This window comes from Prionailurus bengalensis, chromosome B1 (genome assembly GCF_016509475.1).
Source record: "Prionailurus bengalensis isolate Pbe53 chromosome B1, Fcat_Pben_1.1_paternal_pri, whole genome shotgun sequence".
In the NCBI taxonomy this organism is placed as follows: domain Eukaryota; kingdom Metazoa; phylum Chordata; class Mammalia; order Carnivora; family Felidae; genus Prionailurus; species Prionailurus bengalensis.
In genome coordinates this window covers 153846651-153990829 of record NC_057344.1, presented here as the reverse complement: position 1 = coordinate 153990829, position 144179 = coordinate 153846651, and the positions used below count along the sequence as shown (strand labels likewise).

The window sequence follows — 144179 nt, the reverse complement described above, 5'->3', positions numbered from 1 at the left end:
TTTTTAAAAATGTGGCAGGTTTTGCTTTCCAAACTGGGTTGAAGAAATATGTGCCCTCTGACAATGTGATTGACTCTGCTCCCAACAAGAGGTGTGGTCTTTGTTTGCTCCCCTTCAATCTCAGCAGAAGCTTGTGACTGTTCATGTTAATAGAGGATGGCAAAGTTATGATAAGCAGTTCTGAAGCTTGGTTATAAAAATCATAAAGCTTCCACCTGACTTCTTATTCTTATGAAAGGTACCATTGGACACCTGAGCTGACATGTAAAAAGTCCAAATACTGTGAAATAAAGATGCCTATGGAGGTTCAGCAGCCCTAGTTCTTAGCTCTTTTGGGTTTCCCCAGCACCAACCACCAGACTTGTAAGCGAATATGTTTTCAGATGATTCCACCTCTTGGTCTTTAAACTTCAGCAGAAGATGGCAAGTGGAGCAGAGACCAATCTTTCCTGCTGTGCCTTGTCAAGGCAGCAAATTCCACCAATCTCTACCAGTTTGCCCTTGATGGTTTCACCTGACAGCCAGCTATGTATGACTTTTAGGATTTCCCTTGAAGCTCAACTCTGCCTGACTGCAGTGACTCAGGCTGTTATTGACAGTGATTGTAGCTTCTCTTTCAATTCTCACCTTTCTGACTTTCACTTACCCAGTTCCTTTCACGTTCATGTAAATTCTAATTTCTATAGTAATCTCTTTAACCTGACAAAATTTTTGGTAGTTCTATTGTCCTGATTAAACTCTAAAGCAACTATGAATTTATCATTTACTGTATTAAAATATCTATGACAAATATAAATTTGTTTTTACCTCTCTGGGTTATATTAGAGGCTATATGGTTGAATAAGAGATCTTAAAGAAATCCACAAATCAAATAATGTGAATTAAACCTTTCATGATTTTCATGCAGTGGGGCTAGAAAACTTTTTTTTTGTAAAGGGTCAGATAATGAATCTTTTAAAGTTTGTAGGCCTTTATAATCTCTGTTGCAGAAACTCAACCCTGCAAGTGCAATACTAAATCAGCCGTAGACAGTACATGAATAAATCACTGTCACTGTGATCTAATGAAATGTAAACAACAACAACAACAACAAATAACTGTTAATAGGCCAGAATTGCTCTATGGATCACTGTTTGCTAAACTGTGGTTTATAGAATCATGTTGAAACAACTAAAAAGAGAAGAATCTGAGAATCTCTTCTACTTTGGATTCTGCTCTATTTCAAAATTCACAAAACTGCTGTGTGCTAAAGCATATTTTATTACACTTTCCTGCCTTAGTCATTCATTATGTCCTAATTTCTGACACACATGTGTCTTTCTTCTGACACTAAATAACGTAGATACTACACTTCTACTTTTGAAATACTCATTTCCAATTAAAGTCTAATTCCACATATCAATTGACAAATTACATTGACTTAAATTCTCACAATCTCGTGTGTATCCACTCATTATATGCTCCAAATATCCTCCTGTACTTATTATGGAAGCCTGATAAATGTGTGGGATCCCCCTATGGTGAAATGTCAAGGGAAATAGTGGTACATGAAATTCAAATTGATGCGGCCCCACAGTACTGAACTTTAGCTTGTCAAACAATTGTAAGGATTTATTCCCTTTGCTCCATGCTAATAATACAGCACTTATGGAGTGAAAAATAGAAAGAATAAATGAAACTAGTGTTCAAAGAGCCTGAAGAATTTGTTAACATTCACATCTTGTGGACTTCACCTCTTTTAGGCAATGAAATCTCAGATTTATTTGGTTACCCATAGAAGAAAACAAATTACTGTGGCATTCCTGAAACATTTGTAATTCTTTCCACAGGCGGCTTTAGAGCTTCTCCTTCATTAAGACTGCATTCTGTAGCTGCTGTGGTCTGTTAAAGTCACAGTAAACACTGCTGACAACCAGCTGTTCCTTTCTCGTACCATAACCGAACTGCTTAAAGTAGATCATCACTTGGCTTAAATCCACATATGTTATTTTTGCCACTCAACAATAAAAATATTAATCTACAAATATTCCTAATGTGAATCTTGAGTAATATGACATACTTCCCTGAGAGAATTACATTTCGAGTCACAAAATCCATTCTTAATTATACATGAGAGTTAAAATACTACTGAATATTTATACTCCTGTGTTTTGACTTTGAATGGTGACTGGTTAAGAGGATTTGTTTTTTTTTTTCCCTCCATGTGACGTGACATTATTAAAAAATTTAAAGCACTATCAGTCAACTACAGCTGTTGATTGTTCAATTACACTGAGCTTAAATTTTAGGCATTAAAGTGAATGTCATCCTTCTTCCCAAGTAAATAATGATACTTCCATCTTTGAATTTAATTCATGCAGATATTTTTAATCTGAAGTTCACTGAGATACATGGATATATTTTAGCGTCCTTAAATCCTCTGAAATCATATGCACAATTGCTCATGCCATTTTTTTCTTTTAGGAAAAAAAATCTGCAGATTGATATCAGTAGATTAAAAAATGGAACCATGAGTCAAACTTATCAGTAATAGAAAATGATTGCTATAACTTTATGACTGAAAATATAACTTTTAATTTTTCTCTATGTTTCAACTCGATTTTGGTAACTTGAACTCAAAATTATTCTGTTTCTGGATTTAAAGACTTTAAATTAACATTTAAAGACAATTTTCATATCACATGCAGAAAGGTATTGAATAATATTTAAAAGAAATGACAGCAGACCTATATCATTTGCTAAAATCAATCAATAACATTATGTGATAAATGAATATATTGTAAGACAAAATTTTTCATTATGTTTCTAATAATGACATGTGACCCTGTGATACAGGACAGCTACAAAAACTTGTTGTCAGTGTTGTGATGTAATCAAGCTTTTCAAAGGTCTGTACCAGAGCACCAACTGTTGTTTTTCTTTTTTACTATATGCCATTTGTAAAAGCCCCAACAAGGTTTTGTTGGCTGCTTGATTGATTTTGTTGTTTAGATGGCTTTCTCCTTCAAAGTATTTTTAAACCGTGACGTCAAGTCTTTGGAGCCTGCTCATCTAGCAAATAGGTCTGGGTTAGGCTAGAAGAGAGCTAATAGGGCATATTTCTAATTATCCTTATATCACATTCAAATTAAAAATAAAATAGGATCCAGTTTCAAAAGAGTGAATAGAAGAAAAGATGGTTAACCTTCCTGTACCTTTAGTTTTGTCATTTGTAAAATCTCTTCTAGCTTGAAAATGCTATGATTTCAGTTTCAAGAAACATCCAGCAAGTGAATCATAAGAACAATACCGCATTGATCAGGATAATGGTTTGAATAGGAAGTAATAATGAGTGTTGATGACCCCCTCAGAGGACCCAAGCTATTAAACATCTAAGGTCAATTTCAACCATCAGATATTTTCACTTCAACTACCAAGTGAATTTATTTGAGCAGAATCTGGGCCTGTGTACTTGAATCAATAATATACAATGAACACAGAGTTATGATGTCTCATGCTAATGAAGCAGAGAACCGATCTTTATTCTTCAGGCTTATAGGATTGACCTAAGAACAGGACTTGCTAAATTTTATAATTGGTGGATGATCTACTCTTCAGTGTTATAGAACAAGACAGAAAAATAAAGACTCCAGTAGAGGTATATCAGAGGTATCAATCTTCTGATGTGAAATAAATATGTAAGTGCTTCCAAACTGAGATGGTCTGCTGAAAAAGAACATAACTTCTCTTAGATTTTAACTATATTGCAACATTTGGCTATATATTCCCTATTAAATGTGTAGAAATTTTAGTTATGGAAGTTCATTTTCCTTTCATTTATATATTTCATACCAGAACAATCAACACCTTTTTTCAGTGAAATAGCACAAATGAACGTTTATATTTAGAAATATATTTAGCTACAATTGTCAATGCTATTAAAATAATATAAAAATGCTAATGAGGAAGATACTTCCATCAAAATATATTTAAAAGTAAGCCTCAGTGATTAAGATTAATAAATACAAATATAATACAAAACACCCACAGACAAGAATTACAAATATAAGAGGTGGAAATCATTATATCTCTTCTCTTTGTCATCCATTATGGTCAGTTAGAATGTGCTTCTAGATCACCTTTACTGGAATAACTATCTTAAGATTTTTTTGTTGTCTTTAAGACTTTTGAGAATCATGGTTTACTATTGCAAGGCAGAAGCTATGAGCATTGATTATATTAATGAATACAAAAATTGAACATCTAAACTGATTTACATTTTCAACTATATCTACTTATTGAAGAAAAAAAGTAGATCTAAAATATGGAAAAAAGAGAAGATGAAAGTGATTTTGTGTGAGAGGATCTACCATTATAAATAACCCTTTGAAAAAATAAATGCAGTTGTGACTCAGTCGGTTAAGCATTGACTCTTGATTTTGGCTCACATCATGGTACCACGTGAGATAAAGCCCTGTGTCGGGCTATGCACTGACAGGGCAAAGCCTTCTTGGGATTCTCTGTCCCTTCCCCACTCAACATGTTCTTACTCTCTCTCTCGCAAAAGAAATAAACATTGAAAAAAAGAAAAAAGAAATGATAAAGAGGATATTTGGGTGCTTTTCCATGGGTGCATCTCATGATGCAGTTCCTCTTTTTTGAGCCTTTTCAGGGAAAATGGAGAATATTTTAATTGTTTTATAATACTTTTTAGATACCTGATTTAATTTTTAATAGAAAACCAAGAAAAATTATCCCTATGATTATATTGGTTTTTTTTTAACTTACTAAGAGTAACATAAGATTTGGGGGAGGAGGAACCTCAATCTTTAAGTAACATAAGATTTTGGGGGAGGAGGAACCTCAATCTTTAAAAACTGATTCAGTTCAAAAGTCTCATTTTATTTGTGAAAAATATATGCAAAAATTAACTTTATTGAAGTATAACATTAAGTAAATTAAAAATTTTGCTTTCCATTTTAGTGTTTTTCCCTAATTTCAGAGTTACCTGTGTCTGAGAATCTGATAATGAGATAGGAATTAGAAAGTGTTATAATCTCAAGTATGACACCCTTCAAATCCTGACTAAATTACCTTGATTCTTTTCATACAAGAGAACCATAACATCAAAACTGGAAGCTGAAATATCCTTCAACTGTTGAATGATAACCTACTATGGTACATGAAATAATATATGGAATACTATTCAGCAATAAAGAAGAATGAACTATTGATACACAAATCAACATAGATGAATTTCAAATGCATTACAAGTGAAAGAAGTCAGACTCGAAAGTGTACATATTATGATTCCATTTGACATTCTGTAAAAGTTTAAATTATAGTGACAGAGAACATTCCTGCTTTCCATGGTTTGAGGATAAGTGGAGTGGTTGAATCAAGGAGAAGGATAACAGAATTTTTTTGCATGATGGAACTATTTTGTATCTTGATTGTGATGGCATATGTTACATGATTTTATATATTTATCAAAAGTCATAGAACTGTCCACTAAAGAGAATGCACTTCTTGAATGCAAATTTAAAACAATAAATTAAGTTGCACAGCTAAAGTACTTTTCATAGTCTATGTAGTTTTCATGAAAAATTTATGCTTTGTTAATTTAGTGAGTACACTATAATTTATTGAACTTTCACTTTATTGATGAATACTTAGCTAACTTCTGATATTTCAGTGTTACAGCTCTGCATTGGGTTTCCTTAAATATGTTCTTTAATGCTCAGAGCTTCTTTAAAACATAATGTCTATTACCTTCTGAAGGGACTAAATTGAATGTCACATGACTAATGATTATATTATTTTTCCATTATCCTTATCCCAATTGGGCATTTTCATTCATTTTTCCCATTTTAATTAAGATAAAATACAAAGAATATAAAATTTGCCATCTTAACCATTTAAAGTGTACAGCTGTAATGTTACTACATTCAAACTGTTGTGTAATCAATACCATCAGAAATTACCAGAACTCATTTCATGTTGCACACCTAAAACTCTATACCCACTGAACAATAACTCCTCATTCTCTTCTCCACCTAGCCCCTGGAAACCACCATTCTACTTTCTATGATTTAAACTACTCTAAGTACTTTTGGTAAATAGAATTATATAGTATTTATCTTCTTGAGAATGGCTTATTCACTTACTATAATGTCTTTAAGGTTAATGCATATTATAACATATGTGACAATTTTCTTCCTTTTTAGTGCTGAATAGTATTTTAGTTTATGTATGTAAATGATATTTTGCTTATCCATTCATCTGCCCATTTAGGTTGTTTCCACATTTTAGTTGCTATGAATAATGCTACTAAGAACATGGCTGTACAAATATCTCTTTGAGACCTTGCTTTCAATGCTTATGGCTATACCCAGAAATGCAATTGTTGGGTCACAGGGTAACCCTATTCTTAATTTTTGAGGAACCATTATTTTTTTTCATATAGAAGCTGTATCATTTTACATTCCACAATAGTTTGCAAGAGTTTCAGTCTCTTTACATTCTTGTCAACATTTATTTTCTGTTTTATTTTGCTTTGGTAGTAGTTATCTTAATGGGTGTGAGATGGTAACTATTATAGGTTTGATCTGTATTTCCCTAATAATTTGTGATATTGAGTACCTTTTCCTGGGCTTATCTGCCACATGCAATATTTTTTGAAGAAAAGTCTACTCAAGCCCTGTGCCCATTTTTGAATCAAGCTGTTTATTTTTGGAAATTCAATTTTAGGAGTTCTTGATATGGTCTGAAAATTGATGCCTTATTAGATCTATGATTTTCAAATATGTTGTCCCATTTCATAGATTATCTTTTTACTCTGTTGATAGTGTCCTTTGATGCACAAAACATTCTTAAGCTTCTTGAAGTACAATTTATCTATTTTTTCTTTTGTTGACTGTGCTTTATTGTCATATCCATGTAACCATTGCCAAATTCAATGTTCTGAATTTTTGGTCCTAAGTGTTCTTTTAAGAGTTTCATAGTTTTAGGTCTTATATTCAGGACTTTGATTTGTTATGAGTGAATTTTTTTATATAGTGATAGATAATGGTCCAACTTTATGTTTTTAGGAATTGGAAATCTTAAAAGTGGAATATCCAATTTTCTTAGTGTTGTTTGTTGAAAAGATTATCCTTTCCCCAGTAAATGATCTTGAGACATCATCAAAACTCATGTGACCATATATGAGAATTTATTTATGGGTTCTTTATTCTATTCCATTGGTCTATATGTCTATTCCAGTAGTACACTGCTTATATTTCTGTAGTGTAGAAATTTTAAAATCAGGAATTATGAGCCCTCCAATTTTGTTCTTCTTTTTAATTATTGTTATGGCTATTTGAGGTATCTGGAGATTTTATATTGATCTTAGAATGTTTTTTTCTGTTTCTGCAAAAAAAATCTTTGGGATTTTGATAGACATTGCATTAAATCTGTAGATCACTTTGGAGTAGTAATAAGATCTTAAAAATATTAAGTTTTCCAAACCATAAACATGGGATGTGTTACCATTTATTTATGTCTTCTTTAATTTATTTCAGCAATGTTTTGTAGTTTTCATCACACATGTCTTTTGCCTGCTTGGTTAGGTTAATTTTATTTTTCAATGCTTTTTTTTAAATGCAGTTTTCTCTTCTTTTCTTTTTATTTTAGAGAGAGAGAGAGGGAGAGACAGTGTGAGTGGGGGAAAGGGGCAGAAGGAGAGAGAGTATGAATCTCAAACAGACTCCACATTCATTATGGAGCCTGACCAGGGCTTAATCCCACAACCCTGGGATCATGATCTGAGCTGAAATCAAGAGTCACATGCTCAACAGACTGGGCCACCCAGGCACCCCTAGAGTTGTTTTCTTACTATCCTTTTCAGATTGTTCATTGTTTGTATATAGAAGTGCAACTGATTTTTTAGCATTGACATTGGAATCCTGCTAATTTGCTGAATTCATTTATTGATTCTAACACTATTTTGTGGAATCTTTAGGAATTTCTACATATAAAATCATATTATATGTGAAAAGAGGTTATTTTACTTTTTCTTTCCAATTTGGATGCCTATTATTTCCTTTTCTTGCCTAATTGTTCTTGCAGGGTCTTCCAGTACTATGTTTAATAGAAGTGGCAAAGCTGGTATACTTGCCTTGTTCCTGATCTTAGAGGAAAGTTTTCAGTTTTTCAACATCAAATATAAATTCTCTGTGGATTTTTTATATATGGATTTTATTATGTTAAGGTAATTTCCTTGTAATACATAATTTGTTGAGTGTTTTATCATAAATCGTGTTGGATTTTGTCAAATGTTTTTTTCTGCATCAATTGAAATAATTGAAATGATCATGTTTTTATTTTTCTTCTGTTAATGTGGTATATTACATTGGTTAATTTTTGTTTGTTAAGCCATTCTTATATTCCAGGAATAAATCTAATGTAATTATGGTGTATAGTCTTTTTAATATAATGTTGTATTTGTTTTCTTTCTTCTTTTCTTTCTTTCTTTCTTTCTTTCTTTCTTTCTTTCTTTCTTTCAGGATTTTTGAATCAATATCCACAAGGGATATTAGTCTGTAGTTTCCTGATAGTGCCTTTGTCTGGCTTTGGTATCAGGGTAAATTTGGTTTCATAAGATGAGTTACGAAGCATTCTCCACTTTTTTTTTTTGAAATTTTAAGAAGAAATATTAGTTCTTTAAATGTTTGGTAGAATTCTTAAATGAAGCAGTCATGTCCTGGACTTTTGTTTTTTAGGAGATTTCTAATTACTGGTTCAATCTCATTACTAGTTATAGGTATATTCAGAATTTTTATTTCTTTATGATTCAGCCTTGAAAAAATTATGTTTCTAGAACTGTGTCCATTTTATCCAGATTATTCATTTTTTTTGCCTTACAATTTTTCATAGTACAAATTCTTGTATAAATCTTTCATTTCTATAGAATTGGTAGTAATGTCTCCACTTACATTTCTGATTTTAACAAGTTGAATCTCCCTATTTCGTAGTCAATCTAGTGAAAATTAATTAATTAATTAATTTTGTTGATCTTTTGAAGAACCAATTTTTGGTTTCATTGATTTTTGTATTTTTCTGTCCTCTATTTTACTTATTTCTGATCTTTAATATTTCCTTGTTTCTGCTAGCTTTGAGTTTGAGTTTCTCTTGTTCCTTAAGTTGTAAAGTTAGATTGTTGACATGAGATCTTTCTTGTTTTTTTAGATCTGTGTTTATAGCTTTAAATTTCCCCCTTAGCACTTTTGCTGCATCCCGTAAGTTTGGTATATTGTGTTTTTGTTATCGTTTATCTAGCATTTTCTAATTTATCTTGTGATTTCCTTGACCCATTGATTATTTAAGAGTGCATTGTTTAATTTCCACAAATTTTTAAAATTTCCAGTTTTCCTTCTGCTATTGATTTCTAACTTCAGTCTATGTGATCAGAAAAGATCAAAAGATTTGATCTTTTAAAGTATTTAGAGACACAATTTGTGACCTAATGTATGCATATTCTGGTGTATGTCCCATGTGCACTTGAAAAGAATGTATTCTGTTGTTGGATAGTGTGGAGGAATCAGTGTCTGGAGTCTGGGACATTCCCCCAAATGGATGCCGAGTGGCCATCAGCTGCTTGCCCATATATTCTTCTTTCTCATTAGAAGAAAATATTGCCCTGTTCTCAGTACACAGTAAAATTCTTTTGTTGCTTAATAGTATGCATCCTATGGCATTTGGCCAGCCCCTGCAGTATATCTGCCCTTATGCTGGAGGAGAATAAGATCTTCACCTGTTTTAGAAGAAGGGTGCATGCAGTCCATCACCCTGCGTGGGCTATCAGACAGGGCTGGTGGCCATGGGAGACCTGCATATACTACAGACACTGATCTTTTATTTCTTCTCCTTTCTGTAAGTAAAGTGCTGTTCCAAGTAGTGATATACATGGTGAGTCCTCTTTGGCAGCTGCAATGCTGTAGAATATGCAGTGGACCAGTGTCTGTGAACTCCTACTTCTGATGGTTGACATTGTCATGATTTTCACATTTTCCACACAATGGGTATACTCACTTGGGATTGGTAGCTGGATCTTCTTCCCTGACAGATACAGTGTCCTATATGTGCTAATTCTAGTTAGTTTATTGTGTTATTTGGGTTCTTCATTTCCTTATCTTGTGTCTAGTTGTTCATTATTAAAAACGGGATAATGAAGTCTGTAACAATTGTGGAAATATCAATTTATTTCTTTAATTCTGTGAATTTTTGCTTCTTATTTGATTGTTTGTTGAGACATAAATGTTTATAATTGTTATATCTTCTTGACGTATGGGACTTTTTATTTATATGTCTTTTTTTCTCCTCTTACAAACTTTGTTTAAATTTAAAGTATATTTGTATTATATTAGTATAATCATACCTGCTCTCTTTTGGTTACTATTTGCGTTGAATATCTTTTCCAACCTTCACTTTCAACTTATTTGCGTCCTAAGATCTAAAGTGGCTCTCTTGTAGACAACATATAGCTAGCTCAGATTTCTTCTCTATTCTGCCAATAGCTGTCTTTTGGCTAGAAAGTTTAATCCAATTATATTAAAACTACTTACTGATAAGAGGAAAATTAGTTTTGTCATTTTTCTATTTATTTTCTAGATGTCTTATAGCTTATATTGTCCCTCATTTCCTTCATTACTGTCTGTTTTGTGTTAAGCTGGTATTTTATATTGAAAAGGTTTAAATTTCTTCCCATTTACTTTTGTGTATATTCTATAACTCTTCCTTTCTGGGTTACCATGAGAATTATATTTAACATCCTAACATTATAACACTTATTTAAATTTATACCAGTTTAATTTCAATAACACAAAACCTGCTCATTTAAAGCTCTTTTCCCACTTTTTTTCAGTTATTGATGTCACAAAATTACATCTTTGCACATTGTGTGTCTGAAATCATAAAGTTATGTTTTTTCATAAATTTATGTTTTTAATGCATTAATCTCTTAAATTATTACAACATAAAATAAGTAGTCACAACCCACAGTTACAATAATACTAGCTTCTAGACTAATATTTTTGAAATGTATTAGTCTCTCAAATCATGAATAAAACCAAAACCTGTGTTATGAACTATCATTACAGTAATGCTAGCTTTTATAATTGCCTGTGTATTACTTTTACCGATATTTTAATTTCTTTATATCACTTTTAGTTACTGTTCAATGTCCTTTCATTACAACCTGCAAGAATACCTTTATAATTTCTTTCAGGACCAAACTCTAGCGATATCAAACTCTCTCAACTTTTCTTATCTAGGGATATCTTCATCTCTCCATCATTTTTGAAGGACACTTTTGCTAGCTATACAATTCTTGACAGTTTTTGTGTTTTTTGGTTTTTTGTTTGTTTCGTGCTTGTTTTTCCCCTTCAAATATATCAGCCCACTGACTTCTGGCTTCCAAAGTTGCTGATGAGAAATCTACTGATAATATTATTGAGGATCATCTTTTGTATAGGATGTCACCTCTCTCTTTCTGTTTTAAAGATTCTCTCTTTGTCTTTCCACTACTTGATTATAATGTGTTTGGGTATGAGTCTCTTTGAAATAATCCTACATGGAATTCATTGAGCTTCTTGGATGTTCATATTCAGGTCTTTTATAATGTTTTTTAAAGTTATATTAAGTGGTACTGCTTTTTCAGTTAGGTTTCTTTGTTAATACAGAAGACTAAATACATCTTCATTTATTTCTTTTCTTTAATTTTAAGTTTATTTATTTATTTTGAGAAAGAGAGAGTGAGAGAGAGCAAAAGTGCTAGTGCAGGGAGAAGAGAAGGAGAGAGAGAATACCAAGCAGGCTCTGGGCTCTCAATATAGAACCCTATGAGGCCCTCAACCTCCCAAACTGTGAGATCATGACCTGAGCCGAAACCAAGAATTGGATGTTTAACTGAGCCACCCACAGACCCCTTTTTTCATTTATTTCTTAAACATATTCTCTTGATTTTTAAGTCTTCCTGTCCTTAAGAGAAACTATGTGATTCAATGGACTAAAGGGAGAACTAATTAGTTCTAATGTACATATATTTTATCAATAAAGCTGTGTCAATTCTATCTTGACATTTCCACCATCATTCTTGATAAAAAAAAAGCACTTCCATGCAATGAAAGAGTCAGAAAGACTCAACACACACACACACACACACACACACACACACACACACACAATGAACCAAAGCTACAAAAATGGAATATGTTATGTTAATCACCAATATAAGTAGAAATACATACATATATATATATATATATATATATGTATTCATCTAATTTCATCTAACCTTTCAATTCTGTATCATTAATTTCTGACACAAAATGTTGAATTAGCAATTATATTGAAGTTTAACTTTAATGCTGCCTTGCTTTTCCATTCAATATCACAAATATATACTACTATTTTGACATTTTAGCAACTGCCTAGTATATCCCCTGCCCATTATTGTATTTAATACATCAAAGAACCCCATAAGGGACTGTTATCTTTTGTCTATTTTTTACTGCTGTGATTTTTTTCCTATGTTATAAATTATCTGTAGATTGTATATGTCAATAAGATATTTGAGTGCTCTGAGAAATAAAATTTTATTTCCATTTTTTGAAATATCTGAAAAAGTATTGTTCTCTGTGTTTCTCAGGGACAAACTTCTTGTTATCATTCAAGAAGATGACAAAGAAGTATAATGTTTTATAATTTATTATTTGCAAATAACAATGTAGAAGCAATGTGATCATCCTCTATACTCGCACTAGAAGTATGAAAATTTTAAGATTTTTTTCTCACATAATATATGTTTTTATAGTCCTCAGTATAGAACTGCTTGCTTTGCTCTGCATTTCTCAGTAGCCTGTTGCACATGACCAGATTTAATGTTTTTTCATGAATCAAGTTCAGGTAGATGGAAGTGACCAGTTTGTCTCAATAATCACTGAATGGCAGTCCAATTGTCAGTCTTTTAAACTGAAATTTTCCCTATGTAACAGTTGCTAAAAAAACATAATTCATCTGAATTATATACTATTGTAGAATAGAAACTCATTTTACATTAGCAACTCTAGATTCAGTATCCCTAATTGAAAAAAAAAAGAGATAAAGAAAAAAAGAAGGACCTCTAAAACTGAACGCTTACTGATGTGTAATCTGTTGATTGAACCCCTGTAGTGTTCTTAAATTTTTGCTCATGACTACACATATAAGGATGATTAAGTCTTGATTCTTGCCTGCAAGAAGTACATAGAATATACTATCTATTAAGGCAAGAAGGTAAGTACTTATAATATGATGTTTGGTGTATCAACTGATATAATAGAGTGTGTTTAAGTATAATAGAGAATAAGTATATAAGAAATAACCACAACTTGTGAGAAGAGGAGAGTATAGGAGAGCGTCAGGTTATGGAAAGTTTCATAGAGAAGTTATCAGCTCAATTTATCTTCAAAGGTGATTTCATAGCTTTATGATTTTGTTCATTTGGGGATAAACACGTATACATGTGTGCATGTGTGCATATATATAAACACATTTAATTGTAATGATGAAGAAGGCTGGTAAAAGTAGGATTAAACAAACACCTTCAAGAGACATTTTGAATATTTAATTTGGATCCATATTGTTCTGTTTAGTTGACTCAAAGGCTGGTACTACTAGAAGACAGATCATTATTTTCACTTACATTTAAGTTAACCTTAAATCTATATGTTAATTGAGTTATAAATGCTTAATCATGACAAGTAATTATATCAGAGTCTTAACACTTTTATATATATGTATGTATATATGTATGTATATATGTGTGTATATATATATATACACTTACCTCTACTTAATCACAGATGTGGAGAATCTGCTGGCAGTAAGAAACAGCTATTTAAAACAAAATATAAAAAAAGCCAAAAGAGTAATGTGCCCCTTTATTCTTTTTTTCTTAGTGAAACGTTGTTGGATAGTAATGAGGTTACTTTATTAAGAGATTATATATATTCAAATGCTAAAAATGAACACACACACAAAAATAAACAGAAGATTCTCTGAACTCACAGAGGATACACTGGTGAGAAATATGTAAATGATCAAGTAAATGCAGGAGCCTAGAGTGAGTAGAAATGAGAACTTAGAGTCTAATCAAGATCTGTTGTCATGGAATGACATTGGACGTTGGATTCTCAATATCCAGCACAGAAGCAATCAGTTTAGCTCTCTCAACTGTAAAATTTTGGAAAGTGGATAGTAGTAGGATAGTCTGTAAAAATTTGGAAAGTGGCCAGAGACTGGCAAAGGTTAGAGGTATGTAAAAGAACTTTTCATTCGTAGAGTGAAAAGCCAAAGTAAAATTGCATAGTGGTACCAACACAGAATGTCATTTTCACTGAATACTTATCATTTGTCTGTTGTTGGTATTTATGAATTATGTAGTTTGGCGAGTTTTTGCAAATGAAAAATTCATGGTTACTGAGATTCCCCACCTCCTTGAAATTTTAAATACAATTTTTGAAGTGGTTTTGCATGACTATTAAATATTAATAGAAAAATATCTTAAAATCTTTATTGATTGTATGTGTTCTATTTTTATATACCCCATAATTAATTTCAGGTCCACTGGAACAAGCTTATTGGCCTATAATTTCTAAATTATTATCCTTATCATATTTAAAGTCTAAATTTAGTAAATGCTAAGTATAGTTTTAAAAGCTAATTTAGTATTTACTACTAATTTAAGCATAATTTTGTATGTATTAGATTTAGTATTCATATATAAATTTTTAAATAGTAATCCTTATGGAATGTAATATTTTACAGTAGCTTTATATCCAAACCACACCTTCATGAAGACTACAAGATAGCGGTAAAATTAATTTATTGAAGTAAATTAACGTGGCTGTGTCTTATAGAAGACACCAAGTTATACACAGGCAGATCAACCTAATTTTGACAGATATTGAATAAGAACAAGTAAACTCTTACCTTGATTTCAGAAAAGTGTTTATATCACTGACTTACGTTCTTTGATTAGTTCTTACGATTTTAGTCTTTTAGCAGTAAGAAAATAATACTAAAATTATATATTTACATTTGTTTATTTGTGCATTTACTTATGTATTTAATTAGTTTGAATCTACCTAGTTCCAAATAATGTTCAGAACAAGATAATAACTCAAAGATGATACTAGATACATAATGCCAAATCATAAAAATATCAGTTGGGGTGTGAAAAGTCATCCTGAGTTAAAATTAAGTTGTTAATAACAACTTTTAACAAGTGACTTGAAATATATCAGAAAGTCACATGAAGCAATTATATTGGAAAAGTAACTAAAAAGTACATTCTTATATGTCACAATAATCCAGTTGAATAGGTTTTTATTATTATTCTTTTGTTACATATGAGAAATTTACCTCTACTTAGCTAATTTAATTTTGTCTTTAAATGTTTTGTCTTTATATTACTTTCTTTTTAAGCCTATGCACTTTTATCTCTTCTCACAGAATTAAAGAATCTGTATTTGTAAATAACTACACCGGACTGTAGAGTGATTAATTTTAGAAGTTATTTGTTTCTGCTATTGGCAAACAAAGAAACAGAAGGTTAAAATTCACATTTGAGAAAATAGAGAGCAAATCCTCTTAACTGAACACTTCTTGAGTAGCCATTCCATACACTGTGCTAGAGTTTAGATAGACTAATGAAAATCTCATGGTTCCTGTTCTGAAAGATATTCTCTAATACCTGAAGGAAGTACTTTGATTAAGTTAACAATATATCTGAAATCATGATAATAAAACTGGTAAAGCCATAATTTATTTATTATAGACCAGAAACTGGGCTAATTACTTCGCTATGATTTAAACATTATTGTCCTTATTTTACTGAGACCTAAAAATCTTAGTCTTATCAAATATCACACATTTAATAAATATGAGAATACAATTTGAAGTCTTGTCTGCCTAACTCTATTTCCATGATTTTGACTACAAAAGTAAAATAGATATACATACACACGACATTAGGGGAAGAGAGAAGGAAAATATAAAACTTACTAGAGGAAAAAAGTTTTGGAAAAGAATTTCTGGAGATGATAAACTTTGAGTTAGGTATTGGGTATTAGAAAGAATTGGGATGAGATCCAATTTATTACAAGTAGGTACAATTGAAGGAAAGCAGACATATTGGAAATATTATATTATGATCAAGGAAATGTAAGTGATTATTTTGGCTGAGTGGGAAATTGAAATACTTACGGCCCGATAATAGAGAACCCTACATATCAAAGTAACCACCTTGCTGTTGAAAGTCTATGAGAATAAATCTTAAATGTTCTTACCATACACACATGAAAGTTATTATGTGAGGTGATGGATATATTAACTTTATGCTGATAATCACTTTAAAGCATATATGTGTGCCAAATCACCACATGTATACCTAAATCTACACAATGTTATATTTCCATTATATCTCAATAAAGTTGAAAAAAAAAACCAAAACCAAACCAAAACAAAATGAAGCTGACCAGCTTAATCTTAATTCTAGTATTGAGAGAGATCCTCTTAATGGATTTAAACAAGGGAGAGAGAAATCTATATAAGCATATGACGTATGTCACTCTATCCATTTTGTTGAAAACATCTATATTGACTAGGAGTAGTTTTAATAATGTCACAGAATATGAACATTAAGAACCACAAAATATAGAGAAAAGAGTAATTTATGACATACTTTTAAGAAATAACCTTCAAGATACATAGTTTGGAGCTCTAAATCAGTTAAACATAAATAGGACATACACCTATTATACACACAAGTACATACACACAAACTTAACTTCATATGCTGAAATTTTAGGTATTTTTAAAATTTTAATTAGAGTCCAAATAGAAGGCAAATTGTTCTTTGGAGCATATGGAGAATGTTTTAGAAAGTTCCTAGATCAGCAGAGAGAATGTTGCTATAATTAACAGCCACTGCATATGGACTGTGTGGCCTAGAGATCACTGAATGCCTGAATTCCCAAAAGAGCTCTAAAATGGTATCAAAAGCTAATGTTTAATTTTCAGTTGCAAACTATGTTGTACAATTTAGCATGGTTTGTGACTTATGTCCTAGATTCATTGGAATAAAATAATAACAAACTAAAATACTGTGAATATATTTCTTTATATTTTGGTAATCAAATTCTTATATATAATATACTCCTTCATAGTTTTGCCCTATCAAGTCTTTCTGAGATCTTAGGGATGGATTAGGATTTTTAATCCTCTTTCCTGTAAGAATTGCAAATTTATCGATTCCTTCATTAAAAGTAAAAAACTAAACTCAGTCTCAAGCAGTTCACATATATAAATGACAAACTTCAAACTTAAACCTGCTGTGTTGTCAATGAAAAGAAAAACAGTCTTATCAATTTTATTTGGTTAAATTTCATTTTTTTACACTTGTTGATTTTATTCTGTACTTTGAAGTTCATATTGTTATTTCGGAAAGGGTTTTCTGTTTTGTTGTTATATCATTTGAAAAGCCAATGCAAGTCGTTAGTGAATTTTCCTTTCTAAAAATCATTTCTTTATTCTATGTATACTTCAAAAATTCCTCCACCTCATCAGTTATTTCGTGCTAACCGAATGTCCCATCACACTGTATACTTTTCTTCATAAACCCAAACAAGGATTTCATTTCAATGTTTATTTGTTTTTGAGAGACAGAGTGCTAGCCGGGGAGGGGCAGAGAGGGAGCGAGGTGGACACAGAATCCAAAGCAGGATCTAGGCTCTGCACTCAGCACAGAGCCCAACATGGGCTCAAACGCAAAACCTTGTCAGACATTTAACTGACTGAGCCACCCAGGGGCCCAAGGGTTTCATTTCAAATGACCTTTGTGTTCCCTTTCAATTCTATTGGGAAAATTAACAGAGATTAGCATTATAATTTTAGCCATACACCAAAAAATTAAAATGTTACCCTATTTTATCCCCATCATTGTATAAAGCATAAATTACTGTGATAGTGAATAGGTAAGGAAAGTGAGCCTCATAGATATTACCAAAATAGACCCATGTTTTAAAATGTTTAAATGTAGAACTTATAGAAGATGGTTTTGCAGATGTTTGGGTTCATCACAAGAGCAATTGAAGTTCCTACTAAAATTTGAGGGATTTTTTCAGTAATACATACAAATTTCACATATGCAAATAAGTCAATGTTAATAGCTTATGATATATATCAATAATGCATTGTGCATTTTTAAATATGCAAAGGACTGAAATTCATGAAAGTCTAGTAAGCTTATATAAAATGTGCACATATTGCAACATTCATATTTTTTGAGTGTACAGGAATTTACCAAATTCGACCATATGCTGTGTAACAAAGTCTCATCAACTTTCAAAAATAAAAGAAATCTCAAATTCTGAGAGACTACAAGTTTACTCTTAAATAATCCATGAGTCAAATCAGAAAAACATAAATTGCAATGTATTCTTACTAAAATGTAAAATAGTAAATGAGTGATATATCAAAACTTTGGAGATACATCAAAAGCTGTGGTTAGTGGAACATTTGTTATAAAATTTAAAATGTTAAAAATTATTTGAACTCCATTCTGTGGAAGTTAGAAAAAAGAATGGGAAAAAAACCCTAAAGAATAAGAAAAAAAATGTGACCATTACAATAGATGAAAAAAAACATTTGAGAAAACTCAATACTCCATCTTGTAGGTGCCAAGGGCAGGCAGTCCCAAGATGAGCCACTTTGGCAAGAACACTAGTTTGAGTTAGAAGCAATCAAAACTCAGCAGTTTCAGGAAAAACTCTATACCTCCCCCTTAATTACCTGCTTGTTACCAGGAAGAGAGCTATTGACAGAAATTGCTCCTTACTAAGAAACTTATCTACATAATAGGGCAACTTTGGTTTCCAAACATCTCTTTTCATCTCCTGCTAATGATCTTTCTCTCCTTTGTATCCTCAGATCCCCTACCCCTTTCCAGAGCTCATAGAAGTCTTGTTGCCTTTCTTTGGAATTTCCATGTCTGTGTGGATTCCCCATATGTTTGCTGTTAAATTTTATTTTCTCCTGTTAATCTGTTTCATATCAATTTGATTCTTAGCTCAGCTAGAAGGACATTGAACTGTAGAGGAAATTTTTCCTCTTTGACAATTATAAACATTTAACAGACTAAATATAGAAGGAATACTCCATAATTTGATAAGGAACACCTACAAAAACCTAAAGGAAACCTAATAATCAGTGATAAAACATTGATGTTTCTCTGATGTAAAAATGCAAATTATCTCTCATTATTTCATACACTACTGTACTGAGAATGTATATACACACATATGTACATGTATGTAATTATTAGAGAAAAATCAAAAATATTTGCACATTATACAGTTACATTGCTGAAAAATCCGAATTTTCTTCAGAAAACTATTAGAAATAATGTGGCAAATTTTTGAAGGTAATAATTTTTTTAAACCTGACATGTAGAAGATTAAAAAGTTATAATTTAAAATAGTGATAAAAAGATCTGTTAATAAATCTAATGAAATATGTAAATATCTCTACATGGAAATGATTTTATTGATAGAAAGTAAAGACTGAATAAATTGAGAGATTGTGAATTGTAAAACCCAATATTGCAAAGATAAATTTTCCTTCAATTAATCTATAAATTCAATATAATTCCTATTTGAATCCCAAGAGAGTTTTTAATTTACAAAGTGGGTCTAAAATTCAAATAAAAATGTAATGGCCCAAATATAAACAAAACAGTGTTTAAGAAGATGAAGAAATGTGAAGAGGTAGGACAAATGCCACCAGGAAATGTCATTAAATAATGCCAAGGTAAAATCAGTGCAAGGTTAAACCCAAACCCAAACAAAAACAGCCTAAGCCTGACTAATGGGATATATTTGTAAACCCCTAACATAGACTTAACATAAACACTCAATTTATAAAACTGAAAGGTGGTGGGCACATTTTTTTCTTTATAAACAGTTTTAGGACCCTGACTATCTATACAATATAAACGGATTTTGACCTCTATCTTACCCTGAACACAAAAGCATCAGTTCCAGAGCATAGTGAGCATAGGTGACCTTGGATGAGGGAAAGAGCATTTAAAAAGACACAAAAGGCAATAACTATACAAGAAAAATGATTAAACAATATTAATGTTAACATTACTATTAAAATATGCATTGAAGGACTAGAAAAGCAACTCACAGAACAAGAGAACATATTTGTTAGGTTCATAGATCCATAGAGAAGTAAATGAAGGAGACAATGGTGAAGGAACCCAACAACTTAATCCCTGAAGATTTTCTATATATCAATAAGAAAGAAAATTCAACAATCTTTTGGGTAAGAGACAAATAGCAGTTTACAAAACAGGACACCCATTTGACTATTAAGCATATGAAAAGTGCTTAACTTCTTTAGCCATGAGAAAAATGCAAATTAAATGTATAGTGATATATCAGTATATACCCGACCAAATGAAAAATGGAAAACACCGCGTGTTGGAAGAACGGATTTTGTGACAGTATTTACTAAAACTGAAAAATAAACCTACCCATGACACAGCAAGTCAGCTGTTAGGTACATACTTAATAGGCCTATATATGTTTATCCAAAAAAGTAGTAATACGTTCATAACTACACTATTTGTGATAATCTAAAGTCAGAATTTACCTAAATGCCCATGAAAATTAAAACCAATAAAAATATCAAAAAGGATGAAGGTATCACACACCTTAAGTAGAAGAAAAATATACAAAAATACATGTAACAATATTTGTTAAACTTGTATGATTTGAGTAAAGAAAAACAGACACAGAAGTGAATCACAAAACTTGCAAAATTAATTTGTGCTATTAGAAGTCACACTAGTTTTAGAGAGGTTAGTGATAACAAAGTTGCATGAGGAGGGGGTTGGGTTGGGGACTTGGAAAGCTGCTGGTAACATTCTGTTTCTGATAATCTATATATATTTAGTTTGAAAAATTCATTATACTTAGAATAATGTATCATTTTGGGTATACATATATATATGTATGTGTGTGTATATGTGTGTGTGTGTGTGTGTATATATATATATATATATATATAAAGATAATTTCAATATAAACTAAAAATCTTTAAAAGAGTTCATATTGTAAAATAAAGAATGTATGCAGAAACTTAGTCACTTGAAAAGTTCAATATGTGATAAGTTGATTAGTGATTATTTGAACACATAGAGTATAAGGAAATATATTTGGAAATGACACTAGAGAAAAAAATGGAGGAACCAGCTTATAAAGAATCTGGTTTGTTTAATAAATTATTTACTTTATAATTTATAGTGAAATAAACCATACTTGTACATGGAAAACAATCTGGAAAGCATAGAACAATAGAAAGAAAAAAGTTTTAATCCTCCTAATCCAAAACAATTGTGAATATGTTAATACATTTTTTGTGGTATTCTTGTTTTATATTATTACTTAATATATAAGTTGGATCTTATCATCTTTAGCAGTTTTATTTATTTATTTATTTATTTATTTATTTATTTATTTATTATTTTACTTTAGTGATGTAAAATGCCTACAGGTTATTTATTTTACTTTAGTGATGTAAAATGCCTACAGGTTTACATAAAATATCCATATGTACATTCTATTTTACTTATTTAAGTTTTCATTTGAGAGTTTAATTATGCCAATTAAAATTCATAGAATATATATTTTATTTTTTTTAATTTTTTTAACTTTTAAAATCTATTTTAAGAGAAAGAGAGAAACAGAGCATGAATGAGGGAGGACCAGAGAGAGAGGGAGACACAGAATCCAAGGCAGGCTCCAAGCTCTGAACTATCAGCACAGATCCCGATGCGGGGCTTGAACCCACAAACTGTGAGATCATGACCTGAGCCAATATTGGATGCTTAACCGACTGAGCCACCCAGGTGCCCCTAGAACACATATTTTGAAGCTATATAGTACTCCATGATTTAGAGTGGATTGATTTGGTAGATCCACTTGTTAGATGCATCCAAAGATGCATTGTGGAGCCTCATAGGCTTTGATAAAGTTCTCCATATTTTAACTAAGGATGTCATTCAGGGATATGCTTGGCAAATGCAAGAATGTCAAAGGGCATGGGAAGCTCTTGCTCTTTATGTGTGTACACACACACAAGGAGATTAGACTTATTGACACTGTAATGGTTTGGGTTTGTTTATTCAGGCCAATAAAAGGACTTAAGATTCGAAATCTAGACCCACCATGCCTTCACCCCAACTCTTTCCTGGAATCTAGAATGTTCTATAGACATTCTCTGTAACATAAAAGCAAGACCCAGAGCATCCTGTAGCAGCTAAGCATTTCTCCCTTTGGATATTACTGGATTCTTCTAAATGTTCTCCTGTGTCATCTCTTTATCCACACATTTTTTTTTCACATAAGAAACAGAATGAGCTATTTTTAAAAGTATATCAGATCACCGGGACACCTGTGTGGTCCAGTCGATTAAACGACCAACTCAGGTCATGATCTCATAGTTTGTGGGATCGAGCCCCACCTTGGGCTCTGTGCTGACAGCAGGGAGCCTGCTAGGGATTCTCTCTCTCCTTCTCTAAATAAATAAATAAATAAATAAATAAATAAACTTTAAAAAAGTAATTCAGATCACATTATATTTATTTATTGCCTTGCATATTTTTTTTCTTTCAGTTGGAATAAAATCTTAATATTATCCTCTTGGAAATTACCTTGATGGAATTTCTTTATGTGTCTCCTTTAATACATACATCCTTATATTCTATAGCAGAATTGAATTTTCTACAATAATATACCAAGTAGTGTACGATTTAGACTGGCCTATGGGCCATACATGACATGTATATTCACTATTTCTGTGTCACTATTTAAAGCAGCCTTTAAAATAAACAGTTTTTAATTATTATCATTATGCAAAAGCTGCATAAATGCCTTTAATTGTGCTTATAAAGTAACATTTGCCGTAATCACCTTTAAAATCCAGGATATTTCTCCAAACTCAGTGTGCATGACTCTTTCTCCAAGTACACTCCATCTATATTGGATGGCTTACTGATCTTCAAGCATACCAAGTTTTTCCTGTCCCCATACCTTATACATGTCAATTCCATTTGTGTAAAATATTCTTTCTCCAATCCTTCACCTATCTAAATACTCTGAGTGTCTGCTAAAAGGTCATCCCCTTACAGAGGAAATTCTTGATCACACCATCTTCCTCATTTTACCCCTCATATTATTACTTAACTTTGTCATAGCACATAATTCATTTCCTTACATCATTGATCATAGTCTAAAATTAGTTTGTCACTCATTTATTTAATTGTTATATTCTAATTTTATACCTCAAATAGAAAGCTCCAAGAAAGAAGAAATCATGTTTAATTCATTTAGGAAAATTCAGACCTGCTTTTTGGATACCTCATACTAATAAATGCATTTAACAAATTAGTAGAAATTATGCTATATAAAAAGTAAACATTGATCATATAATTCAAACATGGATTTTATGATATATAGTTTTTGAAAACAATAAGAATTGACAATTATTTGAATCATCAACAATTTTCTATAAGAATATTAGGAAAGGATATTCTAGGTTATTTACCTCTAATGTCTTATTTTATGGATAGGAAAACTCATATTTAAACAGGTAAACAGGGGTGTCTGGGGAGCTCAGTCACTTAAGCATCTGACTCCTGATTTTGTCTCAAATCATTATCTCATGATTATAAGATCAAACCCCATGCCTGGCTCTGTGCTGGGCATGGAGCCTGATTGGGATTGGGATTTTCTCTCTCTCTCCCTCTCTTTCTGCCCCTCCTCTGCTCATTCTCTCTCTCTCTCTCTCTCTCTCTCTCTCTCTCTCTCTCAATATGAATAAACATTAAAAAAATTATACAACAAAAGAATGACTCATTTTTTAAAAAAAGAAATAAGTAAACAAACTTCAGCTAGTGTCAGATATTTCACAATAATAAATCCTAAATTACTTTTTTATTTCTATAAACTTCTTAAAGTATCAGTACTTGGATTTAAAAAGTCCTTACTGGGATTATATATACAATTGTATTCTGTATTGAAAATTAGCAACTAGGTCAAGTGTAATGATTACCTCTACTTGGAGATTCTGTCTGGAAATATGAGAGAGCTTTCGGAAAATGCACCATCTGGTGAATGGATAGTAAGTAGGACATCACTAGTAGAGGAAGAATGAATTGTTAAGTGAGAATTTATTATAGAAATAGCATTGATTTCCAGGCCAGTAGAATGACGAGATACATAGGAAATTATGCTTTGTAATTGTTTTGAAAATTTCTTATATTTGTTGTAAATAATAAAATTTTCCAGGTAGCAGTCTTATGGGACTTCATTTCCCAAACAAATTATATGAAAGTAGGTCTTCTATATTTCTTCTCAATGAAATCAATCTGGGATGATTATAGATTCATTTTTTAAAGTATTTCGGAGCATTTGTTCTCACATATTTTAAGCACCATTATCAAACTAAAGTTAAAAACCAAAATCCCATTTTAGCAGTGAACTTCTGCCTTTGGAAATGCCTTTATGTGTTTCCTCAACCAAACCTCCTCGGAAGAAAGGCTAATTATAGGCTTCAATATGCACCTGGGTGAAAATTAACTTTTAAGCAGCCTTTAAAATAAATGGTTTTTAATTATTATCATTATGCAAAAGCTGCATAAATGCCTTTAATTGTGCTTATAAAGTAACATTTGCTGTAATCACCTTTAATATCCAGGAGCAATATAAAGGTTTTCTTTTTTATTAAAATAAAAATATAAAGAACCCTTACTACTGATTCACAGGTCATTGTATTTCATCTTATGAGAACAAATATTTTAACTGAAATATATCAGCTGCTAAAACTTAACATGTTCTGAATGCTAGTTACTTAAAATTGAACTTAAAATATCTTCAAAATGCATTTAGTTACTGAAGATTAAATGTCAGTATACAAGATATTCAACTACAGCATTGAATTTTAATATTTACTATTCTTAGACATTAGACTTAACATTTCTATAGAAAAGATAAAACATGCATATTTTAAAAAATAAGAATATGCTTAACTTATTTAAAAATTATTTGACACAACATAGTCTTTCTCTTAAGAAATATTGTTTAAAATTTCTGTGTGTGTGTGTGTGTGTGTGTGTGTGTTTGCGTGTGTGTATGAGTCAGAGAATAACTTTGTTTACACAAAACTTGCTAAAAGAAAAAATGAACTACAGGTCTATTTTTATTCAAAATTAGCCAAAACATTTTTTAAAAACACATGCAAACAAACCAAAAACACCTTTAAAATAGCAGCTTGAGGAAGACATGATGAGGAGTGGGGAATAGAGGCATGCTGTGATAATATGGAGTAGCATAGCAGCTGATTTAAATTTTGTTGTTTTTCCTCTGATTATTTTCTTTCTCTAGCTACTTTTTAAACCATTTTTTTTCAACGTTTATTTATTTTGGGGACAGAGGGAAACAGAGCGTGAACGGGGGAGGGGCAGAGAGAGAGGGAGACACAGAATCGGAAACAGGCTCCAGGCTCTGAGCCATCAGCCCAGAGCCCCACGCGGGGCTCGAACTCAGGGACCATGAGATCGTGACCTGGCTGAAGTCGGACGCTTAACCGACTGCGCCACCCAGGCGCCCCTCTAGCTACTTTTTATAAGAAATGTGTGAGAGATAAAGATGTGGTATTTTAGAAACACTATTTGCAAAATTTTATTTGGGATCAGAGAAAGTACTATTCCAGAATTATTTAAAAAAAGCAGCTATTAGAGGAATTATTAGATTAAGTGAAGTCTAATTTTTTAAAGTATTATATGTAATCACAAATCCAGTATCAGTCTGAAAACTCTGATGTTAATTTATTTACTTTCATAAGATTAATTACATTCATAAATTTAAATATGTTATTGGCTACCATTCTTAAACACTCCAAATGGAAGCTGCAAAGCTATAGTTTGGTAGGGATCATAATAATCATTTTATTAAATGATCTGGACAATAGAAGCTGAAATCCGTGATTATATTTTTGAACCCCTGCTTAAGTTTATTTCCAGCCTTTGTTTTGAATGAGGCATGTATTAATGAAGATATAGTAAGTTCTATTTTTGATGGAGGGACACGTTACATGAGACTCATTGCCCAATTTGGTCTAGTCTACTTTGCATAGATTCATTCTCCTAAAGACCCTGTAAACTGATTTATATCTAGATGTGTCAGAGGAGTTATAAAATACCAAATAAACCAATAAATAACCCAATCTATAAAGATATCATTGGACACAAATTTATAGATCTATGTATTTCTCAGAAAAAAAGATTTATAACCCTCATGATATATTTTAGGTTCAGACTTTAGGGGTGTTTGCTTTGTTTTTAGAAATGGTATGTTCTGCAAGAGTGATAGAAATGGAAAGAATATGCATTTTAAGATATTATAATAGGGAAGTGGCCTGAGAGAAGACAGATCATGTCAATCAGGTTCCCAGTTCCAAAATTTGAACAGGAATTTACAGCTTGAGGTAATGTCCATTCCTTTATATCCAAACAGCCCAGTAAATAAAAGAATAAAACATAAGGATAATATTTTTAGTATGTTTATTTTAATTAATTTAAATTAATTCTACTAAATATTTTTAATGAATTGTTATGTCCTAAATATGTAAACTATATAAAAAGCAGAAACTACATATTCCCGTTTTTTCCTCTTATGATTGCCCACAGCTGACATTTAGTTTTTTAACAAATTCATCAATAAATGGATTATGAAAAGTTGGTTGTGAAGTGGCAACATCTTAGAATTATTTCCCAATTGATATAGCTACTGATAGCATTAAATGTGTCCATTTCCCAAACTACAAAACTCCTTGACCAAACTCACATCACTTATATGAAGATATCATGTATATACATACCTCATTCAAATCAGAAATAGAGCCTCTTTTGTCTTTTTTTTTATGAAAGCAGGGAATGTATAAGTTTTTTATATTCCCAGAATCTTCACCTTGACAAAAAAATCACTATTGTTGAAAATACACAAGAATTTCAGAATTTGATGATGTATTTACTTCATAAGTGTATTTTACTTATAAGGTGAGAATTTTGACACTCAGGGAGACTATGGTATAAAGAAACATATTTGGGACAATATATTATATAAACAAATTATTGTGATTTTGTTTAATGTCTATAATTATTTTTTAGATTGTTAAATCAGAAAGTAGAGGACATTTGGAGAAATTATACATTACTTTGGAATAGCCATGAAAATATAACTTAGAATGCTATTTTTATGTTGTTTTTATTAATCATGAAGGCTTGGTAGGCAATTCTATATTGCTCTGTCAGTTATCAAAGAAGAAATTTTACATGTTTTTACATGATTTTATGTGTTTCCATTTGCCAAATATAGAAATAAAAGCTAAGACATATTGTACCTGCAGAAATTTTTTTATTTTCAAAAGTTTTTCTCCGATTAAACTTAGCTGCTTGAACCTCTCATTTGTGCAGTATCCTATTTGCTGAGACATCATATCTGCTCACCTTTGAGAAGACTTTAGGAGCAACAGTGTGACTGCTGAGCTACTGATCCACTTAGAACAATTATTATTCTTGTCCACTAAGGACAAATCCTATGGCCTGCTTTGAAATCCTAGGGTAATAAAAATGGAAGTATTTTGTTTTGTTTTAAGTTTTTTTTTTTTAATTTTAATTCCAGATAGTTAACATACAGTGTTATATTAGTTTCAGGTGTACAATATAATAATTCAACAGTTCCATACATTACCCTGTGCTCATCATGACAAGTGCACCTCTTAGTCCCCATCATCTACTTAGCCTATCCCATTCCATAACCATCAGATTGTTCTCTATAATTAGGAGTCTCTTTCTCTCTCTATGTCTCTCCCCCCCCCCCATTCTTAAAGCCCCAATAGGATTGAAATCATATGGTATGTCTTTCTCTGACTGACTTATTTCACTTAGCATAATACCCTTATCTCCATCTATGTCATTGCAAATTGGATGATTTCACTCTTTGCTATGGCTGAAGAGTATTCCATTGTATGTATATACCACATCTTTATTTAGCAATCAATGGACATTTGGGTTGTTTCATATCTTGGTTATTGTAAATAATGCTGCGGAAACAAAAGAGTATATGTATCCCTTTGAATTAGTGTTCTTATATTCTTTGGGTAAATGCCTAGTAGTGCAATTATTGGTCAAAGATCTTCTAATCCTATAAGAATATGCAAAGTTCCTCAGTTCGTATCAGTCTGAATCCAGTTAAGAAAACATAAACTACTCTTTGTCTTTCAACAAAGGGATGATTATCACAGGTGGCTGATAACATAGATGCATTCAGTGTATGTGGTTTAATTCATAGTACCTACTGTTAATACTTTCAAATGAGTCCATGATATTTTGCTGAATAGGTATTAGGTAATTAAAGCTATGCGTCTTCCTCTGAGATATTTTAATACTATATATTTAGGGAAGATAACAGAGCTTTTCAAAGGGGTGCTTTTGTTATTTCTTGAATAATTTACTACATATATTAATGATAAACACCCACAGAAGGTATATATACCTACATTTACCAAGAACATTTTACAAATATGTATATAATCTAAGAACTTTAATTAGAATATTTTGATTATGTAAAACTTAGAACGCTGCAGAAATTAACCAATCTAAAAAATCCCAGTTTAAAAATAAGGAAACTCAGAATTTCTTTAAAATTTTTAACTAATGTGTACTTGATTTTTATAACATCAGTCATCTCTTTGTCAAAATATATATGCATAGTCACATGCATACTTACATATATGCAAACAAGGTTTGAGAGGACATAGGAATTTAAATATGTAAAAATAAAGCAAAAAATATTTCCACTCTTAATTAAAAAAAATTTCCAATGTATTGTCATCACATATAGTCCATTTGAAGTATACATAATTCAATATATATTTACATATAAATGTAATTTATATGTAAATATAAATATATATTTTGATACAAAGTATATATTCAAATGATTTAGTAAATAATGTCTAGAAGATATTTTTAATTATTATAGTTTCAGAATGACAACATACAATGTATGTATGAATAAATAAATATGTTTCACGAGAAATTATGTTTCACTTTTAATATTGGTAGAATTTTCACTAGAAATTGAAATACTACTGTGACATATTATACTTTTCAATAACATGCTAAACAATAAAGAAAATAATAAATTACCATCAAAATGTGTAAAATTCAGGTGATTTAAAATCACAAATTTTTAGTTTATAATTCAGATATTTTAATTGTCTTAAGCAGATAGTATTATGAAACATTTAATGAAGTAAGAAAATCTTGTTCAAAGACCAATCCCTTGAAAATATTTGGATGTATCTTTTATTAGTCGTATCTACAGTTTCTGCTTTTTATTTGCCTCAAGTTTATTACTCTAAAGTTAGCTAGAATCTACCACTTAATATTTTTATTCAATAAAAGTACTGTTTGTTTTGAATTTCTGTTACATAATAGTCAACTATTGACCAAGTTTGATTTAGTGAATTTATATACTATTTTTATATACATGAGATATGATAAGTTATTTTTACTACAGTATGAATGGAATCATGGCTGATTTTCTATGCATATAAGAATTGAATTTCTTCAAATAAATCTTATGCTTCTTTTGTGCCCACAAAGACATCTGGATACTCATCAGAAGTGTAAAAACCCCAACTAGAAGAAAAAAGAAATAATTATCCTTTCTTATTTTTATGATCAATATACCCAGTTATACTGGGAAAAAAACTATCTTATGTAGCTCTTAAAATATTTCTCAAATGTTGCATACTTCTATATCAATTTTCTTTACTCATATTAATTGCTTAGCATAATATATGTTCATCCATATTTATTGTGTAGTTGAAGAAACATAGAAAGTATATAGCAGAGTTCAAAACAATCCACATTTTTTATATCCCACTGCCATAAAGTATTTCCAAATAAGGAATTGTTATCTCTTTGAATTGTTCAATAATAGTTTTCTATATGCAGATAATATACGTCTACACACATGCATATGGCAAACCACAAAAATTATGATTTAAAAATTTTGTATAGTGAAATAAATAATGTGTGAAATGGATGTAATCCATATACTTTCCAATACATGAAGTTCAATGCAATTTAACTCTCTTATGTGTGTTAAAATGCCCAGCATTTGAGATTACACACTCATGATCCCAGCCTTCCATTCAGAGACATTCATGAACACTTGAAGGACATAACACATACATATGCTTATATTCATCATAAAAGAGATTTTCAAGTGAAGTGCATTATTAACACAACTTCTTATGAGTAAATCCTTTTTGCTTATTTAATTTTTGGGGGCTACATTAAGCCATAAGTACCTAGAGATTTTTGTTCCAATATATTTTAATGCTGCTAAAAATATCCAAAATAAAGATAAAAATGAAAGCAAAAAAATCCTTTTGCAAAAATGCCAAACTTTAGCACTACAGAAACTTGTTCTCAGAAATCACTTATCCTAAAAGAGCATTTACTTAAATGTCAAATAACCAAGGTCTTACCTGGCAGTGTTTGTGTCATGACAGTGAAACTAATCCATGATCCAATCTGTTATATTAAAGCATAAATTAATACTATGATTAATCTAGGAATTTTTCATTTGTGGTTTTAAATAGGTAATGTGAAGCTTAAAACACGATAGAAAAACTACTGGTAGAAATACATTTTCCCCAAATAAAGATTTTGTTGTTAATTAGGATAATCATAAAGAATCCCATAAACAGCATCATATTCATAAAATAAGAAATGAAAGACATTGTTCCAAAAACTTTGATAAAAAACAGAATCCTGAAACATCTCAAGACATTTTATATGAAAATTATAAAATTTTGTTTAAAAAAATATATATGGAAAGATATTCATTTTCTGCAGGGAAAATTGTAGTTTACGTAAATGTTCCAATTTCCCATGCCTATAACTCGAATTGAATCCATATCATAATTTATATCTTTGTCTATCCCTATATATACAGATAAATCCTCTGTATAATTATATATGTTAAACTTTAATACTTGTAAATATAGAAACACATGCATTTAGTTTCTCATAGAATAAAGTTTAATTATTTACATACATAAATAGCATACCTCATAGGTGTAGTTAGGACATGAAACCAGAAAAAACATCCATGTGAAGGGGTTATAATTTGGACTTGGAAAACAGGCATTAACTCCTTTTAGAAAGAATAAAATATCAATGATGGTACATACTGCAATTTAATCATATATGTATTATATAATTCTAAATTCCCTAAAACAACTTACACCACATAAAATGTCATCAATTATTTATAGAACCAACTTCCCAAATTACTCAGAAGAGTCCCAGTTTCAAATGCTATGGCCTTTTGACTCAAACAATATACCTGTAATTTTCTATGTCTACAGCTATGTTGCCATACATTTATACAATATACCATGATAATCAGTTCTTTAAAATTTAATACAAAAATGTTTTTTTGCATAATAGTTGCAGCTGAATTACATACTACAATTAGTAAATATGCTTTAACAATTGCATGCCTCTTCTCTTTTAGTGTCAAAGAAGATATTTTTGGTTGAGATTGTTTAATACTTCAAACCTCCCTTTCTATTTAATTAGTGAAAATCCAAAAGGAATTTTTTAAGGATGTCATTTATATCAGAAAAGTGTGAAAAATCTCTCATAAGAGGATTACAATGAATATCAGCATAGTTAATATTCAGAAATACCACATAAATTATTTCTGCTCAGCAATCAGGGTTGTTATTTACAATTTTCATTATACTTAGCATATTGTCACTTGATTTTTGTGATTCTTTGCCTTTTAATTTTGTTCAAGAAATATTTTAGATAGCATATTAAAATGATTTCAAGTTGAACTTTGAGCTGTGACATTTATAAAAGTAAATATGAATTATAAAATTACTGTTTATTCTCCGTAACAAGTTTAATTGGATAACACATCAACTAATCTCTTTTAGTTATAATTCTAAAGTCATAATGAAATGCCAGTATGTTGTTTTCAGAGTTGTATCTATTGTTAAAATATCAACAAAAAATATATTAGGTACTGTACAGATTTCACGTACTGCTCATTTCAAGATAAAGATAAATACATATGCCATTTAATATCATATTCTCTTGATAACATTCATGTAAATGTCTTTGTGTAATGCCCATATATTCATCAAAAGAAAAATAATTGAGGGAGCACCTGGGTGGCTCAGTCTATTAAGCCCTGGACTCTTGCTTGCAGCTCACATCGTGATCTCACAAACCTGTGAGATGGAGCCCAGCATCAGGCTCTAGCACTGACAATGCAAAGCCTGCTAGGGATTCTTTTTTTCCCTTGCTCTGTGCCCCCACCCTGCTCATGCGCGTGTGTGAGTGCTCTCTCTTTCTCTTTATCACAATAACTAAATAAACTTAAAAAAAAAAGGGAATTCCCAAACTCAAAATAGATATGGCCAAAGCAGGAAGAAAAAAAGAAAAGATGAGAGTTGATTGAACTCAAGAAAGAAATTGTAGAAAAAGAAAAAAAATTATCTCAGTAATATAGACATTTCAATTTTCCTAAGAGTAGAATGTTCACTAGAATAGGGGATATTAAGTAGATGAACAAAACCAGCCAAAACAAGCAAACAAGAAGGAAAAAAATAGAAAGTGATAGATATATAAGATATAAAATATAATACATATACAATTTACCCCCTGACCCAGTCCACAAAGCAACAAAACAAATTTTAAATTACAAAACTTTCTGGTACTAAAAAAAGGGACATGAATCAGTGTCCTGGAAAATTACATCACGTATCTGGGAAAACTGACCTGAAATGATCAACTCTGAGACACACCTCACAAAATTAATAGATGTAGTGATAAGGAAAAATTCTTTTGAGTCTGAAGGCAAAAAGCCCAAGTCAATAAACAAAGAAGAGAAGATTAGATTTCTGATTTCTCAACAGCAACATACAAGCAAGATAAAAGGTGGAGTGAACCCTGAAGAAAAAAAAAAAGTTTTTTTCATTTGAACAATTCCAAAGTTACATTTGACTTTAGAAATATGATGATTTAAAAATTTTCATTTTCTTTATTTTTTAAATGTTTATTCATTTATTTTGAGAGAGAGAGAGAGAGTGCACAGGAGGGACAGAGAGAGTCCTAAGTAGGCTCCGTGGAGTCAGCACAGAGCCCTAGGAGTTGCTCAATCCTACAAACCATGAGATCATGACTTGAGCCAAAATTGAGAATGGGACACCCAGCCAATTGAGCCACCCAGGAAACCCTGAAATTTTCATTTTCATATAATGATACCAGAATCCAGACAAGATGAAGAAACTTGAGCAAGTTAATGTTGTTAAGGGTTCATAGTCAAGACTAAAATTAGTGATATTCATAACTTTGGTAATGTTAGTATTTTTATAGGACTGTATTGTGTTTCTACACAAAAACGAATCAGACTATCAGAACTTTTAGGCTTCAAATACATCCAAATAGAACTCAGTAACTCATGAATATAGATAAGATAAAAATGGCATCCAACCATCTAATTAAATGCGGGCTTTACTGTAAGGCAAAAGCAGACAGTAAACCACTATAGTACTGGCATTAATCTGTTAACACTTTTCAGCAAGAGAGAGTACAGATATTTTCAAATCATATTATAGTTATTTTAGATATCTATGTATCTTTATCTATCTCTATATGTTCATCAATACTCAAGAAGTTGAGTAGTTATCATAGGATTATGTAATGTAATAAACATGTTATATATTTTGGCTTTTTTATACATTCACAAATATACCAACATAATAAATTTCCTTTTTAATTCTATATGTGTAAGTATTATTCTGGAAAATGTTTCACCAGACTGCCAGAAATATGCAAGGCAAGAAAATGTTAAGACATTCAGGTAGATATTAAAACATACTTGAGACAAATACACGTTTATATTTTCAGTGAGATTGATAACAAAATGAAATCCAAATGTTGACCATTGTTATTTGAAAGTATAATATAATCATGTATCATGTACAAAAAACAGTGTGAATCCTTACATATAATTAAACCTGAATGACAGGACTGATTTACCAAGAATAGCTGTAGATAAACAGTATAAATTAAAAAAAATTTTTTTTTAGCTAACTACTGAATTCAAAATGTCCTCCTAGGCATTGCTATTTTATAGCTACTGTATTTGCTAAACAATGATCACTTTTATTAGAAAAAAGCTTAAGAAGTCAATTGAAATATAGTGAGATTGTGTCCATTATTATGCAAATTAGATCAAGATTAAGAGTTAAGAAATTAGATCTGTATCACTGAATTTTATATTGCCTTTATTAGTAATGTCTCTTTATTTTTTCATATATTTAAGTGAGGTTATCATTTGTTCTGAGGAGGGCATGCATACTTCATTTTAGAGAAACCATTATTAGGAAATATGATTTAGTTCAAATATTTGAAAAACTTAGGCATAAAGGGGCTAGCCTTGGGGCATATTGTCTTAAATGTTTCCAACTATTGCTTTAAAAAAGTGTTCACTTAACACTTTGAAAGTAATAATTAACATCACACTAGATTAACTCACACTAGAGAAGATAAAGAGAAAAAGGGACTAACCTGTGTGATTAGGATGAGACAAAATTACATTGATGAAATGATTTCCAGCTTCACAAATCTGTAAAACATTTAAAAGTTTTCACTGTGGTATACCTGTTCCTCTTTAAAAATTGTATTCTCTCTATATATACTAATGTCCATGTAATATATTAATTCCAAAGATCCAAGAGACATATTATTACTCTAATTGCAAGAAGAGGACATGTTGTATTGTAACAGTAAAAAAAGCTGTTGAATATATATTGAGTTAACATAATGAGTCACATTGAGGTAGAAACTTTGAAGATATTATTGACACCTTTTGATAACTAGGTTCAAATTTCCTTGTTAATCAGGCATTGCTGACTATATGCTTTGTAGTTGTTTTAGTAGGTAAAGTTCGCATGCTATGAAGAGGTAAGTCACGTCGGGAAAGATAGATTTGGCATAGGTTAACATGTTCTAAATTCATTAGCACAGCAGCACTACTTCAAGGGTGGTAGTGTGATTCCCAGGTGGATTCAGCTCAGTTTAGGAAATTTATTGTAAGAGGTACTGTCCCACCAAGACAGTTGCTGCTTGTCTGTCATCTGGCCCCTTGATCATGCACACTCCACATGTCCCTGTAAATAGGCCACTATGACCCTCTAAGAAGCTTGTGTTACTAACATCTTTGGAGAGGGGTTGGGGAGGGCTAATAATGTTCCCAATTTGCAACATGTATTCCCAGAAGTTACATGCCTTAGCTGATTAACACAAAGTGTGTATTCAACATTTAAATACTATGGTATTAATAACAGATTGTTATTCAAAACCTTTATCGTTTAGGGTCATCCAAAGTTTTACTATAATATATTCCATAATTGAGCATGTTTTTAACTCAGTGTCTTTAATGCTATTAATCTCTTAAAATATATCTGATTTTGTTCTTTTCAACAATTTCTGTATGGATTTATTCACATTTTGTAATTGTAGAAGAAGCTCCTAGTTTCTCAAGTTATCATTAGGAATCAAAGTTGAATTTCACATTTTCAGATAATAATTTTATAGTTGAACTTATTTGTAGGTGAATGTGGTTAAGAGTGTGGACTTTTGTTGGACTAATTTGTGTTCAAAAAGCACATCTTTTAACTTACTTATTAGAGATTATGTGATTAAGACATTTGAAATTTCATTTCTTCACCTAAATGCAAATATTACTTCCTATCTCATGATGATTATTTTAGGATGATTAAATGAAATCCAGTGTCTGACATATGAATTGCCCAATAAAATTATGATAATTTTAGTTACCAATATCATCAGTTAAAAACTTCTCCAGAGAATGATCCTACATTGATTGATCTTCTCTAAATTTCTGTGTCACACATTGGCTACACTACAAAACATATAATTACCAAATTAATAATTTGTTATATTTGTTTGATCTTAATACCTTTGCTCATCTTTCAGTCAAATAGAATGTCATACTCATTTTTCATGACTCACAGTGCCAAACACACAATGGAATATATGATAAGGGTAAGTAGTATTAATAAGCAAATTAGCAAATCTTTGTAAACAAATTATATTTTAGAAATATGGATTTTCTTCTGGTGAAATGTATTCACTTTTTGATTCTCAATATTTTATACTTATTCAACCATCAAAATATTTTCTCCTTCTTACTTTTTACAGCTAAATATGGAGACATCTATCTTCTACCCAAAGTATAGGCCATGGAAAAAAGAGCTTTTAGGCCTTAGTCAAACCACTAGAATAGCCGTAACTAATGCCATAATTTAAGATTATGTGCCCCGTGAAGGGCCCAGCCCCAAAATAAAACATATAACATACTGAAATAAGAAAAATAAAAAAAGGGGATTAAAAAAAAGTTGTAAATAAGCCAACTAGTCCATTGCTGTCTACCGATGAAATGCATATCTATATACATTCCAGGGGTGGAGAGAGAAAAATAAAAAAACATATCAGCTATATCCATATGCCTAGACATACTTAGCTTATCATCAACTTGGCAACTACATAATGGATTTTAAAGAGCAATGTGACTATTTTCAATTTTCACCTTAAGCATTGGGTTTGAAATTCTGAAGAATGAATGAGTCCACTATAGGCTAACTGCCCTAAATAGAAGTGGTTGATATAATTTCCTCTTGGATCCGGGCTGAGTAAGATTAGAAAATTCAGTCAGTGCTATAAAACTCAATATACGGTTCTATTACCAAATAAAATTTCAGAAGCACATTAAATGTGAAACACTGGAACACTTTTCAATATGATTTATACATTTCTCCTGGATTGATTCTTTTCTAAATTAGATGTATTCATCTGGCACATTATATGTTAACACAACAATTTCATAAATAAAGCTTGAGGAAGTTGCTATCATTAGGTTTGATTTTTACGTTACTTAAAATTTAAATTATCTTATGTAGCAAAACATACAGATGCAATCTACTATGAACTGTGTATGATTCCTACGTAACACCGATGGTAAAGACATTGTAGATAATAAGTACACAGGAACATAAGAAAAAATGCCAAGGAAACATTGTCCAGATATTTTAAGAAAAAATTTATATTTAAATAATACGTGCAAGAAGAAGCAGTTTTCCTGCATCATAGTAGTAGAACAAATGAGTTTCAAAATATTTCATTTGATTTGCTCATATACAAATTGATAATTTGGAACAATGTTACCTTCTTTCAAAAAGTTTAATTAAAAAATAAGTTTATATTTTCCAGACACATTCACAGAGAGATCAGCAACTCAGGGGCATTGCCAGAATCACCTTACTTACAAAGAACAAGATGACCTAGATTTTAAAAGTCACTAGGAGTTTTTGCACAACAATGTGGATACACTTAACACTACTGAGTTGTGCACTAAAAATGGGTAAGATAGTAAATTTTATTCTCTTTGGGTTTTTACCATAGTTAATGTTTTTTTACTTCCCTGGATATATTGTTTTAATTGCAAAAGAATTTTAGAAGAGTAAATAATGAAAATTCAAATGTATTTTCATTTGGAAGTATATGTGTTGCTTAAAGTAAATCTAAAAAAAATTTATTTTTGCTTGTTTCATATAATCTTTATTGAGTAGCTTGACTATATGTTGCGTCATACTATATGAATAATAGGGTGTTAGTGATTCAATAATCAATTTTCCTCTTGAGCGTTAACATTATATTGATAAGTATAAAAATAAATTTGTCAGCTAATTGGAAGTATCACAGTGTTTACATGAGAAAATAATCTTTTCCTTGAATGTTTTGATTTAGGAAGTAAATGGAAACACTTTTATTTTTTCAGCACCCTCAGTATTCTTAGTTCTTTGACATTTCAATTTTGTTTTTAATTAGTATTACTAAATATTTAACAATGTGGGATGGGTGAAATAGGTGATGGAATTTAGGAGTGCACTTGTGATGAGCACTGGGTAATGTAAGTGTTGAATTACTGTGTTGTACTCTTGAAACTAATATTACATTGTATGTTAACTAACTGGACTTTAAATAAAAACTTAAGGATAAATATATAGACCTTAAGAAATATATAATAATATGCATATGGGGCAGGGAAGTATCAAATTAATAGCTCATAAAGGACTTTTTAGTTACTATATCAGAAGTGTGGTTGTCCAAATTTTTATCAAAATATTTACCATTAAATCCCACTGTTTCCATATTGAAAGATCAGAATATATGGAATTTCAGTAGTAAAGATGCTTCCTGTTTACTACTCGGTACTGTACCTCAGTCCATAGCATGTTGTCATTGTGGTAAAGATGCCTATGACCAATGTCTAGAAGAAGGCCAACTTGCAGAGATCCACTTTTTTTTAAAGTTTTTATTTACATTCTAGTTAGTTAACATATAGTGTAATATTGGTTTCAGGAATAGAATTTAGTGATTCATCACTATGTTCATCTGTTCTATTTCTTAAATTCCACATATGATTTAAATCATATAGTATTTATCTTTCTCTGGCTATTTCACTCAGTATAATATACTTTAGCTCAATTCACATTGTTGCAAATGGCAAGATTTCATTCTTTTTGATTGCTGAGTAATACTCCATTGTGTGTGTGGGGGGGGATGGATGTATACAACATCTTCTTTATCGATTCATCAGTTGATGAATGTTTGGGCTCTTTCCATAATCTGGCTATTGTTGATAATGTTGTTATAAGTATCAGGGTGCATGTGCCCCTTCAAATCAGTATTTTTGTATCCTTTGGGTAAATACCTAACAGTGCAATTGCTAGATCATAGAGTAGTTCTATTTTATCTTTTTGAGGAAATACATACTGTTCTCCAGAGTGGCTGCCCCAGTTTGCATTCCCACCAACAGTGTAAGAGAGTTCCCCTTCCTCCACATCCTCAACAACATCTGTTGTTTCTTGTGTTGCTAATTTCTGTAATGTTCTTTCTTGCAAGCTTCATCAAGTGAAGCATTCTCTACTTATATAACTGAAAATTATGCACCTAGGGAACAAACTCTAAACATCCTAATATAGAATTTGTAGCCATCAAATAGTCAGGCTGTGTATTTTGTCTTAGTAAAATTATTTTGGTTTCCACTGTAAAAGTCAGTAATCTTTATTCTGTGATGTAGTAATATTTTTATAGGAATTAAAATGATTATTTCTGTCTATATATGTTCTTCCCAAAGTTTCATATATGTTATATATGTTATCATTATTATTAGTTATTGGCAGATGTAAGTTTATCATTTGAGCAATGTAATGGTCATTTTATTAATATAATTAAAAAATAGAATCTGCTAAAATGTTTCTAACACTGATAATCAGGTGTGTTTTGCATTTCAGCTCTTAATTTTTCTATTTATAGTAAGTATTATTATTATAACTTGTGTCTTATTTATTTTATCTTAATATTTCAAGGAAAATATTGGATCACTATATAATTATGGTGCAAGCTTCCTCTGTGCTATGTATCAACTATTATAAGCTTGAGAAGTTAGTTTCTACTCTTAGGGATAAAATATATTCACACAGACATGCTATTTGATAATACAAGCCAATATTATACTGTTTTAGCATAGGTTTTATAGCATGATAATTTATATCACTATGATCATAATATTCTAATAATTTATTTCAACTCCTAATCTCTATTTTTATTATGAAACTCATTTATATACATTTCTATAAGAAAGGATAACATGTATCCAATATGAGTAATATTATATCCAATATGAGTAAATATTGGAGTAAATATATCCAATATGTTAATTATGGATTTATCAGAAAATATATATACTAAATGATACTTTTTTTCATTAAGATTTTTTTTTTAGAGCAGTTTAACATTTATAGCAAAATCCAGAGGAAGGTGCAAAGATTTTTCATGTACTCCCTGCTCTAGTACATGTATAAGCTCTCCCATTATCAATATCCTCCACCAGAGTGGTACATTTGTCACAACTGATGAACCACAATAACACATTATAATCATCCAAAATTCATGGTTTGCATTATATGGCTCACTCTTGATGTTGTTTGTACATTCTAAGTTTGGACAAATGTATATTGCCATATATCCATCATTATGGTATCATGCAGAGTCTTTTACTGTCCTAAAAATTCTCTGCACTCTTCCTGTTCATTTCTCTCTTCAATCCTTGACAACCACTGATCTTGTTACTCTTTCCACAGTTTTGCCTTTTCCAAAATGTTATCTGTTTGGAATCATACAGTATTTAGCCTTTACAGAATGGCTCCTTTTATTGATTAATATTCCTTTAATCTTTCCCCATGTCCTCTCATTACTTCACAGCTCATTACTTTTCAGCGCTGAATAATATTCCATTATCTGGATGTGTCATAGTTTATCCATTTACCTGCTTTGGCTTAGTTGCTTCCAAGTTTGGGCAATTATGAATGAAACTGCTATAAACATCCATTTGTAGGGTTTTGTGTAGTCATAAGCTTCTAATTCCTTTGGGTAAACAAGGAGCACAATTGTTGGAAAGTACAGTAAAAGTGTATTTAAGAAACTGCCAAGCTGCTTCCCAAAGGGGCTGGATCATTTTGCATTCCCATAGCAATGAATGAGAGTCGCTGTTGTCCCTCATCCTTGTCATCATTTGGTGCCATCAGTGCTCTAGATTCTTGGCCATTCTAATCAGTTTGTAGTGCTACCTCATTTCAATCTGCAGTTCCCTGATAGCATATGACTTGGAGCATCTATTTGTATGCTATTTACTATCTGTATATCTTCTTTGGTAAGGTGTCATTTTTGAATTCAGCTGTTTATTTTCTTATTCTTGCATTTTAAGAATCCATTATATATTCCAGATAATGGTCTTTTATCAGATGTGTCTTTTGCAAATATTTTTTTCCTGGTCTATGCTTTTCTTCCCATTCTTTTGATATTGTCTTTTGGAGATCAGAAGTTTTTAATATTAATGAAGTCTAGCTTATTGGTTATATTCTTCTTGGATCATTTGTTAGTGTTATATCGAAAAAGTCATCGTGGTACCTAAAGTCATCTAGATTTTCTCTTATGCTAACTCCTAAGAGTTTTATGGTTTTGAATTTTGCGCTTAAGTCTGTGATCCATTTTGAGTTAATTTTTGTGAAGGGTATAGGTCTGTGTCTGGATTGATATTGTGTGTGTGTGTGTGTGTGTGTGTGTGTGTGTATCTAGTTGTCCTAGCATCATTTTATTATGACTATTTTGTTCTATTGTATTGTCTTTGCTCTAACCAATAAATTTCCCTTTTGAAAATGAGTAACTGTAGAGCTCTAAACAAAAGTTTAGATATTGTATTTATATTATTACAGGGTATGAAAAGTAAATTTTAGTAGTTATTTTAGGAATTTATTTGTTGCATGAGACTAATATTTTATTGTACAAAACTCATTATAAGAGATGATATTTTCACTAAAAATTATAACTCAAAGTATTTGATTTGAAATTTAGTGTTTAAAATAGTTTACTTTGTTTATGTGGTCTATCTCATTATCACATTTCTGGGGGTCCCTGCATTATTTTTTTAATACATAGAGCTTTCATGAAATATTGTATAAGACAAGAATGTGCACATATGGTAAAGAATATAGTATAAAAATAGCATCATAGAGTAAAATTTTAAAAAAGATACTTCAGAAATGTTGACTATGTGGTAAATGATTATTAAAAATACATTTATGATTATTATTTTTTCAGACATTTTTATATATTAGCTTTGATTCTACATATTTTAGCAATGATATATTTTATCATTATAGTAGTAGCTGTTTTTAATTTAAATTATTACTGTTTTTAGAAGTAAGTCAGTTTCAGCTAAAACATAAATGATAATTATAACAAATTATAATAAAATCAATTGCCATTAATTTTACATTATTATTTTTAAAACTAGTTTCTAAACAAATTATTTAAGAAGCAGTAGTAACTCCAGCCAAATTTGCGTATAAAGTTGATTCCTATTTATGTTATTAGGTATCTTAGATACTTGAGGGGATTTGCAAAGAAATTAAATTGACAAATGATGAGAAAAGGTAGAGTCCTATATTTTAAGTTTTCAATAAAAAAGTAATGTGAATCTTTTTTATTGGTGTCTATAACTGTCTATCAACAGTAAGCAAAAGATAGAAAAAACTGTCACAAACAAACCTGAGCACGATGCTGAGAATAAAAGCATTACCTGTGGCACACTTTTCCTCCCTTATTTATCTCCCCCCCACAAATACCAAACATTCAAACAGTTTCCTGGCCTTACTGCAGTTCCCATTGCATGGCCCCACTCTCCTCCAGACTTGCTATGATATATGCTATGATATATAGTGTTCCTAGCACCCTCTCTCCTAATCAAAAATTACTGTTCTATGCCCAAGGTCCTTCTTGGTTCAGTGTTACAAGTGAAGTTGTGAATGCTTGAGAAGAGCATAATTTATTACCTCTCCAAGAATATTTTCATTAAAAAAAAAATTAACCTAAATGACTGGATAACTAATGGTGAGACTGAAGACACAGAGAGCAAAACAGGAAGTAGAGTGATTTTCAGTGTTTTGCAAACCATGTCTTATATGTTATCTATTCTCTCATTTCCTACGTTGTTGAAGACAGTAAGAAATTCAGGAGAAAAAATTCCTCTTCTGGTGAAGTGCTCAATGTACAAAGAATTGATGAACTGTAACTGCTCCTGGAGAGTAAAACTAAACTGAGAAGAAGAGAGGATAAAGAAAACAGGAATATTATTTATAAAATAGCAAAATATTAAAAATTATAGAATATATTTTGTTTTGCAATAGTGATTTTGTTTCTTTGTGGGTGGACTTGAGTTCAGAGAATGAAGAGAGGTCATAGAAATATGAAGATACTGGGTTATAGTGTATGTCCACATTATTTCTAGCAGAAAAACAAAGATCTAAAAGTTGTGGAGAAAAATATTATGATGCCTTTATAAATTTGCCTATTTTTGATTCTACTTGTTTGGTTTTTTTCCCTTATAGATTTTGTGATTTCAGAACATATTTGAGAGAACAAAGACACATTGAAAGTCAGAAAGAAGTTACACAGAGAGGGAGGTGGTAAAATACTTCTCAGAATATAATATAAGCATGGCAAAACTCACAAAAATCAAAGAGTTTCCAAAAGGAATTATACTCTACTTTGGAATGTTTTAAGTGTTCATTGTAAAGTGTGTTGTTTTGCTTACAGTATATTTTGCTTCATATATTAGAAAACAGAATGGCAGTAGAAAAAAAAAACAGAAGGCGGGAGCAGAAGACAAAATCATAATTGTTAATAGTCCACAAAATGCCTGATTCATACATAAGTCATTAAGAATTAATTATGACCTTATTGAACATAGTTCTCATACATTGTCTTCTAGCCAGGTGATAATGTGGCTCTACACAACAGAAGCAAATTCAACTTTAAATGAATAAAGCATTTTTTCTTAGATTAGGAGGGTACATATATCAACAAATGAAGAACAGGAAATTTTGCAAACATTTGCAGAAAAATTAGCACTTGGAATTAAGATAGGCATTTTCTGGTTAGACTTTATATTATACAAGACTGGCCTATGGATTTCCCCTGAGTTTCTTCACATAATAGTAATTAATTATAATATATGCTGACAATCTTACTATAATATAATTTTAGATGCACTTGACTTAAAAATATGTGCTTTTGGGGCACTTGGCTGGCTCAGTCAATAGAGCATTCAACTTTTGATCTCAGGGTTGCAAGTTGGAAGCTCATGTTGGGTGCAGAGATTACGTAAAATTAAACTCTTTAAGAAAAAAAAGATGCTTTTCTTTCCAAACCATTTGCATATACATTTTTGTGATATATGTGAAAGGCACACACTTAGGCATTCATTTATTATGAATGAAGAAAATTAACCTTGAAATACAGAATGTTATGCTCACAGAGATATGGTAGGTATCTTCAATTTAGGTGATAAATGTGCAAACTCAAACAACTCAGTTTTTATTACATTCTGTATTAGAATCAGTTTCCTAACTTACATCTTAATATCATATTTTATTTGTGAAAAATGAATGTGTTTTGCCTGCATCCAACATTATTAGGAAATTCCAGGGCTAGCAGGCCTTTTTAATTTGCCATCACAATTTATAATGTTAAGAGAATCCCAGTGGCCCCTCTACCTTATTTCTTAATGTCTACTTGCAACAGAATAGACAAAATTCAAAATTTTGACTTTTAAACAAGGTTTTCTCAGATAATACCATATATAATTGAAAACACAGATGTTTCTTTTTATCTTAATTTAAGTCTAGGATTGAGATAGTTAATGTTTGTTATGTGCTTAGAAATGTGGAATTAAAGTCATTTGTATTTACCTACTGTCTATATTGGACTTAGACAATGCTACTATTTATCACTATTTATTTTGAGACCTTGGCCCTTATAAGACAGCAACTATGATAAAATTATAAGACTTGCCTAATTCTCCTCCTTCTTTTTTCCCCATGTGAAATGTATAAAGAAACATTTATTAATAAAAGAATGTGTGAAGATTGAACACTAGTAGCTTAATTAGGAGGCAGCATCTTTAAAAATCCTGGGAAAAAATGTATAGTGCAAACTATTAGAATTTTGCTTGTTTCCAATTATACCTTTTTTACACTAAAATATTATAATTGTTATGACATTTTTAAAAAGCTGTAACTTTTTTTTATTTTTTTTTAACTTTTTTTCAACGTTTATTTATTTTTGGGACAGAGAGAGACAGAGCATGAACGGGGGAGGGGCAGAGAGAGAGGGAGACACAGAATCGGAAACAGGCTCCAGGCTCTGAGCCATCAGCCCAGAGCCCGACGCGGGGCTCGAACTCACGGAGCGCGAGATCGTGACCTGGCTGAAGTTGGACGCTTAACCGACTGCGCCACCCAGGCGCCCCAAAAGCTGTAACTTTTTTAAAACAAATTTTATTTTATACTAGAGCCATGGATTCATGGCTATACCACATTTGAAAAAAGGAAAGAATCAATAATATTATATAAATGGGAAATGTGTAAATATTTACACAGAAATAACGGAAACCAAGTTGCAAAACTCTTGTATAGTGGTTAACATCATAAGGAGAAGAAATATGAGAGAAATGATCATCCATGAAGTTAAAAATATATCAAAATAAAAACCAAATATGTGGTTATGGTTTTGTTTATCCACTAGTTAATTCTTCCATTTGCTCAAATTTACTGAGTAGTTAATATACAGAGATCATTAGATTTGGTACAATGTAGATTAGCAATAAAGGCATCAAAGTAAATAAACTGAAGCCTTACTATCTATGAATAATATAAACATGTGGAAAATTAAAAGGTGGTGATATACTTCTAATACATTCCCTTAAGAAATTATGAATAAAGAGGGGACTCCTGAGTGGCTGTCGGTTAAGCGTCCAACTTTGGCTCAGGTCATTATCTCAGGGTTTGTGAGGTCCAGCCCTGCATTGGGTTCTTTGACGTTAGCACAGAACCCACTTCAGATAATCTGTCCTCCTTTTTCCCTCCCCTTACCCCCCACTCTGTCTCTCTCAAAAATAAATAAATATTAAAAAAAATAAATTATAAATAAAGAAATAGTTTTTGTTATTCACTCAAGAAAGTAGTATTTCTACTATGTGCAAGACCAGGTGTTAAAAATATTAAAGCATGACCTGCCCCCACCACAGCCAACAAGTAGAGAATCTTATTATCTAAACTATTAATTAAAATACGCACACACACACACACGCACACACACACACACACACACACACACACCCAGGTTTACATGAGACCTTTTAACAAAGTGTGGTGTGTCATTTGTGCCTTGTATGAATGTGGGAGTGTAAGTTGTCTAATACAAACTTCACAAAGGATGTAGACTTATATATGAATCAAGGGAATTTATCAATACATCAGGGACAGGAATCATGAGAGTTAATCTATCAAGGACAGGAATGAGGAAGAACATGAACAAAGAATAAAAGTATGGGTTATATGGTGGAATTATAAGGTATATGAAGTAAAATATGTGTCTCATAAAATAATGCATTACAGAAAAACTAAATAATCTTTTGTGCTCAGATGGATGTGTACCCAATCCAAACAATGCATATGTAAAGTTAAACAGATTTATCTAAATAACTGGATTGAAAACAATTAGAAAAGATCTGTAATTCATTCAAAAAAGTAGATTTTGTTTTCATTCAGAATTAGTTAATTAACAATTATGCCAAAGTGTTTTTTTTTAATTTTATTATTATTTTTTAACATTTTTAATGCTTATATATTTTTGAGAGAGAGAGAGAGAGAGAGAGAGAGAGACCAAGAGCGAGTGGGGCAGTGGCAAAGAAAGAGACACATAGAATCAGTAGCGGGCTCCAGGCTCTGAGCTGTCAGCACAGAGCCTGCCATGGAGCTGAAACTCACAAACTGCAAGATCATGACCTGAGCGGAAGTCAGAAGCTTAATGGACTGAGCCACCCAGGCACCCCACCAAAGTGTTTTTTAAATGTCCATCTTTTAGATTCGTAAAACTTTTTGCTGTTAGGGGTTTATAAGTGTGCAGACAATAGGAAGAACTACTAAGTATGATTTTTTTTCAAAGTTTACTATACTTCAAAAATTTTAATCATTCTTTATAGATAAGTAGAACATTTTGATTAAAATATTTAGAGATTTGGGTTGCCTAGGAGGCTCAGTCAGTTAAGCGCCTGACTCTTGACTTCCGCTCAGGTCAGGATCTCACGACTGGTGGGATCATGCTCCATGTCAGGCTTTGCGCTGACGGCATGGAGCCTGCTTGGGAATCTGTCTCTCTCTCTGTCCTTCCCCACTTGGGCACAAGTTTGCACATATGTGAGCGCTTTCTCTCTCTCTCGTAAAAGTAAATAAATAAACTTAAAAGATTTAGAGAACTAAAAAAAAAAAAGATTTAGAGAGCCAATGGCTTGATTTGGGGAAGTTGTTTGACCTACTTCACTTAATAGCATTAACTACATAATATAAAAAGATATCATATTTTGTACATGGAAAATCCTCAAATATTTGTTTTGCATTTTTAATAACACTACAATTAGAGCAGGAATAGTAAAAAATATAAATAATACATACCAAAAAATTGATAGCAGATATTGTGACTTGCCGGTTTCCAAATGCTAGAAAGTAGGAAAAGAAGATGTAATGCATGCATTCACATTTTGGATTGTCTTGCTATAAACATAATTGAAGCAGTGTTTATTGGATATTACTATCCTCTAATCCAAAGTACTATGCTGTATATAATTGACCTTTGGGGGTAATACACTTGAAATTTAAAAGAATGAAATATTTTTGCTTTCCACATGAACTTTTCTTCTAGTTACCTAATGATATTTAGAATACAAATGGAATCTACTTTTAATTGGTATTATAAAATTCTTTGAAGGCAGATTTAATTTCTCATTTGTCACTTTAAAAGCACATCATTGATGTATGTGTGTTTCTGTGCCAGTACCATACTGTCTTGATGACTACAGCTTTGTAATCTAGCTTAAAATCTGGAATCATGATGTCTCCAGTTTGGTTTTCATTTTCAGGATTGTTTTAGCTATTCAGAGTCTTTGTGGTTCCATACAGATTCAAGGATTGTTTGTTCTAGTTTGTTCTGTGAAAAATGCTGGTGGTATCTTGATAAGGATTTCATTAAGTGTGCAGATTGCTTTAGGTAGTATAGGCATTTTAAAAATATTTGTTCTTCTAATCCATGAGCATGGAATGTTTTTCCATTTCTTTGTGTCCTCTTCAAAATCTTTCGTAAGTATTCTATGGTTTTCAGAGTACAGATCTTTTACCCTTTTAGTCAGAATGTATTATGCCAAGCGAAGTAAGTCAATCAGAGAAAAACAAATGTCATATGATTTCACTCATATGTGGAATTTAAGAAACAAAACAGATCAACATATAATAAGGGGGGAAGAGAAGAAAGGGAAACAAACTACAAGGAACTCAATGATAGAGAACAAACTGAGGGTTGACAGAGGGAGGTGGGTGGGAGATGGGCTAGATGGTTAAAGGGTATTAAAAAGGGCACTTGTGATGAGCACTGGGTATTGTATGTAAGTGATGAATTACTGAATTTTACTTCTCAAACCAGTATTGCACTGTATATTAACTAAAATTTAAATGAAAAGAAAAGGAAAATGATTCCTTTATAAATAAATAAATACATACATATCATACGGCCTAATATATGATTGCATTTGATCATATGTCTTGTTTTTTAATGTTTAACAACAAAAAGAGACATGCTAATAATAATTTTTTTCATTGATGTTTTATAATAGGTAATATTTTAAGTAATTTATATTTATCATCTAGAAACAAATATATGAGGTAAGATTTAATGTTCTCATCTTAAAGAAAAATATAGATTATATCAGTTCCCAAATCATATATGAGTAATTAATAAATTAGAATTTAAGATAGTATCTTAAAGTCACCTTTCTGATGGCAGAAAAGTTGTAATATAAAAAAGTACTAAAAATAAAATTTTCTGATAAGCTCATCAGCTGTATTAATAGTTGCATTTTTTCTAGATTTATGTGAGGGTGTGTACATATAAATTGTATTTATGTAAACACATTTACAAATAAAAAATATAATGTCTCATTTTAAATTTTGCATATTTTATAAGGATATATTTAAAGACTTTTCCAATACTATTAAGCATTCATTGTAAAAGCTATGACAGCATATGCATTATAATGTGTAATATGGCTAGCTCTAAACATTAAATATTATCTAATTGCTGCATAATTAGTGTAACTTTAATTTTATGTATGGTAAGTAATAAAACTTCAAACATCTTTCTTTGTAAGACATTTATAGAAGTTCTATTTCCATGGGCTAGAAATTTGAAAGTATAATATAGTCAAAAGTTATATAAGTATTTATGTATGAATATATATATGTGTATATTCATATATAAAACATGTATAATTATTGGAGATTTTGTTTTTATAAAGTACATGTATCTAATTATGAAATAAAATACATTAATGGAGAAAATTTGGGAAATAGATAAAAGTACAAAGAGAAATAAAATGCATAAAAATCCCATTATCCATTGTAAATCTATTAAAATTCAGATTTTCCCTTGGAAATATACATATTTTCTCTATACTTTTTATAGTATGTGATAAAACATTCTTATAATCAATTATTCTTTAATATCTCTTTGCCATATAACTAAGCACATTTACCATATAATTAAACATTCTTCTATAGCTAAATCAAAATATTTTTTTATTTGTACCTACTATTAGACAAAACTTTATTCATTCAACAATACTTATTAAGAATTTATATGATAGGCACTATACTATGTACTTGTGATAAATCAATTAAACTTAAGCCAAAAGCAACTCTTATCTTAATAAAAATTACTGTCTGACAAGGAAACAAATAATAATCACAAGATAACAAATGGAAGTTTGCAATCCTGGTAAGTGTTACTAAGAAAGACCTATATAGTATTTAATGTAAGAGCTAAAATGAAGGATTTATTTTAATCGAGGAGATCAGGAAGGACTGTCTGAGTACATGATTGCACTCTGATTTAGAAAATGAATAGATGCTAACATACACAAGAGAGGGGTTCAGAACATTTCATGTATCAGGACAGTGAAGATATACCTTGTTCATTTTTTAATGAGAATAAATAACTGTATGATTAAAACAGGTACTGGGACAGAGAGTATAATTTTTAAATATTTTAAATGTTTATTTCCAGTAAGCAAACTTACGGATAGTATAACTTGAAACAAACTTTCCAGAAAAAAATCTAGCCATCATTAAAATTTTCTGTAATATTTTTATAATTTTTTATAATATTTCACATTTAGAATTTTTACAAAGGCCATTTTCCTTGCTAGCTGCTGATACTAAGCATATGTATTGAATTTTCTGAACATATGCATACAGTTTGCAGATAATGGAATATGCCTGCCATTGGGCAGTTTTCAATTATGACAATTTTTTTCCTATTTACTTTTAAGTATTTTTGAGAAGTAAGAAAAATGACCTCCTTAATGGTATATGTGTCAGAAATACATAATAATATGTTGTGTTTTATTTAATGTGTGTAAATGTACAGATGCCATTAATGTTATGCAGTCACATTTGTTGAGAATAGGGCTTCTCTTGATATTCTCAAGGTATTCTCATGATATTCTCATGAAAATATTCTCATGATATTCACTTTCCAGCTGGGATCAGCATTATAGGGCTATATATATGTTCACAGAATTTGATTCCTACTTACACCTTATGCATTTGAGAGTCTTGAGCCAGTAAAATTAGACTTTCAGGGTCTCATTTTCCTAATCTATAATAGGGACTATTAATGCATCATAATGTTTCTTAATAGCATTTTTACATTTCTTGACAAGCATTTCCTTTTCAATAAATACTTTACATATGTTAACAATAATCAGCCTCTATTTTGTATCACATATGTGAATGTAACATTTTTCAGAGTCTCCTCTTAAATATACTATGAAGCAAAAGTATCTATCTGTTAATGTCCTAAAGTTAGTAGGTAAATATTCTGATAATATATCTTTAAGTATCAGATTTATAAGATGTTAGAAATTACTCTCTTCAATATTCATAGTCGTTAGTATTTAGAAGAATTAAAGTTTTGAACATTGCAATGATACACACTTAGCAAGCTCGACTAGATTTCTTGATCTTAACAAAGATTCTGTGTTGGTACTTCAAGTATATATTAAGACAGTTTAACTGATTTTGTAAAATCTAAAATGAAGCTTGAATACTGTATGCATTTCTATTTATTTCAAACTTTAAAAACACCAGAAATAGATCACAAAAAATAATTATCAATTAAATTTGAAACCTTAGCCCTTTCTCACTAGAACCCCGTGTGTGCCTTGTGAGCTGCAGTAAAAGGTGAGGAGAGAAAAGTCCAGAGTAAATAAAAGAAAGGGAATTCTTTGTTCAGTACAGCTATTTCCCTCCAGTTTTAGGAACTGAGAATTTAGGTTTGGTCCATTGTGCTTTCCACCAAATTGCTTCAGCTGAGTCAATGGCCAGGATATTTTATAAAGTTATAAATAGAAAATATTATGTTAAAGAAACAAATTGCTTCTTACTGAATTATATTTAATATTTTAACTACATATTTATATTAATTGTTTATTTTTTAAATCATGATAGTTGATTTCATGTGATTGTGTGATGGTACAGAATTTTTCTTTTTAATCTTCACCCTTTCATTTTTACTATCTGTCACTTTGGAGATTTACAACCAACTCATGTATTTGTTAGAGTTCCTATGGAAAGAAAATAAACCAGTGTCAAAATGGTCTTTAAGTATACATAAAAATTTAATGGAGCATTATACAGAAGCAACTTAAAATTGACATTTTTTTCATTATTTGCTTATTTTTTAAGTGTACCATGTTTCATAGCTTCTGTGTAGTTTAGAAGAGAGTCTTGATGTTGGCAATTTAGTATGGATTTAATTAGAAAGAAATCATACATACATGGTGGGGTATACTGTGGGTGATTAATATAGTAGGCAATCCAAGAAGTAAATCCCCAATAAAAGGCACAGCCCTGCAAATAAAACATAATAAAAGTTAGGGAATTTATATATATATATATATATATATATATATATATATATATATAAAATCTATCATATCATTTGAAATCATCCCATATATTTAAATGCCAAACTGCAGCTTTTTTTAATATGAAAAATGGTATAAATGTTCTAAGCCGGATAAATGAAACACTTCCTCACCCAATGAAGTAGCATTTTACAAGTAACTATTTGATACCACTAAGGAAATGCATTACTTTGCTCAATCCTTATTAATATAAATGGGAATTTAGGATATAAGACAAATGTAACAATATATTTTAAAAATATCTTTCAAGAGTGGTTTTGTCATATCAAGTAATATATATGAATGAAAGCATAAAATACTAATGTATTACATAAAATATATTAATATTCATTTTCCATCAGTAAATGAATAAAATAATGAGTTATTTAATCATTAGTAAAACCTGTCTTGATAGAATATAAAGGGAAATGTCCTAGTTTTAAAAGTCCTAGGCTATAATACTGATCTTGTACTGATACGATAAATCTTAATGTCTTCTGCAGAATAGAAGCAGCTAGTCTAAATGAGTTTTGAGGTTTCTAAGAGTTTTAGGGTTTATTGTTTTAATACAATGACAACAATAGAATAGCTTGTTGAAATTTTTACAAAACAGGTATTCGCCAAAAAAAAAAAACCAGGAAATCTTCAATAAGGAAATCCTTCCTATTGAAAGTCAATATTAAATTGGAATTAGCACTGGAAAATCGAATTGCAGTATGTTATATCATGTACATTTCCACTTTAATATTTCATAAAACTTCCCATTTTCTTGACAGCTGTTTGATGGGATGGTTATTAACTCCTGCATTCACCATTTTTGGAAGAGCAAAGACACTGTCATCACACTGACAACTGTCATCAATACAGAATGTAGTTTCATCATTTCAAATATAGGTCACACAGACCTATATTTACACAAAGGTTCATATATGACATCCCTCCTCCTCAAGTGGTACTTAAAGAGTCTGAATTCAATGCTAAGTACTTCCAAAATCAAATGTGCCTGAGCATATGTGGCCTGTAACATAAAGGACATGGCAAATCTTTTATGTAGGGTCATTGGTTGAGGGCAGCTCCAGTGAAAAAGGTCATGGAGGAAGTGACATTTCAGGAGCAGAGGTTTATGATGTGCTGATACAGTTGAACGGAAGAATCTAAGCATAAGAGAAATAAAGATGATTGCATTATTTTACGGATGACCCAATACACAAAATTTCTCAATAGTAATTAAAATGACAAAACATATCAATCCCACCTTTATCAAATTTTTCAAAGGTGTATGTCCTGCAGAAACTTTATGGACAAATAAGGTTTCCAAAAGATAGCGGATATAGTGTATACAATGACAGAAGCAAGCCACACTAAAAAGAAGATAAAAAACGAACATTAAATTCACTTCCAAAGGTCTGGCTTGCCTTCTGTATAAGACGTTTTATTATTTATTTATTTTTTTAGTTTGCTACAATATTAGGAAATGTTTCTAATAATCAAACACTAATGTTTATTTCAATATTGTTATGCTAGAAAATTTCTAAATTTATTTCACAATAAAAGTATTATTACAACACTCTCTATAAGTTTACTTCTGATGACACTCAAAATATTTTATAATACCAGTCGTAAGCTATATGCTCACACCTACCCCAAGAATACATAAAACTATAGATGGACTCATATCAAAATGCCTCAAGAATGAAGTAGAAAATGTACACTTTTGTTTTGTTTTAGTATGGTTGACATACAATGTTATATTAATTTCAGGTGTACAACATGGTGATTTAACAAGTTTATGCATTATGCTATGCTCACCACAAATACAGCTGTTATCTATCATCATACAATGCTATTACAATATCATTGACTATATTCTTTATACTGTGCCTATTACTCCTGTGACATGTTTATTCTGTAACTGGAAGCCTGTGTCTCCCTCTCTACTTAACCCATTTTGCCCCCCCTCCCCCTGCTTTCTCCCCTTCCCCTCTGCCACTTGCTACTACATGGATAGACTTAGGCTATTATGCTAAGTGAAATAAGTCAGATTGGGAAAAACAAATACCACATGATTTCACTCTGTGGAATCTTAAAAAAAAAATAAATGAAAACAAAAACACAACAAAACAAATGAATAAACAAACACACAAAAAGCAGAATCAAACCTGTAAATACAGAGAACAAACTAATGGGTTTCAGAGGGGAAAATTTACAAGTTTTAAAAGTATCCAAAACCTACTTAGACTTCATTTGACATTTATAATATTCAGAATAACTTTTTCATTGTTTGGTTTTCCTTCAACAAGAACCACACATTGAAAAAGTTTGAACTTCATTTTTTATGGAGTCAGGACAGCTTTTTTGTTTTGTTTAGTTGGTTTTATGTTTGGTTTTTGCCTACCTAACAAATTGTAATGTCTTTTTTATCTCTTTGAGTATTTGTTTTGTTGCTGTTGTTCTAAGTTAACATCTCTCTTGCCATTTATAAAACTATTATTTTATTTTATTTTTTTAAATTTTTTTTTAACGTTTATTTATTTTTGAGACAGAGAGAGACAGAGTATGAACGGGGGAGGGTCAGAGAGAGGGAGACACAGAATCTGAAACAGGCTCCAGGCTCTGAGCTGTCAGCACAGAGCCCGACGCGGGGCTTGAACTCACTGACCGTGAGATCATGACCTGAGCTGAAGTCGGCCGCTTAACCGACTCAGCCACCCAGGCGCCCCTAAAACTATTATTTTAAAAGTAAATGTCAGATGTGATTTACAGAAATATATATTCTTGCTTATGCTTAAAATATATTTCCATTAAAATCTGTACTGCATTTGTTAAAATCATAAATTTCAAAAACTGACTTCTATTCAAGATAATCAATATGGATCAAGAATTGCATATTTAAGCCAATAAAGTTTGAACATAAAGATCATGTCATTTACTCTATGTAAAATCAAACATTGAGTCTCCCCGGGAGTTTATTTTAACAAAATGAATTAATGATTTCTGGTTAATGATATCAGTGACTTTAGGGAAAACAAACACAAATCAACCTGGCTAAATCCCAGGGAATTTATTATTATTCATTAATTCATAAAAATATAAGTTTGCATCTATCAGGAGAGGGGCATGTTCTATGTGCGTATATCTATGAATAACAGACGAATTCTGTGAGAAGTGAGAAAACAAGTGTGGATATCTGGGGGCAGAGCTTTCTAGACAGTAAGAAAAACAAAAGTGAAGTTCTAATTTAGGAAGATGTCTTATGAGTTTAAAGGATTGATGAGGGAATCAGTATCTTTCCTACCTTGTTGGTTCTTTGTTAGGAGTATTTCTATAAATCCTTGAGTGAGAAAATTTTCCATTTTATAAGAAAGCATAAAGTGAGGTTATGCCCAGCTATGTAGCAGATCACTAAATAAGAAATTTTAGTTCAAGCCATGGTGAAATTAGTTCACTTATTTTTCTACTCCTACAAACACCAAATTTCTTTGTACCACAAATAATTTCCACATGAAGATTTGCTAGTTAAAATCTGACTCATCCTTCCAGAAAACAAAGAAAATGGTTGATATGCCACTTTCTTAGAAAAGCCAGCTCAGAACTCCCATCCAAGTTAGGTTCTTCTCTTTTATAATCTAAAACTGCCCAATGTAAAATAAATATGTTTGTAATTGATTCATCCTTCTAATCATTCAAAAACACTTTTACTGAGTACTTCTTGTAAACCAGGTCATGTTAAACAGTGAAGCTAAACTGAACATGAAAGTAGACCCATCATAGAACTTTGTAGAGGGAAAGATACAAACAAGCGATTATGTGAACATATAATTTTAAAGTAATAAATTGCATAAAGGAAGAACATTTCAGTAGCATGCTTGTCATACAAAGAATAGGAATGGCCACCCAGAGTAAGAAATACTGAACTTTTTTTGAAGTTTAAATAAGAAAGAAGAAATAAGTAATTGGGATGGGACAAGAGGGATAGCATGTGTAAATGTCCTTGTGAGAAAGGGAACATGGTAGGTATCAGGACAAGAAAGACCAGTGTGGCTGTGGCACAGAAATTAAGGGTAAGGGAAAGCTTGATTTGAGATAAGAAAGTCAGAAGTGAAATCACTCTCTATCTTCTAGTATTCCTATGACCTAAATTTTGCTTATTTTTTTTAAGTTGATTTATTTTGAGACAGAGAGAGAGAAAGGGAGAGAGAGAGAAAGGGAGAGCATGTGTGAGTTGGGCAAGAACAGAGAGAGGGAGAGAAAGGATCCCAACCAGGCTTCACGCTGTCAGAGCAGAGCCCCAGGTGGTGCTCGATCTCACAAACTGTGAGATCATGACCTGAACCGAAATTACGAGTCAGATGCTCAAATGACCGAGCCACCCAGGCTCCCCTGAATTTAGGCTTTCCTTAAATTTTGTTCCTTATTTCACTTAGAGTTTAGTCATTAAATCAGGTTCTTTTTTTTTTCTTAACAAATTGCTAACACTACATCTCAGTTTAGCATCTTGAATAATTATTCTTTCTCTTTAATTTGGTAGTAAGCTGAGAGAAATACAGAGACAGACAGAGACAGAGAAACAGAGAGACAAAGATTATTTTCACAGTATGTTATATATTCTGCTTTGATAACTGCCCTCATCCTTTTGTGTACCTTATTTTTACTTTTCACTTTAAAGTAAAATTTAATTTTGGATTTTGACCAACTAAAGGTAACTTATAAAACTTTTTTGGGGGGAGTGCCTGGGTGGCTTAGTTAAGTGTCTAAGTGGCTCAGGTCATGATCTCACAGTCCGTGGGTTTGAGCCCCCGTGTTGGGCTCTGTGCTGACAGCTCATGGCCTGGAGCTTGCTTCAGATTGTGTCTCCCCCTCTGTCTGCCCCTCCCCCACTCGGGTTCTGTCTTTCTCTCAAAATAATAAACGAATATTAAAAAAAAAGTAAACCTATTTTTTCCTATTTAAGTGTCATTGTTTCTTTCCTACAAATTTTGCCCATATTTTTAGAGAAGTATGTATTTTATTATATTTTATTTACTATTACATCTTCAGCCCTATATATGACCTCTCAACTTTATAATCTTAACCTTTTTGTGATATTTTTAAATGTCCAGATTTCTCCTACTGTGATCATTATGAACTTATACTACCTCCACTTTAAGGTATATTTAATAGTTCTTTGTATATAAATTTGCAAGTTGGTGTGTATACATTATTTAAAGTTACTTAAAATATATTTCTATAACTGTCATCCTCTTTGAGCTTATAAACAACCTTAATATCTGTGTGCTAGTTTTATCTCCTCCTAACCTATAGATATGATACGTATTACTTACTGTACCACTGGGTGGCGCAATCTTCTAGAGCTCTCTTTCATGTCATATATGTATGGGATCCTCAAATAAAAGAGGAGATATATCAGCAAAGGTCCTGTGTATTCAGCCAAAAATACCTGAAAGAAGGTGATATAAATAAAAAATAATAGAATTTTATTAAGATTTCCATGTAAACATAATAAGCATGTCCACCGGCAGCCTACTGAATGAACTGGTAAATTGGATAGGTAGCATTATTATTTAAAATGTATTAGACTGTGTGCTAACAAAATTAACAAGAGGTCTTCCTTGGAAGAACTAGTCAAGACTTAAGGAAAGAACAATTATCAATGGTGAATTTCAAATAAAAATATTGGGGCACCTGGCTGGCTCAGTCGGTTGGGTGTCCGACTTTGGCTCAGGTCATGATCTCACAGCTCGTGGGTTCGAGCCCCGCATCGGGATCTGTGCTGACAGCTCAGAGCCTGGAGCCCACTTCAGATTCTATGTCTCCCTCTCTCTCTGCCCCTCTCCTGCTCACACTCTGTCTCTCTCTCTCTTTCTCTCAAAAATAAATAAACATTAAAAAAATAATAATAAAATAAAAATGTTGAATTTAATGTAATGATTTCTTCACAAAGGAGTTTTTATTTAACTAATCAAACCATTATAAACCTATTTCTTTGTGTCTCCTCAGTCCCAAATACATTCCATCTTCTATGTAAACTGTCTCTGTCACTGAATGGAATTGGCTACAGTATCTATCTTTTTTTTTTAAATCTTTATATGGCTGTGTCATCTTGAATTCAATTGATTTGACACTGATTCAAATAGAAATAATTTAGTTCTCTCTTTTGGAAATTTTAGACCTTGATTCTAATGAGTCTAAGTAGGTAGTTAAAAGGATTGCCTTCTGAATTCTGAAACTGAGAGTCAACCATATATGTGGAGAGAGATATCTGATCTATAGAGAAATAATCATAAGATTTGGAAAGATAAGTGGAAACAAGGCTGTTTGATTGCATGAAGTTTCACCAGCTGACTATTTTTCTGATAGTTTTCTAAATCTTATAACTGTCCATTATTTGGTTTTGTTTTGATGCTAAAACAAGATTAAAGTCACTCTGGAATTTCAGAGAGAAAAAGGAAAATAATTTACCTCTGAGTGTTCAAAGAGAAAGGATACAAACATGACAATGATAAATTCAACTGCCATTACTGCTTTGCTTTGTCTTTGCCAATTTTCATCATTTTCTAAGAAAGAAAATGTAAAGCTGCACATATTTTACTCAAATATACAGGTGTGCACATTGATTGAAAATTATGTTGTTATCTCTTGTGAGAATTTTATGTAACTGCATCTTTATAATATGATATATGTTCATAATTATATATAGAACTATATATACATATATAAATATTTAAATATGTATAAATATTTATATATGTAGGTTTGTTTAGATTTTTTTTCATTTAACAGTATTTATCATCTCATTAGCCAAAAAAGACTTTTATATGAGGGTAACATGCAACATCTGACAAATTCAGTATCAAGCAAACCCTTTACTGATGGACTTCATATTAATTTATGGCATACAACATGCCTGATTATTCAAATGTAAAGAAAAAAATGTTTACCACTTTTGAATGTCTGATAATAGAGTCTCGTTAATATTCAAGAATAATTAGAATAATTGTTCTATTAAAACAAAATATTCAAAATATTTATTTCAATGCCATCTGATCTAGTCAGGTCAATTTTGAGCAAGTCTTCCAGTAATATATCAGTAATGAAAAATGTTATTTACAATAGTTAACCTTGATCATATGTCACTCTTTATTAAGTTAATAAAAATGCTATCACAAATATGAAGTTTCTTTGAATCAGGAAATTAAACTACAGTTTTATCTCCATCATACCCTAAAAATAAATCAGGAGAATCTGCTAGCTTACAGTAATATGTTCTAGGACGCCTAATATTTTATCACAAATATTGTGCACCTGAAACATGGGGGTTAAAATAGTACCAAAGTATGAAGGCTGTGTACCCTGACCTGAAAGCATTAGAGAATGACAAGAATAATTTTTGGACAATGCATTTAAAAAAAAAGTCTATTTGGGTGCAAGTAGAAAAAAAAGGAAGAGAGGTGTTTTATTAAACCTAGAAAGTAATAAAAAAGTAGTTTCAGAATAAATAAAGAGCCAGATAGAGAAAAATAATAATTAGACACACTTCTGAAAAAGGATTTTTTCTTCTCCTACTAAACAAGACCAATTCAAAACCAAAGCCAAAGAAACAAATAAATGTGCTGCTTATAAGGCCAAGCAAATCAGATGAATTTACAAAGACTAGGAAGTCCACTATAAACCAAAATTTAGTGGAAATTATATATTCAAAATAAGCAGATATCTTTTTTTTTTACTTTGAAGACACACACACGCACGCACGCACACACACACACACACACACACTACTTTTAAATTCCAACTTGTTTCCAATATCATTTTCTTGCTTTTGCTTTATAGAATGTTCATTCACTGTATTGAACTAATGTATGACTCAAAATGTAAAATTCAATGATACTAGGAAAGCTAGGTAATTGAGATTTGTTTTTGGAACTTATGTGGAATATTCAACTTGGGATATGTCTAAATTGAAAAAGGAGGAAGACAATAAGCTGTTTTAGAAATATAAATTGAAACACACAGCTGCAATTGTTGCAAATTGATTAGAATCTTTGTGCTTAGATTATGCTTAATGCATTTCATTCTCTCTTGAAAAAAAAACTTTTTAGTCCTATTATTATTAGGATACTGTGGACTTCATATCTTTTTTTTAAATTTCAGTTGAGGGGCGCCTGGGTGGCTCAGTCGGTTAAGCGGCCAACTTCCGCTCAGGTCATGATCTCGCCGTCTGGAAGTTCGAGGCCCGCGTCGGGCTCTGTGCTGACAGCTCAGAGCCTGGAGCCTGTTTCGGATTCTGTGTCTCCCTCTCTCTGACCCTCCCCCGTTCATGCTCTGTCTTTCTCTGTCTCACAAATAAATAAACTTAAAAAAAAAATTCAGTTGATAGTTGAAAACAAAATAAATTGCACATTTCATAGTTGTTGAAAATTACTGACAAAATAAAGTAGTGTTGACCTTAACCTTCTAATGATGGGAGAGCTATTAAAATTATGAGAGCATTTCCCAATAGTAATATCACTTTTTACTGAATGAGAAGTATTGAAGCTAATATAATACTTAAAGAAGTTTTTCTCTTAATTTAACCATTATATGAATAATATGTAATGGAGAGTTTTATTCTAAGTTATTCAAATAAACACTATAATGAGATCAGCAAGATAAATTGATCAAAATATTTTTCAGTGTTCAAAGAGCTACTGAGTCATTAAATAATTAGAAAGCCAAGATATTTTAATCAGGACTCTGGAATAGTGATTGAATCTAGGATGTGAGGATATGTCTTTTTGTTTTGTTTTGTTTTTAAATGTTTATTTTTTAGAGAAAGAGAGAGAGGGAGAGACTGGGAGGGGCAGAGAGGGGGATACAGAGAATCTGAAGCAGACTCCAGCCTCTGAGCTGGCAGCACAGAGCCCTATGAGGGGTTTGAACCCATGAACCATGAGATCACGACCTGAGCCGAAGTCAGCTGCTTAACCGACTGAACCATCCAGGAGCCCTTAGGATATGAAGTCTGATAGCACCCTGGAAAGAAGACTATAAATTTTTTGAGGGTGCCGGAGAATGGAAGGACAAAAATTGTTGGTTGGCATTTTTCAAAGACAGAGAGCCTTATAAAATCTCCAGGTTTTAGGTTGAGACCTAGAAGAGTTACACCCTAGGAACAACGATGAAGCAGGAGTAGATCTGTCTTTATAGGTGCTAGAGCTCAGCCTGAGATCATTTCAATCATCAATTGGATTAAGATGACCTAGACCAAATAACGTCATTAGTCCTTCTGCAGGAAAATAAGTCACTTTGAAAAGAAGTTAATATCATTCTATGCCTCAAGTTATCTTTAGAAGTTTTTCATACACATTTTTTTGCACTAGGTCAGAAATGTAAGGGTGTAACAGGAGTAAAGACATGTAATCAGGGGTGCCTGGGTGGCTCAGTCAGTTAAGCATCTGACTTCAGCTCAGGTCATGATCTCACGGTCCGGGAGTTTGAGCCCCGCGTTGGGCTCTGGGCTGATGGCTCAGAGCCTGGAGCCTGCTTCTGATTCTGCATCTCACTCTCTCTCTGCCCCTCCCCCGTTCATGCTCTGTCTCTCTCTGTCTCAAAAATAAATAAACGTTAAAAAAATTTTAATAAAAAAAAGACATGTAATCAAATCCAAAGAAACAGCAGATTCGAAACAGATAAACTGAATATCCACATAACAGAATTATCAGACACATACATTTAAAAAATGATCTTTGTATGTTCAAAGAAATAAAAACCAAAGTTGAGAATTTTAGCAGATAGTTGAAACCTCTGAGAAGAAAAATATGGAAATGGGTGTGTGTCCCAGGAGAATACAAAGAGAATAATGGAAAACCAACTGTTAAAGAGATTATGATAATTTTCAAATGAAATATTTATACAAAACAGAAGACTCAGGTTACACTCTAAACCCAAAGCAGGATAAACAGAAACAATCATAACCGTATCATTTTCCGACAGTGATAATCAAACAAAAGACAAATTTCATATGAGCCAGAGAAAAGGCACATTAATTTCAGAAGACTGTAGTGGACTTTTAGAAACAAGGGAGTCAAATATCAAAATAATGAAATTTTGTGAAATGAAGGCAAATATAACTGCCAATATGGAATTATTTTTTCCCGTAAAAAGTATTTTCCAGAATAAATGTTAAATGAATATATTTAGAATGAATATGACAGAACTAGAGTAAATTACTAAAGATATTCTTCAGGAAGAATGATAATGATCACAGTTATAAGAGCAGCATTAGAGGTACTAACTAAATTACAGTGAAACTGATAAATCTAAATAAATATTGGCCATATAAAATTATAGTAGTTGGGGTGTGCTTGGGTGGCTCAGTTGGTTAAGTATCCAACTTTGGCTAAAGTCATGAACTCATGGTTTGGGAGTTCAAGCCTCCTGTTAGGCCCTATGCTGACAGCTAAGAACCTGGAGCCTGCTTCCGATTCTGTATCTCTTTCTCTCTCTGCTCCTCACCCCTTAGCACTCTGTTTCTCTCTCTGTCTCTCAAAAATAAATAAACATTAAAAATTTAAAAAATATTTATAGTTGTGGATTTTTACTTAAAAGTACCTAGAAAATTAAAATATATCACAACAATAGAAGATGAGTCAGGAAGAGCTCAAATATCATAAAGTCATTCAATTATCTATGAAATATCTTCACATCAGCAAACCTAAATTCAACAATGTATATGAGTGTTCAATATCTTAAAGATATACATTATAATCTCTTGGGTAACCAGTAGAGTTAGTAAAAAAGAAACCAAAATAACAGCGAGGCTAATAAACAATAAAGTATGACAATTAATTCCAAATGGAGCAAGGAAAATAAAAACAAAACAAAAGGATTGTAGAACACGTGAAACAAATTGAAAGAAAATATTAAGTTTGGTGATAAAATTCAATATCCTTTATAATAAAAATAGACTATGATTAAAATGTAAAACATTAAACTATTATACCACTAGAAGAAAATATAAAAGAAAGCTCCCAGACCTAGGGCAAGACAAAGGGTTCTTTCCTATGACAGCAAAGACAAGATCTTTAAATCATTGACAACTTAAACTGCATTAAAATTGAAAACATTTTGCAAAGAAAAAGAAAATCTCATTAAGGGACTGAAAAGAGGGGCGCCTGGGTGGCGCAGTCGGTTAAGCGTCCGACTTCAGCCAGGTCACGATCTCGCGGTCCGGGAGTTCGAACCCCGCATCAGGCTCTGGGCTGATGGCTCGGAGCCTGGAGCCTGTTTCTGATTCTGTGTCTCCCTCTCTCTGCCCCTCCCCCATTCATGCTCTGTCTCTCTCTGTCCCAAAAATAAATAAAAACGTTGAAGAAAAAAAAAATTTAAGGGACTGAAAAGACAAACTAAAAACTGAAAATATTTGCAAGACACTTAGCAAAGGACTTTATCTAGAATATAAAAGATAATTTTGAAACTCAAAAGTATGTGCTAAATAAATGAAAACTTATGTTTATACACATACCTACACAAATATAGATAACAGCTTTATTTGTAAGAGCAAAATATTGAAAGCACCCAAATGTCCATCAGTGGGTGAATAGATAAACAAATTACTACATTCATACAACCAAATACTACTCAAAATAAAAAAAAAAAAAACTGAGTATTGATATATGCAACAGATAGAATGGATCCCAAAGGCACTATACTTAGAGAAAATTAAACATCAATCTAACAAAAGAACCTGTTTAATTCTGTTTATAACATTTGACACATGACAAAAATATAGAAATGAAAAACAGGTCAGTAGTTGCTCCAGGTTAGGGAAAAGAGTGTATAAACATAGAGGGATAATATGAGAGAGTTCCTTGTGGCAATGGAACAATTCTGTATCTGATTGTGGTTTTAGATACTTGAATCTTCCCAAGAGATAAATTACACAGAAGTATAGGCACAGACACGAATGAACATAAAAATGGTGACAAGTGAATTTGATATTTAGTTAATCGGATCTATATAATGAGGATTATTATATTAATATTTTATCCTAAGTCTTTCAATAAGTTCAATGAGGCAAATATTTTCTCAATAATCTGTGACAGCACACTCTTACTTGATGAAAAATATTATTAAAATCTTAATTTTGACCTTGTAAAGAGACTGTTTCTAAAAAAACCAAAAAACAAAAACAAAACCTAACCCTATGATAATGCCTTTATTATAGGAGCACATTTTAATGTTTTATAAATGTATAAGAATGTTAGGTGCAGTAAAATATTGCTTTTATTGTATAATTTACTTGATATAAAGTGGGTGTGATTGCAATGTAATGTGTATATTTTTAGCATTTAATAGGACTGACTCATTTGGAGCAAAAGATTATGTGAACCATAGGGTTGATTTAAAAATATTCATCCTATTTCCAGAGTTCTCTTTGTCACCTAAATGACTTTCCTCTCAAATAAGCTATAATTTTCTAGTACAATTGTCCTAGAATTCCACCTTAGCACTTTCTCCGCTCAGTGCTTATCCAAATGATGCAGCTGGAATTTTTAATGAACTCACCACTAATGCCACTCGGCTTGACACAACTTCTGTAGACAGAATTCCCTTTTTATCATAAATGTGGACAAAGACTATGAATATTTTAACCTTTGAAGATCAGAATCTGCTTGTCTAAAATCTCCTTTAGTAAAGGTCTGTTGATAACACATTTAAGTATTAAACCCTTTGCTTACATAATGCATGCATTAATAGGTTCTTTTATAAATATTCTGAATCCTATACTTCACAAGGATTCAGAATATTCTAAACAGTGTTTTTGTACAACAAATTAGTACTCAAAGCTGAATCAACAAACTTTGAAAACTAAAGCAACTATTTAACCAATAACACTAAAATATAAATAATGATCTAAATTTAGGAATAATATATATTAAAGGAGAGATTGTTAGAAAAGCAAAAGATGTGACAATATTGTAAGTAATAAATGCAAACTTGAATTTCTCTATTTGAGGATTAATAATAATGAATAAATTGTCCTGTGTTTGGAATAACTTTGAAAATTGAATGAGCACTGCCGTCCAGATGGAGAACTTGGTGAATTCAGAACCACAAGTGTCAACATTGGTTCAATTAGTACTGCAGATGGTTCCACGTTAGTGAAGCTGGGAAATACTACACTAATTTGTGGAATTAAGGCAGAATTTGCAGCACCACCAACGGATGCCCCTGATAAAGGATATGTTGTTCCTAATGTGGATCTACCACGTCTGTGTTCCTCGAGATTGCGGTCTGGACCTCCTGGGCAAGAGGTCCAAGTGGCTAGCCAGTTCATTGCAGATGCCATTGAAACACAGATAATTCAAAAGAGGACTTATGCATTTCTCCAGGAAAGCTTTCTTGGGTGCTGTATTGTGATATCATTTGCCTTGACTATGATGGGAACATCTTGGATGCCTGTACATTTGCTTTGTTAGCAGCTTTAAAAAAGTGTACAGCTACCATAAGTTACTATAAATGAAGAAACTGCCTTAGCAGAAGTTAATTTAAAGAAGAAAAGTTATGTGAATATTAGAACTCATCCAGTTGCAACTTCTTTTGCTGTATTTGATGACACTCTGCTCATAGTTGACCCTACTGGAGAGAAGGAACATCTGGCAACTAGAACCTTAACAGTAGTAATGGATGAGGAAGGAAAAAACTATGTTGTCTTCACAAACCAGGTGGAAGTGGGCTGAATGGAGCTAAACTTCCAGACTGTATGAACCGAGTGGTTAGCAGACACAAAGAGGTAAAAAAGCTAATGGATGAAGTAATTAAGACTATGAAACCCAAATAAACAACCACCACATTTTGAAAACAGATTTCTAAAAACTGTATTTGTTACACTGTGCACAAACCTTTTATACTAAATAAATATCAAACTACATTCTTCTGGAAAAAAAAAAGAATGTTTAACTCTAAAGGGAAAACTTAAAGCACTGCCGATCATGTTGAATGTTGATTGTTGTTGATGGTAAAAAGGAAAGCTATCTTAATACAGAAAATATTAAAAATGCAGTCACATCACAAATACGGAATAGAGTGTAATCAGAAAACCTTTAAAATTCTAAAAAATATAAAATAATTGAATAGAAAAATAGAATGATTGTACTATTCTTTGTATATCAGTATCAAAATTATTTATCAAATTAACTCTTTTACTGCCTCTATCACTAAATATCCCCTAGTATTTCCTCTTACTACTGAAGCTATTCCATCTATCTATTCCACTACTCATCAATAGTTCAATGCTTGTGAACTAGTGCTAAAGTATGTTCTCTGTTTCTTAGTCCTACATGTCTTTAAAATGTTTTTTTTAGGGGCACCTGGGTGGCTCAGTTGGCTAAGTGTCTGACTTTGGCTGGGGTCATGATCTCGCTGTTTGCGAGTTTGAGCCCAGAGTCAGGCACTGTGCTGACAGCTTACTCAGAGCCTGGAGCCTGCTCCAGATTCTGTCTTCCTTTCTCTCTGCCCTTCCTCCACTCATACTCTGTCTCTCTCTGTCTCTCAAAAAATAAACAATTAAAAAACATTTTTTAAATTTTTTTAATGTTTTTTTTTTTTTATTTTTGAGAGACAGAGACAGAGTGTGTGGAGAGGGGAGGGTCAGAGAGAGAGGAGACACAGAATCTGAAGCAGGCTCGAGGCTCTGAGCTGTCAGCACAGAGCCTGATGTGGGACTGGAACCCACGAGTGTAAAATCATGACCTGAGCCGAACAAAGTCATATGCTCAACTGACTGAGCCAACCAGGCACTCCAGTCCTACGTGTCTTTTAATATAGTTTTCATTCTTATAATGCCATTGGATTCAGCTGCCACCACTTTGAAAGCTTCTCCTTCAAGGAGAACCAAAAGTATGCCACAATCTCCTAACTCAAAGATGTCTTATTACTTCATTCTGATTTTCCAAAATGTCTTCCCCTTGCCTTAGAACATTTTTTATTGAATATCCTATCTCCTCTCTTTCCAATATCAAAAGTCTTCATATCCCCAGGTTCCTAGAAGGAAGAGCCAAAGAAACACCATTTAACTAACAGCATAGAGGAAGCAGAAATAGGGCCATCAGTCCTAGGGTGGATTGACACTTAAAAAAAGAATTTGCCCTCGTTTTTCCAATCATGTATTTCCATTGCTCTAATTCTTGTGTAAAATTTTGGCCACTAATCCTAGTAAGCATGGAAAACTTAAAATACTATTCAGTATAGTACTTAGTTTCATTATGAATTTATTTAATAACAATTGTCCTATCGAAATGTGGGATATGTATATTGCATTTTAAACTGATACTTACTGTAGTCCAACTGACCTGTTGACCTAGGTCTGTAAAATAGAGAGTGACAATGGAGGAAGTTGCAATGCTTTGAATGGTTATGTAGTCCTTCAAAAAGGGCCCACCTTAAATAATAAGGAAATAGTAATTTAATACAATTTCAAGGTGTAGTCATTTAAAAAAAACACAGTTTTTAATGTGACACCTGTAAAAGCAAAGGATAAATTATACATAGAAATTTCAATGTATTATGAATATATAAAGTAAAATAAAATGCGAACAAACCCATTTTATAAGCGATATCAGCAATTTTTCAAATGTACAGTGGTTTCCCACCTCTACCTAAACAAAGTTCAGACCACCATCTGCTACTATCCTGTTGTGTTCTGAGAAACTGTAATATTAGATAGTATCATAATCAAATCTAATACAAGGTATTTTTATAGTATAATTTAGGTATCAGTAGACGTAGATGTCAACTGTTCTCTAAATGCTTTTATTATATGATAAATTAGTTAGGGTGAATACATTTTAGTGGTCATCGCAAAGCACTAGTGGAGTGACATGATATGTTTTAGAAGATCTCTATGGATGCTGTGTGGAAACCGGGAGGAAGGGGAAGCAAGATTACTTAGGAGGAATTCAAATTCATCAAGCAGGGGACTTTTTTTTTATCTTTATTTTTGAGAGAGAGAAAGAGAGAGAGAGAGAGAGAGAGAATGAGCGGTGGAGGGGCAGAGAGAGAGGGAGACAGAATCTGAAGCAGGCTCCAGGCTCTGAGCTGTCAACACAGAATCCAATGCTGAGCTTGAACCCATGAACTGCAAGATCAGGACCTGAGCCAAAGTCGGATGCTTAATTGACTGAGCCACCCAGGTGCCCCATGCAGGGGACTTTTTGGATTAAGATGGCACTGATAGAAATGTTAAAAATGCATCAATTTTAGATCTGTTTTGAACATAGAGCAGGTTCAACTTGAGAGGAGAGTATATCAGTGAAATAAAGACAGCTCTTAGATTTTGGCCTGAGCATTTAGGTGCATTATAATTTGGGGGTGGAAATTAAGATTTAAGTTAGGGCATGTTAAGTGTGTGATATTTATTAGACATTCAGGTAGGAGCTGTCAAATAGGCAGTTGGGTAAGTATGTCTGTAGATATTTGAAAGTCATTAACATTTAAAGCCACGCTGCTTGATGAGATTATTTATGTATTCAGTTTGGAAAAAGAATGGAAACTAAGACAGGTTTCTAGCACTCCAGGCTTTCAAAGTAATAAGAGAAACATACAGCAAAGATTACTTGGAGTTTCTCATGAAATAGGAGGAAAATAAACAGAACCGATGTCTTAGAAGACATGTAAAGGAAATGTTCCCTTCTTAATAATAAACACTAGATAAGTCTGGCATGTGTGTACTAAAAGATATATACAAAGATATTCTTATTAGAATTATTTATAATTGCAAAACAATTGTAAAGACTTAAATGTTCATAAAAAGATAATGGTAAATATAATTTATTTTATTCAAAGATGTACTATACAGAAAATACACTAGAGCTAGACTAATCTCATAAGTATAATGCAATTATTATTGCCATTGTTGTTGTTTTGTTTATATTATTCTTTATGCTAATCTATTTGTGATTTATATTATCCTCAGTCATGGAAAAGTGTTATTTCATACTCTTTTTTGCAAGACACATTGAATGTTAGTTTATGACTATTTTAGATTATTTTCAGAATCCAATACGATTTGTAATTACAGGTATCTTAAAGTAAGATAAAATATATAATTGATATATACTAATTTTAAATATTGTATTTGATAAATCCAATATGAATACAATAGGCTATCATTCCCTTGATCAGGTTATGTTATGTGGCTTCATAAGCGAGATTATTCAAGTGAGTCTGAGCTAATCATGTATTATTTAAATCTGCATGAATAGATAACAGAAAGGAATTCGGGTTCAAAGTACTAGAGTACTAGGAATAAAGTACTAGAAAGATTTCTGGAATGAAGATGGAGAGGGCCATATGGCAAGAATGCAAATAGTCTCTAGGAACTGAAATGGCCTATAGGATGTGACAACTATCCAGGAAATAGGAACCTCTGTCATACAACAACAAAACAACGTGAATTCTTCAAACAAGAATGAAGACGGAAATAGAATTTTCTAGAAGTCTTGAGATGAGAATTCAGCTCAACCAATACCTTGATCAGCTTTGTGATATTCTGAGCAGAGAAGCCAGCCATACTGTATCTTCAAGCTAATAAATAAGTGTTAATTTTAATTTGTTACACAGCAGTAGGAATTTAATGCAACATAGATCAAGGTAAAGACTGATATAAAAATGGTCAATAATATCTTGACAATCATGTATGACAACAAGAAATGTTAATTGGAACAAAAGAATATGATAGCCTTGTAACACCAAAAAAAATGCTGAAAACATCTTTACAACATATATCTATGTATTGTCACCTTTGAGGAGGGGATTTGTTTCTACTCCTGTATCACTTGATGACTTCAAGGAACAGAGCATTGGCATATTTTTTATTATTTTAATTTTTATTGGCATATTTTAAAAATGTTGTCCCATCAATATGACATTTGAATAGAAGGAATCGAGAAAATCCAGGAATATCATTAATAATGCCACTCAGACTCAGTAATCCAGGAACTTTGCCCCTGGCCTTCTATGTCTATGTATGTTTTCCAAAGGGAGAGGAATATGTAGGGCCAAGAAAATATGCCTAAAACAGGAGCTGATGCTGTCTGTATCATGCTTCTGCCACTTAAGGCCCCTGAATTTCCTGCCCAAATTAATTTAAACAAATCATCTTTCTTGGGCATTTCTTCCCACAGTGGACCAGAATCTAGGGTATGTACCTAGGGGTTTTTCAAAGCTGTTGTATAAAGCTTTGAAAATGATGATGAAGATGATTGGAGCCAGCAATGGGAAGGACAGGGCTAACTCTTCACCTTTCTATTGTAGAAATCCAATAATTTTAAGACTTGGAAATTTAACTCTGTGCTTCCAGAACATTATTAAGTATATTAATCAAGGTAGGAAGAGACAACACATTTTAGTTACCAATTTGTATGACAGATTTATTACAGAAATCAGAGTTCTTTACCATTCCCATATCTGCACTATTTGCAATATGAGTTTTAGTATCTCTTATTAAGACTTGGTGTCCATTTCCCCACTTCCTTGAATATAGGGTAGCCTAGTCACTCACTTTAGCTAACAGAATGTAGGGCAAAGATCATGTGACACTTCCAAGCCTGGGCCTAAACAGTCCTTGAGTTCTTGTATTCATTTGTTTGTACCCCTGATTCCACCATGAGAACAAGCTCACGATATTCCACTGAAGCCTGAGAAACCACATAGAGTAGAGAGGATTTGATTGGCTGAAGTTATGAGCAACCTAGACCAACCAGTCACCAAGAACCTACCAGCTGACGGCAGGTGAATGAGTGAACCTACACAAGTAAGGCCAAGTCCAGCTCAGCTCAGCACAATCCCCAAGCTAAATAAATATTTGTTCTTTTGCCCACAAAAAGCAATGTTTATTATTTTGTTTAGTTTGTGGTGTCTTTTGTGTGATGAAACTGTAAAAGACTAAATTTACATGATGTCATTGCTCACAGTACAAGTATTCTGACAAATATATTCTAGCAGGAAATATAAGTAAATATTGAGGACCTGCTTTGTTTCAGTGTTAAGTTTTATTTCCTTAATATTAATAGCTATAACATCAATCAGCTATAACTGATTGATAAAGCATCTACCATATGCCAACCATTATACTGCTTTATAAACATAATCTTATTCAACACTTATAAAACAAAAACCAAACCATGAGTTTGGTTCTTTATTAGCTCCCCTTTACAAAAGAAAAGATCCTATAGATAGTTAAGTAAAAGGTTTAAAATTCTGCATTACTTCAAACAACTTCTTTCTACCATATCTTGCTTAACCTGCTAAATTAATTGACTCTTTTTTTCAAATATGACATCATACTTTTATTCAAGGACACTTAATGGCTATATTTCATTTAGATTATACCCTGTAAATGTATGTGAGGAGAAATCAAGTAAATACATGTGAGGAGAAAGTAAAAAGTCACATTCACCAGGAAGGTTGAACTAACAGAAATTCCAGTTCCTTATAGTGTTCTTCAAACTGAGTTATATTTTACATTGATGCCTGTGGCATTCTAGAGTCATCATTATATACTAGTCAAGTTCAGAAAACAATATCACTATATAATTTTATATTACTTAGCATCTATGTGTTGAACTACATTTATATGCTCGGCATATATTAGGCTCTGCAGAGGCAAAAATAAACAAGATAATGAGTCTTCTCTTTTAGACTCTAGGAATTTGTCTTGGACATTTGAGCTTGGAAGAATTTGGGACCATCAGGAAAGTGTGACTTCCAAGAATACCATGTATTCCTATGTTTTCAGCATAGAGGTTTCAAAGAAAGGTGTAATGTCTAAGAAACAATGAAAGCAAACACGACAGCTTAGATCCAAAGAAATCATCATTTGTCCTTGAGTAATGGTAATATGAGAGAAAAGATGGCCTGAATATTAGCAAAAGTACAAGCAAGAAAAAAAGAAGGCTGTTCATTACAGTGTAAAATAATTATAGATTGAAATTCCTTAATAGATGTGTATTGTAGATTTACTATAATTGACTTCAAGTAAGTATTTTCTAAAACTTATAACAGCTCTTATTGAACAAGTCCAAATTTAAGATCAAGTTGATTTAATGTTAATTACAATGATTCTTAAGAGAGCTAACTTTTAAGTGTATCTATTTATAAATTTTCTGAATGGAAAATAGGATTTGACAGTTTGAGAAACTTGAGGCTTAATACTGGATATAATATTTTCCCTAAAATTAATTCATTTCTGCTCCTCATTACCTCATTCATTTTGCTTTAAGTAGAAAATAAGATAAAGAAAGAAAAAGAAAAAAAAAGAGAGAAAAAGAAATTGCTGACCAGTATCCCTGAGAACCTATTAGGAGGTAGTAGGATGAGAGAAAAAAGCAGTAAAATTTTTAGAGATAGAAAGATGTTAGTTCAGATCCTGCATCCAATGCATGTTGACAGTGAATATGTGAAAATTATCTTCTTGAGACTAAAATTCCTCATCCATAAAAATGGAGCACTAGCTTGTCGGGAGAATCAATTGATATAATTGATTTACGGCACTTATTACAATGCCTGTCATTTAGTAAGTGATAAATAAATATTAGCTATTGATGAGAGAAAAGGGATTCCAAATTAAATAAATAGATCAATGAAATTTGATTCTTACCTCGTTCTAGCTGCAGGCCAACTCTAGAAGGGTACCACTTCGGACCTGTTCAATGAAAAATAATAGCATTTAGTTGTCAACACAAGTGTCAACACAGTTTAAAATCCAATAGTTTCTTTGGATAAATACTTAGAGTGCAATCGCTGGGTCATAGGGTAGTTCTATTTTTAACTTTTTTGAGGAAACTTCATATTGTTCTCCAGAGTGGCTGCATCAGTTTGCATTCCCACCAACAGTGCAAGGAGGGTTCCCATTTCTCCACATCTTCAGCAACACCTGTTGTTTCTTGAGTTGTTAATTTTAGCCATTCTGAGTGATGTGCAGTGATATCTCATTGTGGTTTTGATTTGCATTTCTCTGATGATGAGTGATGTTGAGCATCTTTTCAAATGTCTGTTAGCCATCTCGATGTCTTCTTTGGAAAAATGTCTATTCATGTCTTCTGACCATTTTTCATTTGGATTATTCATCTTTGGGTGTTGAGTTTGATAAGTTCTTTACATATTTTGAATACAAATCCTTTATCAGATATGTTATTTGCAAATATCTTCTCCCATTCCACTGGTTTCCTTTTAGTTTTGTTGATTGTTTCCTTCCCTGTGCAATTTTTTATCTTGATGAAGTCCCAATAGTTCATTATTGCTTTTGTTTCTTTTGACTCAGGAGACATATCCAGAAAGAAGTTGCTACAGCTAATGTCAAAGAGGTTACTGCCCGTGTTCTTCTCGGATTTTCACGGTTTCAGGTATCACATTTACATCTTTAACTCTATGATCCAGCAATTGCATCACTAGGTATTTACCCAAAGTATACAAGAGTACTAATTCAAAGGGATACATGGATATGTTATATTTAACAGCATTGTCTACTATAGTCAGATTATGGAAACAGCCCAAGTGTCCATCAACTGATGAATGGGTAAAGAAGAAGTAGTATATACATACAATGGAATATTATTCAACCATAAAAAGAATGAAATATTTCCATTTACAGCAATGTGGATGGAGCTAAAGAGTATCATGCTAAGTAAAATAAGTCAGTCAGAGAAAGGCAAATACCATATAACTTCACTCCTATGTAGAATTTAACAAACAAAACAATCATAAGCTAAAATAAAGGGAGGCAAAGCAAGCAATAGACTTGTTAACTATAAATAACAAACTGATGGTTGCCAGGGAGGAGAGGGGGTAGAGTGATGAGTTAAATAGATGATGAGGATTAAGGAGTGTACTTGTAGTGATGAATACCAGCTGTTGTATGGAAGTGTTGAATCACTAAATTGTACATGTCAATCTAATATTACACCGTATGCTAACTAAATGGAATTTAAATGGAGTTTTTAAAAATGAATAATGCGGGGCGCCTGGGTGGCGCAGTCGGTTGAGCGTCCGACTTCAGCCAGGTCACGATCTCGCGGTCCGGGAGTTCGAGCCCCGCGTCGGGCTCTGGGCTGATGGCTCAGAGCCTGGAGCCTGTTTCCGATTCTGTGTCTCCCTCTCTCTCTGCCCCTCCCCCGATCATGCTCTGTCTCTCTCTGTCCCAAAAATAAATAAACGTTGGAAAAAAATGAATAATGCAACTAAAAATGTGCAGAAGACATGAGTAGGCATCACTCCCTCCCCCAATAAATCTAATAGTTTCTATTGAACAGCAGATTCGATCTTAGGAAGTGCATAAAGAAGTTATCCAGTGTCATAAATGGAGATAGTAGTTACCCTTGCAGTGTGATGATGAGCAGTAGTGGATAGTTCTGGAAGAAAGCATGATGTGAGCCTTATGGGTGATAATTTTCTGTTTTTCAATTTAAGAACTGGCTACATAGATGTGTTCAATTTGTCGACCTGTACCAAGGTATATGACATAGAATTTATGCACTTTTAAGTAAGTTATTCTTCAACAAAATGCTTCAGCATCTTCATTTGACACTAAAGAACTTTGATCTCATTAATTTTTTAACATTTTTTTAACATTTATTCATTTTTGAGAGTGAGAGAGACAGAGCATGAGCAGGGGATGGGCAGAGAGAGAGAGGGAGACATAGAATCCGAAGCAGGCTCTGAGCTGTCAACACAGGGCCTGACGTGGGGCTCGAACTCACGGACTGCAAGATCATGACCTGAGCTAAAGTTGGACGCTTAACTGACTGAGCCACCCAGGAACCCCAAATTAAATTTTTAAAAAAAATATTGGCACCTGAAAGTGGGTTATTTTCTTTATCAAGAGTAAAGCACACAATTGGAATAATATGTATTATTGACTTTTAATAATTATGGGCCTATTGATCATAACAGAACATCACTTTAATTTAGTATCTTCTCCTACTACTGTTAGGAATAAATACAGTTTACTAAAGAATTCTACCTGGATAAGGAAATCAAAATATACTTACTATACACAGCCACAATGGAAAAATTGGCTCATAATTACCAGAATATAATTATTTTCTCTTAAAATGAATTCTGTTATTATTTTAAAGTTTGTATTGAAAATTTAATTCTTAACTTTAATATCCAATGTTAAGCAAATTAACTTGATTTGTAGTAAATTAACAGAAGAATATTGACAAAGGAACATTCCACTTTGCTCTTTTGTTTTCAAAACATTAAAGGTGGCAGTAAGAGTGATGATAATGTAACATAACTAGACTATTGCAATAAATTCTATCTAAATTTATGTAAAAGACAATTTATACATGTACATTATCTTGGACAAATAATTCATACATCAAAAATTATAATCAAGTGTTTAAAATTATTTAGAATTATATTTAAACCAAACTTAGTAACAGCATGACAAATAAGCAGGCACAAAATTTAACTTTGGCATTTGATTTTTTTAAATTAGAAAATATGCAGATAAAGACACTTTCTTTTTTTTGTATTTACTAATACAATTATTATTTATATAGGCACTTGTTCTGGAATGTGTATTAACATTATTTGCTGAAAAGTCTTTTAAAATATTTACTTTTATTACTGTTAGTGAAAATCTGCTGTCAAAGAAGATATGATGCAAATGCATACAGCAGAGGCTTCTATAAGTTTAAATGAGTTTCCAATATGGGTATTGGAGAAAATACAAAGCTAATGGGAATCCATTTATATTGAACATTAGTCATTGAGCACCTATGATGGGTGAACATAAGCTGTCAATTTCTGTCCATTTTAATAATATTCACAAGAAACACTGCTTTCGATAGTTATTTCATGATGCCTCCTATGGTGGAAATGCAAAATTATCATTTGAAGCCCATAGATATGTTTATGATCTAGATGAGTGAATAATGGTTGAATCCACAAAGATTCATCAGAGAAGTTAGAAGCTCTAAACTCTTTCAGGGAAATCCATGTCTTCCCAAGTCTCTCAGCATGGATAAACTATAAAACTACTTATGAAATAAACTTGGCATTTATAGGTTATAACCTTTGAACATTGTGTCCTAGTGAAAAAGTTATTAACTGTCTATATATGTCTTTAGATTAGTTTCAGTCACCTTTTCAAGGAGCAAAGCATACATTTGCTGAAATGTTCTGTGCTTATTGTGGTGAGGTGGAATAGCAGAGGTTCGAAGAATGGCAGAAAAAGTTTATAAACATAAATTATAAAGAACATTATGTTGCATAAGGATTTTTAGCATGGATGAATAGTCTAAAATATTATTTGTAATGTATTAGTACATTGAAGAGACAACTGGCATAGAGATGAATTACAACAACATAAGAGATCTAATGCATCTGTGTGTCTAAAGTTGTCAAGATATATAACTTGATTTGCGTAACTTTTTTCGTATTTAGCCATGACTTACAGTTCTTTCCTTGATAATTGAAAGTGTTTATATCACTAATGGATTAACATTCTAAATCAGTAATATATATAATTTGATATATATGTAGTTCAGTATGTAATTCAAATATACTTATTTTAATATACTTATTAAATATACTTATTTTAATAAGGTAGTGTTTTCCAAACTGCTGGTTGTGACCCATTAGTAAATTGGAAAAAAGGAATCAGTATTATTCTTAGCATTACAAAAAGAAATAATAGAATAGAATAGAATAGAATAGAATAGAATAGAATAGAAAAAGTAGAGATGGATCATCATGACACTGAATAAAATATATTGGAATAAACTCTAAATAGGTTAGGTATTACTTCATGAACTTTCATTCAATATTTTAAATTTTGTAAATACATTGTATTTTTATAAGACCAATAAGCATTTCACATTCTAATTCATAGTCAAAAAGTTTTGAAATCCAAGAATCCAGAAGATTTCAATTTCCTAAATTAATTTCTATTTGTATACAGCATTCACATAGAAAGAAAAACTAGTGATTGAATTAAATTCCATAAGATTAAACAGATTCAAAGTATTTGATTATTTTACTTCTTCAAAAATATTTTTAAATTTGCATTATTAAGAAGAACAATAATACAAATTACATAGGATATATATCACATAAAATATGTCATCAGCCATATTCACTCAAGTAATATGTGCCTGATGCCTGCCTTTGCTTTCTTGTAATGTAAGACTGTGTTACCTGCCATCATTTTTATTATGATTTAAATTCCTCTTGTTGGATGTTGTTCAACAGTATAAAAATGCTCCACTTGTATTTTTAGAGGTACAATTTTATTTTATTTTATTTTTTTAAAGATTCCTTTTTTTTTAAGTTTATTTATTTATTTTGAGAGAGAGCAAGTGAGAGCAAGCTAGGGGCAGAGGGAGAGAGGGAGAGGAGAGACTCCCAAGCAGACTCCATGCTGTCAGCCCAGAGCCCAATGTGGGACTCATACTTATGAACCTCAAGATCATGACCTGACCCAAAACCAAGAGTCAGACACTTACCTGACTGAGCCACTCAGGTGCCTCTAGAGGTACAATTTTAAAAATTGGTAATAGATAAGTGAAATGTTTGCTTCTTGACTTGCTAGTAGAATCCACTCTATCTTTGTATATATGAAAATATAGAGCCAATTAATAGGTCATACAGACTAAAGCATACATCAAGTTATTAGCATGGTATAGTTTGAAAGATGTTAAAAATTATTATTGATAGTTCTTGATTACAGATGGTATTAAATATTTAACTGAATTTATATTATTGCTGAAAGAAGAGAAATTTAGAAGAAAAATGACTGGGAGAATTTTTCAGAAATACTAAGTATCCTTCATGACCTAGAACACTTATGTCCTCACTTATGACCCTAGGTAAACCTCAGCCTTACTCCTACTCTTTTCTTGATTTCACCAGTATCACTAGGAAGAAGTTCTGAGAACAGTTTAGAATTAAGGAAATTTAATTCAAATAATGAAACCTCCATAGTAGACCATAGAGACTTCTGGGAATGGAGAAAATGGTGATCAATTTTTGTTGTTTACATCCTGGTTTCTTTGTGGTTGGTGTTGTGAGATGGTACAAAGAAGAAATAGAAACAGAATATAATACTGAGAAGTATGCTATTCAGAGCTGGCTTTGTTCAAGAGTTTAGTGCAAGAAAGATATAGGTCTAAAGTTTCTACTTGGTTCAGTTTAATTCCTCAAGATTCCAAAACTGGATGTAGACAATAATAAGCAAATTTGACAAGCTGGTTCACTGTGACCTGCCACTAGATACACATGTGGTGATCAATGCCCATCTTGGAGATGACAGTTCCAGAGAGTTAGAAGAAAAGAAGGTTTATTTTCAAATAATTGATATATGCAAGTTACTATAAAATAGATTCTAAGTAGTCTGAAAAATAATGAAACCTGTCAACAAAACCTTTAGGTAATAAGCCTCAAGAAAATGCAGCATTATTTTTTTAAGTAATCTCTATGATCAGGGTAGCACTTGAATTCACAACGCCAAGATGAAGAGTCACATCCTGTACCAATTGAGCCAGCCAGGTGCTCTAAGACAACATAGCATTATAAATTAAGGTGAATCAACTGTTCTTTGTAGTAACCTATTTGAAAGAAAGAGTAAATTGTATGTGTATATGATTATACTATATAATACACTATGCAATATATGTATATATGTTTGTATAATTTATAGTTGTTTATATAAATAGAAGCTTATTTGACAAATATGAATAAACTTTATAGAAATCAAATTTATCAGAGGCACCTGGGTGCCTCAATTGGTTGATCATCAGACTTTTGATTTAGGCTTAGGTCATGATCTCACAATTTGTGGGATTGAGCCCTGCATAGGGTTCTGCACAGATAAGAGTGGAGCCTACTTGGGATTCTCTTTCTCCCTCTCTGCCCCTCCCCGACTTGTGCATGTGCTTTCTCTCTCTCTTTGTCTCTGTCTCTGTCTCTCTCTCTCTCTCTCTCTCTCTCTCAAAATAAATAAATAAACTTTAAAAAGAAAGAAATCAAATTTATCACCAACTCATTCTTGGTAATAAAATATTATGGAATGATAGTATAGCCAATTAGACCAGGGAGAAGAGAGAATTAGTCATTTGGAATATGGACCAGAGGAAATTACTCAGAAAGTAAAAAACATGAAAGGATTAATCAAATGTGAAAAGCAGATTAAAAGAATAGGGGCTATGGGGCACCTCGGGGGCTCAGTCAGTTAAGCATCCTACTTTGGCTCAGGTCATGACCTTGTGGTTTGTGAGTTCAAGCCCTGCATCATGCTCTGTGCTAACAGGTTGGAGCCTGGAGCCTGCTTCAGATTCTGTGTCCCCTCTCTCTCTGCCTCTCCCCCACTCACACTCTGTCTCTCTCTCCCTCAAAATAAATGAACATAAAAAAAGAAAAAAAAAGAATAGGGGCTAAAATTGGACAATATATTAGGGATACGCAAGCATAAGCAAAAAATTTTATTAATTATAATGGTAAACTATATATTCTTTCTTATTCATCCTATTGAGGACAACTAGAAAAGTATGGCAAAATATTTTATCAAAATCTCCACAGAGTAATTAAGAAAATGAATAATTATGAAGCCAAGCTCCAGCAGGAAGGGAAGCTCAGAAAACTGAGTCCAACAACCAGAGCCACATTCCCCAAAGGATAGCTGCTTGTACTAGAAGAGGTGAACAGGACTTCCCACAGACTCACAAGTTTAAGGGGACAAAAAAGCAGACTTTATGCTCAATTGAAAAGTAGAAACCCTGGTAAAAGCCCAATATTTCAATTAGTATTGTAAAATAAGGGCAAATCAGAAATAAACCAGTTCCTATAGGAAATGAAGCTGAATTTTGAATCATCTCAATCCCTGTTTGGATTCAAGTGATCTGTAATCTCCAAGGTCCAGCTCTCCTACCTAAGGAAGTAAAAAATAAATCATCTATGGAGGCAGATAATTTCATTCAGAGTCTTCTATTTTCTTTACATATTTTCATATTTTTCCATATTTCATGTGGCAATTAAACTGACAGCAGACTTCTAAATAGCAACAACAAAAGGTATTGGACAAATAGTTTTTAAATGGAATATCTTGTAAAGATAACATAAAATAAGGAGTATTGCAGTAAGAAATCCTATACTCTATAGACCCTTTCTGTCTTTTGGTAGATAAACATCTAAAGGATCAACTTCCATAAAAATAAATAAGTACCAAGACTAAGAGATAAGATAAACTAAATAATATTCAGTACAGAAACTGACATATATATGGATAATTCTATAAAAAATATCATAATATCTATATAACTCATTTATATAAAAATATAGATAACAGTCATAATAGTGTATATATATATGCAGAAACAAAATACTGTATAACAATAATTACAAAGTGAAAAGAATTCTTTGGACTAGAGCATTCTAAATACCTTAGATTATTTCAGAAGAATGTAGGAATATTGATCAATCTCAAATTTTGATAAAAGGATTTTTTTTAACTTTGAACAGTTTATTAGTAAAATTTCCTATTTCTATTAAGCCAAACTTTCTCTTAATAACTTCCACATATATTAGTTGATCTGGTATCCAAAGTATACAACTTTTTCTTTTCCTGTCAGGCAAAAGATGTGCTCTGATTACAAAGTTCTCATATGTACAAAATAAAATTCAAGTACAGGATGTGTCAACCAAGTAATGGAATCCTAAATAGGAAACATGATGTCATGACAGAATGTCCTGTACACTTTGCTTACCACTTTGTTTATAATGTTTTATTATTTAGTACTGCCATAGTCTTTCCAAACAATACAATCCTATAAGCAAGCCTGAACAACAGGGCAGACACATGAATTCCGCTTCCTTTTTTATAAGAAATAAGCATCAAGTATATTATATAAATCTCTTATGTACCAAAATATTGGCTGCTGATTTAATATTGTTGGTTGAGTTGTTCTATTTGTTAGAAATGATCCATTCAGTACAGTACTTCACTAAAACTAAATGGCCCATTCTCTTCCTTGTAAACCATTTCTTTGTAGTATAAATGCCACCTACATAATTAAGTGATCACGTTAAAACAGAATCAAGGAAGCCTGTAAGATATGAAATGTGGAATAGTGTGTATATATCTGAAAAATAAAAGAACCATTTCCTATCTCACCCCAACAACGACAAAATGTTTTAACAGTAAAACCGGCACCAACCAATGCATATAATTTTGCTGACCTTGAAAAGAAAATGCATCTGCTAAAGAATTTGCTATTACAAAGTGCTCAAATAAGAAAGACAGAGTGCTATCACACTGTATAATCAGCAATCACAAAGCAAAGCTCCTTCAGGAAAACAGACATGGTTCTAAAAATGGAAAATTTAAAAGCTGCATAAAAAAATATTCAGAATTATAAAATAAAAGAGAGCATGAAAGCAAGAGGCATAAAGTAACAAGCCAATTTCATAGTAAATGCAAGGCATAAAGCAAGAATAATGTGAGGTACGGAGAACACGCAGAGTATAACCAGACTGATTCGTTATCTTCACTGGCTTAAATTTAAAGCCAGTTTGTTCAGCAAATTACCCACTAAACTTCTAAGAAACTACTAGCATTGATCATCATGCCTATATTCCCATTTACATTGGACACCATCAGCTGTCAAGTCTCCCACTATATCCACCAGCACAATGACACTTCTCCCAATTTTGCTTTGCACAACCACTAATCAGACCTGATTGTCCACTTCTCCATGCCTTCTAATACTCCCCCAATGTACTTTAGGGCACTCTTACTCTGTCAACAGCAAAGCCTTCTAAATGATCAATCACTCAAAAAAGTCCCTCTAACTTCTTACTTTAATAGAAAAGTTCTCTGCATATCTTTCAACTAGTATTTATTGTTGACATTAAACTTATCCAATTTTGGGCATGAAAATGTATAAGGAATCCTCCTTGCTTTAAATGCTGTTTCCAAAACATTTTTCTCCATTCTCCTTGTGGATTTCATATATTCAGACTTTACTATCTAATTTTATTTCTTCTTGTTGCCATCTATGATGGACTGGTCTTTCCACTTAAAACACTCATGGAGAACACACTATCCACCATTACTTATTTATTATTGTTGGTGATTTAAATATAACTTTAAACTGAAATATTCTTTGATTCTTCAAATATTTTCCAACAATTACCATATTATTATTATTATTTGTCCCACATGTCCATTCCTCTCTAGGCTCAATCCTAGGGTCCAATAACACACTAATGAAAAATCTACTACTTTGCACTACTCTCTCTCTCTCTCACTACCTGGCAAACACTAAACCCTGAATTATTCAATTGTTGGTGTCTAAATCGGAGTTTCTGGATGATTCCTGTACAGAGAGAATCTCCCTGTTGCTATCCAATGGAGCAGATCCCAGTATTATTTTCCAGTTACTTTTTTTCATTACCCTGTTTTTGTCTTCCTATCTAAAATTATTTATGCACTCTTAAAGATGTTTCTACCTCCATAAAAACAGACAGATGCAACCATTTTTATTACCATTGTATATGCGTTAATTAGAAGACTGCCAGGCACAGAGGAGTTTTATAGGATTTGAATAAACATATGGCCTCTTATTGAAGAAGAATTAGTAGAAGTTATATATGCATATTCAATCAAATGTGAAATTAGTTACTATATAATAAATCATTTTTTCCTACATAAAAAGTCAGTATTCCTTTGCTAGTTAACTGCAAAGTAGATAATCACTGTCTGGACTTAACTCGGTGCGAAAATCTACTGGCTATCTTATTTATCCTAGGCAAGTTAACTCTGTGAATTTTATTTTTCTCATCTGTTAAGCAAAAATATTTAAAGAAATAGAAATATAACGAAAGTATCTAATAGGGATGTTGTGAGTGTTAAAGGAGATGTTTGCAAAGTACCAGAAACTATTAAAAACTACCTTAAAATGTTTTACTAACTTTAATTTTTTTTGGAGAGAGGGAGAGAGAGAGAGAGAGAGAGAGAGAGAGAGAGAGAGAGAATGTTAAGTAGTCTCCATGCCCAGCACAGAGTCTGATGCTGGTCTCAAACTCATGACATTGAGATCATGACCTGAGCCAAAATCAAGAGTCAAACACAACTGAGCCACCCAGGCACCCCCACAATGTGTTAACTTTAATTTTAACATTTTAAATGTTTATTTTTGAGAGAGAGAGAGAGAGAGAAAGCATGAGCAGGAGTGGGGAAGAAAGAGGGAGACACATAGTCCGAAGCAGGCTGCAGGTCCCGAGCTGTCAGCACAGAGCCCCACATGCGGCTGGAACCCACGAACCATGAGACCATGACCTGAGCCAAAGTTGGCCCCTCAAAGGACTGAGCCACCCAGGTGCCCTATGTTAACTTTAATTGTAAAAGAAAACAACATAAAACCTTGTAGTTGTTTGTACAGATAAAAGATTTTCGCTAACAAATGATATTTGCATTCTTGGAATACCTTTTCTGCAAAACCATACCCTGAAAATAACAGGTATGAAGAGTAGTTAGGACCAGAGTATTAAAACCTGTACAACTCTGTATTGTGTTTACTAAGAGATACCAATAATGACCATAATAAAAATACCAGTACAGCTGAAAAGGTGTTTAAAAAAATAAATAAATAACGGGAAAATGAGACTTTACCTTGTTTTAATAAAGTAAAAGAAAAGTTGATGGAATTGTATGTAAGAAATATTTGCAAGAGCTGAATAATAAGGTGGAAAAAGACAATAGACACTTTCAAGGCAGAGCACATGGGCAAATTGAGTCAGGTAAGAAAAAGATATTGTGATATTGTATCTATTTGCCTGTAATGTAATGTGTTCATGTTGTTTTCTGCATTAAACTGCTATTGGTGGTTGGTTCAAAATGATACTATGCTCAGAAAAAAAAAAGGTATGAACAGTTGTAAATTCCACATCAGGCTAATATCATTCCTGAATTTATATAAACTGATTATTTGTCACAAATAGATACGCCTAGTAAACAATCAAGTAGAAATAATCTCATAGTCAAAATGTAGTTGTTATTTAACAGGAACAATACTCAGAAAACATTCCCCACCCACCCTTCAAATTATCTATTAAATACATTTTTCTTTGCTGCCACCAAGAAACATACCCACCCACATACATATAGAGTATGAAAAAATTATGAGGGCCTTATGTGCCATGAGGAGCTTGAACTTGATGCTGGAAGTAGGGATAAGATACTAGAGCAGATCAATGTGTGAGAAAATATATCCAAAACTATAATTGGTATCTAGAATAAAAATTACAGAGACTTGTACTGTGATTATGAGAAGCCAATGTGCAAATTTCAGATATACTAATTGTACAGAATTGCTATTTGTTTTTAGTAACAGTCAATCATTTAATTGAAAAGAAATAGAAAGAAAGCTACATTTTAACACCCAATCCAAGGATTTTAATAAGTATAATATGGCTGTATGCACACATATGTGCATAGTACCACACACCTATATACATACACAAATAGTTGCTCTTATTATTGAAATATTCTGTTTATTTTAGAGTTAGGCAAGTTTACATTAACTTGCCACTTCCCAAACCCAGTAGCTTCAAATATAAACAGAACGGTTAGGATGAATACGGTTTCTCATTAACGAATTGTGGCAAATATTGAGAAGTCCAAAAACAATTTCAGCAGAGTCAGATAAACAGTTGAGAAGTTTAAAATCATCTATGTTAAGAAACCCTGGGCATTTTTACATTGCAAAATAATTCAGTATGAACTACATTCATTTTATATTGTTCCAAGAGTTAGTTCATTTCAGCCTTTACAAATTCTTGGAATATGGAAAAAACAAAAACAAAAACAAACAAACAAAAAAAACATTGAATGTTTCCAGATTGAATCTATTCCCTCAGTTTTATGTGTCAAAATTCTAATGAAAATGCTGAAGTGTCTGCAAAAAAATACAAGATATTAAGATGCTACACTGGCTGTTTATTATAGAGTCAAAATTCTGGGAAAGAGACAGCTTTCATTTCATTCATTTATTAGTGTTAATTTTAAAACCATGGGAGTTGCTGAAAGCACAAACAAAAGAGGGGGAAAAATGTAGAATTAAAAGAGAAGAATGCTGCAGACAGAATCTAAGTAGTGACAGATTTTAAGAAACCTAACAATGATGTGAAGTCCACAAAGAGTCTGAGAATGAGAGGTCAGAGAGAAGACAAATAAATTAGATCTTAGAACCAAGTGGACAGAATTAGAATCAAACCAAAGGAGTCAAACAGGATGGTGTACCAAGTCAAGTGCAGCTGGGAGTTCAGGTTACACATGACCAAAGATGATCCACTGCTCTAGCAAAAGGGAAACTCTAGTGACCTTAGCAAGGTCTTTGGCAAAAGGACAAAGAAGAGTGTTCTGAAGTGAGGGCTAAGTGATGGAGAAAGGAAGAGTGATGGAATTGCTATAAGCGGTTTGTAAGTTAGCAAATTCTTGGTAAAATAATTTTTAGGCAACATTTGAAGATACAGAAAAAAAAAGACTTAAAAGAGTAAATCTAAGGATTTGGAGAGAGAATTGCCTCGTGGACCTAAAAGTCTATTATGGACTAACCTGTAAGAGAGCAGTTTAGGTAAAGCGTGGAATAGTTTTAAGCTAGGGAGAAATATGGATCAACTAGTAAAAGAGCAGTTTAGATAATGTACAACATAAACTTTAATCTAGATGATAAATCAGAAGAAAGGTAGTGTTTTAGAGACTATATTTCTCTGAGTTTCAGAAACTGTGAGTCCTAGAGCAAAACAGTGAGATATTTAAAATGGTACATGGGCAAGTGATTTGTTTAGTTTCAAATATTAAAATTCAGTTATAACTAATGTCAAATCTCATGGCATGGATAAGTGATAAGTAGCTAAAACAGAGTGGAAGTGAAAATTGCAGGAAAAGCAAGTAGTTTTGAAAGTATAATATTGGATTATCATTTTAGATGTAATTTTCAATGTAATGCTGGGGCTTAAAATGAAGGGGAATCTAATAGCCAGAATTTATTAGATCTCTCAAAATAGAGAAAGGGTAGGTAAGTACAAAACAAAGAAGAATGAAGGATAATATACTAGAATGACATGAATCTTAAAATAGGTAGAGATTACATGTTAGAGAAAACTTTATGGCTTAAATTTTAAAAGTATACTAGATAAATGATGTACTGTGGATTGTGACAAAGTATATGGATTTCACTTGATAAACATTGGTCAACCTCAAAATGATACTATAGAAATGTCTATCTAAAATATTTTTTGTAGATTAAATCTTTTCCTTTGAGTTTTTTAGATTATTTAGGTACCTTTTGGAAATTACAACATTAAGCTTTTAGGCTCAAAAGATACCGTAAGAGGGAATTAAGATATTCTATAGTTAAGAAAATAACTACATATATATTTTATATGTCATACACATAATCACACACACATGAGGTATATGTATATTCAAATGCACAAAATACATTTATACTACATACTACCACCCTATTATCACTTAGATGACTATTACTGAAATCTTTAATAATGTGGATTTATTCTGGGGATATTTTACTCTAACCTGTTTCAAGAAAGAACTATTATTCATTAAACTAACTGGTGGGAAGATGAGAGTGCCATGCAGGGTCAATATTGTCATATTTTCAGAATGTCATCCTCATTTATTTTCTTGTTTTTTTTTCTTTTTAAACAGACATTGCATTTAATTCCAATATGTAGTATTCTTATTTATTACTTAACCCTTTGCTACTGCTAAAATGTGCACAGACTCAGGATTTAGTTTTTCCAAAAGGCATTTAATATTTTTGGCTGAAAACATTAAACATCTGACCATGGGGAAAATCAAGCTTCTAGGATGTCATAGGTATAATACTTAGCACTAAAGAATTTGATTTTAGGAGTTAGCCAATAGTAATCTTAAAGTTGCAGGAGATGCTAGAGAATCGGCCTAAAAGAAAGCAACCAATTTGTGAAAAAGACTAAAATCTCCATTCATTACTACAAAATGCTACTTTAACCTATCTACTTTTGGAGTTATTTTGTTTTTGTCTTGGTGTCTTTTTCTTCTCCTTCTTCTGCTTCTTTTTCTTCTCCTTTTTCTTCTTCTTCTTCTTCTTCTTCTTCTTCTTTTTCTTCTTCTTCTTCTTCTTCTTCTTCTTCTTTTTCTTCTTCTTCTTTTTCTTCTTCTTCTTCTTCTTCTTCTTCTTCTTCTTCTTCCTTTTGTTTTTCTTTTTGAGAAAACAAAATACTACATGCTTTTGGCAATTTATACAGTAAACTGTCTGTAAATAAATAAATATTGACTTAAAAAAGTCATTACTGGAAAATGAGATATAAACGTATTTTAGAAATGTTTGGATTATAATATATACAAAACATAATCTCCTTGAATTCAAATTTATGGACCCTAAACAAAACATGAAAGAGATATCAAGAAGTTATCTAACCAAAATTGTCAATGAAAGAATGGAGAAATCATGATACCAGATAAATTACCAAAAAACATTTTTAATGTAGAAATAATTCCCTAGTATTTAGATATTGTTTTGTAAAACACTGAATAAAATAATAAAAATAAATCAGAAAGAGAGAAAATAGCTATATAATTTCACTAATCGTGATATGTAATCAGAAATTAAAATCATAAACATGAAGTATAATTAAAATGGTGAGAATTCTTCACCCCATCCCCTCTACCAAGATAAATTACAGATATTAAAAAAATTATGTGAAAAATAAAACTATAACTTACAAGTATTTGAATAAAACATAAATCAATATTTCCAAAGATTAGAGGATAAAATGATACTCAAATAGGTCACAAAACAGAAAACATAAAATAAAAAAATTGATTAATTTGGATCTATAAAATTGATTTTTCTTCCAAAAATGGGGAAAAGTGTTTGTTACCTATATACTAATTCATAAAGATTTTATGTATTATTAAGACACCAAAAACATCCAAGTAGTCAAAGATATGGGTGAACACTATGAACAGGCAATTTCCAGAAAAAAATACATAAAAATCTCAAAGGAGAGTATGAAAAAATTAATTCACTAATGACTCAACAAATGAAATCTAATGCTAAATTATTTTTTTCCATACATCAATTATCAAAACTTATTAACTTGTTAATATACAGTACTAATAAGGAAAGGGAAGAAAAACTCTGAAGTACTCTTTTAAGTCTACAAATTAGGAGAGAAAATTTGGCAATACATACATGTTAAGATCTGAAGTGAGGTTATCCTCTATAACAACATTTTTTTCCCCTGGTATTATTCTTACAAATACAATTAAATAATTTTACAAACATGAATTATTCTGGTCAATAAATAACTTGATGCATGGTACATATTAAATGTCTGCTAAATATTTTTCAACATTCAACAAATAGTGATGAATAAATAAGCATAATATTTCTTTATTATAGAAGCAATTAGAATGTGTATCCAGAAAATGTGTATTACACATCCACAGAAAAGTATATCTCCAGTAATATTTATCATGTAGGTCAATATATATTTACACAAAAATACACTGAGAAAATATGTTGATAGGAAAAGCTATTAGAGACCAATGTATAAGATATGTGAAATTGTGGGGGGGGCACCTCGGTGGCACAGTCATTTATGTGTCTGACTCTTGATTTCAGCTCAGGTCATGATCTTATGGTTGTTGAGATCAATCCCAGAGTCGAGCTGTGTACTGACAGCACGCAGCCTGCTTGAGATTCTCTCTCCCTCTCTCCCTGCTACTGCCCTCTCTCAAGCTCCCTCTCCCTCACAAAATAAATAAATAAACTTAAAAATAAAAAAAAATATGTGAAGTTGTGTATATAGGCATAGAAAAATATCTCTAGCCTTTAGTAAAAACATTTATATTAGGAAGCTAATGCTTTAATCTTTGTGAGATTTTGCATTTTTGGAAATTTATCTTGTATGTTTATTATTGTATTATATTAAAAAGTGAAGCTATTGTTATCTTGCTAAAATAATCTCACTTATTGAATATGATGCTTTGCCAACAAAGTACATACAAATCAAATGAAAAATAATACATGAAAATGAGAAATTGGCACATTAATATCTTTGGGATTATAAAAACATTGTGGTACATTTTAGCACATCTGAATTTAACATGGAGATTATATTTTCAAGGGATTTATAATAGGGTCCAAGGAACTTTGAATATGACATATTTTATGAAATTTGAAAAATGAAAGATATTTTTAAACCAACTAGATAGGTGACAAAATATATAAGCACAAATAACTCATTTTAGACATTTCCTCGTAATGATGAAGTGTCATTAATAAACCATTTTAAAAGCTCATGTGCTTGTTTTTAGATCATTTACATAAAATTCCACTGTGATGCATTCCATGTCTTTCTGAAAATTTTCTCAGAAATGAGAAGATTAATACTACAAGAGTAAGCTATGTCTTAATAGATTCCCTTGTTTTATATTACTCATCTATAATCCTGCTAATGATTGCAATTTAACCAAATATTTTTGGTTAGCCAAAACAATTTTTAGAGGAAGAAATAAAGGAAAATAAAAAAATAAACCATTGCTTGTGCATTAAAGTTTGCAAGATGATCTTTGATTTTGTAACGGTGGCTTTAGTGCTGTGTGTGCTTTCTGGTTTCGCATTTTGAGAATACTCCCTTATACAGTATATTAACCAGTCCAGATATTTCACTGTGCCGATATCTGTCTCCTTTTGAATTTAAATTTCTTCACACACTCACATATTCAAATATAAGTTGGAAATCAATCATGTGCTATAGATAATCTATCTCTTCTGATATTTGGTGAATTTATATTGTAGGCACTTGCTCAAGGTCCAACATTGCTAACCCAACTATTTTGATGTTTGCATATTATACAACAAAACTATTTCATAATATCATGCTTTGGGAATATCAGCATGTCATGAAAGATGAATCAAAATAGCCCTGACATTGCATAGCAATACACAGGCTTAAACGTTGTGCCATAATGAGAGACAAAACAGTTTACAGACAGGATCATACCTCATACACTTTAGGAATTGTATTAGTCATGACAGTTGTATTACATGAACCTTGACTGGCAAAATGGCCATCCCTTCCTAACGCTTTGATCTAAGGTTCTGCAAACAGTAATACATCACATAGGTAAATTGAATTTTCAACATTTATGTGAGTTTCTGATGATATTAAGTATATAGCAATGTAAATTTGATGAGTATTTTAAAGTAGTTACAATAAGAAGAGGTCTATTTTCAACACCTGGGACATTGATATGTGCCAGTGGTTATACTATGATTTGAATTGAAACCACAAAGAAAATAAGGGCTTAAGTAAAAATAAATAAATAAATAAAATAAAGAAAAAAAAAAGAAAAATTGAGAGGTACATATAGCAAGGGCAGTTAGAGAAAACAAAATTATATTATTCTATATATCATTAGCTGAATTTCATAATAGAAAACATTAACGAGGTATCATTAAAAACCATGTTTTGAACAATATATTACTACACGTTGTGATTTATAGTACCTATATACACTATAATAGAATAGACTTGAGATATTTCTTTTCAAAATATTTTTATCTGAAAATGTTTGCAGCCCTTAATATATTGGTAGATGATACATTCTTTAGTTTCTTTTTTTTTTAATCTCAATTTGCCACTTTAACAGGAAATGAATCATCAATTTCTCTAAAATTTCAAGATTAGGGAAGCAATCTTCTTTCAGAATTACTTTCGTTTTTTAAAGATTTGACAATTTCTCTCCATTAACATATATAAGTTGTTAAACTGTTTTGAAATATACTAAAAGGAAAGAAAGTTAGGTATATCTTGTCAACTACTTTTAAGAATCCAGAGAGCATGTGTGGACACACAAAGTAACATTTACTAACATTAAGGTAAAATAAAATTTTAATTATTTTTAACTAATGAATTCAAAATTAATCAATTCTGGGAAGTCATTCAGTTTGTGTATGTATGTGTATATGTTTGTGTGCATACACATAGTGTTTTAGTATGCCAAAAAACCATACTAGACAATGGCTACACTATAAATATTATCTTTAGTAGTATAGCATAGTTCCTGATCATTTAACTTTATTAATGAGTATTTGTTGAATTAAGTTGAATGAAACAATTTTTGGTACTCAAGTAGTACAAAAATTTTTTTCTTAAAGCTAAAAGTGAAAATACAAAAAAATTTAAACTATTATTTTGTGAGGTAATCATGTGGAAACTTATAAAACATTTTCTGTGAAACAAATTTTTTTTTTAAATTACCAAGTATTATTTGGCTTCAAATTATACAATTTTTTCTTTACTGAAGGAAAATTAACAATATGTGGGATAAAATTGTCAAATGATGTATACAGTATGGTAAATAAAGGAGAGATATTTTGAAAATCCTGTTAAATTTTAAATGGGTTAAGTATATTTCATAAAAATTTATTCTTTTCCTGAAATATTTTGTATGAGGTTCATCAAGAATGCAGTTACCTGAAAGACCTTTTTTGTCCATATAACCTATTTTTTGTGTGCCATTTGGCAAATTTGTTAGAAGTTCTTCAGTGACCAGAACATCAATGTTAACTTATTAATTTATTAACTTATCTCAATCTTGAAATCTACATGTAATATTAAAACAATGGTGGTATTTCTCCCCCTGGCCAAGGGTCTTACTGGACTTTGGTGATTAGATTTCTAGAAGTGAAATAGCCACTTAATTCCCATAGCTTCCCCTAAATGCAACATTGACTGTTACCCGACTGAATAATCTGCCAGATCACTCCATTTCTTCATTTAAATTATTGATAAAGCTCATAATTTCTGTTGCTGAAGAAACTATTAGAAAAAGAACGTTAGCCACTTATAGAGGTAGGAGTGGAGAGCTTTTTTAAGATAAAAATTCTGCCATTTCTTCCCTTGGTTACATTTATCATTTTTCTAGCTTCTTTTATTGAGAGATCAGGGAATTCTACAGCCTTGTCCAGGAGGCTCCTTCAGATTGCCTAGAGAATACTCATTATTCTATATGATGTGTCATAAATCCTTCTACTGTGTTATCTTTGTTTTGAGTTATTCTCCTTGAACCTTTCAAAGTTTAGCATTGTTTATATCTCCCTGGCCTTTCGGCAAAGAATTATATGCATTTCAACTGTCACAAATAAATCCCTTCATGTGGCTGAAACTACAATTGGTCTGATAATTCCATTGTTCTTTCTCTTGCTTCTTCCCCTGCCCCTCCTTCCCCAGGCTCTGAACTGCAGAGACAAGTAGATTATAAACATCATTGAAACTTGATATTGTCAACTAATAGATAACACAGAGGTCATGGATAAAATAACTTGATTTTTCTTTCAGAAACTTCTTTTAGATCTAATTCTTAGATCATTGATCTAATTCTTAGATCAATCTCACAGGAGAAAATTCCATTAGCAATTACAAACCATATTTGCATTCATTCTTCTTACTCATATTAATCATTGTTTTTAATTTCATAGTTGATCTTATGGTGTCATGTAACATTACCCAGAGATTTCAGATTTTATATCCAATTGTGAACTATACTTAGACTTATAGCAATATTATTCATTACATAATTTGTAAAACAAACTCTTGAATTAGTTCCTTTTTGCAAATGAGGACTAACCATAGTATTTCTGAAGTAAAATAAAGAAGTATTATTTGAATTTCTGCCTAAAAAATAATTAAAAACATGATTCAGTAAAAAAGAGGCAATGGATGGGGTTAGTGGTTCGAATACAGGTTACAGAGCCCTATTTTCTGAGTTTGAATTCCAGCTCTGCCACTTACTAGCTATGTGGCCACAGGCAAGTTATCTAATCTTTTAAAAAGACTTATCTGTAAAATGAAAATCAGAATACTATAAGATGATCATAAAATTGCTGTGATATTTTTAAATATTTGCTGCACAGAAATATCTTAGGATATTCATAACAAAAAATGACTATTTCATAAAAGTTAACTATATTTATTTTTCTTATTATGAAAGTTAATGCAAGGTAACTACAGTAGGACATCTAAAGATACTATAAAGCACAATATTTGATAGCAACAGCTCTGTGACATCAGCTATAATAATTTCAACTTAAAAATGAGAGTATAAAAATCAAGGATTCTCATATGGGGCAAAAAGTCACTTATGTCTTGATAATTTAGCGAATATTAAAAAAAAATTTTTTTAACGTTTATTTATTTTTGAGACAGAGAGAGACAGAGCATGAACAGGGGAGTGTCAGAGAGAGAGACACAGAATCTGAAACAGGCTCCAGGCTCTGAGCTGTCAGCACAGAGCCCGACGCGGGGCTTGAACTCACAGACCATGAGATCATGACCTGAGCTGAAGTCCGACGCTTAACCGACTGAGCCACCCAGGCGCCCCTAGCGAATTTTTTAAAGATAATTCCAAGTAATATAAAGAGATATGAGCAAGCATGGGGTAAAGAATAAGGATTCTCTGCCTAAGAGAAAATTTAAACTTAATGAACAATTTTTTTAAAGGGATTCAAATGTCCAAAGAACAATGATAAATGGTGCTATAATCATTGACAGAAAATATGAAATTTAACAAAGTGACATTCATTTGAAGGAGAAATAGAGGTTTTAAGTATCAAGGGACAGTTATAGAGGCTCTGTGCCAAAAACTGGGAGGAAAACCAAATATATATTTCTTATTTTAAAACAAAATATCACACATCCTAATTTATTTTGATAATTTCAAAAGAAACCTGATCTAGAAACACTAAAAAAGTATTTACTACTTGAAATTTTTTTTAAAAAATAGGAAAGTATTAAAACTTTAGTCTCACATAAGAATCCAAAATATTTATGGTGAATTATCTGGAAAGAAACTATTCATCAAGTATTTGTACACATGCTCACATGAATCAAAATTTTACATGGTTATTCTTGTCAATTGTGTACAAACTTTGATATAAGCTTTGAAAATACACGTTATGATGTAACGTTAAAAATCATTTAGGGAAAGTTATGTGATTTAGTTACTGCATAAAGATTGGATCTCATTCAATATTCTTCAAATATTCACTGAATTTTATATCTCACCCAACGTTAAAACTGGTGTCTGAAAGGGCGGGCCTACGCCAGCCAACTCCATCTTGTTCTGTGTCCTTCACCTTGACCACGCCTCCTCCCCTTGAGTAACCTCCTACTCACCTGCCTTACAGGACTCAGACCCTTCCCCAGCCAATCGGCTGAGGCCACGGCCATTACCTCACCAACTGCCCCTAGGCCCCAATAAAACCTTTGTCCTTTTGAAACTAGCTCTTTCTCCCGGGTATCTCACAGCTGTGTTGGTGCAGGTAGGGGATTGAGCTGGAGCTAGCTCGAATAAAGGCTCTTTTGCTTTTACATCAGACTCGGCTCCCTGGCAGTATTTGCGGATCATGAATTCTGGGTATAACAGTGTCAACACAAAATGAACGAACTTTTTATAGTCTCTAAACATAAGAAAGAGAGCTTTATTTGCGCTAAGTTAGAATAGTGGTCTGGGAAATGTTCACAGGGAAGAAAGTGTTCTGGAAAAGGAAGAATTTTTATACAGTTACATACTTTTTAGCAAAAGCTCAAAAGCTTTTAAAGTAGCATGTAGGCAGGAATCACAAGTGTTAACATCAAGGAATGCAGGGAGTAAGAGCACTGATTGTTATCTTAAGGACAAGATGGTTTTCCTTTAGGCTACTTACTTACAAAGCAAGTAGACAATGGATGCTTGATGGGCCATAAATCAGGCTTTTTGTTTAAACAAAGTTTGTATACAGTCATATTGACTTCAAAATAAATCTAAAATGGCTTCCCTTGTATATCAGATTTTTAGAGAGCTTTTGTCTCATCCATCTTAATTGTAATTATGGTATTTACCTCCACCAAACAATCATGGAAGTCATCATTCACAATAAGTGGTTGATGGTTACTTTTTTTTTTTAGAGATTATGGGTGATGTTGTAATAGCTTTCAGAGCACCTTATCTTGTGGTTGCAAATCACCTTTAACTACAAAATCAGTAAAAGTTTTTAAAAATTTGAAAAAAAAGTTTTTTTTCTTTAAAAAAAAGCTGTTTAGATGAAATTCTACCTTTATACAACTTTGTACGGCAATGGTATTTTCTAATTTCTGGTTTAGATTCCTTGGCTTCCTTCCTAAGACAAGTAATGATACAGCTCCAAAAGAATGTATTCACTAGACCTTTACTTTGACAAATCTTTAAATTATTTTTATTAATATATCTCCTGCTTTGTCCATGCTAACTATTGCATACATCTCACTTCTATGGAGGTCTAGACTACAGGAACTTAAATAATTTTGAGTATTATAAAGCATAACAAAATAATTTATAACATACAGGCAGAATTTTTCCACTGGAATTTACTTGTCATTCTGGCAAATAAACTTTGTCAATTGATTAGATCTACAATATGGATTACATCATTACAGATTTACATTAGTATACACACAGTTGGCTGTGGCTTTTTGTAAGTTCTATTATTTTTTAGAACATAAAATATTAAAAATTATTCTAATAAAGTCATATTATACCCCAAGAGAGAATTAAATTTAATTGAAGAAATCATGGAATAGTTGTTGAATTGAGTAACATGAAATAAGGTAATGCTACTCAGATTATGTAATAGAGTTTTGTTTTGTTTTTAACATGGATGGTTTTTTTAATCCTTTGAAATCTTAGAAAATATTCACATAGTTTTAGTCAGAGTGTCACCTGGACCTTGAATGATTCTTAATTTTTCAGTTCAGCTTTAACAACAAGGTTTAATTCTTCTACACAATCTTTGTGAGAATATGAGAGTAAGTGGAGCACAACATATAGCATGATATTTGAGACTCTATAGGAGAGGCTTCAAGATACAATCAAGAACAATAATTACAGGGGTGCCTGGGTGGCGCAGTCGGTTAAGCGTCCGACTTCAGCCAGGTCACGATCTCGCGGTCTGTGAGTTCGAGCCCCGCGTCAGGCTCTGGGCTGATGGCTCAGAGCCTGGAACCTGTTTCCGATTCTGTGTCTCCCTCTCTCTGCCCCTCCCCCGTTCATGCGCTGTCTCTCTCTGTCCCAAAAATAAAATAAACGTTGAAAAAAAAAATTTTTAAGAACAATAATTACAAATGTGAGTAAAGAAATGTATGGAGGTAAAGAAAGACTAGTGGAGTATTGCAGCTGAGGCATTGCATGAATTTTTGTGCATTAAGAAATAGATAACTGTGTGTGTGCATATATATAATTGAAAGTTTTATCAGAATCACTTTTTCATGAAACCATTCCTCTTTTCCTCTTACCTTGCTGCTAATATTTTCATTGTAATTTTCTCCCTATTCAATATTTCTTTCACTAGTCTGAGGGCCATACTCTCTCCAGGGTAATCTAAAACATGACTCTTATAATACAGCAGAACTAAGAAATTAGAAACCCTGGGAGAGGAAAAGATAGTCATATACAGGACAAAAAAATCACAGTAAAGAAAATTTTAAAATAGAACTAAGAAAAATGTAAAGCTGACACAAAGTCAGAGAAATAATAGGGAGACTAGAAAGCAAGATCAGTCAAAACACCGAAGAGAACACAGAATAGAGATAAAAGACATATAAGGAGAACTCTCCCCTCAGGAAACCCAGTTCTTCTGATGAGTTTGTTTTTTTCTTTACAAGATTAGCAATTCCTATTATAACTGCAGGGCCTAAAAATGAACACCATCAGAAGTGTTGTAATAAAAAATTTATTCGGTGTCAGAAAGTAAAGAAGTAAGTTTGAAAAAAATCTAACAATTGTAGTAGTTATAACTACATATATATATATATATATGTATATATATATATATATATATACACACACACACACACACATATATATGATTGTTATTATTGGAATATATTTATGAAATAAGGTATTCAATGTTATTGGGTTTTAAATATGCTAAATAAGGGTGCCTGAGTGGCTCAGTTGGGTAAGCATCCATCTTCGGCTCAGGTCATGATTTCACGGTTTATGGATTCAAGCCCCACATCAGGCTCTGTGCTGACAGCTCAGAGCCTGGAGCCTGCTTCAGATTCTGTGTCTCCCTCTTTCTGCCCCACACCCCACCCCCGGCCCCCACTCACACTCTGTCTCTGTCTGTGAAAATAAATAAACGTTAAAAAAATTTAAATATGTTAAACATAAAATATTAAGGCAATCAACACATAACTTTGTTTTGTTTCATTTTTAGCATTGTAAAATTGTTAGTGTTAGCAACACTTTTTTGCTTGCTTTTTATTATTTGGTAAATATATTAAACATAATGTCCAATTTAATTGACTAACAGATAATTCTCTGTAATGTAATATAGCAAAAATTGTGTTTTTGTGCTTTATAAAACTTGAAGACCAATACTTTTTTGAAATAGAGTATAATGAATGCAAATTGCTTGAATATTATATTTCTTTTTTTATTGCAGTAAGATTGACACATAATATTATATAAGCTTTAGGTATACAACATAGTGACTCAATACTTACATGTATTATGAAATAATCACCACAATATATAAAGTTACCACCTGTCACCATACAATGTTTTTACAATATTATTGACTATTCCCTGTGCTGTATACCACATCCCCATGTCTTATTTATTTCATAAATATAAGATTGTACCTCTTAATCTCTTTCGCCTATTTTGTTCATCCCTCTGGCAACCATCAGTTTGTTTTCTGTATTTATGAGTCTCCTGTTTTGGTGTGTTTGTTCATTTGTTTTGGTTTTTAGATTTTATTTTATTTTTTATAATTTTTTTAATTCTTTTTTAACGTTTATTTATTTTTGAAACAGAGAAAGACAGAGCATGAACAGGGGAGGGGCAGAGAGAGAGGGAGACACAGAATCTGAAACAGGCTCCAGGCTCTGAGCTGTCAGCACAGAGCCCGACGCGGGGCTCGAGCTCACCGACCGTGAGATCATGACCTGAGCCGAAGTTGGACGCTCAACCGACCAAGCCACCCAGACGCCCCGAGGTTTTTAGATTTTAAAGTGAATCATATGCTGAAATCATATGGTATTTGTCTTTGTCTGACTTATTTCACTTAGCTTAATACTCTTTTTAGGTCTACCCAGAGATAAGTAGACCATTGTTACAAATGGATATTCTTTTTTAATGGCTGAGGAATATTTCTGTGTGTGTGTGTGTGTGTGTGTGTGTGTGTGTAAGTGTGTGTGTGAGTGTGTATGTGAGTAGCATATCTTTTCTATCCATCATCTACTGATGGATACTTAGGTGGACACTTATGCTCTCATATCTTGGCTATTATAAATAATGCTGTGAAGGGGCGCCTGGGTGGCGCAGTCCGTTGGGCTTCCGACTTCAGCCAGGTCACGATCTCGGGGTCTGTGAGTTCAAGCCCCGCGTCAGGCTCTGGGCTGATGGCTCAGAGCTTGGAGCTTGTTTCTGTGTCTCCCTCTCTCTCTGCCCCTCCCCCGTTCATGCTCTGTCTCTCTCTGTCCCAAAAATAAAATAAACGTTGAAAAAAAAAATTAAAAAAAAAATGCTGTGTAAACAGGGGTGCATTTATCTTTTTGAATTAGCACTTTTATTTAGATAATACAGAGAAGTGGAATTATTGGATCATAGAGTATTTCTATTTTTTCTATTTTTAATTTTTCACAGAACCTCTGTATTATTTTCCACAGTTGCTCCACCAGTTTACATTCCCACCGACAGGGCATGAGGGTTCCCTTTACCCTAAATCCTCACCAACACTTTTTATTTCTTGTCTTTTTGATAATAGCCATTCTGAGAGATATGAGGTGATGACATTGCGGTTATAATTTACATTGCCTTCATAATTAGTGACGTTGAGCATTTTTTCATGTTGGCTACATATAATAAATGCAAAATTACTGAATATTATTTTTCTTTAAGTGATGGGCTACTTTTGATATTAATAGTAATTTTTAAAAAGTGAAAAAGTCACAGCTTACATAAAGTTGTTAAAGATTAGAACTATGCCTAGGAAAATGAGTAAAATAATAGTCATCAAGAAATCCTCAAGTCTTGATATAGCTATTAAAACTAATCACATTATTGTCATATTTTTTAGTTATCCAGTTCTGATACTGGACATTTCTAAGATTTTTCATAAACTACTTAACTTCACTTATTACTAGAAGTAGGCTCTGGACCACGTAAGTACAGAATTTCTGGTTCAAATATTTTAACATTTCTAGTAACTGTTATGTATGTCTATATATATTATAGACTATTATAAAAGGAATCAGAAAATAGTAATCAAGATAACTTCACATTCCTTCTACACATGCATTAGCTTTTGATTCTTTTCTTCATTTCCAGACAATAATAGAAATCATATATTTATTATGTTGTTATTATTAACTTAAATACAAGCATTTTTCTTGCAACTTTCTACATTATAGTAATAACATCATTTTCAAGTGTCTTTTCACTTACTGCTAGAATCTAAACTTTCTGAAACCACCTTATTAGAGAAGTTTAGTCTAAGTCTTTCCAAAGATGAAAGTTCAATTACTAGTTTGAGATCCATATTTTATGTGAAGACAGGAATAACCCAAAACAAATTCATTAATATATAAAGAAATGCTTGTGTAAATAACAGGATAACATGGCTAACATAATGGTAGGTGATAAGGCACAAATTTGGAGTTTGAGAATTTTTTCAATAATTTAGAAGTAGCATAAATATACAGGGAATTTTATCATGCTACAAATTAGAAAATTAATTCCATGACAAATCTTTGCACTTTGCACTGTTCTCTTTTCCTTACCATAATCCTTTTGTGGCTTATTTCTGCATACTCAAATCTTACATATCTTTGTGGTAAATATTAAAACTTACCTTCTTGAAGAATTTTTAATGGGTTAAGCATATTTCAAATAATTCTATTCCATACTGTATATGCTTTCTATTCCTATTAAAAATTCTACCTATTTTACTGTAAGGTATTTTTAAATAGCTTAAAGCATTAAATTGTAAACTTTAAGAATATTTTCAGAAAAGAAACAGTGCTCAACTAAATACAAGACATTGAAAATGTTCGCTAGCAAAAACCATACAGTGTAAAATACGAAGGATGAACTCTGATATAAACTCCAAACTTTGGGAAATAATGAGGTGTCAGTGTAGGCTCACAGATTGTAACAAATACCCTATTCTGATGTGAAATGTTGATGGGGGAGGCTGTGCATGTGTGACACCTGAGGGTATATAAGAAGTCTGTATTTTCTGCTTAGTTTTGCTCTGAATCTAAAACTGCTTTAAAATTAGAGTATATAAAAAGTGCCTCCTAGTAATTATAGACGCGTTCACTATGTTTAAGTTATGAGTAAACTTTACTGGAAAGGTTTAAAAATAAAACCTGAATTTGAACAAACTTCATATAAATATTTCCAGTAATAATGAAACCTTTAATTAGGTAAATTTAGCTATTAATAAAATTAAATAGTATAATTTTAATTTACTGTATAAAGAGTTCCTTTGTGGAATAGATTTGACCAGTATAAACACACCCAGTAAAACTTTTGTTCAGTATTTTGTTTACATATAAATACTTTTTATCAGTTAAGAATTCTCATATAGAGGATGTTTTCTGTTTTAATAAATATGTTCAAATATAAAAGAGAAAATAATTTTGTGAAAAACTAAAACTATTGTGGATAAGAGAGTTAGATATGAAAACACAGTATTTATAGTCAAGAAGTATTTACCATACTATTTCTGAATTTCATGTAAAATTATGGTTTCCATACACCCTTTCTATCATAACATTGAACTTATTTTTACAGATAAATTTGAGCCAAATTGAGAAAACTGTAACATAAATTCTAGATTATATATAAAACTTACATGCTTTGTGGAATTTTTGTTTAACATCATGAATAGTAGATGTTTGTATCACCTGAAAAGAAAAAGAAAACATACAGAAAGAATTGTAAGAAAAAAAGTATCTATTTGTTCGCTATATATTTGAGAAGAAAACATAAAATAATAAAGTGTAAAATTATTATGAAATAACTAGTGTGTTTTGTTTGGCTTTTTAGTCACTACTGCTTTGACAACCTTGAAATATTGAGTCAATATGCATTTTCCTAAATTTTTTTTGTACATAGCAATAATGGTGGTATTGTATGAGTTTATCCAAGTGTTTGTGTCTAAAATATATTTTTTAATCTTCTCCGCCCATAATATTCAATTTCTGGCTCCCAAACTGATGAGAATCTCAATTAAAATATGAATAAATATACAAGATAGACAGAAGGTAAAAGGTATATAGCAGAGGGCTTCAGCATATGAAATTGATGTATGTGGGCAAAGAGGGGAATGTTTATTTCAGCATATCATCAGAAAAAAAATCCTACCCAAGCCCCCTCATTAGTTATGTTATTAAAACCCCCAACCAAAATTGCTGTAGGTCCACTGAAATTCATGTTAGATATATTATTTGGATTCATCAGAACTGCAAAACTCATGAGGATGAGAGTTCTATTTAAACACCTCAAGCCATCACATTTTTTGACTGTCTGACTTGGTTCACATCAAACTTGCAAACCAGTTTCCCTCTGCATCTGGTTCCTTATGAAAAAAACCCAAAATACTTCAAAGTCTACAGCAAAGGACATATTCATGATCATATAAGAAAATATATTTCCTTTCTCAAAATACATATAGAATATTATGTTAATGATTTGTTTTATTGCTGCATTAAAATCTTATAGCTGTTTTGAGAAGTGAAGTGAAAAATAAATGTGCATGAAGGGTGGCCCATAATAATACCCCAGGCAGTTCTTATTAACATTATATTATATTTAATATTTAATTAAACATTAAATGTATAACAAGGAATGCATTTATTTTACCATAATCCACTCTGATTAATACACCTATAACCATGGTATCCTATACTATTCATAGAAATTTTTTTTCTGATTTCTTCTACGTATATGATCCACGAAATAAAAAAGTTCTAAGATTTAATCACTGAATGATGATAGTAATCCCCATTTTGGATATGCTATATATAACAAAAGCCCTTCCAGAAGCTGTTTGTATGAACATTTCAAATATTTTATAATACCGGTCTTGCTTGGAAGATAATAGAAAATATTTGTAAACCAGTTTTTAGAGAGGGCAATGAATATACACGTGAATATATCATATTTCATTTTAATTTTGATAATTTAACTTTTATATTTGAATTACATTTTATAAAACATGGAGCTTTGTTTTAACATTGTTCATTGTTTTATCTCACAGCTTCCTGGGTTCCTCTGATAAGGATGCCTAAAATCCGCATACTATTTTCTAGAGTAACTAATACTTGTCCACCACACATTTCAAGGGCTGTCTAATAAGGAAAAACAAATAATTTTCATGATCAATAGCTCCTCAATTAGAGTTTGCTGTTGCTCTGCTATCACTTTATGAAGGCTTATGATCTTGTGTTTACAGGCTGATTGTTCCGACAATCACATCCTTGAAGAGAATGACCCGGTGTTATTTTAGTCTGTTTCAACATTTCGTGCACCAGATAGCATACAGTAAAGTTTAAGCCACTTTTGTTGAAATAAAAAATAAAGCTGTGAGTATAAAGTCATATAGAAACAGATTTTTTTTAGTTTATTTATTTATTTTGAGAAAGACAGAGATAGGGTAAACAGGGGAGGGACAGAGAGAGAGAGAGAGAGAGAGAGAGAGAGAGAGAATCCCAAGCAGGCTGTGCTAGCACAAAGCCTGACTCTGGGCTCAAACACAGGAAACTGTGAGATCATGACCTGAGCTGAAACCAAGAGTCAGAGGCTCAACCAATTGAGCCAACCAGGTGTCCCCCAAACAGAAGGTTTTTAATTCGGTATGAAATCTTTCTCAAGTAGATTTCCGTGGAAACTTCTATGCTTTCCTTCAAGTATAATCACTTAAGTAAAAATCTAATTTGATATGTGCATTTTTTTCTCTGAATTTGCAAATTTTCAAGACTAAAATGATATTCTCCTGAAGGAAACCTACATGTGGAAATGGATTTTTTTGCAAGCTTTTAACCAAGTTTGTAATTTACTTTTCAATTTTAAAAATTACATTTGACTTTCACATGTTAGAAAAATGCTGATTTTGAATAAATCTTTGAGAACTGCCCTATATGGAGCAATTTTAGTCAAATACAGAAGAAAAAAAAATAATTAACTATTAAATGATCCAGACAGCAATGCTCAATTAGCCACAAGACTGTGTTTGATCAACTCTTCCAGTCCTTCAGCTGCACTCGGAGCACAAAGAGAGGATAAGATGATAATTAACAGAGCATATAAGACTTTCTGATTACTAAAACTGATGTCTCTGTAGCTCCATCAGGAAGTTTATTCATAATATCTTCTACTTTTTAGCCAGTTTTAATACCTCTTAAAAAGGATGAACTATCATCACAATAATTTATTCCTTTTATAAATCACAATTGATTGTGCAGATGGGACACATAAGTATTCCGACATCTGAAATCCTGAAATTCCCTTCATTAATGTTTCTCTCTCATTAGAGAAAATTAATCTTAAAATGTTAAGTAGACAAGGTAAATGGTGTTTGTTAGTTGAATGAAATATTTATTTCTAAATTTCAAGTGATCATGATTGAGTTTTGGGTCATTATCCTTTATCCAACAATTTAAATTGATGGATTTAGTTGGAAAAAGCTTTTCAGGTTCAAGTGAAATCTAGGATTTGTTTGAATTTGCCCCCTACAAAGATACTGCATTATTTCACACACAAAAAAAAACCTATTTTTGTACTATTGCTACTTTTTAGAACTATATTTCAGCTACTTTCTCAGGAACTCCTTGAAATGAACAGATGTCTTCAGAATACTGTTTATCCTGCTTAAAGAATGAAAATTAAGGGAGAAGGAAAAACAACAACCTCTTTGAAATTCATTTGACTGTAATTGAAATGTGCAAACCAAAATTTGTCAGTAAACTTTGTTTAGAAAAGAAATGTGTCCAACGGTAAAGACACAGAAAAACAGAATAAAAGATAAACTGAATCGAAATGAATAGATGCTGAGGCATGAAAATACACACACACACACACACACACACACACATGATATCTAGTGCAGGGTAGCTAAATGGCATGAGCTTTCCATCCCTGGTTTTTGAGACATAAGAAAAAATACTAGCCTAAAGAATCAATTTTTAGATTGGTTAATTCAGGAAAGTGCAAAATATGCCTCTAAGCATTTCCATTAGAAGGTTTTACATTAGTCAATGGAATAGGTACTTGCATATATTTCATATATTTTACTCAGAGTGGACAGGGAGTTTTCAGAGTAAACAAATATTATTTTACTAATAAGTAATCTTCAGATTGTAACTAAAATACAATTTTTAATTTAAAAATTTTCAGCTGTATTGAGGTATAATTGACAGATTAAATGGTAAGATAAAATGTACCACGAAATGATTTGATATACTTGTACACTGTTAAAGAATTACCCCCACTGAGATAATTAACACATGTATCAGCTTACTTTTTTTTGTTTTACTGAGGACATTTAAGTTCTACTCTCTTAGCTAATTTCAATTACATGATACGGGGTCATCAGCTATATTCCTCAGGTTATATAAAAGATTCTCTGACTTTATTCATTGTATAACTGAAATTTTGTACCCTTTTACCAATCTGTCCTTATTTCCCCTACCTGTCGCCCCAGCTCCTGGCAAGAGCTTTTCTACTCTCTGTTCTATGAGTTCACTTTTTAAAATTCCATATATAGGGGCACCTGGGTGGCTCAATCGGTTAAGCGGCCGACTTCAGCTCAGGTCATGATCTCGCGGTCCATGAGTTCCAGCCCCGCGTCGGGCTCTGTGCTGACCGCTCAGAGCCTGGAGCCTGTTTTGGATTCTGTGTCTCCCTCTCTCTCTGACCCTCCCCCATTCATGCTCTGTCTCTCTGTCTCAAAAATAAATAAACGTTAAAAAAATTAAAATTCCATATATAAATAATGCCGTACAGTATTTGTCTTTCTCTGTCTGGCTTATTTAACTTAGCATAATGCCCTCCAGCTTTATCCATGTCATTGTAAATCACAAAATTTCTTTTTTTGGTTGGTAGAAAATATTTCATTATATCATATATACATACAGGGTTCAGGGTTCCCTTCACTCCACATCCTGGCCAACTCTTATTATCTTTTGTGTTTGTGAATAGCCATTTTAACAGTTCCAAGGTGATATCTCATTGTGATTTTAATTTGCATTTGCCTGATAATTAGTGATGATGGGCATCTTTTCATGTGACTGTCGACAATGTATATGTTTTCTTTGGAAAAAAATACCTGTTTTTAACTGCTTTGCCCATTTTTATATCGGGTTATTTGTTCTTTTGCCTTGAGTGGTATGAACTCCTTGTATATTTTGTATATAAACCCCTTATTGGATATGTGGTTTGCAAATGTTTTCTCCCATTCCCTTTATTGCCTTTTTATTTTGTTGATGATTTCCCTAAGTTTGATATAGTCCCGCCTTACAGCTTTAAGTGGAAGAGGAAAAAAAATGACAATGACATAGAAAATCTTTATCTTTGTTGTAAGTTTTTCTAATGATAAAAGGACCTTTAATAAAGAACTGACAAAATCAAGAAATGATTTCTATTATTTAAATTACCTTTTTAAAAAGATTTACTCATTTTAATTCAAGTGTAATTGAACATACTTTCAAAATAGGTTGCACCACAAATAGTGGTTTAGAACAACACATGCTTATTTTTCACACACACCACAGTATATTACAGACCGGCTGATAGATCCACTGTGCACTTTCCTCTCTCTGGGATCTACACTGACAAAGCTGACATCATACGGAACATTGCTTATTTCCAAGGCAGAAGTTAAAAAAAAAAAAAGTGGTGAAATTAGATTATGTTCTGAAAGCTTCCCTCAGGAAATAAATGCATGCCTTTCACCTTCATTTCACAGCAGAAATAAGTTACTTCAAAGAAGTAGGTAAATTTAATTTTACCTATTTCCTGTGTTGAGAATGAGCCAAAGTTCTTAATAAACAACACTAACATTTACCAGAGTTTACCTTTCTGGTCATCAAATATTTGGTCCTCTGTCCCTTACATTCAAAATACACACACTGTGTCCTCATGTATCTATCTACCCTCTTGATAGATAGGTATAGATATAGAAATGTAGATATGTTATATATTACAGATTTCAAATAGTATTGCATATATCTGTAAATATAATAGTAGTTGGAAAATACAGGTCCCTTTAGTGTGTGGGGGAAAGGGGGGTAGGATTTGAAATATAATTTTAGTTTCTCTTCTTCACATAAGGTCTATACTTTCTATACTTGACCAAGACATTGGTTTTCTGGGCATATGAAAGAAATAAAAATAGTCATATCATGAGATGTTAAATCAATGTAAGATCAACTATTTTGTTTCTTTTTCAATTTTTTTGTTTTTTTTTTCTTTTTTTCTTAATTCTAGTTAGTCAATATACAGTGTTATATTAGCTTCAGGTATACAATATAGTGATTTAACACTGTCATAGAATATTAGCTATTTTGTTATGTGAATTATAAAATTACCTCCATCACCAATGTGCCACGCTGTGTCTAGTGTCCATAAAATCATGGCTGCAGAGAATAATCAAAATTTCTCTTCCACTGAATATGGCAGGCAGCTTAGCCGCTGTTCCTCATGGTATAAAGTGGCAACTATGACCGGCTGATGGGTCTACTGTGCATTTTCCTCACTCTGGGATCTACACTGATGAAGCCAACATCATATGGAACATTGCTTATTTCCAAGGCAGATTCTAACAACATCATTGTCCCCATTACTGTAGAGCTAGTATTTTTTTAAAAATAACTTTTATCAATTTCTTTCAAAAGTAGTCGTGCAGGATATAGGCTTTTAGAGCATACTTTTCTCACAGGCTTAAATGCAGAAAAGGCAACCATATAATTTATAATCACAATGAAGACAATTTTAACTGTACACAAAATGTTATCATTAAATCCACTAGGAAACTGGGATAAAAAGTATGATATGGGTAGTAGTTGTACCACTTCTCTCCTGGACGTAAAGTGTCCTACTATGGACCTCAAAGAAACTGAATGTTATTGAAACCTAGAATTTAGGTCAATTTCAATTTCCTATATACTATTTGTTATTCTATCCCCTATTACTTTGATATAAATTACCATTTTTCATCACTGAAGTGTGTTTGCCAGCTAGTGCTATATTGTAATTAAATCTTTTATCTCATTTTTGTTTTAAATTCATATGTAATGGAGAAACAACTTTGAAAACCATTAGGAATAATGCTAGCCATCATAAGTAACATCAGTGAATGCTCAATTAGAGTTCAACACAATTCCAAGACCTTTACCTTTCTTCAATAATTTAAATCACACACCATCTTTATGGCTTTAGATATAATACTATTATTTTCATTTTACATATAAGAAAACTGTGACTCCAAGTGGTTAAGTAATTTGTCTGGGTGACACCGCTAACAAGTGTACAAGAATGGACTTTGAGTGCAAATAGCCCAGTTCAAACCTCATTGTTTACCATGGTACACCACATAGTGGAGGCAGATAGAAAAGGTGAAGGTAGGGGCTGGAGGAAAATGTAATGAGTATTCGCCATTGTAGGTACTACTTTAAGGTCTATACAGGGAGGCACCGGAACATTGTAAACAATCTTATGAAGTAATGACACTGAGAATTTTTTTTTTTTTTTAGAGAGAGTGTGTACACATGCATGTAACCAGGGGCAGAGAGAGAGAGAGAGAGAGAGAGAATCTAAAGCAGGTCCCCCATCCCCCCGTGCACTGTTAGTGCAGAGCCGCCCGCATCCCAAGAATTGTGAAATCATGACCTGAGCTGAAATCAAGAGTTGGATAGTCAAACCCCTGAGGCTCCCAGGTACCCTGACACAGACTTTCTAAAAAATTAGGAAACTGTGGTCATGAAATATGGACATCTTTCAAAAGCTATACAACTGATAAATTAACTAATATGGGTTAAAAAAAAACTTGACAAAATGTTCACTATCATGTATTGCAGTTTATAATATTTATTCCAAGCATTACAGCTTAGATATTTATTATTGTTAATTAAAAACAAGTCAATTATTATCCATTATACAAATACAAATCATATTTGTATTTTATTAACATGAAATACAAAATGCAATAAAGAAAGGATCCAAGCTAACAACAAATATGATATGGTAAATATGTGTGGAGTTTGCTGTTTCATTTAAAAAAATATTAATTGAGCACCAACTATGCACCAGTAACCTTTGTGTGTGTTAGAGTGAAAAAACTACCTCTCTCTCTTTCTCTTTCTCTAGTTCTGTGTTAAAATAATAGCTAGCATTTACATAGTGTCTTATATGTACTGGGTACTTTTCTAAACAGTTGCTCATTTAAATTCCTAACAACCCAGAGTAAGGTACCATTATCCCCATTTGACAGAGAGGAGACTGATGCACTCAAATGTTAAGAGATCTGTGTTCTAGGAGCCCCTGGATGGCTCAGTTGGTTAAGCAACCTACTTCAGCTCAGGTCATGATATCATGGCTCATGAGTTCAAGCCCAGTGTTGGGCTCGGTCATGACAGCTCAGAGCCTGGAGCCTGCTTCAAATTCTGTTTTTCTCTGTTTTCTCTGTTTTCTCTACCCCTACTCCGCTTGTGCTCTGTCTTTCTCACTCTCTCAAAAATAAATAAGCATTAAAAAAATTAAGAAAAAAAGATCTGTGTCCTGTCACACAGCCAATAAGAAGCAAATGTTAAATGTATGCAGGGGTTAAATTTATGCAGTCTTACACCTGAATATGCTTTCTAAAATACTATGGCATAATGGCACACACTGAACTAATATTTAATTGTAACCAATTTTCAAGAAATGAGACAGACAATTAAGAAATACATATGTCATACATTGAGGGTGATAAGTTCTAAGAAAAACATAAAAGAGGTAAGAGATCAGAATGATGGAAAGAAGAAACATGATCCTGATAGGCAGGTAAAGTTATGAGCAAAGGCTTAAGCTACAAAGCAAACTATGCAGATAGATTGAAGAAGATTCTTTCAGACAGAGGTAACATCAAAGACACAGACCCTGAGGGATCACTATATCAAGATTATTTGAGAAACAGCAAGTAGGCCAATGTGTTTGGAGCAGAATGAGTTAGGGACAGCTTGGTTAAAGGCATGACCAGAGAGAGAGATGAGAGTGGGAAGATAATGAATAACCTTTTAGAATATGGAAGAGTAGCTTGGATTTTGTTCTGAGTGATATATGTAGCTGTTGGAGGGTTTTCATCAGAGGAGTGACATGATGTAACTCTTAGAAGAATCGATCTGGTTTCTGTAAATTTAACAGACTCTAGGTGACAAAATGATAACGCAAAAATAAAATGATTTCATCTATAATAACAAATTCCAAATCCAGTATCTGGTGATACTGTGGAACATGTATGGGCTATAATTACAGGTGATACAAATTATACTATATTTACTGTTTTGCTACATATATTGTGTATCATATATTGTGTATCTGTCGATCAGTCTGTATGTTAGAAGCGATGACGATTTGAAGTAGGATGGTAAAGTTCAGAGAGGGGATATATTATGTATAGAATAAAATGGTTTTGCTGATTACTTGAATGTAGTACAAATAGGGAGAAATTTTAGAGAATTGAAGCAGAATGATAAACTGTGTTAAGGCGAAACTTTCACTGTCAGCTCATTAAATAATTAGCTCCACACATGAATTCTCTACTGATAGAGACACTTCGATCATCTTGCAATCACTTGCTGAGTGTGGTGTCTTCAGTCTCCCAAATGAATAACCATGAGGCAACAGCAGGGGCGCATCTGAAAAAATAACACATTCTGTCACCCATGCATTATGTATGATAGGACTCCACGTGTTGGTCCTTCCTCTTAGGATGAATGTGATGGTGGATGATGTGGGTAATTAGAAGAGATGTAATCTGGCAGAAGGGGTATCATGTCATTGTGTGCAGAAGCAAAGCTAAGTGGTTAGTCCAGGTTTCTGTCTATAACGCACAATACAGACCCAAAAAGAAATAGCCTAAAAAATTAGGAATTTTAGTGAAATTGTACCTACATACTTAAATTATGACATACGTGGGCCATTAAGTCATAGGAATTCTATTACCAACAAAGGCTTACAAAGATAGTATGTCAGGGTAATGCCAGAAATGCTGATTGAAAGTAAAAACAAATAAGTACATTTATGGATCTATTTTTTATAGTTGTAAAAAGAAAACCCACCTGATTTGTTCTTCCCATTTTGAAATGAAGCAGATTTTATTTTTTATAGTCAAGAGCTCAATGTTTGTGGCTGTTCTTGCTGTTTGTGTTCTTCTTATAATGTCTAGTTAAAAGAATTCTGCATGAAATAGAACTTAAGGCAAAATCAGTTTCTCAGGAATTTTAGAGTGAAAGCTTTTTGGAATTTTCCTATCTGTTCCAAAGAAGTAGCATTCATCTGAATGTCTCAGGATTCTATGTTAAAGTCCTTATGAAATTAAGTTCAGGTTATAAATGGATTTTATTAAATAAAGTTAATGAGAAGCAGATAATAAAAATATTATTCAAAGGTGCACAGACCAGTATCGACAAACTCAGTTGCATAGCCAATAATTCATCATATGTTTTCCTAAAAGAAATGAATAATTACATTACATTTTTATTTTTAAGAAATCAAATAACCAGTAATTGCAAAGTCAGAACCACCCAAACATGAAGTAATATTAAATGTTTATTTTGGAAGCAGTGAAAATGTGTGATAAGAAAAGTTAAACTGCAGTAAGAAAAAAGACAGATGATAATTTACACCTCACCCAAAATGATGTTAAAATGATGAGTTTATAAGAAGGCAGAGGTACAACATTCTTGACTTAAGAGTAAGATCAGTTCTCAAATAAAATATTCTATGTAGATGTAGTAGGCAGTTTACAATAAATCTTTCTAAAAGGGAACTAACTTCTTATAGGAAAATAAATGAGTGTGACATTCATAGGCTTTATGTGGTGACCGGTGGGTTCAGGTTACTTAGTTGAATCCCAGTAGATCACTGGGGATTGGAAATTATTTGATGACTGTCAGTTTAAAAATCCACTAATAAAATATAACATACTAATGTTACGAAACCCGAAAAGTTTGCACATTTGAAAACTGTTAAGTGAGTAGAGAATTCATCTTTGCCTTCCTTCTTAAATTCTCTAGAGGTGTCTCTATAGCCATATGCCTTCTGTTAAAGCCTGAAAAGCTGAGGATATAAGGCATTTAGAAGAGATAATTTCTACTTTAGGAGATTGCCCTTTACTGTTAGAGATATCCTCAGGATGATCCGTCAGTGTGCCAGGTCTGTTTATAACTGGAGGAGGTTTCTAAAGCCTCTCTCAATTTCTGCAGTAAAAAAGAACATCATCCCCTTGGACTCAGTCAGCACCTTGTTCATTCCTCTGTTTTGGCTTGTATCATATTATCTTGTGTTGGACTATTTACATGTGATTATCCATCAAATTATAGCGAATGTCTGAAGAGGAAGGAACATATTTTGTTTGGTTTGATTTGTTTTTCAAGCTGGCGTTCCTAGGGTTCATTACAGTGGAAGATCGATATTCCTCAACGTATATGAAAAACAACAAAAACAGGAAGGAAGGAAGGAAGGAAAGAAAGAAGGAGGGAGGGAAGAGAAAGGCAGATGATGTTCTAGGATAATGTCCTTGTAAGATATTCTTATAGGAATGTAATGATCAATTGAACACAGTTTAAGAGTACTATCACCTTCAAACAATGGTTGCCTCTCCAAACCTTTGAGCTCTGATCATGTAGCCAAGCAAACAGCATAGTTTTCACAGCAGAAGGTAAGACACATACATAAATCTATAAACATACATAAATCTAAGATTACTGACTTTTTATAATATAATTTGGGACTGCATGGAACTTACATTCTGTCATTGCACTGATTCTAGCAAAAATATAAATTTCATCACAGCTATATTCTGTGTTGTTAAGAAGCAAAAATGTGTGCCCACAAATTTGTGTTGTGAGGATATTAAAAGGCTTTATATGATATCAGTATCAGTTTTCACTATCTGTGATATTGCACCTTCAGACTTCTTTCCCTGAAGCCTTTAGATAATTAAAAAACAAAACAAAAAGTGGAATGTTTATTTCTCAATGTTGCCTTAAATTACCGCTCATTTGTTAAATACTAATGTTATGAGTAATAGTACAAGAAAGAGGGTTGTTACTAGATAATTCTGAGTGGGAAGGCCTATAAAAAGAGTGATGAAAAATATGTTACACTTAAGTAACGTTAAGATCACAGCAACGAGATATGTGATGATTTTAATAGCTCTTTATCAGGCTACCCAAAAGTAACAGTAAAATGTTAATCTGGACAAGGTATATGCCTAAAATATAATTTCCTAAAAAAAATCAAAGAGAAGCATACCAAATACCAAACCAAAATTATTTCCCAGAAACACATTATGTAAGCATAATCTTTATTTTTTTTTGTTTGTTTGAACTGTTAGATCATGAAAAGACTAAGAATTCCTTCATCGTGAACTTCATAAGAACTAATACACTATGTTCATCTGCAGGTTTTATCAAGAGTTTAGCTAAGCTACTTCATGATATTGCTGTTCTGCCGTCTGTTTTGTTTGACCAAGCAGCCTGCAATGACCTTAACCTGACATTAGCCCCTCAGACAAGGACCTGCCCAAGATAGCAGCCCTCATAGTCCTAAGTAAATATGCACTCTGATATGACTTTACGGCAGCCCTTCGGACCAGTGGTTTCCCCTGTTTCCCAATGGCTTCTCTTTATGTGCCCCTAAGATAAGGCTTCCTTGGGGCTTACCAAAATCCCCCTCTTTTGGTTTGAATTGGCTAATTTGGCCTTAGTCCAGGAACCCCCTAGCACTCTACTCACAGACCCTATTAAAGGCATATGCCTTAGGTCCTGTCTTTCTCTGTACCCTGTCTTCCCTCACCTCCCCATGTGGCTCCTTGAAGCCTGTAGATACTTACTCCAGAACCTGTGGGTGATAGACTTCTCTATTTTCATACCTCTTGTGGTCTGTTGTTGAACCTTGGCTCACCATCTGGCACCCAATTCATAGCATGTTTATATACAGAAAATTGCCTTGATTCATTACACGTTCAAACAGCAAAATCCCTGTTAAACCAAACTTAACTGAAATGAAATAGTAATGGAGTATCATATTCCTTTTACCTTTAATACAACATTCAATTCTAATGTACCGGATATGTACCTTTTTCTAACCTACATGGACTGTAACCACATTTGATAGGAGCTACAGTATATTTATTGCATAATTATTCTGCTTTGTTACAAAAAGGGTGTTGTCCAGTAAAGTTTAAATTAGAAATAAATGTGTATATATATATATATATATTTCTTAAAGTTTCCATGGTGTCCTTAAGATGTGTCCTTTGATTTATATTTTATTTGAATTATTTTACTTACTCTCCAAATATGAGTTATATACACATACCAAAAGAAAAAAAATAACTTCAATACTTTTATTACATTTTGAAAATTTTGTTAAACCTTCCTTTATTTTGTAGCTTTTAACATACTTAAATGAAGTGAAACATTTTTAGATTATTATTTAAAAAAAATTTAAGTTTATTTATTTTGAGAGAGAGAGACAGAGAGTGAGCAGAGGAGGGGCAGAGAGAGAGGGAGAGAATCCCAGGTAGATTCTGTGCTGTTAGCTTGAAGCCCCATGTGGGGCTCAAACTCACGAACCATGGTCATGACCTAAGCCAAAATCAAGAGTCCAACGCTTAACCGACTGAGTCACCCAGGTTCCCCCAAATTTTATGTTATTATTACATTTGTAGATTACAAGTTGTTTAGCAATGTTCTACTTATTCAAGGCTCTGTGCCATAGATATTTCCTTACGGAAAAACCTAGTAGACAATGGTATTTGTTCAGATGACCCCAGTGAGATAACTCACAATAAAATTTAAGGGAAAAGAAAATAAGGACATCACCCAAAGTCACAAGCTGTTAAGTGTGAGGGGTGGCTGAGTACCCTCAAAACCTAAGCAGAGCCCTTGATACTACATTGCCTCCCAAATGTGGCAGTCCTGAGTAAGTTCCCCAAAAGATTTACTTCTTGGGGCACCTGGGTGGCTCAGTTCGTTAAGTGACCAACTCCTCCTGATTTCAGCTCAGGTCATAATCTCATGGTTCCTGGTATCCAGCATACGTGTTGGGCTCTGGGCTGACAGCACAGGACCTGCTTGGGATTTTTTTTCTCTCCCTCTCTGACCTTCCCCTGCTCGCTTGTTCATACCTGCTCTCTCTTTCCCTCTAAATAAATAAACTTAAAAAGAGATTTGCTTCTCAGTTTTACGGAGCTCTCTGTCTTCAGACTCTCTACTGCCCATTCTATCTTCCATATTGTTACCGGATTTAATTTGCTGAATGGCAAATACTACCCCCTGATCTGAAAGAAAAGAAAAAGTCCAGATGCTAGGCAGTCATCTGGGACTCTACCATCAGTCCTAACCACACTATCTATTCTCAGTTTGTTCCATTCTGCAACATCACATCACGAACTTAATTACAGTAGGCCAGAAGGCTTATTGTTACTGTTCTGCTTCTTTGCCTTTAATATGCTAATTCTTCTTCCTGGGATGCTCTTTGTACACCATTCATGCTATTGTTTTGTAATGTATATATAAGTTGAAGTATAGTTGACATACAATATATATTAGTTTCTGGTGTACAACATAGTATTTGGACAATTTATATATATTATGAAATGATTACCATAATAGGCATCAATACTATCTGTCACCATACATACTATAATGTTATTAACTATATTTCCTATGCTGTACTTTTAATTCCTATGACTTATTTATTTTACAACTAGACGTTTGTACATCGTAATCTGCTTCACCTGTTTTGCCCATCCCCCTACCCTGTGACAACCACATTTGTTCTCTGAATTTATGAGTCTGTTTCTGTTTCTTTTGTTTTGTTTTTAGATTCCTCTCATAAATGAAATCACATGGCATTTATCTTTGTCTCACTTATTTCACTCAGCATAATACCCTCTAGCTTCATCCTTGTTGCAGCAAATGCCAAGATTTCATTCTTTTTCATGGCTGAGTACTATTACAGTGTGTGTGTGTGTGTGTGTGTGTGTGTACGTGTGTACGTGTGTATACAACATCCTTATCCATTCATCTATTCATGGACACTTCCTGATCTTGGCTATTGCAAATAATGCTACAATAAACATAGGACATCATTTGTTTTTGTGAATTAGTGTTTTGTTTTCTTTGGATAGATACCCCATAGCAAAATTACTGGATCGTATGGTATTTCTACTTTCTACAGTGGGTGCACCAATTTAAATTCCCACAAATAATGCATGAGGGTTTCCCGTTTTCCATATCCTCACCAACATTTCTTATTTCTTGTCCTTTTGATACTGACCATTCTGACTGGTTTGAGGTGATACCTTATTGTGATTTTGATTTTCATTTCTCTGATGATTAGTGATGCTGAACGTATTTTCATGTGTTTGTTGGCTATTTGTATGGCTCCTTTGGGAGAAAAAGATCTTCTGACCAATTTTAATCAGATTATTTGCTTTATGTTATTGAATTGTAGGAGTTCTTTATGTATTTGAATATTAACCCTTTCTTTGATATATCATTTATATATATCTTCTTTCATTCAGTAAGTTGCCTTTTTGTTTTGTTGCCTGCTGGAAGCCGAGCTATCCCAGCCTAAGTGGCAAAGCCTGGGCTGTGGACGGATTGGTGACTGCAAGGTGGCCCACCGACACGGAAGCTTCTTGCACTCCCGCTTTTAGGTAATTCGGCCTTAAAACAACCTGGGGTATTGTCTGTTGGGGAATTGCCCTCGACAGGCCCTCTGGGAAAAGAACCACTAGGGAAGAAAATAAGGTTCCGCGAGAAATTGTGCAGCCTTACGTTTAGCCCTTGCCATCCCCTATGGAGACTCCTCTACTAATAGGAAGGATAGCCTCATGCGTTTGCCAGCAAAGGAGGCCAACAAAGGAGAGACATAAGGATTTGAAAGCCTCACTCCGGCAACTAAGGAGTGTATCTCTGGGCACAGGTGACTTCAACCCGTAGCCCCACCTGGCCCCCCGAGGGATTTCAGATGATGACTGAACCTAGTCGGTTAAGGTACAGAATGGTTCATTGGTTTCTAGGTGCATTGTGTCTCTGAGAATGTATGAGGCATGGGTTTCTAAGGCCTTTTCAGCCCCTTCCTGGCACCTCTGACCGAGGCAAACACATTGTTCTTCTGGCCCCGTGTGGTTGGGAGGTCATGTCCTTGTAACTGTTCCACTTGAGGTGTTGAGAAATGGAGGTCCTTTCACAAGAACAGCAAAGCAAATGCTTTGTAGATTATAGATAAACACAGATGCATAATAGAATAGTGCAAGAAATGAATCTATAATCAAAGGGTATGCGGGAAAGTTAGGGGAAAATCGCCATGTTATTTCTTAAAGGTTGTTTACACATAAGAACATTTTCAAAATTAGGTAATGTTAGAAAAACATAGATGACATATGTTACAAGGAAATCACTAGCATATATAATGTCACGTTCACTACAATAAGTCAGCCAGTTTAACACACTGCTGTTGTCTGTGTCCATTTTTATTCTAGTTTTAGTTTTTTATTTTAGTTTTTTATTTTCTAGTTTTTTATTTTAGTTTTGTTTTATTTTCACCAACGTCGTTCTTCCTTCGGGAACCCCTGGACCTGCTGGAGCTGGACTCTGGCAGTTGCCAAAGCTTTTTAGTTTGGTATAGTCCTAATTGTTTCCCTTGCCTGAGCAGACAGATCCAAAAAAAAACATTGGTAAGGCCAATGTCCAAGAGTTTACTGTTTATGTTTTCTTCTAAGAGTTTTATGTTTTCAGGTCTTACATTTAGGTCTTCAATCCATTTTGAGTTTGTTCCTGTGTATGGTGTGAGAAAGTGGTCCAGTTTCATTAATCTGCATGCAGCTGTTCAGTTTTCCAGAACCATTTATTGAAGAGACTGTCATTCCCTCATTGTACATTCTTGCCTCCTTTGTCATAGGCTTATTTCTGGGATCTCTGTTCTGTTCCATTGATCTGTGTTTATGTTTGTGCCATTGCCTTACTGTTTTGACTGCTGCAGCTATGTAGTATATCTTGAAATCTGAGATTGTAATACTTTTAGTATGTTAATTCTTCCTGGGATGTTCTTTCTAGCCCACCTTTGCTAATTGATTGTTATATATATATAACTATATATATATATATATAAAACATATATATATTGTTATATATATATATATACAACTATATATATATAAAACATATATATATTGTTATATATATATACATATATATTGTTATATATATATACACATATAACAATATATATATGTGTGTATATATATATATATATATATAAAACAATCATTATATAAATACAATTGTATATAAATATATAAATAAAATCCTTTTGGGTGCCTCTTTCCAGTCACTTTAGCTTTATTTCTCATCCTCATGCTTAAACCTCTATCAGATGGTAAAGTATCGTTTCCCTAGCCACCTTAGTATATAATTTGTGTTAAACTCCCATATTATTCACTTTCACTGATCTAAAAGCATGTCATTTCAGCTATAATTTTTCTTCTATATTTACAATGCAAATATTTGAGCATTATTATTTTATCTTACCTGTAAAGAACCTACACTTTTAGAACAAAATCCAAGAGGAGCCTCGATATGACATGTACTAATTTTGCATCCAAAGCATATTTATTGTATAATAGCATTTAGGTCTTTCCCATGTCCTCTAGTTCAATGCTTCCCAACTATGTAGGATAAAACATCACTTCTTAAAAAAATTCTATGATACATTTGTAAAATACAATGAAAAAAAATTGCTAGAAAAATGAAATACTGATGAAATATTTACAATTTTCATTTAAAAAATTATTTGTTTGAACAAACACAAAATTACTCTTTCAAGTCGTCAAGATAGCTTACAAATGCTCATTTCCAATGACTAGACTATATAACTTCTATAGTGGAAATTTCAATCAACTGTTACTGGGACAAATAACACATCTGCTTATAGATCATAAGTGGCACAGAAAGAAGTTGTCATTTCAGTTTGATCATGAGGAATGGTTGTGAATTAGACAGAAGATTGTAACAGAACACTCTAGGCAGAGGGATCAAATTTTACCCAAATTCAAGGAATGGAAATTACAATATTATTTTGGGATTGGTGAGTAGTATAGATTGATGAAAAATGGAGTAATAAAGAAGGGGTAAACAGTAACCCAAAGTATGTGAATTGGACTACATAGGAGTTAACATAGAGTTGAAGAATGAAGAGTTTGAAACACTTAAGTTTTTCAAGACTTTTGCTGCCTATAAAAGAACGCTTTTCTAGGAAAGTCAAATTTCTTGTTACCCATTGACTGTCATCCCCATTCTAGACTGGGTTTCCCCCCAAATCACTGTACCTAAAGCAATCTAATTAAACTAAACATGAGCATTATACCACTTAATTCAAGGGATACTTATTGTATTTCTTTGTGCTTTTTAGTCACATCTACTGATCTTTCCCTTCTCACTCAAATATTCTGTCTTAGGCTTCTGTGATGAAGCAGTTACCTTTCTGCTGTCCTTCTGGAAACTTCTCTTAGTTTCTTTTTCAAACCTCCCTTTATTTAACATCTTTACATATTGGAATTCCTCAGGCCTCTATAGTTGGTTCTTTCCTTTATTCATTATATTGTTCTTTTGAAATTTTCTCTTCTATACTGTAATGGCTTCAAAGATCACCTACACATTTCTAATTCCCAAGTCAACATATTGAATCATGACCACTCTCCTGAGTCCTACATCTTCACACCCAAATGCCTACTAGTTATTTCTTCTTGGGTATTTCACGGAGATCTCTAACTTAAAATGAGCAAAACTGAGTACTTGTTTCCTACCTGCCTCTGTACTTGTCTGCACCAAAAATAAGAAAGCAAACAATGCTAAACCTGAAACTAATATCAGACTGTATGTTAACTAACTAGAATTCAAGTAAAAACTTGAAAAAGAAAGAAAAGCAAGCAAACAAATAAACAAAAACACATAAAGGACTTAATAACTTATACTGTTCTTACGATCCCAGTAGTTTAAACAGCAATTCAACATCATACTTGCATCCTCCCTAACCTTCATTCTTCACAACCAAACAAGTCTTGTTCTTTCTACCTCCTTTATCTGTCATATGCCCCTATTTCTCTTCCATCTTATCTACTGTCTGGGCCACATATTAACATAATTTCTCCAAGGAGATTCTGCTGTTTCACAGATTATCTCCCTTTGTTTACTATCCCAAACTACCATTCCCCCCCCCCCCCCCCTCACTGTGTAGGTATCTTTGCACTTAAAATTACTTGTACAGTGTTTGGCTTCCACCGGAGAGTATAGAATCTATGAGAACAGGAATTGCATCTGTTTGAGTTAATGCATTATCTCAAACATATAATAGAAAACTAGACAAATATCTTAACAGATATCTATTGAGTTAATAAATGGTCACTATAAGATGGCAAAACATAGAGCTGGAGAAACGCTGAATCTGGTAAATTTCAACTCTTTTTTTTCAAGATGCATCCTCTAAAACTTATTCATCTATGTTGACCTTCTAAAAAGAGTGTCATTGCATCTCGTATTTTACAGAAGATAAAATGACATCTTCTTTATAGCTTGCCCATAAACAAAAATGGTTTTCTTACATGGTGATATATTTAGAAAATGGAAAAATGTAGACATAATTTAAAGGAATACACATAATAGTTTATATTTGTTACTATATAATGACTAAATTGTCATAGTCACAGCCAAAAAGTATTAATTCAATTATTTTCCTGTGCCAATGGAATAATAATATTACTTACATACTTCCATTATCTAAAATACAGCTTTAATTTACAGAAAACCAATAATGTGGTACATGGTGGTATATTTTGCACATTTCACAAATATAAAAGTCCTAGATACTCCTGAAAGATAGATATTTACTGTATTTTGATTTGATATTTACCTTACATGGAAAAGCAAGAGTCAGAGTAGTTAGGTAACATGTTAAGATGATAAAATATTAATAATTTGCAAAGCCTAGCTGCAGACACAAGTATGTCTGACTTCTGAGCATAAACCTCTACACTACATTTCTTCTCATGACAGTATGCATTTGTTCAATACGGTAGGACTACTTTTTCTGAGAGAAATCTAAGGGCAGATGATTTAAAATATATTAATATCAAATACACTGATTCTATGAAATAAGACGTGCATGTTATATTATGGAATTCTGAAGTGTATGCAAAGAGAGGAGTAGGCATTGAGGCTCTTCAGGACTCACAGAAAATGACTACATTAATCCCCTCTTTGTGGAGGAATAATCCATTTTAATTTCTTAATTTTTAATGATCTAAACACTTTGTGCATGTTTGTTGCTTCATTTATTATTATAGAGACTTCAAAGGTATTTTTAATTTCTAGGTTTGAATGTTAATTAATGTTATTTTATGTCTGTATATAAAAAAACTGAAGAATACTTTGGAACTTTCTTTTGTATCAAATGGAAGGGAAGTAGACATCCTTCAAAAATAGCACCTCTAACAAAACAGATGAACATAGGGGAAAGAAAAAATAGAGAGAGAGAGAGAGAAAGGAGAGAGAGAGAGAAGGAGAGAGAGAGAGAGACAGAGAGAGAGAGAGAGAGAGAGAGAGACAAACCATAAATGAAAAGAAAATAGCATTTCTGTCTTGAAACATATTGTCTGTATGGGAAGTCAGATGTCCTGTCCCAGTCATGAAATGAAAACAGAACGTGAGAATTTGGGCTAATGAAAGTCATTAGTATATGTCAGGTGGTAGTGTATGGCAGTTAAGAGCAAAGCCCAGAACAAATATTGGCCAGTTCAAAGCTTGATTCTAATAACACACTAAGTGCTTCATTTCAAATCTCTGTACCACCGTTCTTACTTTATAAACGGATGGATAACAATACCTAAATCCTTTTACGGAAAATTATAATAAAGGGCAGAGATATTGGATTATGTCCAAGGAAACGTAAAATCAATCAGATTCATATTAAAATTCTATTCCATGTGAATTCAAAGCCCATACCCTTTCAATTATAACATGCTCTAAGAAGAAATGGGAGGAAGGGGACTGAGGTGGAAGGAAAGAAAACGGGGACAAGGATGGAAAGAAGAGGGGAAGGATAGAGGAGGAAAGAGGATGAAGAAAGAGAAGGGAGAGGAAGAAGGAGAGGAGTGGAAGAAAAAGATCTTGTCATTTCTATACACATGAAATTGTGAAAGCTGCCATGACGATATTTTAAGACAGATGCCATTCTCATTTTGCAAATGAATGAATTGAGACATATATTTGCTAAGTTGCATGCCATCCAAGGTAAAGTATTAAAAATGACAGTATTAGAAATTAAGTATTTTCAAAATTTCTAACTAGAATATCAAAAGTGAAGTTTTTAGTTAGTCTATCTACCCTATAATTCTCCTCTACTATTTTCCGGTTAAAACTGATATTTTTATCATTAGAAGGATTGGAGAATTACTGAGTGCTTTCTTTTATTTATACAGCCTTTTTTTTTACATACATACAGTGTTCTATTAGTTTCAGGTGCGCAATATAGTGATTCAACAATCCATACATCACCCAGTGCTCATCACAACAAGTGCACTCCTATAAGTAGTTTTTAAAATGCTTTTTAGAGTTTTGACATAAAGCAAATAAAATAATAGGAGAAAGAGGGCTCTTGAGGTCAAGTTCCTTGGAGAAAAGATTAAAGAGAAAAGTATGGGATGATATTGGGAACATTTATCAATCCTAGCTTTTAAAGTTCTTGCTGTGCTCTTGAACCATCAATATATCACTAGATAAGCTTTTGACATTTTACAAAATAGAAGTGAGACAGGGATAGTGAGCAACTGAAAATAACTCACTGTTAAAGTTTTAAAAATTATTTTTTTATATATTTTTTATGTTCCAATAAAAACAAGCATGATATTTACATTTTAATTCAGCTACCAGCTCTCCATCTTTTCATCCTACATTAGTCATATTATTTTACTTACATATGGGTTATAAATAAATTAGTTAAATAAATAGCCCCATCTGTATTGTCTGCCTTATAAAAACCTTATTAGCTTTTTATAATCAGAATATGATGGTCAGTAAATTATACACTAATACAAAGTTAAATTCTATACATCTTTCTGGGGGGAGAAAACCCAGAAGAATTTGGGCATTTAGTGAAATGGTTTAATCAAATGTCTTTCTCTGTGAATATATTTATATTTATTTTAATGATATTTTGATTTAGAGAACAGTAAAAAGTATTTTCAAATATCCTACTCCTTCACCCCAAAACTATCACTGCTAAATATGAGTGCATTGTGAAATCCACAAAACTTTTGAACAGGTATAATTTATTCAATACATTTTGGTTAAACACTTATATTTGTTCTAAATGTTGCAGATACAGGAATGATAACAAAACAAAACCAGATCCCTGATTTTGCAAAGGTGGAAAAACAGGGTACGCCAAATAATAAACAAAACGAAAAAAAGGGAAAATAAACAGTATATTAAATGGTAATAACTTGTAGTAAAGAAATAGAACAGGATAGGGTAATAGAGAATATTGGCAGATTTTACCACTTTAAATAAGTAGTCAGCAAATTCTCCCAAAGAAAAAGTGACAATTAAGTGGACCCAAATAAGACACTGACTAGTTTTATGAAGCAAATGTTATGATCTGACCTGATAGCTCTAGTTACTATGTAAGGAATATACTGAAAGTGCTAAGAACAGAAACAGAGGAAAGATTTAGGAGCGCTAGCAGTAGAGGTGGTGAAAATTTGTCAGTTTGGATATATTTGAAAGTATCACTGAGACGATGGATTATATGTGGGGTATGAGATTAAGATATGAGTTATGATGCCTCTAAGTGTTTGACTTGAGGTATTCGAAGGATGCAGTTGCCACTTATTGACTTCGGAAACTCTGTGATAAAATTTTGAGGTAAGACCAAGTGTTCAATTTTAGATATACTAAGTTTGAGATTCCTAGTAAACATCCAGATAGATGGGTGGGTAGATACATAACTAGATACATAGATAGATGCATAGGTAAATATAGATAGATAGATAGATGATAGATAGATAGATAGATGATAGAGATACATACAGAGATGTATGCATACATAGATAAATGGATTGACAGTTGAGGAGAAAAAGATAAGCTACAGTTATATATAAGTCATCAATAGATAATATTTGAAGCTATGAGATTCAAAAAGGTAAATGAGTAAATATTGGGAGAAGTTTCAATGACTGAGTTGGTGACAGTCCACACCTAGTAAGTCAGATGATGAAGAAGCAGCAAGAGAAAATGGAGAAGCAATGAAATAAGTTTTTTTTTTTTTAAATATGTCTATTATCCTGAACTCATATAGCAAAAGAGGAAGAAGTGCCTATCAGTGGCAAATGTTGCTGATACGCTAAGATAAAGCATTAGAATTGACCTTTGGATTTTAGCAAGGAGTTTTTTGCTGTGGCAAAATCAAACTGAAAAGGTATGGAGGCAAATGCCTAAATGGAGTAGTTTTAGGATCGAATGAAAAGAGAAATGTGGATAGACAATATGAAGAGGATGAAAGTAATCATAGAAATAAAGCAGAAGCTGGAGAAGATAGTGAAGGCAAGAGGTTTTTGCTTGTTTGGGTGTGTGTGTGTGTGTGTGCATGCAGGCATGTGTCTATGCATGCATGTGTGTGTGTGTATGTGTGCGTGCATGTACATGTGTATGTGATATTAAGTAAAAGAACATGACTCAGTATATTTTCTTTAACCCCAGGAATTCTTTTGATGTTTTTGTTTCATGAATATCTTTAGTAGATACATTGTCTATATCGAAGTTTAAATTATAGTATCTAGATGAAAACTAACTTTCTACTAGAGGTCAGCATATATTACTAAAATACATATATTCTGCTCAAACTATTTGAATATTTATATCTAATCTATGCATTATAAGAAATCATGTCAATGGGCAATTATCAAGGAGTCAAATTTAAACTCTGCCAGTATTACAAGGTTCATCACTTTTTTTTTCTTTTACATTTATACACATTAAATTCATCTCTCCAAGTGATTACTAAAACTAATATATATATATATATATATTAGTTTATATATTGTGTTCAAGGCATCATGACAAATTTGTTACATATATTATTTTTAGTTTTCATTCCAAGCTTACATACAAATTTTATTCACCTATTTTCTAAATAAGGGTCCTGGTGATCAGCATGTCAGAGTTTTCTGCACTTTGATAAATATGATTGATGCAGCAGGGATTTGGTCCAAATATATTTAATTCCAACGTCCATGACTTTTAACCTTTACTGCTTTGTAACACAGTGCTTACTGAAAGATAGGGACTGTCATAAGCAATACTTATTTAGTATGTTGAGTAGAGCCAAGTACAATGAAAGGCACTTAACATGACCTTACTGCTAAGATAGCTGTTACTTTGTGTAGGCAAAACAGTATCCTGAACAATAAACAAAATCAATCTTTCTCATATTTACAGATTTGAACTTTTAGGAATCATGAAGCAAAAACATGTGAATTAATCCAGATTTTTTTTTCTTTTAAATGTCTTGCATTGTTGGGACAATTTATCAAGCTACCAAACTAAAACAAGACAAAACAAAATCCAGTTTTACTGACAAGTCAAAGACTTGGATGTTTTAACTTCCACATCATCTGGTGTTAATTGTGCAATAAAGGCTGGTGAGGAATCCAGAAATAATCCCGTATGTGGCCTACTGAGTTTCCCTAAAGGTTTGCTACTGGTAGTGCAATTACAAGAATTACTGAAATGTAAGCGAAATTTCTATACCAAAATTCCTTTTCTTTTTAAAGGAGATAGAAGTTTATTGAATAGACCACAAAGGAGGGGTAACAAGACAGCAGAGAGACTGTCTGCCTTTAAACCAAAATTCCTAAACCAAATCTTTATCTCTAAAGAATATTGGCTTTCTGCATGCTTAATTTTTTTCACAATTTAATTAATAATTGAAAATGTAAACCCCCATGTCTTACCTGCAAATACAATCTCAATATCAAAATTTAAATATATGGGAAAAAATAATTAGCAGCCCATTAGCGGTTTCTCATTACTCTGAGATGGATTTTGCATCAAGGTTTAGACACAAGTCAGAAAAGACACAAAAGCCAGTCTTATTTTAGAATCTTGATCTTTGAAAATCCTTGACCAATTCAGTATCCATTCACTACCTTCTTTCCTTTAATTTAATTGTATTTTTCTGGTGAGTTTTAAATTTTTAAGAGTGAAATAATACAAACATCAGTAACCTCTGGGTGATTTTTTGTTTTGTTTTGTCTTAGTCTTGTATGATATAAAAAAAAAACCCAAAAACCTTATTGAGGTATTAAAATAGAAGTAAATTACAACATGCATGAAATTTATGTTAAAATTCTATTACCACAATATATATTCATTTATATATGACTCTAGTGGTAGTATTGAAAAATAATGTGATTTGGAATTCCATACAAATAGTTTTGAATCTCTTGCATTCCACTCATGAACTTTATGAACTTGTAAAGTTCTTTATCTTTTATTTCCGTATGTAAATAAAAGTTACTGTTACTAGCTAATAGGTTGGTCATAGATTTACAATTACTAAGTGAGAAAGTACGTATGATCTTCTGCAATTAAAAGCAGGAACAGTTTTGTCTCTCCCTCTTACCCAGAAACATAGCTGGAGTATAGTTAAATGAAATCAGTGACCGAATTTTATTTTTAGAACAATAGAAAAAAGCTTATTTGACATGTCTGTATAGCAAAATAAATGAAAATATATTGTTGTAAAAGACATCAATCTTTCTCAATAAATTAAACTACTAGTGACCTTTCAAGCCAATGAAAAACATACAATGGATGAAATATTGTATACACATACGTATATCCATGATGTACACGTATATTTATGTGTTAATTTTCTAACCCAGGAAGTATGTATTTTATCTTTTCTGAATGAAACATCTTTGACGTGAATATAAAAATGTTTAACATATTAAGCGAGACTTTTTTAAAGGAATTTAAACACTGTAATTTTGAAATAAGTAAACTTTCAATAAAAAGTGAGATGTTCATTTTTCAAGACAATGAATTCTAAATAATTTTTAAATGACTAGACTGTATCATATGCTAAATATCATTTTTAGTAAGTTTGTCGCCTTTTGCTTGCTATTTTCTGTGAACACTAATAAACTCTATGATAATTTGAATACGTAATGAAGTATACAGAGAGAAAAACCTAGGGAAATTTTCTTGTGAAGGCTGAGAAGCTGAGCACTGGAAATTTTACCTCTTGACAGTGGTCCACCTTAACAGAAAAAACAGACATAATAATTAGCTACTATTTAAACTGACTATGAATATCTTCCACTGAAATAATGTATGAGGTATGTATCCTACTCATCATAAAACTAACGTTAAAAGTCAGGACTATGTTTTGATACAACTTCGTCAGCATTTAATCAAGTGACCAATAATCTTTGGTTCAGATAAGAGAAATTTAAGTGAACAAATATAACTTACCTTATCCACAATACATATCTGCTTTCTTGTTTGAGCATCAAGTACTTCAATCTCAAAGTGCGTAGTTTTTGAATGTTTCACTACTGGAATTGATTTTAGAGGGCCCGCTGAGAGCACAAAATGCGACAAACAGTGGAAGTTTCTCAAGTCATTCTTCAGGATGGACCGTGTAGCTCCTCTGGAAAATATTTCTCTCTTGCGTTCTGAAGCAAGGGACTTGTGCCTTTTGAACATTGTGTGAACTACCAGGAGAATCTGTCATGTCAACAGAAGACACTTGCCAGTGTGTTCCCTTTGCACCAGTTTAAATACTGCGGGTGAAACCAGGAAAGGTCAAGTGCCATGCCATTCCAAGAGTTCAGTTTTATTTAGCAGGCTTGAAAACAATGACTGATCTATTTCTATATATAACACACTATTGTAAATTGCTGCAGTGTAGAGGATTACTTTACCAGCATTCCAATTATTTCTTGCTTTCTCCTTTTATCTCTGCTTCTTAATATGGCCACTAGTATCTGAAATTCCAAAGCAAGAAAAGAATAGAGTTTTTATCTCTGAATTCTGCATGCACCTCAAACAAATATATTATTACTGACACATTCACATTTAGATGTATTTAAAATTAGCATAGGGATATCTTATAGATAAATTAAAAAACACCTAGTACATAATTACATAACAAAATTTTTTATAAGTGTTGCTTAAGAGAAAGATTTGTGGCATGTTTTAAATATATATAAATAAATATAAATATATAAATATATATTTAATATATAAATATTAAATGTTATATAGCACAATATAATATAAATTATATATACAAATAAACATATATATGTTACAAAAAGGATGAATTCTTCACTGTACAGGGAATAGAAAGATGGAATATCATCCATGAGATTGGAATACGTAGAAAGCAATTTTATAACTTAAGGAAAAATAAGTAAATCTCATTTTAACATTTCTAAACATTATATGTTATTGGCAAATCTTTGAATTTATATAAAAAATTAATACTAAACATTACATTTACCACAGCACTAAGTTATGACAAATTCAAATACTATCATTATAAACAATGAAGAATGTTAAACAACCTGGAAAAAGGGGTTTGTTGAAAAGACTCAAAGCACTTGGATACCTATATATGTGAAGAAACAAGTGAAAAGTATCCAAAATATATTGTCACTGATTCAAAGGGATATTACAGGAAAATATTCTGAGATGTTATTTACAATGAAGACATGAAGAGTCAAGTGGCCAGAATTATAGAGAAGTGAATATATATGTGTGTGTATATATATATATATATATATATATGGCTAATATTTACTGTTATAATTAAACAAAATAACAAAATGATTTTTAATTGTGACCAAACATTATGCAATGAAGATCCACTTACACATTGTGCAGTTATCATTTTCATATTCTAGACAACCATTACATTCAATATGTAATCTTTTAAACACAGAGAAGACAAAAATATATATATGTTTGTGTGCCTGTTACACATACACACGTGTTGTGCAATTTCACCATCCAAGTTGCACAACACTTCATCCCTTTTCTCCCACAGCTCAGATATAATCCATTAGAAACCCAGAACACAGTCTTCTCACCATCCCACAGCGACCTTCAAAGCATCAACCTCACCTGTGTTGCTTTTCCAAACTAGTCTTTCTGTGTGAATACTGGCCGATCTATTATCATTTTAATATAGCAGCTAGATTGATCAGGCTCTATGCAAAAGCAGACCTTGCAATAATCTGCTCAACACACTGCAGAGTCTTTCTATTTTATGTAGCAAAAACTCCAAAGTTCTCCGCGAAGTTCTGTAGGATCTGCATCATCAGCACCTTGTTATATTTCTGATCTCATTCATCCCTTAATCTATCTATCTACAGTGCCTAGCACAGTGTCTGGTACACATTAGGTGCCCAATAAATATATATTAAACAAACAATCAGTAAATGTATCTTAAAGGTGTAGCAGAATGGGGTGATGTTAATAGCATGCTCAGGTGAACTACCGTCTTATACTAAAATGACTAAACATCCTGTAGGTCACTCCAGATATAGTTTCTATTTTAAAAAAGGAGTAGTCTAAAGGACACAGGAGTTGAACTGAAAGAGCTCCCATTGCCAAAGTTGGAAAAATACAAGCGAGAAAATAAATGCTGATGATAATGGATTCTAACTCAAAGAACATTATAAATATCCATGAGTCCATACTGTTATGAATAAATGATAAATAAATAAATAAAGATAAAAGGTGGGTTTTCCTTACACAAGAATTCCAGATAGTATATATAGATACTCTCTTCCTGCATGTGGATTTCACTTAGTGACACACTTACAAAAATAATGAATGGAAGGGAAAATAGAAACGTTATGGAGGAGAAAACTGGAAGGTAGAGAGCATTTTAACCAAGAGGCCAAGTTTAAGATCACCATGAAAAGTCATGGTGATATCATGTACCCAATGATATCATGAGGTGAAGACATTTCACCTCTGTGGTACTCTTTCAAAAGTTCACTTCCTCAGTCTAACCTTGAGAAAAATCAAGACAAACACAAATTGAGACACAGTCTACAAAATACTTACTATTCTGAAAAACTCTCAAGAATTTGAAAAAGAAGGAAAAACTGAGAGACTATAATGGATCAAAAGAGAATCTGTGGTAGCATGACTAAAAAATTCAATGGTGTCCTGTTTCCTGGAACAGAAAAAGAAATCGGTGGAAAAACCTGTGAAGTAAGAATAACATTTGTACATTAATTAATAGTGTTGTATCAATGCTAATTTCTGAATTTTGATGAATATACCATTTCTATCTAAGATGTTAAAATTAGGGGAAGCTGGGTAAAAGTACACACACAGAAAAACCTCTCTGTACCTCCTTTTCAATGTTTTTGTAATTACTCCAAAATGAAAAGTATAAAATAAATACACACCCATCCCAACACATAAAATAAGGAATAGATAAAGAGAAAAATGGAAGTGAAAGACATTTAAAATAAGAAACTTTCAGATTTTCATCTGTGTCAATCACTCAAGTTAAAAATTTTGGAAGAGAATAAAAATCACTTTAGATATTATGCTACTTATTATTTCATTATGTATTTTGGAAGTAGTTTTAAAAATAAAGTGATTTATATTTGCTATGGTGTTCTCACAAGATTATTGTTAAATAGATCATAATAAAAATAACACCCTTAATTAATATTTGTTTAATACTAGACCTAGAATATCACTTTGTAAACTAGATTTCAATTTAAAATATATTTAAAATAGAAAAAAAAGGATTACAAAAAGATGCAATCTCAAATCAGAACCTTTATTCTACTTGCATTTATTTATAATAAAGTGTGAAGGAGAAGAGTTAAGATACTATTGTTCTTTACCTCCATATTTTTCATTCATTTTTGACAGAAAGTTACCCATTTCAGTGTTTTCCATTTGAAGTACCATTTTAAAATATTAGAGTATTTTAAACAATTAACAGGCTAATTTTTTGGAGCAGTTCTAGTTTACAGAAAAAATACATAATTGAATGTGCAGAATTCCTATATACTCTTCCTCTTCTGCAACACAATTTCTTCATTAGTGTGGAATTTTGCTACAACTGAACCAATATTGACAGATATTTATTAATTAAAGTGCATACTTAGTCTTTGTGTTTTACAGTTCTTTGAGTTTTGACAAATGTATAAAGTCATGTCTCCACCTTGATAAGATCATACAGAATAGCTTCACTGACTTGAACATGTCCTGAGTTCCAACCTCCACTGTTCCCCTGTTCCAAACCCATTGGTCACAACTGATCTTGGTGCTATCTTCAAAGTTTCACTTTTTCCAGAATATCATTAATTAAAATTATATAATATGTAGTATTTTGAGAGTGGCTTTTTTCATTTGGCAGTAGGCTTTTAAGTTTCCTCCACACTTTTTCATAGTTTGATCTCTCTCTCTCTCTCTCTCTCTGTCTCGTGTGTGTGTGTGTGTGTGGGTGTGTGTGAACAATCCCTTCGTGTATGGGTATACCACAGTTTATTTATTCATCCATTTATTGAAGGACATCTTGGCTACGGCTATAAACATGGATGTTCAGGTTTTTGTGTGAATATAATTTTTAATTTATTGAGGCAAGTAACTAGGCGTATTAATCCTGGATGGAATGATAGGCCTATGTTCAGCTTTATATGACCCTATCAGACTGCCTTCCAAAGTGGTTGTACGATTTTGCATTCCCACCAGCAATAAATGAGAGTTACTCTTGCTCCATCTCTTTATCAGAATTTGATGAAGATGTTGTCAGTGTTTTTGATTTTGACCATTTTAATAGGTGTGACATAGTATGTCATTGTTTTAATATGCAATTTTCTAATGGCAAATGTGAAACATTTTTGGGGAGCACCGTTTTTTACGTTTATTTGCCATCTATATATCTTCTATGGTGAAATGTCTGTTCAGATTTTTTGTCCAATTTGTAATTTTTCTTCTTACTGTTGAGTTTTAAGAGCTCTTTGTATATTTTAGATATAAGTCCCTTATCAGATACGTGTTTTCCAAAACTCTTCCAGTCTGTGGCTCACCTTCTCACTCTCTTAACATTATCTTTTGCAGGGTAAAAGCTTTCAATTTCATTGAGGCCCAGCTTATCTTTTTTTTTTCTTCATTCATGGATCATGCTTTTGGTGTGGTATCTAAAAAGTTATCACTAAGCTACAGATTACCTGGATTTTCCCTATGTTATCTTCTACCTTTCTAAACCTGAGTAGTTATAATACTAGTTCACAGGAAAATGGAATTTATTCATAATAATCACAGTAACAGGCAGTGTTCTAACCTAGTTCCATTAACACCAACAAATGTCTGCAAGCATATTATACTCTTCCCCTGTGAAGTTTATATGGTCTTATTTTTTCTCCAACTTTCCCAATTTTAGTGATACCAATGAACTATGAAATGGGCTCTGAATCAGCAAGCCAAAAGCAGATAGGAAGAACCTTAGTAATACAAAAATAAATTGTTTTCTGACTCCCCAGAGGATATGAACTTTCCCAAAATAATATTTTATATGCTGATCTATTATACAAGTTTTCTGAAAGTCCTGAAACTACTAAGTGGCTGAAACCACTGATATTAACATTTCAACTAATACATAATAAATGAAAAAATATACATAGTAACTGAAAAACTATTTTGGCCACATGAAATAAATCACTTGTAATAGAAGTAAAGGGACATAAGAGCAAAGCAGGTGTTATTATAAAGTTTCCATTTTACATTTTTGACCAACAGATTAGGATAGCTGATCTAAACCAATTATCAGTAAAAAAAATAATGATAAATGAATCAGTTCAAATTACAGACAAATCCTAGTTGCTGTATTCAAAAAGGCAGTGTGGGTGAAATGTAGGGGGAAGAGGTCTGGTATTAAGGAAAGAGATGTGGATTCTTATTCTAACTCTGCCAGAGTGAGCTGTGTGATATTGGCTACACTAGGTAACCTCTCTCAACAGTAGTTATAACGAACGTTCACAAAATGAGTACATTCTCATGATGATCTCTAATGACCTTTATGACTATGATTTCTAAGTCATATTTATTTATTGATTGATTTTTCTTTTTTTCAAGTTTTGTAATTGAAATTCCAGTATGTGAGTGATGAATCATTCAATTCCACACCTGAAAGTAACAGTACACTGTATCCAAATAATAGTTAAAAGACTGTTTCCTGTTTAAAATCAGCCATAAGAGAAAAGAAGAAATAGAATCTCCATAATAGTTTTCCCTCACAATACTACTGGACAGTTAAGTAATGCTTGTGAATCTGTGATGTTACTCTTAAATCAGACTGGAGTGCAAATATCTCTACTTCACCAAGTGCTATGGTGAAATTAATGGTTTTCTGAAAGGCACATCCGTTGGTCTGAGATTTAATTTTTATAAAGAAATTTGAGTAAAACAAAGTCTCATCTTTTGAGTACAAGGCTCAAATTTTTTGTAAAATCAAAATATTCATCCATGGAAGAGGAAAAATGAAAAGGAGGGATACAATTTAATTTCATGGTTTCAAGCAAACTATGCATTTCTGTTTACCTTTATTGTATTTCTTTCTTTCTTTCTTTCTTTCTTTCTTTCTTTCTTTATTTCTTTATTTATATTTTTAAAAATTTTATTTTAGTGAAAGAGAGAGAGAGAGTGCACATGAGCGGGAAAGGGCAGGGTGGGGGGAGAAAGAGAGAGAGAGAGAGAGAGAGAGAAAAGCCCAAGCAGGTCCCACCCTCAGTGCAGAGCCCTATGTGGGGCTCAATCGCAGAAATCAAGGGTCAGTGGCTCAACTGACTGATCCCCCCAGGCACCCCGTGTTTATTTATTTATTTTTCTTAAATTTAGATATGACTATTTACTAAAATGTTTCCTTTGGATTATTAATACAAATTACAAACTTATCACAAACCATTCAATTTCAGTCATTACTTCAGCTCTGCTTCACTCCCCTTCGTTGCAGACTGTGCTTTTATTAGGGCAGTTGGCTAGGCCCTCTCTTGTGTTCTTTGAATCATTCCTGGAGAGTTTCCAGATCATTCAGGCCTGTCCTTCCCCAGAGCCTGTCTTAAGATTGCAGTTGTTCTGTGATGTGTGGTGACACAGGCCACCCTTTATTTTGGGAGCCAAGCTCATAAGTATGCCTCTTTCTTTCAGGAATTCTCTGTCAGGAATGGTGTGGACCATCGACCTTTTTCCCTCAAAGTTCAAAGAAGGACTGAACAATTCCTATACAATTATTGTTTCCTCTACTTTGGTAGGTTGTGGGGAAACCATGGTCACACAAAAATTTAAGGTTCAGTGTGAGAATTGAGAACTTTGTTTATTTTTTTATTACATGCAGCTGCTTTTTTCATTCTGGTGGGAGATTGAGGCAGGTGCCCTTCTTTGGTTTCATAGATCTTCACGAAAACCTAAAGTACATCACAGAGATGAGAATGAGGCAGTACAGAGTGAGGGTATTAACTATCCTCATCATTTAAATGCACATGTAAAACAAATCCTTAAAAATGAGATGTTTGAAGTGCATTTTCAACTGGAAGCAGAATGATTGACTATCAATATTTGAAACACCATCTTATTTTATGATTCTGTGGGATTGTCATATTGTTTTCATTTTGATGCATTTTACACCACAATATTTACATAATTTAATCTACTTAGAAAAGGTTACATCAATGCTGAAGTAGGTGGTATTCACAGAATAAAAGCCAATGCTCATTCATGCCAGACTTATTATGGTCCAGGCAGTGTACTCCATGCTTATCCACATAGCAACTGGATAGGGTGGTTTTTATCCTAATTGCAGAAACTGAGAGAGAGAGAGAGAGAGTTTAAGTAAATTGACCAAAGTGATAGTCAAAAAGTGGTCACTAACCAGTCTAAGTTCCTGATCGCTTCCCAGTATCACTTTTCATGACTACGTACATACAGGTACATAGCCAAGTATATATAGCTAGGGGACTCTTATTTACTTTTACATTCAATGCTTGTGACTGAAAAATGGTAGACACATACACATTTTTCAAAAGCACACTTTCAAACCTTAGGGATTCTTCACTCACAGTATCATCTATGTGAATATGTTTTTGTATACAAATGTGTGTGTGTGTGTGTGTGTGTGTGTGTGTTTGTGTGTGTGTGTGATGACAGGGCAATCAGTACTGTTCTTTGGAGGGTTTACTATTAATGAAAAAGCAGATACAATGTCCCTTGAAAAACACATAGGCTCACACTTCTCTGGCTTTTTATTCACTCTAAATTTGCCCGATGAGTCACTTTTCTGCCATTCTTAGATCACAACTATTCTGGGATTTATATTGGGCCATAGTGATACCTGGAATTATGCAATTTTCTTAAGGACTGAAGTAGCCACTGAAGGGTCATTATATTTGCTATATAAGAACAGTAAACTTCACTATGTTGAATAGTCATTTTATTCTGTCTTCTGACTTGATATACAATGCAGTTTTTATAAAAGAATTACATTTCCTTCACATTTCAGGATTGATCTCAGTTAATGTATTTGTGAAATAATACAGCATAGTAGCTAATGTGTAGTAATGGCATTTAATAAAATTTAATGAATAAATTAATTAATAGCAAGAAAATATGCTTAAGACAGTATAAAGAGATTGATAAAATATAGTTTTATGTTTGTAAGTATAGTCAATATCACTATTGGGGTAGAATGGTGTGGGACCAAAACATTTCTTTGATTACATTTATGAAGAAAGATCCAGTCAAAAACAGTCCTACTTAAACCCTGCCATGTCTGTCTCCAGTGAAAGAATGGAGTGACACTGGGTGAATAAGGAGAATCACTTATCAGGACGATATAAAAATCAAGTTTAAGTATCTTTTATTCTAGGAGAATATATGATCATATAAATAGTGAAGAATGGCATTTCTTTGCAGTTGAAACCAACTAATAAGGAATAATAGAATTACAAAGATACTACTTTGCTACCATCACAAATTTTTTTCCAGGGAAAAATCTTCAATAGACAATAAAACAAGATATTCTCATAGTTTTAAAGTGTCTTCCCATAAAGTAGTCACTAATTACAGAATAAAAATGTGATATTTCATTGAAGAAGCTTGGCAGCCATCACAATAAGTGATATATTTTAACATAAACAAAAATGGGATAAACGGATGCCTTGTATCCCCTGATATGACTTGCAGAGAACATAATATTGACTCTGTAATATTCCTTCCAAAAAACAATTGTTCATTCTAATCATAAGAAAATGTCAGATAAAAATAAACAAGACCTCTGGACTAAATTCTTCAAAAGTTACAGTGTAAAAGAATGAGTCAATAACTCTTCCAAACGAAGAAAGACTAAAGAATCATGAACAACAACTAGTATTTAATTCTCGATTAAAAGCGGGATCAGGAAAAAAACTTTCAGTTATAAAATAAATAAATCATGGAGATATAATGTATGCATAGCAGCATAGGAATTAGTCAATAATATTGGAATAACTTTGTATGGTGACAGATGTTAAGTAGAATTATCATGGGAATCATTTCATAATGTACAAAAATATGGAATCACTATGATGTATCCCTGAAACTAATGGGATATTGTGTCAATTATACATCAAAACAGACAAACAAAAGGATGAATTTGAGATCATTGAAGAAACAACAAATTATATATTAAATAACATTATTGTATAAAAATTTAATGTGCTAAGTTTGATACGTCTATCATAGTTCTGAAAGAGAGTGTACTTAGGAAATAAATGCTGAATTATTTAGGGGGAAAGGGCCATGACATCTGAGACTAACTCTCAAATAGTTTAGGAAAATACAGTATATTCATACAAGTCAAAAATGGTAAATTTGGGCTAAGGGTGTTCTTTGTATTATTATTGTTACTGTTTTTTAAGCTAGTTACTATTTAAAAATAAGAAGTACTTTTGTTATAAATGAAGAAGTTCTTATATAGAACACTCAGAAGAGATGAAAGATAAGTACACTAGGGTATAAGCCTTTAATTTAATATATATTCCACATTTGCAATGAGATTAGGCATACACAATAGTAGCTATGTGCAGTTTTCCAAAAATCTGTGACATCTTGCAACTTTTATCCTCCTGGTAAGTTTATTGGTAGTTTTACATCTTGGCTAGTCTTCAGTGCCATGACTTTCACCATTATGATATCACATCATTTATATTTTAGTGCAGTCCACACACGAAAGGCACCCAATAAATTATAGAAATGAATAATTACCATAAAATTACTATTCAATTCACTTTTCACCAACTACCTTATACTGGTATCAGTATGAAACTATGAAAGAAACTATGAAAAAATGCCATAAAAGTAAGCATCATTTTTCTCCTAATATTAGAGTTACTTCTCAAGACTCTTCTTTTGTCTGCAAATATTAATAAATTGGCAGGATGGTTTTATAAACACCCTAACATTTAGCTCCAAATATCACATAGATCATCTACTCAGTCCTGAAAAATAATATGTTAATTATTTAACTCCTGAATGATAAATACATTTTAATATGTTTATAATTATGTATGTTTACATTAATATTATTTTAACTATGAAATAAACCTGAATAAGTGTATCTACCAAACAAGTGTTATGTTTATTTACTCTGGTTAATCAGTCTTATTATTATGCCCATTAACCTTAAAAACACTAAAGCCAAAATAAATCAATGAAAATTAAAACTTTTGAAGGTTAAATGCTAATGAAAAAGAAAAGTGAATATATGTATATAGATATACGTAAAATTATTCACATGTATCAAACTATAGAGAGAAAAATCATTTCTTAATAATAAAAGTTAACTGGAAATTATTATATGATATAAAATCATTTCTCTCCTCTTCACCTATAGGAAGAGACTTTGATTATTTGTTAGGAAAGGGGCTAATCTTTACTCTTCATCTACTCCCTGTACATCTGTATTTAGCTGAACATATCTGAGTGTCTGAGTCTTTTTCCCCCTTATTCTTTCAACATCTTTACCCCACTCTGTTGTCTCCCAAATGTTGAATATTCTGCACATGGCAATAAGAAAATATAAACAGTGGTAAGAGAAGTTCCACATCTGTCAGTAAACTGCCTCTGTGCCTATGTGTATTCCTACTTTTTTATACTCATAATTACAGGATTAGCCATTCTCCCACCCAAGGTCAGAACCTCCGTTGTATACTGACTCCCATTTCCTTTTGCCGGGTGAAGAACATGGTTCCAGAAATTACCTCTCAGTTTTCCATTTCATCAATTTTTAATTCTTTTTACTGTATCATTAATATTACCTTAATATACATGTCATCATATTGCTTATATCTAAAAAAATAAAAACTTTGTTTTTACCCATACCTTCTCCAGCTAGATACCCCTTATTCATATGTTCCTCTTTCAATAGAAACGTACAAAATTTTATTTGAAATCTTTGTCCCATTCTTTTTCCTCCTATTCCCTTATGCACTCATTTTAATATGTCACTTGCTCATACCCAGCTGTTCTTAACAAGATCACCAGTGTTGTCCATTCTTGCAAACCATTTTCAGTTATCGGTCTTCAGTGTTCTAAGCAGTCTGCAGCATTTAATGCAGTAAGTCTCATTCTCTACAACATCTTCATCAGGTCCCTGGGTGGCTCATTCGGTTCAGTGTCTGACTCTGATCACGGATCATGATCCCAGGATCTTGGGATCAAGCCTCATGTCGGGCTCTGTGCTGAGCGTGGAGCCTGCTTAAGATTCTCTCTCCCTTCTTCTCTTTCTCCTTCTCCTTCTCCTTCTCCTCCTCCTCCTCCTCCTCCTTCTCCTTCTCCTTCTCCTTCTTCTCCTTCCTCTTCTTCTTCTTCTTCTTCTTCTTCTTCTTCTTCTTTTTCTTCTTCTTCTTCTCCTCTCCCCTGCCTGCTCACTAAAATAAAAAAAAAAGTAAAGTAAAATATTTTTGTCAACTGGCCTTCTGAACTTCATCTCCTCTGCTTCTTTCTTTTATCACTATCCTTGACTACCAAGGATTGCTTTCTAGAATTCTTCCTGAACTTTTAAAAGCTGCTGCTCTTCCCTTGGGTTCATCCAAAAACTATTGTTTTCTCCATGTACTATCACTGTCTACCTACTCTTATATTGTTTTATGGCTTTTCCTTTATTTAATAAATATTTATTTAGTATATGTTATGTGTCAAGCGCTGTGTTGAATGGTAGAGGTGTATCAATGAACAAAAGAATCAAAATCCTGCCCTCTGAAGTGCACATCCTATTGGGTAGAGAGACTTGTAATACATAACAAACTATATAGTATAGTATAAGGTAGCAGATATTAGGGAGAAAAATAAATCAGTCCTAAGAAAAGTTTGCAGTTTAAGATAGACTTGACATGGAAGACCTTGGGGGGTGGGAGGTATTTGAGCAAAGGCAGGAAGAAAGTAGAACAGTAAGCACAGGAAGATGTATAATTTTAAATATGGCTTATGCATGGGAAAAAAATAATCTTGGACTTAGAGCTCCAGTTCTGGCCTGTACCCTGAACTCTACATTCCCACATCCAACTACCTACTTATCTCTCACTTAGAGAAATGACCTAAAAGGCATCTCCAATATAACATGCCTAAAAGCAGAACAACTTCCAAGAATCCTTATTTTCTCCAACAAACATTCTCCCTGTAGTCATTTACATTTCAGTAGATGGTAATTCTGCTAGTTTTTCTGGCCAAAATCCATATTTCAACTTTACCTCTCTCCTTTCCTACATCCTATAGCCAGTCCATATGCAAATGCTGTTGACTTTACTTTTAGAAAATATCTGGAGTGTGAGTATTTTCATGCTCTTCACAGAAAACTGTGAAAACGTCCTATCTCTCAAGACATCATCATCATCTCTCATTTTGAATGTGGCAGTAGCCTCCAAACTGCTGTTTCTTGTTCTAATCTTATTTCTCAAAAGCCAGTCTTCACACAAACCAAAGTGCTCTTATCATCTCCCTAAAAAATAGGCACCAATAGAACATCATGTGCTGTAGAGGCTTGTATGGCTGGAGCCTTAGTGTCCTGTTTGTTTGTTTGTTTTTCCATCAGTCTCTCTGCTCATTCTTTCCATCACTCTGGCCTAGCTATTTCTACAAAACATAAGCATCTCTCCCCTTAGGTTTGCAACTTGTCTTCTCTCTTCTTGGAATGCAGCTACTCAGATATTTGCAAGAGTACTTACAAAACGTTTTGTTAGGTCTCTCTTTAAGTATCACCATTTCGGAGAGGACATTGCTAACCACTCCATCTCTGTTGCCACAAGTCTCAGTCCTTTCCCACCTTTATTTCTTCTGAGCACATATCACCATTTGACGACATGAAGTATGCATTTCTATTTTTGTTTTTGTCTTCCTTTAATCTACACTAGAATGTAAACTCCATAGAGCAGGAATTAGTGTCTTTTGTTTAATATTGTACCTTCCAAGCCAAGAGTAATAGCCAGCCACATAGTAGGTATGTGAGAAATATTTATTGAATGTATCCTGAACAAATTAAATGTGAAACAAGCAATTTAAATGTGCTATAGGTTATTGTAATTGAAAGTAGTCTTACGATCTAGTTATTTTATAACTAACAAAATCAAATATATATAAAGTTATATATATTTAAAGTTCATATATTTTTTTCTTGATGTAGAAAAGAAAACATGCAAGAAAACTTTGAGACCAGCAGAAATGACGCTTTTCACACCTCTGACTCTTCTTAAAAGAGTTTCTGAGATTTTTTTTCTTGTTTTCTCAGACTATATTATGTAAGAAAATAATATAGAAGAACTAATATTTCTTGGCTATCAATCTAAATAGATATCTTGAATTTCCATAAGAGTAAGTGGAAAAAGTATGGATACAGACTTTCTCAGTTTTGAGAACATAGACAAATACTGACTATCGAATTTATTCAGCCGCAATTTAATTTTAAAAACATGCTTATGTGTCACAATTCTTTCAAAAAGATTTTTGGTAATTATGAAATAATTCTTCCTCTTTCTCTCTCTCTCTGCCCCTTCCCCATTCACTCTCTCTCTCTCTCCCTCTCTCTCTCTCTCTCTCAAAATAAGTGAATAAACTTAAAAAAATATTTTTAAAAAAGGGGGGCTCCTGGGTGGCTCAGTCGGTTAATCATCTGACTTTGGCTGACAACATGATCTCATGGTTTGTGAGTTTGAGCCTCACATTGGGCTCTCTGCACTGACCGCACAGAGCCTGCTTGGGATTATCTCTCTCCCCCCTTCCCTCTCTCAAAATAAATAAATAAACTTAAAAAAGTATTAAAAAATGAAATATTTCTTTCAACTAAATAATGCATATTTTATTTAATCCACTATACTGGCAGCTTCTCATTTTCTCCTAATCCACAACATAATTACATAGCAGTATTTTCATCAAATTTCTAAATATTCATTTTTCTCTTGTGAAAATCAGCCTCTGTCATTCTTTAGTATTTCATATTCTCTGTGTTGATGCTTGTTGAATTCGCAAAACTAAATGATCTACTGATCCAGTTACTCTGATAAAGAATAATATTAAACAGAATACTGACATGAAAAATATAGATTTGATATAGACTGGAAAATAAATATTTTATCAATACAGTAAGAAACATATGGGTCATGAAACTATTCTCCTGGTACTAAAAATAAGATTGTTTACATTTTGCAGAGTGACAATATATTTTGGGGGTTAAAACCTGGTACTTATGGCTGCTTCAGAAGACAGATTTGAAATTTCCTCTTTATAATTACTTTCCCTTATCTGCTCATACTAGTATTATGCTACATAAAGTGTCAAAGTTTTACATCAGTAAAACAGCATATTCATCACATATGCATGTTGCTCAGAATCACATCTTCATGCTACACTGCTTGTCTTTCCAACTTTATAAAGTTTGGCTAATTTTTAAGGATATTCTATTTAGATTACTCAAGCAGAAGATACCATTCATATGGCTTTTCCTAGATCCATAAATTCTCTGTTGGAAAGGAATTTAGGAACGACCTTTCAAAGTCATAGGATCTTTGTTCTGCTGGTTACAATTTGATTAAGAAAAAAAACCCAACTAATTTCACTTGAAAAATATTGTTTAATCCTTATATTCAATTGCACATTCAAATTTACGTTGCATATTCTGCATCTGTTTTTAAAGAAATTAAATTTCTTTTTTTAAGTTTCTTAATAATCACATGCTTTAAAACAATTAAATACTTAATAATTATATTTCACTTGAAGAACTAATACCGGCATGCAACAAATAAATTGGCATTTTTAATAAATGCTCCAGCACTATCATTAGTCACAATCTTAAACTGTCTGTGGTAGGTCATATTGCACTTTGAAAGCTCCATTGTGTGGAAAAGCTTCCAGCGCATTGTGCTATTTTGATTGTGTCATCATTAACTTAGCAAATGACTAAGTCATATGCTATGAGACAATGCTTGCTTTTAATATAGAAGGAAGGAAATAGCTACGTTCTTGCTTCAAATTATGTTAATACAAGTTCAAAATGCACTTCAGAGAAGCATGCAGATATGTGTATTATGTTTGAGGTGCCCCGATGTTGGAAAACAAGCAGCAAATAAAGTTGCCACATTTTTTGTAATGCCATTTCGTATTCTTACCAATAATCTTGTTACTCAAAAGCAATCATGTATAATAACTTTTATCTTCATTAAATAGAATTTGATACTACAAAACAGGGTAGTTAGGAGGTTTGACAGTTATAAAGAAAGTACACCTGGGCTTGACCTCAAGTCTTTTGAGGAAAGTTTAATGACCACCTGTATTTCAACCAAAACATTTTGTTTGGTGGAAGATAAGACAAGAAGTGAAAATATTTATAAGCAAAATTTTGGAGTGTGTGCAGGATGGAAGATGTATGTTGAAGATTTAATCCCAGCAGATGTCCAATCCGTGTTTGTGCCTGTTTATGTAGGTGTAGGGGGTATTGTGTAGCTATGACTGGAAATGTACATATTCCAATGTGATTATATATGTAGGTTTTAAACATTTTATTTTTGAAGTTTATTAAGAATTATATATACGTTAACATATATTACATATATATTCATAATATATATACATAATAACATATATTACTAATATATATTGCATGATAATATATACATAATAATATATATTATAATTATATATAATTATATATATTAATTATATACACATAATATATATTATAATTATATATTAATATATATTAATATATTAAGAATAATATATCGCATACCTTTAAAGTTTAAAGTGTATTAACCTTTCCCTGAATTTCAAATTATTTATCTCTAAACACTATATTGTGTTGTGTTTGGACACCACTTTTCAATATTTAAAAGCAGCATATGTCCTCCCAAACATTCTATTCTTGAGATTTAGGTATATGCGTGCATGTTGTCAGTAATGATTCCAATAGAAGAAAATGGTCATCAATTATTAGATCTGACATTCTATTTTTTTTCATGTAGTAAAATTTATTTGTGATTTGATACTTAATATTTGTATTACATATTTTTTTCAGAGTTTTGGGGTTTTTCCTTCAATTTTTTTTTCTTTTACAAACAATTTTACAACAAAAAAAATACACGCACATCACTTTTGGTACACACATCAAACTATTTTACTATGCTAAATACCCAGAAGTACAATGGCTATGCCTTAAGTGCAGGCATGTTAAATTGTGATGGAAAATAAAGATTGTTTCCCAGAATTGTTGCTTAAATTTCAACATTCAGTAGAAGTGTCTAAAATCTTCATTGCTCTACATTTTTTCTGCTTTTGATAGTGTCATATGCTTCATTTTCCCCAATATATTGTGTGCAGAATGGGTTTTCACTATAATCTGAATTTTCATCTCTGAGATTATTCATGAGATTGAAGATGTGTTCAAATACTTTTGATGATATACTTTTCCTTTTTTGTTAAAATCATCTCAAGATTTTTGTTTTATTTTGAATAGTTTGCTCCTTTAAATTATTTGCAGAGGGTCTTTACATTTTCTGTATTTAAATCTTTTTATTGATTATGTATATTGTTAAGATATTCACCAAACTTCTTACTTGACATATCTCACCCTTACTTTCTTAATTTCAAGGTTGCCTAATTTATAAATTTTTTCCCCATGCCTAATTACTTTTGGATCTTTAAAACTTTTATTTTGCTGAACTAATACAGCTTGTCTCCTATATATTATTCTACGGTTTTAAAATTTTGCTTTCTAAATATATCTTCATAATTCATTAAGAATTGATTTTATATATAATGAGTGGCTCATTTCTTCCCATGTGTAATAAATGGATCCAATACCATTCACTTAATAATTCACTATTGCTCTGATAATCTGCAATATCAGCCTTACAGGTATGAATTTCTCATATAAATAAATAGTGATCTGATTCTGTGGATACATAAGTTGCGCATTCCTGCAACTTTGCTATAGCATTGGTTTTAAAAAGCCTCATAAGTTGCTATGATATAAACTAAGACAAATCCTCTCATTTGATTGTTCTGCTGGAGTATCTTGTATATGTATGACTCCTTTTTATTTTATGTTAATTTTTGAATTATGTCTTAAGTTCCATGAGAAACTTGAATGTGATTAAAATTTGGAGAATATAACATTTTTATTCATTGTAATAATTTTCCTATGATTTATATTTTTCTTTGAATTGTCTGCAAATGGTAATACTTCAAGTCGTGTGCTTTTTTTTTTTTTTTTTTCATTTTGCTGGTTAGGATTTGTAACTCATTTTTAAAAAGAAATCG

General features: G+C 32.2%; 1 protein-coding gene and 1 pseudogene across 1 annotated transcript; one reads left to right on the top strand and one right to left on the bottom strand.

Annotated features, from left to right (window-relative positions):
- Nucleotides 1–27525: 27525 nt before the first annotated feature.
- TECRL (trans-2,3-enoyl-CoA reductase like) lies at nt 27526–127158 on the bottom strand. The gene is made up of 12 exons (XM_043572583.1): nt 126837–127158; nt 100886–100937; nt 72580–72624; nt 67259–67362; nt 57266–57381; nt 53200–53305; nt 51816–51888; nt 47383–47426; nt 34793–34850; nt 31276–31361; nt 30691–30736; nt 27526–29833 (listed from the first exon to the last, which is right to left on the bottom strand). Exons 1-12 carry the CDS (start codon nt 127068–127070, stop codon nt 29706–29708), a joined length of 1092 nt encoding a protein of 363 aa, XP_043428518.1. The 5' UTR covers nt 127071–127158; the 3' UTR covers nt 27526–29705.
- Nucleotides 64985–66017, top strand: LOC122467512 (annotated as a pseudogene).
- Nucleotides 127159–144179: the final 17021 nt, after the last annotated feature.

Coding starts and splice junctions, on each gene's coding strand:
- TECRL (XM_043572583.1), bottom strand. CDS start 127,070: ATGTTCAAAAGGCACAAGTCCCTTGCTTCAGAACGCAAGAGAGAAATA. Junction 53,306..57,265: donor TTGCGCCACCCAGTGGTACA/GTAAGTAATACG, acceptor TCTTCTTTTTAG/TGTGGCTTGCTTCTGTCATT. Junction 51,889..53,199: donor CTTTGAAAAATTTGATAAAG/GTGGGATTGATA, acceptor TTTTATTTGCAG/GGCTGTGCCTTTTATTGGGG.